The 138,915-nt window shown below is 47.9% G+C and overlaps 6 protein-coding genes across 14 annotated transcripts in view; 2 read left to right on the top strand and 4 right to left on the bottom strand.

Moving 5' to 3' along the window:
- Nucleotides 1-2,749, bottom strand: part of MYH7 (myosin heavy chain 7) — a 23,118-nt gene extending 20,369 nt beyond the window's left edge. The window contains exons 1-4 of the mRNA NM_001442646.1: nucleotides 2,707-2,749; nucleotides 1,503-1,557; nucleotides 832-1,040; nucleotides 389-532 (exon numbers count right to left, since the gene is read on the bottom strand). Of these exons, the coding sequence (NP_001429575.1) occupies nucleotides 389-532; nucleotides 832-1,032 (345 nt within the window). The 5' untranslated portion in view covers nucleotides 1,033-1,040; nucleotides 1,503-1,557; nucleotides 2,707-2,749. The remainder of the gene's footprint in view (nucleotides 1-388; nucleotides 533-831; nucleotides 1,041-1,502; nucleotides 1,558-2,706) is intronic.
- Nucleotides 1-40,511, top strand: part of NGDN (neuroguidin) — a 301,612-nt gene extending 261,101 nt beyond the window's left edge. Inside the window, exons 2-12 of one of the 2 annotated variants that reach the window (XM_012752839.2) lie at nucleotides 31,696-31,720; nucleotides 32,077-32,136; nucleotides 33,297-33,368; nucleotides 36,789-36,926; nucleotides 37,300-37,384; nucleotides 37,465-37,517; nucleotides 37,764-37,887; nucleotides 37,982-38,150; nucleotides 38,919-39,075; nucleotides 39,220-39,277; nucleotides 39,716-40,511. In XM_012752839.2, the coding sequence (XP_012608293.1) occupies nucleotides 31,709-31,720; nucleotides 32,077-32,136; nucleotides 33,297-33,368; nucleotides 36,789-36,926; nucleotides 37,300-37,384; nucleotides 37,465-37,517; nucleotides 37,764-37,887; nucleotides 37,982-38,150; nucleotides 38,919-39,075; nucleotides 39,220-39,277; nucleotides 39,716-39,735 (948 nt within the window). In that variant the 5' untranslated portion in view covers nucleotides 31,696-31,708 and the 3' untranslated portion in view covers nucleotides 39,736-40,511. Of the gene's footprint in view, nucleotides 1-31,695; nucleotides 31,721-31,763; nucleotides 31,975-32,076; nucleotides 32,137-33,296; nucleotides 33,369-36,788; nucleotides 36,927-37,299; nucleotides 37,385-37,464; nucleotides 37,518-37,763; nucleotides 37,888-37,981; nucleotides 38,151-38,918; nucleotides 39,076-39,219; nucleotides 39,278-39,715 lie in introns of those variants that run through there. The other variant, XM_012752840.2, reaches the window with a different exon arrangement.
- A 33,870-nt stretch (nucleotides 40,512-74,381) lies between these two features.
- ZFHX2 (zinc finger homeobox 2) lies at nucleotides 74,382-102,965 on the bottom strand. Its single transcript, XM_076004160.1, has 10 exons — nucleotides 102,788-102,965; nucleotides 86,226-88,309; nucleotides 85,512-86,026; nucleotides 84,739-84,979; nucleotides 83,467-83,541; nucleotides 83,025-83,083; nucleotides 81,216-81,416; nucleotides 80,599-80,725; nucleotides 76,970-80,443; nucleotides 74,382-76,744 (listed from the first exon to the last, which is right to left on the bottom strand). Exons 2-10 carry the CDS (start codon nucleotides 88,258-88,260, stop codon nucleotides 75,765-75,767), a joined length of 7,707 nt encoding a protein of 2,568 aa, XP_075860275.1. The 5' UTR covers nucleotides 88,261-88,309; nucleotides 102,788-102,965; the 3' UTR covers nucleotides 74,382-75,764.
- Nucleotides 102,966-105,731: 2,766 nt separating this feature from the next.
- On the top strand, nucleotides 105,732-108,759 carry THTPA (thiamine triphosphatase). Of its 4 annotated transcripts, none has more exons than XM_076004158.1 (3): nucleotides 105,732-105,818; nucleotides 106,690-107,241; nucleotides 107,906-108,759. In XM_076004158.1, exons 2-3 carry the CDS (start codon nucleotides 106,701-106,703, stop codon nucleotides 108,028-108,030), a joined length of 666 nt encoding a protein of 221 aa, XP_075860273.1. In that variant the 5' UTR covers nucleotides 105,732-105,818; nucleotides 106,690-106,700; the 3' UTR covers nucleotides 108,031-108,759. The 4 variants fall into 4 exon arrangements, with proteins under 4 accessions (XP_075860273.1, XP_075860274.1, XP_012608207.1 ...); XM_076004159.1 differs by lacking the exon at nucleotides 105,732-105,818 and adding an exon at nucleotides 105,828-106,263 and having other exon boundaries at nucleotides 106,696-107,241; XM_012752753.3 differs by lacking the exon at nucleotides 105,732-105,818 and adding an exon at nucleotides 105,829-106,263.
- Nucleotides 108,746-116,526, bottom strand: AP1G2 (adaptor related protein complex 1 subunit gamma 2). 5 transcript variants are annotated; one of them, XM_012752744.3, is made up of 22 exons: nucleotides 116,414-116,526; nucleotides 115,788-115,992; nucleotides 115,253-115,377; nucleotides 114,978-115,119; nucleotides 114,770-114,866; nucleotides 114,517-114,593; nucleotides 114,305-114,400; nucleotides 113,807-113,887; nucleotides 113,396-113,494; nucleotides 113,166-113,221; nucleotides 112,885-112,998; nucleotides 112,556-112,696; nucleotides 112,423-112,477; nucleotides 112,221-112,343; nucleotides 111,480-111,569; nucleotides 111,273-111,400; nucleotides 110,916-111,020; nucleotides 110,469-110,592; nucleotides 110,252-110,387; nucleotides 109,429-109,592; nucleotides 109,135-109,233; nucleotides 108,746-109,041 (listed from the first exon to the last, which is right to left on the bottom strand). In XM_012752744.3, the coding sequence occupies exons 2-22, from the start codon at nucleotides 115,989-115,991 to the stop codon at nucleotides 108,940-108,942; spliced, it is 2,358 nt and encodes a 785-aa protein (XP_012608198.1). In that variant the 5' UTR covers nucleotide 115,992; nucleotides 116,414-116,526; the 3' UTR covers nucleotides 108,746-108,939. The 5 variants fall into 5 exon arrangements, with proteins under 5 accessions (XP_012608198.1, XP_075860269.1, XP_075860270.1 ...); XM_076004154.1 differs by having other exon boundaries at nucleotides 109,135-109,592; XM_076004155.1 differs by lacking the exon at nucleotides 113,396-113,494 and having other exon boundaries at nucleotides 109,135-109,592.
- Nucleotides 116,527-117,682: 1,156 nt separating this feature from the next.
- Nucleotides 117,683-126,476, bottom strand: JPH4 (junctophilin 4). Its single transcript, XM_012752751.3, has 6 exons — nucleotides 125,798-126,476; nucleotides 124,717-125,266; nucleotides 123,269-124,040; nucleotides 120,147-120,265; nucleotides 119,292-119,824; nucleotides 117,683-118,398 (listed from the first exon to the last, which is right to left on the bottom strand). Exons 2-6 carry the CDS (start codon nucleotides 125,093-125,095, stop codon nucleotides 118,315-118,317), a joined length of 1,887 nt encoding a protein of 628 aa, XP_012608205.1. The 5' UTR covers nucleotides 125,096-125,266; nucleotides 125,798-126,476; the 3' UTR covers nucleotides 117,683-118,314.
- Nucleotides 126,477-138,915: the final 12,439 nt, after the last annotated feature.

The raw sequence follows: 138,915 nt of genomic DNA, 5'->3' as shown, positions 1-138,915 counted from the left end.
TGACTTTCAGAGTTAGAGGAAGACCTTAGGAAAGGAAGAAGAGAAAGGAGAACCTTGGAATACATTCAGTCTGAGTAATGCCAGAGGTGGGTGGGAGAATGGAACCAAGGATGTAGGGACAAGGATAGAGTGCAACAAGGCCTGGACACAAAGAACAGACACTCTCAGCCCCTGGACTGGACATGCACGGGCCGGAGGGCTAGGTGCCGCTGGTCACTCCAGCTGGCTCTTCCCTTCCTGCAGCTGACCAGGGGCGAGGAGGCGGGAGAGGAGATCTGGGTCCCTTGGGAGGCTGCCTACCCCCTGTCCTTGGGAGAGTGCCCCTGGACTACTTTGGCCTCCATCCAGGACAGGGAGGCCCTGAGTGAGTGTGTGCAGGACCACTCACGTAGATCATCCAGGCCGCGTAGCGCTCCTTGAGGTTGTAGAGCACCGCGGGCTCGTGCAGGAAGGTCAGCATGGCCATGTCCTCGATCTTGTCGAACTTGGGTGGGTTCTGCTGCATCACCTGGTCCTCCTTTACAGTCACCGTCTGCAACAGCCCCACACAGCCCCCCGCCATCCTCTGAGCCTGTGCTTTCCCTCCTCCCTCAGGAGGGATAGGAGTTGGGCGAATTAAAGGACAATCATGTTCAAGAGAAAAAGAACCAGGATCCCTCAGAGAAGGCAGATCCGATGTTGGGAATGAGCAGGCTCTTGGAAGGGTCTGGATCCTCACCCAAAGGGAAGACTAGCCTCAGGTCTGCACAGGGCAGAGCCTGAGCACACTCCCCTCTGTCCACCCAGGGGTGGGGGTGGCCAGGGTGGCCTCACATCATCCCTACAACCCACCTTGCCATGCTCGGTCTCGGCTGTGACTTTGCCACCCTCTCGAGACATAATCTTAGCCTTGATGAACTCCTCTTTGTCATCAGGCACAAAGACATCCTTCTTGAGGTCGAAAGGCCTGGTCTGAGCTTCGAGCCGCTCCTTCTCTGACTTGCGCAGGTAGGGAGCGGCCTCCCCAAACACGGCCATCTCTGCGTCCCCCATGGTGGTGCCTGTAGTGAGAGGGACAAGCTGGCTGCCCTGCCATCAGCACACTCCCCACGCCCCCTCCCTGGGCTCTCCTTCGGTGGGAGCCCCAAAACCTAGCACCATGCTCAGGAGTCAAGAGGAGTCCCCGGTAAGTCCCTTGTTCTTTGAGCTTACCCCTTAAGCGGAAGAGCAGCCCAGCAAACTGCCAGGGTAGAAGGGCAACTAACCGTTGTCCAGGCCAGGGCTCTCCCAGGGAGGGCAGAGTGTCCTGGGCTTTTTGTAGGAGTAGGAATAGGAATCTGACCATATCCATGTGTGACCCTCAAGGGTCCCTGGGTCCCCTCACTAGTCATGGGAAAGGGGCTCCTGGTGGCCAAGATATTCTCCTCAGGGCAGGGCCGAAAGTAGAGCTCCACAGCCTGGTTTTGGGGCTATTGTGCTCAATCTTCTCAGATCCCCCCACGCTCTAGCGTTAGCTGTCTTACCTTGGCTTCTCAAGTGTGTCTACAGATGAGGAAAGGAGCCCAGGCCTACAGGGACCTGGACAGAGGGAAGAGGCTGTGTCAGGGCAGGCTGCCACCCAACCTGGCCAGTTCCATGCCCCTGCTTCTCCCGGCTCTGTCCTTCAATGCCCATCTTCCCCAGACCTTAAAACAAGGTGCAAGTGGTGCTCCCATCCTCCTTCTTGCTTTTCAAACATGATTCCCTTTTTCCCCAAGGACCGATTCTAATAGTTTCCCGGAGTCAACTCAACTCTGAGCCCTAATCCTCCTCACTCCTGCCTGCGCTTATCTAGTGAGATCTTCTTTCTTTGAGCCACCTAAGAAACAACTAATGGTCAGTGCTTTCCAGTCTGCAAAGCACCTCGATGCACATCCTCTTACTCAGTCCTCCCAGGTGAAATAGCTTGCCTGTCTAAGAACACATAACAGTAAGTGGTAGAGCCAACACTGGAACCCAAGTCTCAAGACTCTAAAGCCAGTTGTTTTCCATCTCATCCTCCATTTTATTGCCAGACTTTGTGGACCTTCTCTGTGAGCAGATGCTGTAGCCTCCTGCATGCCCTCAATGAACATGCACGCCTGCTGTTCATGCACACGTCTCATACAAAGACAGGTGTCCTCCCTGGACCACAGCACCCGCCCCCAGGGCGCCATAGATGCCTCAACAACAGATGTGCACCTTTGAGAATGTGCACAGCATAATAGGTTCACATGGCTGCATATTCTTCAGCATACAAGGCCCCGGAACACGCATGCCCATGTGCCTGTGAGCTCCTCCTACAGTGGGTACACCTGCGGTTAATAGCCGTGACTCCTGGATGCACAGACAAGCACCTCCACTTGCTTGGAGAGGGGTAGCTGTACATTCCAGGCTCCACAGAACTACTAGTAAACAGATACACTTCCTATATAATCATTTTCCACCATCTTCCCCTCCCCCCAAATGGACCTGCTTGTTCTCAGGCATGATCATAAACACACGTCTCCCTCTCGATACTTCTATATCTTAGCCAGTGAGGTAATACGTGAGCCCCACACTCCCACGGCACATACGCACGTTTAGACCTGCACAAGTGTGCTCAATGCCTGGACCTAGTACTCTGCGTGAAGCCCTGCATGAAGCTTGCTGTTCCTAGAGGAACCCCTTCCTAAACCTGGAGCCCCATTATCCGTCTCCCACTCCTACCTGAGAACAGCAAGGAAAGACACAGGGAGCAGGAGAGAGCTGTGGAGCCAGACCTTGTCTCAGGGGCTGTATATATGGGGCAGCAGGGCGACCCCACCCCCACCTGCACCCAGTCCCTAGCCGGATTTAGAAAGGGCTGTTGTCACTAGAAGTATTTCCCCCAGGCTCCCTCCTCTTCCCAAACAGTGCTCCCCTCCCCCCTCCAGCTAGGAAACAATTGGAAGTGGTCGTCATTGTTATGGCATGGAGTGTGCAGGGTCTGAGTTCCAGGGGGCGGGGTGGCTCAAAGTGCGGCAAAAATATCTCCCAGGCCAGGCCTCACATTCCACAGCTGGTAGGAGAGGGACTGACCACGACCACCCCACCAGCCCACCGTGCCTTTGGCAGGCAGGCCCCTGGCTCTCCTGCAGGGCACTCCCTCGGGTGCTGTGCCCCCTCTGCTGACCTGGCCCCGTTTCAGCAGTGTCCTCACTGCTCCCCTGTCCTGGGTTCTATATCCAACTGTGAGATGGGAAGGGGCTGAGTGTCAGCAGCAGAGAGGGGTAGGAAAGAGTTGGGGGCACAGCTCCAGGGTGGGGGCTAGATTGGGACAGCTGGAAGGAGATTTCCTAGCCAAGTGGCAAGAACAATGCCCAGGGAGCTTAGAAGTGGGGACTCTGGCTTGGGCACTGATTTCCCTGGACCAGCGGGCAATGTGTTGAGGTCACTTAACCTCAGAGCCAGCCCTTCATTTTATGAAGAGGGACAGTGTATTCTTTAAGGTCATACAGCTAATCAAAGCAGCAAGATTCAAGGCAGGACACATCAGCAGATGGGGATGGAGCCTGGCTTGTGGAGGAAGCTTGGGAAGGAGGGCTGGGACTCCAGACCCACTGCGTACAGAGGGTAGGACTCAAACCCAGGGGTCCTAGTTTGGAGCTTTTTGCCTGACTCATTTTCCTAAATGCAGGTACTAAATGCCCTGGCCCAGAGCCAGACTCTGTCTGAACTATAGATAACACAGCTGCTCTGGGCTAGATGGAGACCCCTAACCAAGACAGTTGTTGCCTGGCCCACCAGTCTCTGGTGGGGCGACCTGTGTCCAGACCTGGAGGTGACTGGTGTTCTCCAGGCAAGTGGGGCAGAAGGGCAGGACAGGAAAAATCTTCCCCTTTGCAGGCCCTGGGAGCAGCTGCAGAGGAGTGGGGAGAGGAAGCTGGGGCCCAGCCCAGGAGCGCAGAACATAGCTGACGCCACACTCAGCAATGGAGAGTGCAAGCATGACTGGCTGCGTGTCCAGGCAACCACTGCGGGCTTTGGTTTGAAATCCCCCCTCTCCCCAACCACAGCGCACTGCACTTGGCGCATGCGGATTAGTCCATCTGATTAGCTGTCAGCTTGGAAGGAGAGAAGCAGGCCTGGGGGATGGGGTGCAGGGCAGGTATATTTTGAAGGTGGGGTAGGCATAGCTGGGAAGGAGAAATCCATGAGAGGGCCTCTGTGGGGGCTGCTCAGCAACCAAGGCACAGTCTGAGGACATTTAGCGGATGTGTGTGTGGGAGTGTAGCAAGCTGGGGGTAGACTTGAACCTGCAGGGGACGCATCTGATGCAGCAGCAGCTCTGCAGTGCCGAGGTAGCTGAGGCGGCCCCGGCCAGGCCCTGCCAGGCGCTGAGGAACCAGCACCCTAGGTAGGAACCCCAGGGATGGGTGATGAAGGGCAAAAACTCTTTCGCCCACCCCTTCCAGGTTTCCAAGCACAAAACTGTCACCCCTCCTGATTCCCCAGGGCTCGGGCACAGATGCAGGGGATCGAGGTGTACAAAGGATGCTCGGGACACAGTTGAGCCGTTACAAAGCCAGTGCCTTCACGACGGGCCAGCCGCCTTGGCTGTGGACCTGGGAAACTTTTCCACAGTTAGTAAAGCCAATCCCACTTTGTTGCCCTCCTTCAAGGTTTGGGGGGCTCCGGCCTGCTGGTGTTTTGGTGTTACTGTTCTCCACACCCTGTTGCAGAGCAGAACTCACCTCCCTAACTAGGCTCTCCGCCCCACGGCTCAGATTGGAGGGTCTGCTGTCCTGCTAGTCCCCAGCCCTTCCAGCCCCTGCTCTTGGCTCCATCATGGTTGTCTTTCTGTGTGTGTGCTGTCTGCAGACTGAGCGGCTTTGCTGATTCCTTCATTCAACAAGTATTCGCGCAGTGCCTACTATGTGCCAGGCATCGTTCTGGTCAACAAGGATAGAACTATGACCAAAAGAAAGATCCCTCCCCTGGGTACCTCTACTCAACTATTTGTAGAAGTGGAATTCAGGCCCAAGCTTTGCAAACACACACATTCCTAGTCAGAAGAGTGAGGGGCTGGGGCCCCACCACGTGGGGTGGGTGGGGACTGTGTAGAGAGTACTACAGGGTGATAGTAGACAAGACAAAGGAGAGCAGAGCAAAATGCTATAAATAAAAAGAGCTGGGGGGGGGGCAACCTCAGCAAGGTAGACCAAATAAGGCCTGGAGTGGAAGGAAGGTGATCTGTCCCTCTGTTCTCGCCTCCCCGGCATTGTGCCTGCTTTGTCTGGGCTCTGTCACCACCCTGATCAAGTGTCAGGCCCAAACAGAGGCCATTTGCTGTGAACATGCCAGCGGTAGTTCAGAGGAAAAGTTGCTAAAATTACTACCAGGAATGGGGGTGGGGAAGACACTAGGGCGAATTAGTGGAGACATCACCAGGGAAAGAGGGAAATCGGAAAGATGCCCCTCAAACCCAAAGGGAAGGCAGCAGAATGGGGTCAGAAAGTGGCAGGAGACTTGGCCCAGAAGGAGGAATGAGGCACCAGTAGTCTGTGCACACAGGAGAGGGGACCCACCCAGGAGTGGAGACCGACTCTCCCACTCGCCTGCCCTCGCATCCCTGACCTTGGGGGGCCCCTGCCCTGGCTCCACACGAGCCTGGGATTAGGGAGCTGAGCTCTGTGCCTGCCTCAGGTTTCCCTTTGCAAACAGCTGCTCCTTCTTGTCATTCTTTTGTCTTCCTGCTGGCTCCAAAATCTTTTGTACCTCTGCATTTCTTCCCCTGAGCCCCCATAGTCTCTGCTTTCTGACAGACAGTGGACAGCTGGAAAGACTGGAGCTGGGGTGGGTTTGGGGCTGGCCCAGTTCAGTTTGGAGTGGTTTGGGAAGGTAGTTCTTGCTTCAGGGAGTGTTTGGAGGGGCACAACTTGCCAACAGGAGGCTTTGTGGGAAGTGGCCAGTCTGGGGCCCAGGGCTGGAGGCCTCAGAGGGCAGGAGGGGGGCAGCCTGGCGAGCTTTGGAGTCATTCACAAGGGTCCACTTTGAAACCTAGCGATTCCATTTTTCTAGCTGTGTGGTCTAGGTCAGTCACATAACTAGTTTTGTCATCTGGAACTGTGGTCCCCAACCCCTGAGGCTGTGGATCAGTACCAGTCCGTGGCCTGTTAGGAACTAGGCTGCACAGCAGGAGGTGAGTGGCGGGTGAGCTAGCGAAGCTTCGTCTGTATTTACAGCCACTCCCCATCGCTTGCATCTCTGTTTAAGCTCTGCTCCTAGATTCTCACAGGAGCACAAACCCTGCTGTAAACTGCGCATGTGAGGGATCTAGGTTGCAGGCTCCTTATGAGAATCCAATGCCTGATGATCTGAAGTGGAGCCGAGGTGGTGATTCTAGCGCTGGGGAGCAGCTGCAAGTACAGATTATCATTAGCAGAGAGGTTTGACTGCACAATAAATGTAATGCACTTGAATCATCCCAAAACCATCTCCCCTCCCCAGTTGGTGGAAAATTTGTCTTCCGTGAAACTGGTCCCTGGTGCCAAAAAGTCTGGAGACTGCTGATCTATTACATGAGGACAGTCACATTTACTTTCCAGAGCTATTAACACCATGAGATATCGCACGGGGGAAGGGTCTAGCACACCAGACACACTCTGGGCCCTCACTAAGCAGCAGCATTTATGTTAGGACACAGACAGAAGGAAGCCAGACTGTACGCAGTAGGGCCAGGTACCCTGCTACATAGGTTCTTTGTCCCCACCCCTCCCTCAGCCCCCTTAAGTCCATTTGGTTCAAGGGAGGGTCTGGGCCAGGGTGGACCAGGCATCCTGGAGTCCTGTGGTCTGTTTGTCCAGACAAGAACCAAGGAGGCCAAGGTTCTCGGACTGACCAGGGGAGCTTCAACAGTCTCAACCACCCCTGGCTGGAGCCAAATTGATCTTGGGACACAGAGGGGCCAAAAACCTCTGGGAGGAGAGTGGCTAGGATATCGTGATATGAAATAATTGTGCAAACTGAGAGACAGCATCCTGGAGTCACCTGCTGGGTACTTTGGCACCCAGACCTGGGGCCCTGCACACTGCTCTCTCTGTGCTGGGCTCCAGCTGGGGACACACCACAGGTCCCTGCTCCTCCACGAGGACCTCTGCTCTGTTCACAGATTTCCCTGGGGCCGTCTCCTGGGGCTGCCAGGCCTGGCCCAGGACAGGCTGTGGCGACCATGGGAAGAGTGGAAGGCGGTTACTCAGTGAGGAGCCTGAGTAATGAGCTCAGTGAGGAGGCTGAGTAATGAGCGCCTGCTCTGGAGGGGAGAGGACATTCTGTCCCTGATTACTCTTGTCAGAGGCCCCATTTCCTCAAGTAGGCCTCCCTGGGACCACTGCCTGTCTCTCCTCTTCTACCCCCACCATAAATGCAAGTGAGTGCACCAAGCACACGCGCCTACACACATGCATGTCTGTGTGTGTGTGCCTGTCTCTGCACAGGCACCAGTGGCAGGAGCTACCTTCTGTAGCCAGTTTTAATCAGAGCACTGGCGTTTGACGAACTCTCCAGGAGGCCTCAGTTCCAGTCCCCAGCTCAGCCCAGCTGGGTCCCAATTAGCCAGTCAGATGCCTCACTGACCCCTGCCGCATGCCAGGCTCTGTGGGGGCCTCTGACTCCAAGGCACTCCCACCAGCTCGGGGAGCCGAAGGTAACACACTGGGAACCACGGGAGACGGCTTGCAGCTAAACAGTGTGATCTAGACCCGGAACAATCCACAGGCAGAGAAGCTCTTGCTCTGTGTGGGCTGGAACAGTCAAAGGTTTCAAGGTGGGGACATGGAACTGGGGCTTGAAGGGAGGCTAGGGCTTTGAGAACTCCTGGGATTCAGGATGTGTTCTAAGCAGTGAGAGTCGCACCATGACCAAAGGGATGGAGGGGGACTGGTGTGGTGAGTTAGTGAGGACTCAGACTGTGCTGTGAGGGGTCTGGAGACTTAGGTGGAAGGAAAAAGGGGAAAGGGCTGTCTAAGTGTTGAGTGTCTCCCTGTGCTGGTACCAAGCACAGTGTTTTACACACATGATCTCACTTAATGCTAACAATTGTCTGTCACTTAACTTGCATGTTATAGATGGACAACAGGGTTCAGAGAGGCTAAGCTGTTTGCTCAAGGTCAAGCAGCCAGTGTGCACTGGGATTCAGACCCAGGTCTATCCTGCTCAAAAGTACTGTCTACCGACTCTGCCATGTTCCCCAGATCAGAAAAATGGACAATGTCCTGGAAGCAACGAGTAACTAAAGTTCTAGGGCAGTCATTGTGATGTCTTGAGAGCAGGGTTTGAGGGGCCTCGACAGGCTACTGTTGGGTGCTTGAAGGAAGAAGAGGCTGGAGGCAGGGAGACCCGAGAGAAGACTACAGAAGCAAGACTACACTACAAGGCCAGCAGGAGAGCGAGCCCAGCATGAAGAGGAAAGGCAACACTAGAAGGCATTTCTGAGGGAGGAATAAAACATCTTGCTGACAGATAGACTGGATACAGGAAATGAGAAAGGAAGTCATGCCTGCATGACGTTGGCAAGGATGGGAATATTGGCAAAAAGGAACTAGCTATTAGGCAGGAGGAAAGACAAAATGTTCGGTTTGGGGGAGCTGGAGGTAACAGTAGGGAGAGTGATGGAAGATGTTTTGCGTTCCGTTAAGAAGGTGGAATCATGGGCCCAGTGGGCAGAACTGGAGAAAGAGAGTTGATTGCCCAGGAGATGTGGGAGAAGCCATTGGAGAGAAGAGGAAGGGGCAGGGAGATACCCACAGTGAAAAGATGGGGGAAGAAAGAGAAGCCCACAGAGAATGGAGAAGGAGATTGAAAGAGAGGCCAGGGGAACAAGAAAAGAGCAGTTTCCTAGAAGCCAAAAGAAGTATTTCAAGAGGAGCAGGTGGCTGGTAGTGTCAGATGCCAAAGAAAGGCTGTCAGGAAGAGAAGACAACTTGGGTTATCTTGGAGCAAACAGCCTCTGTCGAGTCACAGGCAGAGCCAGGCTACAGGGAGTTAATTAAGAAAAGGATGAGTGGACAGGAAGTGGAAGCAGTGGGTGTACACCATGTGTTTGAGGACTTTGGCAGTGAAATGAATGAGATTAGATAGCAGCTAAAGAGGAAAATGGCCAAGTAGCACTGTTTGTTTTGTTTTTAAGATAGGGCAGTCCTGAACACGTGAAGAGGAGTGATAGAAGATGCCCTGTTTTGTTCCCCATTCCCTTTTACATTTTCTGGTTCTGTTTTCTTTTTTTTTTTTTTTTTTTTTTGAGACAGAGTCTCACTTTGTTGTCCAGGCTAGAGTGAGTGCCATGGCGTCAGCCTAGCTCACAGCAACCTCAAACTCCTGGGCTCAAGCGATCCTCCTGCCTCAGCCTCCTGAGTAGCTGGGACTACAGGCATGCGCCACCATGCCCGGCTAATTTTTTTATATATATATCAGTTGGCCAATTAATTTCTTTCTATTTATAGTAGAGACGGGGTCTCGCTCTTGCTCAGGCTGGTTTTGAACTCCTGACCTTGAGCAATCCGCCCGCCTCGGCCTCCCAAGAGCTAGGATTACAGGCGTGAGCCACAGCGCCCGGCCTGGTTCTGTTTTCTTATTCCCGTCTCTCTTTTTGGAAGCCGGTAGGGGGGCAGTTTGGGAATACCTGGAGAGTTGGTGTGCCAGATGTGAGACTCGATGGCTCCTCCCCTCCAGATACGCAGGCAGGGAGCTGGGAGCAGAGCTTGCCGCAGCCCTGGCTCTCCTCCCTGCGCCTTCTCCGACTGCCTGAGAAGGGTCACGGCCTCCTGACCTCCACCGTGGCAGTACTAAAGCAGGCTGCAGGGCAGGGAGTAGCCCTAGCAAGTGTCTTCTGCTTACTTTTTAAAAATTTTACCTAGAAAGACAATGTTACTGGTTTGATGGTACAGGTGCCTCTACTGGCACTCGGGGGCTGGGATAACTTCCTGGTGTCTTAGGGCAGGGCCCTTGCTGGCGCTCCAAGGGGAGGGTGGAGAGCTGGCCCTGCTCTGCTGTCTCTGTGCGGCAGGGCTGTGCAGCATCCCTGCAGCCGGGTGTACACGCCTGGGCTCAGTGCAGAGCTTTCATTCCAGGTTTTTGCTACACATGCCCCAAAGTTTTCCATAAGAATTAGAAACTGAATAAGTAAACCAACAGATACACACGTTACACGCGTCCTTCTGACCATGGGAGAGGCTGGTGAGTGACTGCCCGGATCTGAGACTCACAAAGTCAGGCTTGGAAGAGAGGATCCGGGGAGCTGGCTGCTGCTTGCCCCCAAGGGAGCTTTTCGGGGCAGCCAGCAGCCGGAGTGCCAGACTGTTCTCAGTCTGTAGACCAGACTAAAGGCTGAGAGCTGCTCAGGCTCAACCTCTTAACAGACAGATACAGGGGTCTTAGTTTCCCCACCTGCAGCAAGGAAAGAAGGGTCTTTTTCAAAACGCTTTGAGTTTATCAGATTAAAGGAGCTGAAGCTTTGTGAACAGGGAGAGTGAGAAAGAAGCAGGATGGTTGAGTTGTTGGTTTGTTGGGAGTGGGGAAAAGTCAGGGCAGAGGTGCATGAGGAGGCCAAAAGAGGGGTAGACAGGGAGGCATGCAGAGATACAGCAGGGTAGCCAGAGGGGTGGGGCTGGCAGAGCTGAGGTCTAGCCGTGGGAATAAAGGCAGTGGAATGAAAAGGCCAAGACAACAGAAAGAGTGGCAGAGCTGTGTGCTCTCATGTCATGAAGGGGAGGTGACCTTGCCCAAGGGCAGAGCCTCATGGTTCTGAGAAGCAGAGTGGGGGGCACAGCTTCCAGCCGGGCCTCCCCGTGCCTGGGCCCCTGTCTCTGAGATTACAGCCTTGGCTGCCAAGAGCAGATCCCTGGGGGTGGTGTGAAACAAAGCAAAAGGCCCTTTTGTGGTGCTGGGCTCCTAAGAATAGCTCGGCTGGGCTCGGGGAGGTGGGTCTTGTTCTCAGAGGTGTCCCTGTGCCTGGTGTCAGACGGTGCTGACGGCTAGTTGTTGGGCATGTGGCGGCCATCGGCCCACCTCAACCTCTGTTACCCACCTGTGCTTGTCCACAGGGACAGCGGTAGAGCAGGACTCAGGGGAGGACACAAAACTGGCCCAAATGTGTTAGTGGGGAGACAGAGGTCACAAGTCTGGAAAAGAAATCTGGCGCCTGAAGCTGAAGACAGTGAGGCTCCTGGGAAGAGAGGGGGTGGGACAGAGGGGCCCGAAGTACCACAGGCAGAGACGAAGGACATGTGGACAGGCCTCGTAGGATGTGGTGGAAGGAAGCCGATCCAGGCAAAGAAGTAGGGAAAATAGGGGCAGGAGAGCAGAACATGGAGAGGAAAGGGATGAGGAATTGAGGGGGACGATGGAAGGGAGAGAACGAGAGAGGTGGAAAAGGCAGTGGGCCCCACAGCCACACAGGGGTGGAGGGGGGTGGAGCTGCTCTGGGAAGAGCTTGGGAGAAAGGCCCTCAAACGCCATTCCTGTGAGATAACAATGCAGTTCAAATCCCTCCCTAATCTCCCCTCCTATTATTAGCCCAGCTGTCCCCTCAGAGAAGAGGCCACAGGTCCCTGGGCTCTGTCCTTTCCCCCGTGCCCTTGGCTAGAATTAGACAGACGTGCCTGCGTGGTCATTTGCTAACCACGGTCCTTCTGGCTTCTGCGCAATGTCACTGGAGAAGAGCGTGGAGAGGTGGCAGGAAGGTGACGGAAGGTCATAGGACCCCCTCTGTGGGTGAGGCACTACCTGAACACCGAAGGGGTGAAGAATCACGCCAAAGGTCTTTGTACTTAAAGGTTTTCAGATCAATAAACTAGACACACCACCAACATGGTAACTAAGTCCAAAGCGACAACAGTTAACATGTGCAAAATAACTGAAAACTTGAGCACATAACATGGGAACGCAGAATCACTGTCCCCGAAGGGCAGGGCAGAGAGGAAGGGGTTCTGGGGAAGGTGAGCTTGGCCGTGGTCTTGAGGAACCACGTCCACAGCTGCTGGCCAATGCTGTGGGCATTCTGAGGCAATAAGAGAATCCAGGGGACAATGGCTTCCATGTCTAATTTTCTGTCCGACGTCTGGAGGACAAGGTTGTTATAAGCTCAAACAAGGAGTAGCAGACTTGGGCTTTTTCAGCAGACTGGTATTTGTTGCTTTTTACTTGAAACTGCTGGTTCTTTCTTATCCAAGTTGTTGCTTTTATGTTTGCCCTGTGGCCTCCCTCTTGCCTCTAGTCTCCCTAAATATCATTCTACGTTTTGATATTTAAAATGGCTAAAAGTTGTGTGTATTTTTATTTTGAGCTCTTTTGACTCTGACCAATCTAAATAAAATAAATACAGGATGAATAATGCACCAAAGAGGGTGAACAGCTGCTGTTCTCTGTGCCTGTGAGGGTTCCAGCAGCTTCTGCAGGATGAGGGACATAGATGAGATTCCCTGGACCCTATTCAGGGAGAGGGTGGAGGAGTGTGGAGGTAGCTTTCTCTCTCTCTCTCTTTGTTTTTCTGTCTTTCTCTTTTCCAACTTGCTTTCTCCTCCCTCCCCCCTTGCTCTCTTCTTTCCTTTCTCCCTATCATAAAAGTAATGCTCCTCACTGTAAAAATGCAAACGACAAATCTGTAAGGCAAAAGAAGTGAAGCTCCTTCCACTCTTCACAAGCCCATCCCCAAAGGTAACCCCAAAGGTTAATGGGTGGGGTGTATCCTTTTGGAAGCTTTTATCTATTTGTATAAAATACACACTGGGATTTTTTTTTTAACTGGGATACACAAAAATGAAATGCTTATAGTTTTTGGAGGCTTCTCAAAGTCATGGATGATTCCAGGGGTCCTCCCTCAAGTGACTTGTATTTGGGTTATTACCAGCTTCTTTAGAGACTAAACTGTAATCAACTCTTGAAAATAAATCACAATGAATTTCAAAATATGATCAAAATGGCCAAGGAAAGTTAAGTAAGAGGGTGCTGACAAACACCTCTTTCTATCTCAGCCCTTCTTTGGGAGAGGGTGTCACTTGGACAGAGAGGCTCTGTCTGGGGGCAGGAGTGACAGAAGGTATGTGATGGGCTCTCAGGTCATGGGAGATTATCGAGATATAACAGAGAGGTCAGTCTCTGCTGGTGAAAAAGACTTTTTTTCCCCACAGCAGTAACATTGACATAACGGTGTCTAACCATTACTTTTTTTTTTTTTTTTTTTTGAGACAGAGTCTCGCTTTGTTGTCCAGGCTAGAGTGAGTGCCGTGGCGTCAGCCTAGCTCACAGCAACCTCAAACTCCTGGGCTCGAGCGATCCTTCTGCCTCAGCCTCCCGAGTAGCTGGGACTACAGGCATGAGCCACCATGCCCGGCTAATTTTTTTTTTTTATATATATATATCAGTTGGCCAATTAATTTCTTTCTATTTATAGTAGAGACGGGGTCTCGCTCTTGCTCAGGCTGGTTTTGAACTCCTGACCTTGAGCAATCCGCCCGCCTCGGCCTCCCAAGAGCTAGGATTACAGGCGTGAGCCACCGCGCCCGGCCTAACCATTACTTTTGCAAAGCAGTTTCTGAAAGTGTCGCATTTTTCATGCTCAGAAACTGATCTGGTCCTTTTTCTGTTTAAAACTCTGTAGCTTTTCCTGAAGGTCACATTTGTACCTGTCCTTTGTTGTGAAAGTTCTAAAGTGGCCTCTAGCCAAAAGTCAATCAGAAGTTCTGACTAAGATCCTAATATAGTTGATGACTCTGATGCAGCCCTTGAGCTGACAGCTGGTGTGGCATGGGTGGCTGGATTCCTGATGTGAGAGCAGGAGACCAGAAGCACCTGAAATGCCCCACTCTGTGCTCTGAGCGGCTCTGTGCTGCTCCGTGGGCTTCCTCTTCCCCCGCTGCAGACCCCACACAGAGCCAATGCTCATTCCTCCACTTCTCAGAGACCCACCCTATGCCCCGGCCAATCAAAGGGAACAAGGCAGGATGGGAAAAAGGAAAGAAAAATATAAGGCAATTATTATGGATCCTGACAGAGCTCGGTCAATAGGTTCCTAAGACACGGAACCATCTTGTCTTGCAAACAGGGCGCATGCATGTGGAGGACCAAGGGTGGGAGGAGAGCTCAAAATCAAGAGAATGGAGAGTAAGATAGGGAAGTGCAGGAGTACTGATAAGACTTAGCAAGGCCTCACCTCCCTGGGCAGTGCTGGGGGCCCTGGGGAGGAAGAGGAGGAGTGGCCCCGCTCCCAGCCCTGGGTCCTTCTTCTCTTTTCCCACGCCTCATCGCACCTGCAGGATCAGTGCTGCCCCAGTCCCTGGCCCCATTTCAGGCCCCAGAAAGAGAGATGGAAGAGGCTCTGGCCCACACTCGGAGTCTCAGTGTCAGGTTGTCCTTGCTGCTGTGCCCTCGTTTTAGAAATGCAGCTTTTGTCTTGTTCCTAAGACTTGGGCCCCACCCTGTACCGCAGTCTGGTAACAGCCCTAATTCTCTATGCCAGTGGCCCTGTCTTGGTAACCCTCTTAGTTTTTTCTGACTCCTGTTTACTTTCAGGGATTAGATTTTTCTCTTAAGTTCCAGCCTAGAAGCTGGGGGCCCTGTTTCCTGTTAATAGACAGAGGCAGAATATTTTAATGACTAAGAGTTTACATTTTGGAGTCAAACAGACCTGGGTTCAAAAGTCCTGACTCTACCATGAACCAGTCCTGACTCTACCATGAACCAGCTCTGTGACCTGGGTGTTACTTAGCCTCTCTGAGAAAAAAAGTGATTCTTGCTCAGTCAGAGTGTGAGCCACAGACTGGCAGCATCAACATCATGGGAGCTTGTTAGAGCTGCAGAATCTCAGGCCCCACCCTAGGCCTACTGAAACATTAACACTTTAAGGAGACCCCCCCACACCCCCTTCCAGTGATTTAGTGCACATTAAAGTCTGAGAAGCACTAATGTGAAGAGCACAGGTTTTGGAACCAGGAAGATGCTTTGAAGCCCAGCTCTAAACCTCAGTCTTAGCTGTAAAATGTGGATGGCAATACTGACCCCGTGCACTTAGCTTGGGGATGACGTATATAAAGCTATAGGCACAGCTCCTAACAAACAGTGAACATGACATAAAGCTATCCATTACTGTCTATCGCTACCATTTGTCTGCTTGCCTTTCCAACCTGTTCCAGTGCCCTCTTGTTAGAACATCTTCCTGACTCTGACTGCTTTAATAGACTAGCTCCTTTATCTGCTGCCAGGCTGGTCCGAACTTCCTTCTATTCAGGCTCTGCCCCATCTCACTGGGCCCTGTCTAATTCCAGACCCCAGCTCCTTCCAGCCGGCCTGTTCAGCTCTAGTTAACACAAGCATGCTTCACCACACCCCAGGAATCCATCCACCAATTCTGATTAGCACCAACTTTGTGGCAGGCCTAGTCCTGACTTCAGGAACTCACAGATTACTGTTGTCAAAAGGATAAACTGAGACACATAAAAACTTTTTTTTCCAGCAGAATCCTCTTCTGGATTTTATTTTTTTCTTTTCTTTCTTTCTTTCTTTTTCTTTTTTTTTTTTTTTTGAGGCACATAAAATTTTAAAGAGTTTATTTGTGCAAATAGCAATTCATGAATCAGGCAGCTCCAAACCAGGAGTGGTTCAAGAGCTCCACCAGGGGGATTCCAAGGGGAGGCTTTCATAGGATGCACACGGTAGTAAAACAAAGAAAATATTTGACTGGTAACAGTTATACAGTTGTCTTATTTGGTCTATCCTGCTGTAAAGTCTCTAATTATAGATTTATAAGTTTGTTGGTAACTTCTGATCTGTTGAGCTGAAGTTTGGTTTTTCTTTAATAGAGACATTTACAAGAAATAGCCCAAGTTAGGTTTCACTTATGTTTACAAATCAAGCAGGGTTAAGGTCACTTATGAGGCTTAACTGGTGTTGTCTGCTCAGGGATTCTTCAGGCCCAGTGTCCATTTTAATTTACTTTAATACTATAGGGGGGCAGACAAGCAGAGAGGCAGTGACAATATGGTGTAACCGGCACTGTGATGGAGGAAGTACCAGGTGCTGTGGTGGGAGAAGTCCTAGATGCCATGGGAGCATGAAGAAAGGCCACCTAATCTGGGCTGGAGATCAGGGAAGGCTCCCTGGAAGAAACAACATTTTAGGCGAGACTTAAAGGATGAGCTGGACTATATCAGGAAAAGGAGCTGGACAGAGAGACCAACATGTCCAAAGGCCTGAGAGGAACTGAAATTTTTTCAGTGTGGCTAAAGCACGGGAGTACTCGGAGGGAAAATGGCAAGAGGAAAGGACAGAAAGCAAGTAGGGGCTGGTCCTGAAGGACCTTATGAACCAAGTTAAGAGAGTTTGAACTTCAACCTGCAAGCACTGAGCAACTATTAAAGTGCTTTAAGAAAGGAAGTGCTATTATGTGATTTTATAAAATAGGTGGTATAACCAGTCATTCTTTGGAAAACCGACATTTAGTTTTCTGATTCATTTGCATAGGTGAGTCTAGATTTGTGGTCATGAGTGGAGAATGAGGAGAACTGCCTAGAGAGGCTGGGAATCAGAGAAAGGAAAGGGAAGGGGACCCAGGAGAAAAGTGCTCAATAGCATTCCTACTATTCTGTAGATTCCACCTTCAAAATGTCCTGCCTCCTCCCTTCCTTTCCATTCTCTTTAAAAACACAAGGCAAGGCCCATTTCGTGTCTGCATAATTGCAACAGCACCTTAACTAGTCTTCCAGCTGCTCATTTCACCAAATGACTGGCAGACTGCTTTTTCTAAAGTCCCGCTTCCTACATATCTGTCATTCATAGAAACTTCCAGGGCTTCCTGTTGTCTTCAAGACAAAGCCTAGACTCCTGCAGCTGGCATTTAAAGGCACTCCATAAACTGGCTTGGTTGCCCCAACTCATCCTTTCACAGTTTCCCACCTCCAGACCTGACAGGTCCACAAACGGCACCCTCACCCCAGTGAGGCTTTGTCATTCCCTGACCTTGCTGGGACTTTCCCTGCCTGTACTGGGCACAGCTCAACGGCTCTTCTATGGAAGCACTTTCCTATCTGACACAGGTACTCTTGAAACACATAAAAAATAAACAAACAAAACTTTGTTGAAACTCTACAAGTACAAATGATACCCAAGATCTCCTACCCAATCACATTATTCTCATTTGTCCAGTTCTTTCCAAGGTGAGTGTGTGGTGTGTATGACAAACTTTTCTTATGGCTGCAATGTGTAGATATATATGCACACAACCTTATGTTCTATCAATCAGCATTCCATATTTCTGCAATCTTCAGTTTTATAAATGGGGATAATGATGTTGCCAGCCTATTGGGTTTGCTTTGAGAATTAGATAAATTAATGCAGAGCTTCTCAAGCTTGTCCATGTTGCAGAATCACAAGAAAAGCTTGTTAAGACACACTTTCTTGGGCCCGGCTTCAAGATTCTGATTCATTAGATCAAGATGGAATGCCTGAATTGCATACCTGATGCCACTGGTTTGAGGGACACTCTTTGAGAACCACTAAATTGATACATGTAAAGTGCTCAGAATAGTGCCTGGTACATGGTAAGCAGTCTTTTAGCAGTTTTTAATAACATCTTTATTGAGATATAATTCATATGACACAAAATTCACCCTTTTACAGTGTATGACTTAGTTTTTAGTATGTTCAGTATATTCAGAGTTGCATAAATATAATATTTATATAATAAATAATGTATCTGTAAACATGTACACATGGTTTCTTTTTCTTTTGAATGATTTTGTCAGAACAAATTCTAGGAGATGGATTCCTGAGTCAAAGATTATGAATATTTTTATGTCTAGTGATTCTTTGAATGTATTCGTTTGAGAATTTCTATTTCTTGCTTTTTATTGTTAGCATGTTGCTTATTTCTTACACTGTTTCAGTTTTCTTGAGTTTATGTTACAAGACTGTGAGGTCCTTGGGGTCAAAAATCATAATATTTTCATCTTTGTGGCCCCAAGGGCTACACTATCCGTGTGGTAGTTGCTAGCCAAATGTGGCTATTGACTGTTTGAAATGTGTCTAGAGCAACTGAGAAATTGAATTTTTTATTTAATTAAATTTAAAAATGAAGGCAGATTGATTGATTTTTGACAAAGATTCCAAAGCAATTCATTAGGGAAATGGTGCTAGATATCCACATGCAAAAGATAAATTTAGATCTATACACAAAAATAATTTAAAATGGGTTATGGACTTACATTTAAGAGCTAAAACTATAAAATTTTTAGAAGAAAACATAGAAAAATCTTTGGTTAGGCAATAAGTTCTTACATAAAAATACCACAAGTATAATCTATAAAAGACAAAATTGATAAATTAGACTTCATCAAAATTGAAAGCTTTTGTGCTTCAAAAGATAACATTAAGAAATCAAATTTAAAAAATTAAAAAGGAAAGCTTGAAGATACGTCAATCAAAACTGCCAAAGTGAAACGCAAAGAGAAAAATAACAGAAAAGAACTGCATATCCAAGAACTGAGACAATTTTAAAAATATGTGTGATGGAAATACCAGAGGGAGAAAAAAGAGAGAAAGGAGTAGAATAAATATTTTAAGCCTCCTGAACTTGAGAAACAAATTTATATTATTTATAATTATTGAGTCTATGGTATTGTTGTTATAGCAGCAGGAATGGACTAAAATAGGTTGGAAGTTTCAGCCCTTCAACCCTGACTTCCAGAGAGGGGAGAGGGGCTGAAGCTTGAGTTAATCACAAGGGGCAATGATTTAATCAATCGTGCCTATGTGAGGGGACCTCCAAAAATCTTAAATGATGGGTTCAGAAAGCTTCAAGGTTGGTGAACACATCCACGTGCTAGAGAATAATGCACCCCAACTCCATGGAGCCGAAGTTCCTGTGCTCAGCACCTTTCCAGACCTCGCCCTATGTACCTCTTCAGGTATTCATTTGTGACATCCTTTATAATAAACTAATAAAAGTAAGTAAAATGTTTCCCTGAGTTCTGTGAGCAATTATAACAAATTATTGAAACTGAGGAAGTAGTGAGGGAAACCCTGAATTTGTAGCCACGTCAGACAGAAATGTGGGTAATCTGGGAATCATTACTTGCAACTGGTGTCTGAACTTGGGGGGTAGTTTTGTGGGGCTGAGCCCTTCACCTGTGGAGTTTGTGCTAACTCCAGATAGTGTTAGAATTGGATTATATTGTAGCATACTTGGTTGGTATCTGAAGAGAATTAGAAATTGCCTAGTGTGGGAAACCCACATATTTGATGTCAGAAGTATTGTGACTAGAGAAACAGGTTTCCTTTAGGTATGCTAAGAGTGGAGAGAAAGTGGAATCATATAAAATGCTCAATTAAAACCAGAGAAGGGAGAAAGAGAGGGAACATTTTTAAACAAAGAATAGGGCAGGGTGTGATGGCTCACACCTGTAATCTTAGCACTCTGGGAGGCTGAGGCAGGAGGACTGCTTGAGTCAGGAGTTGGAGACCAGCCTGAGCAAGAGTGATAAAAATAGAAAAATTAGCTGGGTGTGGTGGTGAGTGCTATAGGAGGGTGAGGCAGGAGAATTGCTTGAGTCCAGGAGTTGGAGGTTGCAATGAGCTATGATGACATCACTGCACTTCAGCCTGGGTGACAGAGTGAGACCCTGTCACAAAAAACAAACACAAAGAACAAGCACAGTGAATACAAAACAATTAGAGATATGGGATATAATTCAAACATATCACTTTAAATGTGAAATGATCTAAATACAGGAGGGCACTGGGATACAGACGAGATCATTCCTGAGAAAGTCTTTAGATTGGATTTGTATTTAACTTGGATCCTTGATGAACAGTGCATATACAGTAATAATACTGCTATTAATAATAACAATACTATAATGGCTCATATCTGGTAATAATAATACCCCATTCTGTAATAATAAGTTACAGAAACTATTGTGCTCTTTCTTTGAATTCAAACAGACCATAAAAACAAACTGATGCAAATAGTTTAGATAGGAGATAGGAGAAACTTCTAAAAGAAATATTAAAGGTTAACATTCACCTAATGTTGCACCAATGCTAGGCTAATAGGAATGTTAAGCTCATTTTGATCTTCTAACCAAATCAATAATAATCTTTCCATTTCAATAATTAATCCATTATGCTTCTTAATAATAACTGAAGCTTTCATTGGAGCACTGCCTTTCACATGTTCCATTATTCTCACTTTAACCTTCATAATTGTTCTGATAGTCAAGTGACAGAAGCCTAATGCTTTCCCAACGAGTGAGTGTGTCTGGCCTTTCTCTGAATGCTTAATTATTTCTACTTTTGTTTCCATTGTAATCACCTTTCTCTTCACTGCAGGCTCACCTGGATGTGCAGTGGACCTTCACTTTGGAGGCATGGTCATAAGGGTAAACACAGACTCACAAATCAAATAAAAAAGTTAAGACAGAAGTGATGCTGTGTGTAAGTGACCATATAAACAATGAGACTAGCCACTAACCTAAAGATGTCATGCCCATGAACCACTTACGCCATGCGATTTTGTTTACATGCACAAGAAACTAGTTCCCAAATTATTAATTTAATTATTTAATTAAAAATTATCTTTATGGGTAGCCTTGGGAGCCTGTCTGTATGTATGGAATGCTATAGGTTGGGTCATCTGTAACCTGAGAACTATCTGTACATCAACTAAAAGACAGATTGTCAGAATGGATAAAAAAAAACCAAAACCCTGCTATATATTATCTACATGAAACCCACTTTAAATATAAAAACAGATATATTAAAAGTAAAAGGATAAAGAAAGATATACCTGGCTAACACTGATCAAAAGAAATATAAGCTGGAGGCTGGGCGTGGTGGCTCACGCCTGTAATCCTAGCACTCCGTGAGGCCGAGGCGGGCAGATTGCTCGAGGTCAGGAGTTCAAAACCGGCCTGAGAGAGACCCCGTCTCTACTAAAAAATAGAAAGAAATTAATTGACCAACTAAAAATATATATACAAAAAATTAGCCGGGCATGGTGATGTGCCACCACATCACAGTATGTGTCCCAGCTACTCGGGAGGCTGAGGCAATAGGATCGCTTGAGTCCCGGAGATTGAGGTTGCTGTGAGCTAGGCTGATGCCACGGCACTCACTCTAGCCTGGGCAACAAAGTGAGATTCTGTCTCAAAAAAAAGAAAAGAAAAGAAAAGAAAGAAATATAAGCTGGAGTAGCTATATTAATTTTAGACAAAGAAAATTTCAGAGCAAGGAAAATTATCAGGAATAAAGAGGGGCCTTACATAATGATAAAGTGATCAATTTTCAAGAATACTTAACAGTCTTTAAGGTGTGTGCACCCAACAAGTGAGAGTCAAAATACATGAGGCAAAAATGATAGAACTGCAATGAGATATAGATGAATTCACTGTTTTAGTTAATGACTTCAACACCCCAGTGTCAGTAAATGACAGATCCAGGAGGCAGAAAATCAGCAAGATTATAGTTGAACTGAACAGCCCTAAACCTAATTGATCTAATTGACATCTATAGAATACTTCATTGAATGACAGCAGTGTACACATTCTACTCAAACTCACACAGAACATTCATCAAGATAGACCACATTCCAGTCCATAAAACACACCTGAACAAATTTAAAAGAACAGGCATCATATAAAGTATGTTGTCAGACCACTGTGAAATTAAACTAGGAATCAATAACAGAAAGATAACTGGAAAATCTCAAAATATTTGGAGATCAAACAACACACTTTTATTTTTTTTTGAGACAGAGTCTCGCTTTTGTTGTCCAGGCTAGAGTGAGTGCCATGGCGTCAGCCTAGCTCACAGCAACTCAAACTCCTGGGCTCAAGCAATCCTTCTGCTTCAGCCTCCCGAGTAGCTGGGACTACAGGCATGCGCCACCATGCCCGGCTAATTTTATATATATATGTTAGTTGGCCAATTAATTTCTTTCTATTTATAGTAGAGACGGGGTCTTGCTCTTGCTCAGGCTGGTTTTGAACTCCTGACCTCAAGCAATCCGCCCGCCTCAGCCTCCCAGAGTGCTAGGATTACAGGCGTGAGCCACCGCGCCCGGCTAACAACACACTTTTAAATGACACATTGGTGAAAGAATAAGTCCCAAGACAAATTAAAAAATATTTTGGACTAAATGAATGAAAATACAACTTATCAAAATTAGTGGGATGCAGAATTCCGTGGAGATTCAGAATTTAGTACTACTGCAGGAATAGTAAAGAAAAAAATAGGTTATAAAATTCACCATGGATGGCAACAGCTACTTTTTTTGCTTTTTTTGTTTTGAGACAGAGTATCGCTCTGTTGCCTGGGCTAGAGTGCCATGGCATCAGCCTAGCTCACAGCAACCTCAAACTTCTGGGCTCAAGCATCCTCCTGCTTCAGCTTCCCAAGTAGCTGGAACTACGGTGTGCACCACCACACCCGGAATTTTTTTTTTTCTATTTTTAGTTGCCCAACTAATTTTATTCTATTTTTAGTAGAGATGGGGGTCTCGCTTTTGCTCAGGCTGGTCTAAAACTCCTGACTTAAAGTGATCTTCCCGCCTTGGCCTCCTAGAGTGCTAGGATTACAGGCGTGAGCCACTGCGCCTGCAATAGCTATTTTGCAGCAGCAAAGTAAAGTGGAAAAAAAAAAGAGTTGTTTGTTGTGTAAGAAAATTTTAAGATAATAAAATGGACAATATTTTTTTTTTTTTTTTTTTGAGACAGAGTCTCGCTTGTTGCCCAGGCTACAGTGAGTGCCGTGGCGTCAGCCTAGCTCACAGCAACCTCAAACTCCTGGGCTCAAGCAATCCTCCTGCCTCAGCCTCCCGAGTAGCTGGGACTACAGGCATGCGCCACCATGCCCGGCTAATTTTATATATATATTAGTTGGCCAATTAATTTCTTTCTATTTATAGTAGAGACGGGGTCTTGCTCTTGCTCAGGCTGGTTTCGAACTCCTGACCTCGAGCAATCCGCCCGCCTCAGCCTCCCAGAGTGCTAGGATTACAGGCGTGAGCCACCGCGCCCGGCTAAAATGGACAATATTAAGAGACATTTTCAACAAATGCATAGTGAACTTGATAAGAAGTTTCCACATAGTCAAGAAGAATTAATAAAATTAGTTTCTTGAAATCAAAATTAAATGTCTGAAATTAAAAAAGAATTTTTTAACAGAATCTGATCTTGTAACTTTATTCAGCTATAAAATGGTTTAGATTCTTACACAAAAAAGAAAACTATTTTTAGGTATGGTAAAAAAATCTATTATTTCAGTTATGGAAATTTTGCAGAAAATTGTGAGAAAAAGGCTAAAAAAAGATTTTTGTAGTAAAAGAGAATTTTATTTAAGCCACCAAACAGTTCCCAATAAAACTGAAACATTTCTAACAATATCAAAGTTCAGTTGATTTAAGATTTCAAAAATTACAAATACCTTTCTTTAGCTTTAAATGAATCATACAATATAAGAGACACTGCCCAATTAATATATTTTGCTTTTTTTTGGTCTCAAATGACTTCTACTTTTTTTTTTTTTTTGAGACAGAGTCTCACTTTGTTGCCTAGGCTAGAGTGAGTGCCGTGGCATCAGCCTACCTCACAGCAAACTCAAACTCCTGGGCCCAAGCAATCCTGCTGCCTCAGCCTCTCGAGTAGCTGGGACTACAGGCATGTGCCACCATGCCCGGCTAATTTTTTCTATATATATTAGTTGGCCAATTGATTTCTTTCTATTTATAATAGAGACGGGGTCTCGCTCTTGCTCAGGCTGGTTGAGAACTCCTGACCTTGAGCGATCCGCCTGCCTCGGCCTCCCAGAGTGCTTGACTTCTAAATTTAAGATATGTTGTCAATTTGTTGCTCCCCTCAAAATCAAAATGAATGGCTCTCCAGCCATATTAGGTTAAAAGTTTGAATTGTGGCACATGCCTGTAATCCAGCACTTTGGGAGGTCAAGGTGGGGTGATCACTTAAGGCCAGGAGCTCGAGACCAGCCTGGGCAACATAGAGACTCCTTTTCCATAAAATTAAAAAAAAAAAATTAGCTGGGCATGGTGGCACATGCCTGTAGTCCTAGCTACTTGGGAAGCTGAGGCAGGAGGATCCCTGGAGCCCAGGAGTTGGAGGTTGCAGTGAGCTGTGATTGTGGCACTGTACTCCAGCCTGAGTGACAGATGGAGACCCTGTCTCTAAAAAAAAAAAAAATCATATGAGACTGATGTTTCCTTTATTGCTTGATTCTTCTACATGACACATATTTAGAATATTTGTGTTCAGTTTTCTGAAACAGACTGTATGAAAAATTCATAGATATAGTTATTAAAAGTTTTTAGCACTTCCCAACTCATTTTATGAGGCCAATATTATCCTGATACCAAACTAGACAAAGGTATCATAAGAAAAGAAAAATAAAGCAGAATATTTCTTATAAATATAGATGTAAAGATTCTCAACAAATATAAGACTATATCCACAACATATAAAAAGGATTACACTAGGACTTATCCCAGGAATGCAAGGTTGATATGAAAATCAATTAATGTAAAATACTATATCAACAAAATCAAGAACAAAAGTCACATGATCATCTCAATAGACACAGAAAAAGCATTTGACAAAATCTAACACTCTTTCAGGATAATAACATTGAGTAAACTAGGAATAGAAGGGAACTTCCTCAGCCTGATAAAGGGCATTTATTGAAACTGCACAGCTAACATGCTACTTAATGGTCTAAGACTTAATGCTTTCCCTCTAAGATCAGGAATAGGAAGTCAGGATGTTCACTTTTGCTACTTCTATTCCACATTGTATTGGAGTCAGTGCAATTAGATAAGACAATGAAATAAAAGGCATCCAGATTGGGAAGGAAGAAGTAAAACTATATTTGCAGATGACATGATCTTATATATAGAAAATTCTAAAGAATCCACTAAAACATGATTAGAACTAATAAATGAGTTCAGCAAGGTTGCATAGTACAAAATAAAATATACAAAAATCAATCATTCCAAGATCGAGGAACCAAATAATATATAAAAAAAAAAAAGAGTAAAAATTTAAAAAAATTAAAAAAAAAAAAAAAATCAATCAGGCCGGGAGTGGTGGCTCACACCTGTAATCCTAGCATTCTGGGAGGCTGAGGCAGGAGGATTGCTCAAGGTCAGGGGTTCGAAACCAGCATGAGCAAGAGCAATACCCCGTCTCTACTATAAATAGAAAGAAATTAATTGGCCAACTAAAAATATATAGAAAAAATTAGCCAGGCATGGTGGCACATGCCTATAGTCCCAACTACTCAGGAGGCTGAGGCCATAGGATTGCTTGAGCCCAGGAGTTTTTTTTTTTTTTGTTTTTGTTTTGAGACATAGTCTCGCTTTGTTGTCCAGGCTAGAGTGAGTGCCGTGGCGTCAGCCTAGCTCACAGCAACCTCAAACTCCTGGGCTCAAGCAATCCTCCTGCCTCAGCCTCCTGAGTAGCTGGGACTACAGGCATGTGCCACCATGCCCGGCTAATTTTTTGTATATATTAGTTGGCCAATTAATTTCTTTCTATTTATAGTAGAGACGGGGTCTCGCTCTTGCTCAGGCTGGTTTTGAACTCCTGACCTCGAGCAATCCGCCCGCCTCGGCCTCCCAGAGAGCTAGGATTACAGGCGTGAGCCACCGTGCCGGCCGAGCCCAGGAGTTTGAGGTTACTGTGAGCTAGGCTAATGCCACGGCATTCTAGCCCAGGCAACAGAGTGAGACTCTGTCTCAAAAAGCAATCGGAGGTCAGGCGCGGTGGCTCACGCCTGTAATCCTAGCACTCTGGGAGGCCGAGGCGGGCAGATTGCTTGAGGTCAGGAGTTTGAAACCAGCCTGAGCTAGAGCGAGACCCCGCTCTACTATAAATAGAAAGAAATTAATTGACCAACTAATATATATAGAAAAAATTAGCCGGGCATGGTGGCGCATGCCTGTAGTCCCAGCTACTCGGGAGGCTGAGGCAGGAGGATTGCTTGAGCCCAGGAGTTTGAGGTTGCTGTGAGCTAGGCTGACGCCATGGTACTCACTCTAGCCTGGGCGACAAAGCAAGACTGTCTCAAAAAAAATAAAAGCAATCGGATTTTGATACATCAGCAATGAACAATCAAAAAATGAAATTAAAACACAATTCCATTTACAATAAGATTTATAGTAGGCTGAATAATGGCCATCTAAAGATACCAGATCTGGCCAGGCGCGGTGGCTCACGCCTGTAATCCTAGCACTCTGGGAGGCCGAGGCGGGCGGGTTACTCATGGTCAGGACTTTGAAACCAGCCTGAGCAAGAGCGAGACCCTGTCTCTACTAGAAATAGAAAGAAATTAATTTGCCAACTAATATATATAGGAAAAATTAGCCGGGCATGGTGGCACATACCTGTAGTCCCAGCTACTCGGGAGGCTGAGGCAGAAGGATTGCTTGAGCCCAGGAGTTCGAGGTTGCTGTGAGCTAGGCTGATGCCACAGCACTCACTCTAGCCTGGGCAACAAAATGAGACTCTGTCTCAATAAATAAATAAATAAATAAAGATACCAGATCCTAATTTTTAGAACCTGTAAATGTTACCTTATTTACAAAAGGGGGGGGCAGTCTTGGCAGATGTGATTAAATTAAGGCATTTAAGGTGGGGGATTATTATGTATTATCCAGGTGGACCCTAAATCCAATCATAAGCCTCCTTATAAAAAAGAGGCAGAGAAGATTTGACAATATAGAACAGGAGGCAATGTGACCAAGGAGGCAGAGATTGGAGTGACATGGCCATAAGTCAAGGAATGCAGACAGCTATCAGCTTGGAAGAGGCAAGGAACGAATTCTCCCCTAGAAGCTCCAGAGGGAGTATGGCCCTGCAGACACCTTGATTTCAGACCAATGAAACTGATTTTGGACTTCTGGCCTCCAGAATGGTTACAGAACAAATTTCTGTTGTTTTAAGACACCAAGTTTATTGTAATTTGTAAAAGCAGCATAGGAACCTAATACGACATGAAAAATAATTTGAAAATCTTAACAATTTAACAAAAGAAATGCAAAACTTATGCTCTACAAATTGCAAAATATTGTTGAAAGAAATTAAAGAAGACCTAAACAAATGGAAATACAGCTCATATTCATGTATTCGAAGGCTCAGTATAAATAACATGGAAATACTCTCCAAATTGATCTATAGAGTCACTGCAATATCAAAATTCTAGCCAGTTTTTGGGGGCAGAAATTGACAAGCTGATCCTAAGATTCATATGGAAATGTAAGGGACCCAGAATAGCCAGATAATCTTGAAAAAAGAAAATTGAAGAACTTACACATCCCAATCTCAAAATTTATTTTAAAACTACAGTAATAGGTCAGGCATGGTGGGATGTAGAGATGGCACAAATGGGTTCTGGAATCCAAAAACTGGAGAAAGAAATTAAAGTGGAGCCTGAGACCCTTAGAAGAGACCCCCGTCTCTACTATAAATAGAAAGAAATTAGCTGGACAACAAAAAATATATATAGAAAAAATTAGCCGGACATGGTGGCGCATGCCTGTAGTCCCAGCTACTCGGGAGGCTGAGGCAGGAGGATCGCTTGAGCCCAGGAGTTTGAGGTTGCTGTGAGCTAGGCTGACGCCAAGGCATTCTAACCCAGGCAACATATTGAGACTTTGATTCAAAAAAAAAAAAAAAAAAACCTATAATAATATAGTGTTGTACTGGCATAAAGATAGACATATAGATCAAGGGAATAGAATTGAAAGTCCAGAAATAAACTCATACATTTATGGTCAATTGATTTTTAACAAGGGTACCAAGACAATTCAATGGGGGAAAAGATAGTCTTTTCAACAATTGTTGCTGGGACAACTGGATATCCAAATGCAAAGGAATGAAAGTGGATCCCTACATCACACCGTGCATAAAAATTAACTCAAAATGGATCAAAGAGTTAAATGTAAGAGCTAAACTCTTACGAGAAAACACAAACATAAATCTTCATGAACTTGTATTATGTAACAGTTTCTTAGATATGATACCTAAAGTACAAGCAACCAAAGAAAAAACAGAGAAATTGGACTTCATCAATTAAAAACTTTTGTGCTTCAAATAATACCATCAAACATGTGAAAAGACAACCCACAGAATGAGAAAATATTTGCAAATCATATAACTAATAAGGGGCTTGTATCTAGAATATGTAAAGAACTCTTACAACCAACAATTAAAAGCCAAATAACTAAATTAAAAATGCCAAATGGGCCGAGTGGAGTGGCTCACGCCTGTAATCGTAGCACTTTGGAAGGCCGAGGCAGGCAGATTGCTTGAGGTCAGGAGTTCGAAACAAGCCTGAGCAAGAGCGAGACCCAGACTCTACTATAAATAGAAAAAAATTAATTGGCCAACTAATATATATATAGAAAAAATTAGCTGGGCGTGGTGCCGCATGCCTGTAGTCCCAGCTACTCGGGAGGCTTAGGCAGCAGGATTGCTTGGGCCCAGGAGTTTGAGTTTGCTGTGAGCTAGGCTGACACCACGGCACTCACTGTAGCCTGGGCAACAAAGAATAGAATTTCTTCAAAGACATGCAAATGACCCATAAGCATATGAAAAATAGTTTAACATCATTAGCCATTAGGGAAATGTATCAAAACCAAGATAATAAGATAATACTTTCATATTCATTAGGGTGACTATAATTAAGAAAACAGATTATAACAAGTACTGGCAAGGATATGGAAAAATTGGAACCCTTTTATTGCTGGTGGAAATGTAAAATGTTGTAGCCCTTTGGAATATAGTCTGGTAGTGCCTCAATGGGTAAACATAGAATTACCATGCAACCCAGCAACTCCACTCCTAGTATATATACACAAAGGAAATGAAAACATATATACAAATGTTCTTAGCAGCATTATTCATAATAGCCAGAAACAACCCAAATGTGCAGCAATTGATGAATGGATAAATAAAATGTGGTATATCCTTACAATGAAATATTATTCAACAGTAAAAAGGAATAAAGTACTGATATATGCTACAGTATGGATAAACCTTGAAAACATTATGCTAAGTGAAAGCAGCCAGTCACAAAAGACTACATATTACATAATTCCATATTAGTAATACATCCAGAATAGGAAAATCTATAAGGACACAAAGTAGATTAGTGGTTGTCTAGAGTTGGGGGTGGGGGTGACGGGGAAAAAGGGCAAGTGACTACTAATGGGTACTGGTTTCTCCGGAGTGGTAAGTGCTGTAAAATTGATTACAGTGATATTTGTACAACTCTGTAAATATACTAAAAACCACTAAATTGTATCCTTTGGTGTATTGTATGGTATGTGTATTAAATCTTGATAAAGCTGTTTAAAAATTTGCTCAGTACATACTTGCAAATATTATGAATTATTGCCAGTTTATGGAACTGTTGAAAGAAATAGAAGAAAATAAATGTAATGATCTTGTATTCTTTGCCAATGCTTCTTGGTTGTTTGAGTCAAAAAGAGTTTTGCAAAGATTTATTGGGCTGTTAACTCCAAGATTTTATAACAAAAGGAATGGTTGTGTTGGGGCTCAGAAAATGACACCCCAAAGTATCACACTTTGGCATACTGAGTACTTTGAATTAGTAGATTGGAAGAACTTAGAAACAGCCTCAGAAGCAAAGTCTCTCACTGACCTCCTCCTGCCCGCCTGTCTCTTGTCCTTCTTTTTCCTCCAAGGCAGGTCATAGAAACTAGAACCCCTCTGCCCCAAACCAGCCATAAAACCTAGAAATATTACTCTAACTTTCCCCAGCTTTTCTTTGTAAGAGCTGGCCATAAAGAAATTTTCTGACCTACCTCATCTGATAGTAGGTCATAAGACCTACTACTTTCATTCCAGAGGGGTCCTGCCCTGTATCTGGGAGGAAGGATTGCTACAGAGATGCCAAGAAGAATCTGAACAGACAGGCCTTGCTGGGTTTCCCCCTCAGTCTATTACTACCAGATCATACCCTTTTCGTCCAATCACATTTCTAGATGCTGTCCATTTTCACTCAACCTAAGCATAAAAATAGATAGTTTTTCCTGGGTCCTTGGGTCTTCATTTCTGAAGGCTACTTTATCACATGAAACTTTGATTAACTAAATTTGTTATGCTTTTCTCTTGTTAATCTCTCTATAGTTATAAGAGTGTTTGCCCTGACCCTTATGATGGGTGAGAGAAGGTATCACACCTTTCTGCCCCTACAGTTGACAAGTATTTTATCAATCAAAACCAAAACAAGGAGGTGTAATGTGTTTTCTCACTAATATAATAATCCATATGAACAAACTAGATTCCAAGTTCCAAGAAAAGGAAAAACTTATTTGTGATCTAACTAGATAGGCATGAAAATTTATGTTGAAATAGAAACTTTTCACAATACAAACCCTAATAAACATTGACTACGCATGCTGTTACAGCACCCCGAGCTTCCAGTGCTGGGCCTGACGTAGCAAATAAATGTCAGAGGAGTAGGTACTGGACACTCTCTCCTTTCTTCTTTCCTGAGTCCAGCAAGACTTGGAAACCTGCATTCTTCCGCTTCAGCTGCCATGATAAGGCGGTTATTTTTTCCTTAACTCCATAAGCTTCACATCAGGGGGTCTAATTTCCAGTCCTAGATTAGCTCGGCCATTGCAGGTAAAAATTCAAGACCATCATTTGCCCTTTCAGTGCTTTATTTCTTAAGGCAGATGATGGGAACAATTAATACCCTTCCAGCTTACTTTACCAGCCTGTGAGAAGCCAGAGGGAGGTGGCATATTTTTAAGTATTGAGAAATGATGAGGGGGGGCATAGTGAAGTATGCACAGCCTGGGTTTGTACCAAGTTCTGCAGCAGACCAGTGTGACCAGGGACAAGTCATTTAAATATGAACTGTTTACTCATTGGCAAAACGTATTCCCTTTCTTGTCCCCAGACGGGTAGGAGAGACGAGTGTCGAGTGTCGAGCGTCGGGGCTGCATCTGGGGCCTTTCACAGCGCCCTCCGGCGTGCAGGAAGAGGGCAGGCGTCCTTGTAGTCGGTTTCTAAACCCCGGCTCTGGGCTCTGGCCCAACTATCTTATTTACACATGAAAAAGGCTCAGAGACTGAGTTGCTTGTCCATGGTCACACAAGGAGTACTATTATAGAATCGATCCAAGGACCACGGCATCTGTGAGGAATCTAGAGCGGCCCTCGTTGGAGAAGCAACCACCAATTGCGGTTTCGCAACGTGGACACCTCAGAGAGAAACCGAGGCCCGTCACCTAGCGGCGGGTTTGGGCGCTACAAGGAAAACGCCGTGAAAAAGACACTGGGCACTGCGGCATCCGGGAGCCAATGCGTTCTCAGGTCGCTCGGCTAACTGCTTTTTTCCATTGGTCCTTCTAACTTTCAATCAATCATTTGCTCATCTTTTATTAGATAAGCCTCAATCATTCTACTCAATCTACCAATGATATGCTTTTTCCAAGCTCATCTTTACGCCAAGCGCTATTAGAGTTCCTCCCAAATCTGAAGAATTTAGCCAGTTCCTTTATTCCATTGGCCAGATCAGATTCCTCCTCTCGTCTATCCTGTTCAGGACGGAAGTGAGAGAGTCCCTACTCCTATTGGCTTAGATTTGCAAGCGGTGGTTGTCCATCAAATTAACGTTGGCGCTAAGGAAGTACGGCTCCGGAAGGGGCGGGCCTTGCGAAGATGGCGGCGCCGGTGAGTTTAGCTTGGAGTCTTCTTCATGTAGCTATTGTGGACATTTCCTCTCTTCTCAGCGGCCCGAGGCAAACTATTGGCACAAAGGAAGAGTGGTGATGAAAGTTACTTCAGGGAGGTGGCCTCCCTGACACAATGGAGCAAAAGCAACAGTAGGGAGACAGGCCAGGAGTTACCGCTCCTTTCCAGTAACCACAGGGGCTGGCTTTGAGGCGAGGCTGCATGTGCATCGGAGTGAGAAGGCCCCGAGTCTGGTGTGTCTGAAGCAAAGAGGGGAGTTTCCCACCCGAGACGTTGCGCCTTTTTAACCTGGATGAAATAATGACTTTTTTCTACTTTTTCTCTCCTTCCTTTAGGATATGCTGGACTCAGACCTGCCAAATGCTGTGACACTTTTGAAAAACCTACAGGAGCAGGTGAGTAATGTCAGCCCTTTGGAATAGATTAGTCACGGATTGGTTTTGACTCTGTGTGCCTCACCTTCAAACTTTGATGATTTGGGGACAGATATGTAAATGCTACCAAATACTGTAAGAGTAAAATGACTTAATGAAAATCCTTTCAGGCCAGAATTCAAAGTAATTGATTTCTGCGAGGAATATAGAAAACTATAAGAATAAATCATCTGAATCAGGCTGGGCGCTGTGGCTCACGCCTGTAATCCTAGCACTCTGGGAGGCCTAAGGCCGGAGGATTGCTCGAGGTCAGAAGTTCGAAACCAGCCTGAGTGAGACCCCGTCTCTACTAAAAATAGAAAGAAATTAATTGACCAACTAATATATACAGAAAAAGAATTAGCCGGGCATGGTGGCGCATGCCTGTAGTCCCAGCCACTCAGGAGGCCGAGCCAGAAGGATTGCTTGAGCCCAGAAGTTTGAGGTTGCTGTCAGCTAGGCTGACGCCACGGCACTCACTCTAGCCTGGGCAACAAAGCGAGGCTGTCTCAAAAAAAAAATCATCTGAATCATTTTCCTTTATTCTTGGAGCTAGGGGAAACCAATGCTGGGAAAGGTGACTTGATTTGCCCTTTGGGTGCCCAGCTAATATATGTTTATATACAGGTGCACCTCCATTTAGTATGGGGTTACATCCTGATAAACTCACTGTAAATTGAAAATATCAAAAGTTGAAAATGGCTGACTGGGAGCTTTGGCTTGCTGCCACTGCCTAGCATCATGAGAAGTAAGGTTTCTACAGAATGTGTTTTGCTTTCAAATTCTCTTAAAGCCGTAAAGTCATAAGTCTAACTTTTCTAAGTCAGGGACTGTCTGTAGTTCTATGTATTGTAAGTTCAACCAGTTACAGATAAAGTTACATTCTTCCTATCACCACTGTCTCAGTCCTCGTCCCCTCCCCATAGTTTGGTAAAGGTAGTTTCTTCTTTAACAAGAAGTGGAAAGTTTTTTCTGCCTTTTGAAGTACCATCTCTCCACTACTTTCCCAGAACTGAAAAGAGAGTACTATACTTCAATGTTTCCTATAACTTTTAGGTGGCATTGTTCAGCTTTTACCCTTCACAGTTCACAGATGTGACTCACTATACTCTAAACAGCTGTTTTATTTGGGCTAATTTCAGGTGATGACTGTAACTGCACAAGTGCAAGCACTGACAAAAAAAGTTCAAGCTGGAGCCTATCCTACGGAGAAGGTAAGATGTACTTAAAATGTAAGCATCCCCTAACTTCATGTTCTCACTAGTTCTTCCATTGTAGATTTATTATGTCTTATACGTTGTAAGTACTAGAGCTTCAAAGATGAATGAAATCCAGTTTCTGTGCCGGAGTTTAATGGAGGAAAAGCAAATAGATATAATCAGTAGTGATCACTTACAGAGTCATGAGGAAGGATGTGCTGGCTGAGGGGAGAGATGAATTTAACTGCCAGAGGAGCAGAGGTTGTCAGGGAAAGCTTCTCAGAGGAGGTAACAGAATTTTGAGAAATAAATAGGAGTCAGAAGGCCAGAAAGAAACAGCATGTGCAAAAGCACAAAGACCTAAAAGCATGGTGACATTGTGGGAAAGGATTTAAGTCATTTTTGTGGTTGGATATACATTTTGTGTTATGTGTAGGAAATAAGACTGGAAAAGTAGTCACTCTGTGAGGAGCATTTGTAGGCCAACCAAGGAGTTACTTTTGTATTTCATCTAATCCAAAATACTACTAATTGTGGCATACCACTTAATTTATGTACTAAGAAAACATGTTGCCTCTTCATCTAAGGCATAATGCTAAGATACCATTGATTGAAAGATGCATCTTGATTTCAGAGATGTTAAAATATGAAAACGGTATGTATCTTAAAATTGAAGTTTTCAAAGTAGTGTCTGGAAGAACCTTCTCAGGGATCATTGGTGTGGAGCAATATAGAAGGGTGACTCTAGATCTCTTATTCCTGCTTGAACTGAAAAACATTGGTATTATCTGTTTTATATATTGAGCTTTTGTCATAAGGTATTAAGCAAAATATTCCATAAGTAAGCAAAAGTATGGAAATTATTATAATAGGAATCACTGAAAGATTTTTAAGCAAGGGAGTTATAGCAGATTTGTGCCTTTAGAAAGATAACTAACAGCATTTTTAATATATTCTCTTTTTGCCTTTTCTTTGTCATCATTCACTTTTGTTTTTATTGTCTATTTTTATTTTTTTTTGAGACAGAGTCTCTCTTTGTTGCCCAGGCTAGAGTGAGTGCTGTGACGTCAGCTTAGCTCACAGCAACCTCAAACTCCTAGGCTCAAGCAATCCTGCTGCCTCAGCTTCCCAAGTAGCTGGGACTACAGGCATGCGCCACCATGCCCGGCTAATTTTTTCTATATATATTAGTTGGCCAATTAATTTTTCTATTTCTAGTAGAGATGGGGTCTCGCTCTTGCTCAGGCTGGTTTCAAACTCCTGACCTCGAGCAATCTGCCCGCCTTAGCCTCCCAGAGTGCTAGGATTATAGGTGTGAGCCACCGCGCCTGGCCTTTTTCTTATTTTTAAATCTTTTCTTTTTCCTCTCATACCCTTGTAACTCAATTTGAACTTGACAATGCCCAAGCATGTCAGAAGAACCTACTCTTCAAATTCTTACCGGTCTTTGTCCTGGTTACCATGATTTGATCCATTTCAATGCCTTTTTTGAGACAGGTGAACTGCCAGCATGTTTCTTAGATCACTATGTATTTGTTTATTCATTGAACAGATATTTATTGACTTATCTTTTATGACCAAAGATTTTACTAGGTTCTTTACTGGTTAAAAAGTGCTTCCATGGCCGGGCGCGGTGGCTCACGCCTGTAATCCTAGCTCTCTGGGAGGCTGAGGCGGGGCGGATTGCTCAAGGTAAGGAGTTCAAAACTAGCCTGAGCAAGAGCGAGACCCCGTCTCTACTATAAATAGAAAGAAATTAATTGGCCAACTGATATATATATAAAAAATTAGCCGGGCATGGTGGCACATGCCTGTAGTCCCAGCTACTCGGGAGGCTGAGGCAGAAGGATCGCTCGAGCCCAGGAGTTTGAGGTTGCTGTGAGCTAGGCTGACGCCACGGCACTCACTCTAGCCTGGACAACAAAGCGAGACTCTGTCTCAAAAAAAAAAAAAAGTGCTTCCACATTATCTTATTTGCGCCTCATAATTATTCTTGGTGGAAAGAAGGGAGTATTATACATATTTTAAAGATAAAGAGACTGAGGTCGCAAGGTTGAGTGACTTGCCCAATATTTGACTACCAAATGCCTAATTCAGAACTTAATTTGTCTGGCTTTAAACCTTTTACTTTCCTTCTATACCACACTAGTGTTGTTCTCAAGAGCTTAGCATGTTGGTTTAAAGATACCTAGGGCTTAGGTGTTAAAGTCAGACTGAGTTTGAATTCTAGCTATATTCCTCTTACTGTGTAATCTTGGCCAAAGTATTTAACCTCTCTCAAATAGATTTTCCCAGGGCTGTGGACTTTGTCAGTTTGATTTTATGCAGTCACAATACTCATTTGTTTTATTTAATAGCTATAAGTTAAGTCAGTGGATACTTGTATTTCTTTCTTTTGTGATATGGGTTTGCCTTACCTGCTTCCAGACATTTTTCTATGCATATAAAAATGTGTGCATCATGCTCCCATGCCCCCACAATTGGAACCATATTATATACACCTTCTACAACTTGTGTTGACATGGATTTCATTTCATATCAGTACGTATAAATCATTGTTTTTCCCTGTATCATATAAGTCTGTTGTATGGGGATAAAAATCGGTGATTATTTTGATTAAATTAATTAAAAATTTGGTGAAGTGTGGAGACATTTTGTGGGTTTTTTTTTTTTGAGACAGAGTCTCACTCTGTTGCCTGGGCTAGAGTGCCGTGGCATCAGCCTAGCTCACAGCAACCATAAACTCCTGGGCTCAAGCAATCTTACTGCCTCAGCCTCCGGAGTAGCTGGGACTACAGGCACCATCATATCTGGCTAATTTTTTCTATGTATATTTTTAGTTGTCCAGCTAATTTCTTTCTAGAGATGGGGTCTTGCTCTTGCTCAGGTTGGTCTCGGAACTCCTGAGCTCAAACGATCTACCCACCTTGGCCTACCAGAGTTCTAGGATTACAAGTGTGAGCCACTGTGCCTGGCCTGGAGACATTTTTGATTGTTACAGCTTGGGAGCGGGCATTAGTGGGTAGAGGCCAAGGATGGTGCTGAAAACCTCCAATGCCCAGGACAGCCCTCCACAACAAAGAATTTTCTCTCTAATGTCAATAGCTCAGAGATTGAGAAACCCTGTTATAGTCTTTTGGGGATATATTTTATGGGTTTTTCTTGTTGTTATTGTCTTCCATTAATTCTCTGAGTTTTGCTTCTTGTGTTAGCATAATTTTCTCCTTTGGCCATCTTAGATATAGCAACTTCTTGACACTACTCCAGATGACATCTTAGATATAGCTACTTCTTGACACTACTCCAGATCTTTCACTTCATACCCTATATGAACTGATTTAGGAAAACTTGAAAAACATCCTATTTGTCCAAGATTCCTTCCTGATTCTTTGGCTAAAACCAAATCTGCAACTCTTACTGTTTTGTTCATCTCAGGGGCTCAGCTTCTTGGAAGTGAAAGATCAGCTGCTGCTCATGTACCTTATGGATTTGAGCCACCTTATCCTGGACAAAGCCTCTGGAGGGTCTCTTAAGGGACATGCTGCAGTTTTGAGACTGGTGGAGATTCGCACGGTATGAAGCATTTGGCATGTTGCAGTTTTAGGTTTCTAAATTTTTTTTCTTTTGAGATGAGCATCTTACTATGTTGCCCAGGCTGGTCTCAGACACCTGGGCTCAAGTGTTCCACCTACTTCCCAAGTAGCTGGGACTGCAAGTGTGTGCCACCATGCCTAGCAGATTTCTAAATCTTCAACTCTAAGGCTGTCACATGGTAGCTCTCATTTAAGTGGGTATTCTCTTGTTAAAGTAAGGAAACCAAACACACACACAAAAAGTATTTTTCTCTTCATTTGCTCTACTTTGTGCCTTATCTGGTATATAGGGACTCTGGTGTATGTTTGATTTGGGGAAGGGGATGTAATCACATTTAACTACCACATTGCAGGTTTTGGAAAAGCTTCGTCCGTTGGACCAAAAACTGAAGTATCAAATTGACAAATTGGTCAAGACTGCAGTGACAGGCAGCCTTAGTAAGTGAAGGGACCATGATAATGTTGTGGGGACCATCATAAAGTTCCAAAGTTTATAAAATCTGGGTGTTTTATTTCAGGTGAGAATGATCCACTTCGTTTTAAGCCTCATCCCAGCAACATGATGAGCAAGGTAAGGGTTGCATTAGCCTGTTGATTTTTCCTGACGGATCTAGAATGGGCCTTGTGGTGATCCTGGATCTCCTGGGATTCTCTTATGACTTGATTTTTCCAATTTGTGCCTTAGAATGCTGAGTATGAGATTCCCCGTTCTCTCTCTTATTTATATTCCCACCTCCCCAGGGTACTCCAGCTTTGGGATTTCTTCTCCCAAGTCTGACTAATCCTTCCTAAATTTGTGGAGATTATGTCTTTGTAGTTGAGCTCTGAGGATGAGGAAGAAGATGAAGTGGAAGATGGCCATTCTGAAGCTTCAGGGAAGAAATCTGTAAAAGGAGTATCTAAGAAATATGTTCCACCACGCTTGGTTCCAGTACATTATGGTATGAATTGTGGCTGTTGCCTCATCAACATGAATTGTTTCTCTTTTCCTTTTCTCTGTTTCTGGGATAACATCTGCTGATTTTTATTATATAGACGAAACAGAAGCTGAGCGGGAGAAGAAGCGTCTAGAACGAGCCAAAAAACGGGCATTGAGCAGCTCTGTCATTCGTGAACTTAAGGAGCAGTACTCAGATGCACCGGAGGAAATCCGTGATGCTCGGCATCCTCATGTTACTCGCCAGAGTCAGGAGGACCAACATAGGTCTGAGCCTTGCAATTAGAAATTATTTCTATGCTATGGAACACGGTCCTCATGCTTTAGATGAATGTGATTAAGCTTGCTACCAAGAGAATCAATGTTATATAGAAAGTGGAGTAAAAAAATGTGAGATGATAGTTGTATGAGTTAGGAGCTTGAAGTACAGAATAGGAACTGATAAAAATGTTTTGTTTTTTCCAACTGTTTTAGGCTAAAGCAAAAGCTGTGCAAAGATGAATATATACAGATTCAAATAGTGTGACTTTAAAATTCTGTATTTCACTGTCACAGTTACCACTTTTGTATAGAGAGCAATAAAGGCAGGTTTTTATGATGGCATTGAGAGTGCTAGATAAGTTCAGGGAAGGAAAGTAGAAAAGAAATTGTAACTTGAATATGTTCATTAACTTTGCTCAGAGGCAATCTCTATAGTTAATGGATTTGCATGAAAGGGCCCATTTAGGTAATCTTGTTTATCGAGCTTAAATATAAAAAAAATTTTGGTATAATGTTTTAAATATTAATAGTACTATGGATCTGCTATGGGTTTATTTCTGGGATGAGGGAAGTTCTAGCACAGAGACCATTTCACCGAGGAAGCTTACTGAGCATTCAGGAAGTTCTTACTAAATGCAATGTTCATCTGCTATGAAACTTCTTGAGAATTCCCTGAACAAGGGATGAGTAAATACCTGGCCCCAAGTTCTGGGCTGGAGCTTTCCATCTCTGTAGTCTAAGCCTGCTATAAACAGTGTCTGTTTTCTCCGGCAGGATTAACTACGAGGAGAGCATGATGGTGCGTTTGAGTGTCAGTAAACGAGAGAAAGGACGGCGGAAACGAGCAAATGCCATGAGCTCACAACTTCATTCTCTCACGCACTTCAGTGACATCAGTGCTTTGACAGGAGGGACTGCTCATCTTGATGAGGTGAGACTGAGATACAGTAGTAGGAGGTGACCTTTATGTTTGCAGTCAAATGTATGTGGGGCTTATTACTGTGAGGAACATGGGAAGGTATGCTGACATTTAGGAAGCACACTGCCTTTCCTTTACTTCTCCATCTGTCTGCAGGATCAGAATCCTATTAAGAAGCGGAAGAAGATACCTAAGAAGGGTCGGAAGAACAAGGGTGAGTGAACTGCTAGGACTCAGGTGATCAAGTTTAAGGTGGAGAATATGAATTGGGACTCAGGATTTGCCATCCTAGGTCTCACCAACCCTTATAGTATTGCTTCCATACTGGGCAATATCTCCTTAGGTGAGCTTTAATTTTTCTTCTTGCCTAAGCTGGAAATCAGCATCATTCACACAAGGAATTGCTGGAATCCATCTCTAAGGTTCCGCAGTTCCTGTTAAGGCTTCCTTAAATAGAACTATGAAAGTGTCACTTAAAGGGACCATTATCCTGTTTCAATTTCATTCTTCTAGTCTTATGTCCTGGGAAGATAGAAAGTACTGCTTAGGACACCTACCTCTTTTGAGCCCTTCTCTCTAGATATCCGTTTTTCCTGTCCCTTCAGCTTTTCCAACTGTCCTTTGCCTCATTCTTGGTTTCCCTTCCTTTCAGGTTTTCGGAGGCGGCGGTGATTATGGGTGTGCATATATATATATGTATATTTTGTCATCCTGAGATACTTCTAATTTCATTGTATGTAGGTTTTTCCTTGGAATTCATTAATTGTTTGCTTTGGACATATGGAAAGATCCTTACTAATAAAAGTGATTTTATTTAATGAATTAAAGCCCCTTTTGCACATGTATTGTATGAATGGAATCGCTGGGTATGGGCTGTTTTTGGTGAGTGAGTGAAAAGATGAGATGTTTTTGGAAGTATGAAAAGTTTGGCTTTATATAGTTTCCTTTGATAATGTATTTTTCCCAGACACTAAAAATTGGTTATTTTATAAAAAATATTCTCAAAATTTTTTAGAATAGTATAATCAACTCTTCCAACCCACATTGCCCCAACTTCTGTATGATTTGTTACAGTGCAATATAGGTATCTCAAGTACATGGATTTTAGGTTTTATTAATATATCTGGGCTGACCACCAGGTGGCATTAGTGGTTCAGGAAACCTTTGGAGCTTTACTATAATCAAAAGCAAGATAGAACCTTTCCACATCAGCAAGAGTTATTCTTGTCTCCACTTGTCTGAATGTTTTTCTTTTCTTTCTAAAATGGCATGAGCATAGGACTGATCTTTGGTCAGTTACTGAATGAGTTTGTAGAGAGTAGTAGAGTGAATGAGAAGGCTAGAGTGAAGAGTTAGTATAGTCTAGTGTTTTTCAGCCTCTTTCACCCTCCTTCAAGTAAGGTCTCCATTTACCAGAGACAATAAGGGCCAGCACTTTACGAAGAGCTTTCAAAAGAATGCTAACAAGCAGATGGACAGAAAATTTGTAGCTTGACAGCCAAAACAATGAAAATCCCACAGAAATATCAGCCAAACCCAAATCAGGAGACTGGTGGGAGTTATATATGATCTTGTAATTCTGTCCAGAGAATAACTTATGTTGTTGAGAGATCCCGGAGGCCTTGAATAATACAATGAAACGAGGGATACAAAGAGAGAGATGTGGAGTGTAGAGTTAATCTGTTGGAGTTTTGTTGTTGTTTTTTAAGAGAGAGGGTCTTGCTATGTTTCCCAGGCTGGAGTGTAGTGGCTAGTCACAGGTGTGATCATAGCTCACTGCAGCTTCAAACTCCTGGGCTCAAGTGATCCTGCCACCTCAGTCTCCCAGGTTACTGGGACTATAGGCTCATGCCACTATGCCCATTTAGCCCATTGGAATTTTTAAAAGGCTTTGAGTCTCACAAACATCTGATTTTAGTGTCTAGCATTCCTGGGCAGTGTCACAGGAATATAATTTGGTCATTATATCACTAAAACCTTGTTAATTCTGAATCTATGAATTTGGATTTATTTTAGCCTGCCTGATTGGGGCAGGAGTCTTTCTTCAGTCAGCTGTAGCCTGGTAGAAAGTAGTGGGGAGACTGGACCTCTGAATGCCTTCTGCTAACTCTATTTTTGGCCAAATCACTTAATGTCTCTGGCCTTTAATTTCCCTCAGCTTGAAAATGAATATATTAGACCGAATCTCTGAGATTCTCTCCCAAGTCAAAGGGCCTAGAGCTTCTGTGAAAGACATCAAGATGGGCTTACTTCTGGTATCTCTAACTTTTAGTCCCTGGTAGATCTGAGGGATCCTAACATGTCCTAAACCCTCATACTTCTATTTCTTCAAGTAAATCAACAAAGAGCCACAAGAACAGATTTAGAAATTTTTTTCCCTTTCTGGCTGAACTAACTTTATGAGTGGTTCAGCTCAAAAATGCTTTAGTTAGGACCACCACATTTGCTTGTTGGTTAGTACCACTGTATTTGTTTATAACTTATTAAGACTTTTGGATTATGGGAACTACCAGGGGAAAGGAAGTGCTACTCCTTTACAAAATTTATGACATTTTCCTTTTCCTAGTGAGGAAGCTGAGGGTAAGCAATTTGTCCAAGGTCAAAACGGCTAATAAGTTGGAGAACCAGTGCTTGGGGAATGCTGATGGTGGAGGACTTCAAGTGTCCTGTGGTTCATGAAAATCATCAGGGGTGTTTTTTTCTTTTTAAAAACATTTGTAGGTCGTTTATAACCACTAGTTCCCCCATCCTTACTGCCCCATTTCTGCTCAAGGCCTTGCCTTCAAAGAAACCACAATTCCACTATTTTGGCCTCTTGGTGGTATAGCAGTCAACAGAGCAGGTAAGTCCCTGCCTTTGTGGATCTTACATTAATTCAGTTAAGTTTAATCCCAGGGCATCTTGTTTTCCCTGGCTTTTAGGCATTATTTGAAAGAGATTTCAGCTAGGCACAGTGGCTCATGCCTGTAATCTTAGTGCTCTGGGAGGCTGAGGCGGGTAGATTGCTCAAGGTCACGAGTTCGAAACCAGCCTGAGCAAGAGCGAGACCCTGTCTCTACTAAAATAGAAAAATTAATTGGCCAACTAAAAATATATAGAAAAAATTAGCTGGGCATGGTGACACATACCTGTAGTCCCAGCTACTCGGGAGGCTGAGGCAAAAGGATTGCTTGAGCCTAGGAATTTGAGGTTATTGTGAGCTAGGCTGATGCCACGGCCCTCTAGCCTGGGCAAGATAGTGAGACTGTCTAAAAAAAAGAGAGAGAAAAAAATGAAAGAGATTTCTAACAAAAAGTTGAGTTATTTCTGAGAATATTTGTACTAGAGTCATCAAACACTGTTTAGAGTGTATTGTTTGACAGAATTTTCTATAGATTCTCAATATTTAAAACAGGCACAAGTGGGGTTACTTTGATTGAAGTGGGAATTGAGAGGTCCTGAAGTTCCATGTTCTTATGACTCCCTTTTCCCAAGATTCTTGAGATGCTCCTAGGAACCTTTAGAATTCCTCAGAACATAGTTTGAGAACCACTATTAGTGTAGTAGAGCAAGGGAACTAAGAATTTTAGGATTTTTCTATGGCTGTTCTATTCACTTTTCTTCTTTACCTTATTATTCCTATGTAGTTCTCTCGTGTTTAAGACCACATGAATTTCAGATTTCCTCAGTGCAGTGCTAACAATAGCACATTTCCGGTGTTCACTAAGCCTGTCATTAGTGCACACGCCTGTTCAGTTTTATAATGTGATGGTAAGAGAGTCCCAGCTTTATTCTGTACAAGTAGTTTAGCATTTTTGCCTTAGTTTTTTTCATCTTAGGAGGTAGGAAAGAGAGTTTGACCAGGGCCTGTTTTTGCCTCAAACACTTTGTTTTTAGGATTTTGTGAAGGCGTGGGGAAATATCTGTCAGGAGTTTATAACAGTCTTCATAGATACCTTCTTAGAAAAGAGACATTTCATTTATGAGGATGAGATGACCTGATTACAGTATATCTGTTTTCAGCACCATGGAGAGTTCAAGCTCCCCTCATTCCTTGCCTTGGGTCGGTGGAAGGCACATAGCTAAACCAACTCACAGAGCTGCATGGTATATACCTGTCCATTTTCAGAGTTCAATTTATCCGTCCAGTATTCAGTTCTGATTGGTACAGATTGGGTGAGAGTCAACCACACTCTTGAATGTCCCCCGTCCTCCCTGGAATCTATTAGATCTGTAAACCCCAGATTCATGGCAACAATTTGGCCAACTTGAGTGGAGGGAGGCATATGGGCAGAATCCTGCGTTCTGCTTCACCGGTAACATCATTCATATTATGATGCACAAGATTTTTACCAATCCTTGAGGAAAACTCTTTCCCCTACTCTCCTTTGCTTAGAGACCCTTGAGGAGACTTAAAATTGCTTTTTTATTCCTTGGGCCTCTTTTTCTGCCTCTGTGTGGGAAAAGGCATCATTCCTCTGGCTCTTTGCCCAGTCTTGCTTTTGTATGCCTTTGATCTTATTGTTCAGAGGGTCTCAGAGCCCCTCTGAGAAGCCCCAAGAGCCATGCCTTTGCATGTTTAAGCTATTGATGCTTTTGAAATAACAGAGTGTCGCTGTGTAAGAAGTGTATTAAAGGTCTATCTCAAACAAATTTGGGTCAATAGGTGGCAGTAGTCACTGAGTCCTGAGGCCCTGACACCCCCTAAACCCAAGCATGTTTGATGGCCATTATATTTAAGGAGGGACATGAGAAAGGAGGTCACATTGAGATAAAAATGGGGAGAAAAGCAATCCCTTTTGGTGGAATCCAGGAAATGTTGAAATGTGCCGGATTCCTTCTGTGGAAGTGTTGTATGGGGGAAGATTGCTATTAGCTAGTGAAAGGTGCTGACAGAAAAGAGTAGACCCTCAGAATTCGGGGAGCAGATCTAAGATGTGGGTACTAGGGCTTCTTCAAGCTATATTGAGGCAGTGTTAAATGAGGACCAGAGCTGAAAGGATACAGTAGGATTAGAGGGATTGGGGGGGAGCGAGGGGCAGAGCTGTGTGAAGGAACCATGGAAAGGGTGGGCTGTGAAAGGGAGGACTGCGGTTAGAGGGGGAAGGGTAGGCTGCCGCAATACTGAGCCTATCTAATGGGGGAGGGGAGGGGAAGATATTGGTCTGTGCTGCAGCTGCATTGGCTCCCCTCCCCCACACTTTCCAAGGAGCCAGAGCAGTGCTGGCAAATCTGTCTTCGTGTATTTATTATTATTAAAAATGTGACGGATCCTTCCTCCCTGGAAGCACAACAAATACTACTGATCACATTTCCCTCTCCCCTCCCTCTGCAGAGCTTTTGCATTCTCTCTTTCATGCTTTCCACCCTGTCCTCCCCCACTTGGTCTGTTTGACTGGTGGGGGGGACCCTTCCTTTCCTTTCCTTCTCAGAGCTTGGTGGCTCCCTGGGGGTTTCTAATGGTGCTTGTGAGTTTTTGAGGCAATGCTGGGAGGAAGCAGCTGAGTGAGGGGCATTCATTGCTCCAGGGAGGGAGCTGTACTCTCCCTCATCCAGTGGGGAAAGAAAATCACTTAGAAATAAAGATAAAAATCCTTTCTCCAGCTAATGAAAGAAGAAGCGGGCGCTCACATTCCGTTGAGTACCTGGCTTTCCTCCTTTTTCATACCCTTCTTCTACTGCCTGAATTCTGAAGGGAAGAGCCCTTTGTAATGGAAAAAGCCAGGAGTTCTGTCTTTCCTCCCTTACCTTGTTAAGTCCTTGTCTTCCCAGGAGAGCCATATACAATTTATTCTTTTAGCCTGGGTGTTGTGTAACTGAGAGGTTTGAAGGGCAGAGTCCATGCTTCTCCCTCCCCACCTGTACCCCAGACTGCCATGCCCAGGCAGGGTCTCTTTTGTTGCTGTCTGTAACCCTTCACCATACCCATAGGTGGTGCTGCTGTTGCTCTGCAGGCAAGGCCCTCCTCCCCAACACCATCCCTCCCCACCCGACGCCCTCCCTCTTTCCCTAGCCCTCTGCTGCCTGATTGTTATTCCACCAACGTCTCCTCTACTGTTCCCTTCCTCAAATTAATTTTGTGGCGCTCTTTTTTCCGCAGTGCCATCTTCTTCCCCTCCCCCACTCCAGCTCTCTTGCTTTCTCTCTCTCTGTCTCTCTCTCTCTCTGTCTCTGTCTTTTTCTCTCTCTCTCTCTGCAGGATCTCCATCTCACTTCCCTATCTGAAATCTATACTCTTTCTTACCCCTTTCTTTTTCTTTATCTCTTCTACCCTAGGCATCTTACAGATGACTCCCCCAATGAAAGGACTGTGGATGAGAGTGGTTTAGAAGAGAATGGGGTGAGGAGAACTGAAGGATCAGTATTGAAGACTAGGTAGAATAACAAGGCTCTACGAGGGAACCGGATGGAGATGAGGGAAAGAGGATATTGTTTGCTGTCCACATCTATTCAGTTCCTGGATTTGGATAGTGAGAGTTTAGCTGCCAAGGGATCCTGTGTTATATGAGTCTACAGAATTTCATTCCACATGCTGGGAAAATGGGAGTTAGGGAATAGCAAGAATTCAGATAATAGGGGCTTCATCTAAAAACTTTTGGGTTAGATTGCTAAGGATACCTGTACTTTTGTTACCCTGTAATTTTTGAAAACTGGAGGAAAACCATGCTCTAAAACCTGTTCTTTGGTCCCTTGGGAGATATCTTGTTACTGATTTTTTTGTGTCCTCAGAAGGTCCTTACCTGGGCAGCTATGACACTTACATGACAAGCACCCTGGCTTTCTGGTCATTGCATCATTGCTGAGCACAATTCTGGCTGCAGGACCTCAGCTCGATTTTGTAGTCAGCTTCCTCTTTCTGTCATTCTATGTCTCCCCTTTATCTCAGCTGAATTTACATGGTTCCCCCACTCAGCCCACAGCTCCCTTGATTGTTTAGCCTTTCCATAATATAGCCCAAGCTCATCAGAACATTACCCCAGCTTCTGCCTCACCTTTCTTCTTTATTTGAAAACCTTTCATTGTATGACCAGTACCGTAGAACCCTCAGCTAATTTAGCAGTATTGTTGATTATAAAATTATCTAATTTCTAGGATGGCTAATTTTCCTCTTACTAGATTATTCTTTATAAATTAATAGCATCCTGGTAACTCCCTGGATAGTGCTGTGTCTTTGCCTTGTGTGTGTCTTAGGAATGGTCTACAGCAGGCGTCCTCAAATTACGGCCCACGGGCCACATGCGGGTGTTTTTGCCCGTTTGTTTTTTTACTTCAAAATAAGATATGTGCAGTGTGCACAGGAATTTGTTCATAGTTTTTTTTTAAAATATAGTCCAGCCCTCCAACAGTCTGAGGGACAGTGAACTGGCCCCATGTTTAAAAAGTTTGAGGACCCTTGGTCTACAATACAGACAGTATGGCCTCTTGATTCCCTGGTGGGAGGATATCTTCCTTACTTAAATGGCAGTCCCAGAATGACTGGCTTCCATTTCCCCAGCATCTGTGAGTCAAGGCTGACTCCTGAACTACAGAGAGAGGCAGTTTGCTCGAGCCACAGGGAAAAGTGGTGACTAGAACACCACACCCTTCACCTTATCATCTGAGCTGTGGAGCTGCCTGTGGAGACCTGTCTCTTGTCTGCCTCTCCTGTCTTCTTAAAGTGTGTATATATATTGGTGGAGGCAGAGGCCAGTGGCCTTTTTGTTTCCTCAACTGATTTTCCTATTGCCTTTCTTAGAAATCTCTTATTCTAGTCAAGAGACTCTAGTTAGGACTGTGGTCTCATGTAATATAAACAGTGATCTCTGCTTAGATCCTTCTTTTAAAAGCAAGGCTAATAAATATTTGTTGCAGTGAATGGTAGAGACTTTTCAGCTTTAGTATCCTTTTGAATAGTAATAAATTTTTAACTATTTCTTCTCTAGATATTACAGTGCTGTAGCTAGAATTATTTGAGTTTTGTTTTCTTCCCCTTATAGGCCCTATAGGGGGAAGTGATTTAAGACTGTGCAAATAAATCATTAGAGCTGGCATTAAAACCTATATTCTCTAACATCTAGGTCTGACTTTTCCTTTACTACCCCTTGGAAACCAGTGCCCCGATTTCTTCCCCAGAGTTACTGACAGCCTTGAAGGCAGCAACACAGCCAGGTTTTGTGTCTGAGCCAGTTTGGGCTGGCCTGCTGAGGGAGAGCACCAGCAGTGGGAGAGCCAGGGTGTGGGCCAGGCTGGCTGGGTGGGGGACCTGGCTCACCAGGAGGGGCTAGCTTTCCCATAGGCCCTACACAGGCCAGCCTACCAGAGGGGCCTGGAGCATGCCAAGGTAGGGAATGGATTCCCATTCCAGGTTTAATTTGACCTTACCGCTGACTAGTATATTCCTTCTCCTAAGCCTTCTTGCCCTTCAGAAATACGCTGGGGCTGGATGGCACTTGGTAGTAGATGCTGGAACTCTGGAATCTCTATTCTCCTTGCTGCTTATTTGTAGCAAACTCTTTGGTTCCAGGACCACTTAAATAAAAAAAATGCTGTGTGGACCACCTCCTCCTTCCCACTAACACTGGTAACTCTAAGTCTTACAGCATTTGTCTCCAGTGTAAAACCATTATTGTGGCTATAATAATAAATGTTCTTATAATTTTTATTATTAAAAGAGAAAATAGGCTTAGAAAGCATTCATACGTTTTCACTGTGAGCCTATAGCAACTTACTCTGAGAACTGCTTTGTTTCACCTACCACCAGCCTTGGGTTTAGCCCCACGGGTGGGCTCTGGAGAATAAAAAGTCCCTGAGTTTCTGCTTCCTTTCTCCCAATTTTGATTCACTCACTGCTGGCTCTTACAGGAAGCCCTAGGTGGTAAAGAGATCAAATCCAAATTCCTATCCAGGAAAACCCTGTCTCTTAGTTACAATGACCCTTCTCTGTCACTGCATTCAGTTCTATGGCAGTTAACACCAGAAAACCTTCATCCGGCTTCACGTCCTCCTTCTCACTTTCCTTCAGTGGAGTCTTATATAATTTGTTGATGATGGCAGACTTACTTTTTGCCCTCCTTCAGTAGTCCTTCTTAAGGATTTAAGCCCTAAAGCTTCCTAGATGCCTGCTACCAAAGGTGTGCTTTCTGAGACTAAGCCTTTTTCTCTCTTTCTCATCCCTCACATTCTCAAATCAATGCCCTAAACGATGTATTTCCCCTTAGAGTGTCAGATGACGCCCCTAGAAAGCCAGCTGAGTGCTGCTAAAAATCCCATTCCTCACCCATCTCCCTGCTGGAGCTCCTGGAATCGGATTTTGCAGCCTCCTGTCATTCTAGCCTCCTTTTCTGTTCATTTGGAAGCTTTTCTCCATTGCCTTAGATAAATTCCTGGTTTGGCAGAAATATCCAGTATTTAGGAAGATCCTGCAGGATGGGTTCCCTGTCTCCGGCAGCTTGGTTGGCCGGAGAGAAGGATATGCTCCTGCCCTCTGCCTGCAGTGCTGCCATTCCCCTGTGCCTGGCCTGGGCTGGGATCAGTATGTGGAAGTCCTCTGCACAGATATTCCATCCCTCTTCATCCCTCTTGGCAAACAAAGCATGGCTCTGCCCCTGACTTCCTCCTCTTCCTTCTCCATTATTTATTTCTTCTTTGCCTTCCCCTACTTCTCCCTTCCCTTCGTGTATACCCTTCATTCCTCTTCGATTAAATTTCCTTCTTGTCCATTTGCTTCTTGTTGCCCATCTGTGCCCACTCTTCCCCCCACCCCATCCCGTCTTTCATTTTCAATAGCTGTCTTCCTCATTGCCTGCTCATGCTGAGGAAGCAGCATGGTATAGGAAGAATGGCAGCACAGGAGGTCCCTGGTTGCCAGAGTAAGCTATCCTTTTTTCTCCAGAAGATCAGTGGCTATATTTTCCCATCTTGTCCTCAGTGGTCCTTAGGAGCCAGGGAACCCCAAGATGCTGACTTTTTCTTGGGATGAATAAGATCTCCTCTTGGCTGCTTCCAGTGTTGAAGAGGAGAGGAGTTATCGGTGCAAGTGCCTCATTCTTTGGCTCCTGAGTGTGGGTCTGTCCGTGTCTCTCCCTCCCTTTCTCTTGTTTTCTCCCTCTGTCTCTCCCCAGCACAAAGCCGCGGCAGGACTGAATGAGTCTGTCTAGAGACTCTGCCAGCCTATGCCCCTCACTTCTGCCCCTCCCCCCTCGCTGTGCGTGCGCTTGGGGGGGGGGTTGGAGGGCGGTGGCATGGTGCCAGCCAACCCAGAACCATCTGCAGTGCCTTCTGCACTGAAGCAGGCTCTGTCTGTCCCGCCCTCCTCCTCTCCCACTTTTCCTCTCTCATTTTTAATTAGCTGCTGAATTAATTAAATCCCACAGGCTAATTAACATTCCTACAGGGAAGAATACCAGGTCAGAAAAATGGGGGGTGGTAAAGCAAGGCTTCTGTCCATTAAGGAGAGGAGATTTAGGAATGGGAAGGTAGGGGGAAGGGGAATAAAGGAGGAAAGAACAATCTAAGAGTGGAAAGAAACCTGAGAGAAGTATGAAAAGACAGAGAAGGGAAAACATGGAACCTATTAAAAAGGAAAATAATTTGGATTATTAGCACTGGAGAAATGAAAGTGTCTTGAAACCTCTAAAGGTTAGGAGGTAGAGCTGTGAATCTCAAACATTAGCATGCATGAATAACCTGAAAAATAGTGACACAGAGGATGCTAATTTCCTGCCTTAAATGTCTTCTAAAGAAATAAATTTTAATTTTAATAGGAGTACTTTAGGTTAGAAATGAAGGAGAACTTCCTTGTTGCAAGGCAGTGGATTGCTCTACTGAAGGATCTCTTTAGGAGGTAAATTCTTATCTGTTGGGAATGGTTAAAGTTTGCCCAAGGCCAGGGGAGGTATGTTGAAGGTTTTTTCCAAATAAACAAATACTAATCCTGTAGTGTGTGCTTCCCCCGAAACAAGATAGAGTCTTGTATTTATTTTTCCTCAAGAAGACACCCTAGGGCTTATTTTCAGGGGATGTGTTATTTTTTTTAAGTACGGCACAACAATCTACATTTATTCAAATATAGTTAAGTCGACTTCTGGAACATCATCATAACTCTCCAAACCCCAAATTCCATCCTGAATTTCTTGCGACTCTATTTCCTTTAGAACCATTGGCCCCAATCTCTCATGTCAAGCAGTAGAGCTCTCATGGGGCAGATGGGAAGGGCTGCTCATCTTCTTTACCACTCCATGATGAAATGTATGAGTTGTACAGATATGCTGTGTAGCCACGCCCATCACTAGGTCTTATTTTCGGGGTAGGGCTTATGTTGCGCAAATGCTTAGAAATCCTGCTAGGGCTTATTTTATGGGTAGGTCTTATTTTCGGGGAAACACGGTATGTCCTTAGAGAACCAAGAAAAATCCAGAATGGGAAAATTCAGGATTCAGTCTCTGTTCTCTTTCCTCATTGCTCTAGGGTGAACTTTTGAGTTTGCTCTTTGTGGTCCTATCAGCATATTAGGGATGAACCTTCATCTTCAAATCAGATCATTGTTTTCCTGGGAGGTTTAGAGCACTGATTCATAGCTAGGACTTCCGATAATGGTTGTCTGATGGCTAGCATGGCTTCTGTCCTTGACTGAGGGGTAGAGAGAGAAGAGAAAAACTGGAGTTCTGCATGGGGCCAGGAGAAGGGAAGATGCGGTATGGATCAACAAGTATATGGCTGGCACAAAGGACTCTGCTAAGGTCACTCCTGTGGCCCAACCTGAAAACGTAGGGACAGCTTGCTTGTCATTGCTTTTGTCCTCTGAAAAATAAAGAAAACCATATTCAGAACATATCTAAACTCCCCCCTGCCTGACCCTTCCACCAAGAACTGAAGTCTGGGAGGTGTCCAGTAGGTTGGCAAAACCTCCTGATGGTAGCTACTTCAACCTTTTTCAGTCTGAAATGTACCAGGGGCAAGTACTCTTATATTCCCCTAACCACCATTCACTTAATTAGATGCCATTCCTTACCATTATTGCTGTAATAATTCACTCAAAAATATTTGCATATTAATTATGCAGAACATAGAGTATCAATTTATTGAGCACCTACTTTCTACTTTTTGAGGTTGCTGTGAGCTAGACTGATGCCACGGCACTCTAGCCTGGGCAACAGAGCAAGATTCTGTCTCAAAAAAAAAAAAAAGATGTTATTTAACACCAGGCATAGTATATTCTCACAGTTAGGACCAGGGGAAGGGTGAATTTGAACATCAGACAAGAGCAGGAGGCGTGATGGCCAGGCATGGTGGCTTACGCCTATAATCCCAGCACTGTGGGAGGCAGAGGCAGGAGGATCGTTTGAGCTCAGGAGTTCGAGACCAGCCTGAGCAAGAGCGAGACCCTGCCTCTACTAAAAATGGAAAGAAATTAATTGGCCAACTAAAAATATATATAAAAAAATTAGCTGGGCATGGTGGCTAATTTAGACATTAGTGTTAAATACAAAAATAATGAATGAGGTAGAGCTACTACATCTAAGGGGTTTATATTCCTGTTCAGAGGTGGGGAAATGCCATACAGAGCAAAGCACAGTAACTCACTCTCAGTGGACATATGTGCACAGATGTGAACTCACGTAGCGCTTGTTGCCCTTGTTTCTTTTGTATCATCTTACATTGTTACTTATTCTTTCTTACCTGTCCACATAATGGGTAGCTCTTTCAGGGCAGAAACCCAGTCTTTAGAATGAGGTAAAAACAGCACTGGCCTAAAGCCTTACATATTAGCAACTACTTAGTAAATTTGTGGATTAATATATAACCATATGTCAAGGTAGAATCTGGCTTTAGAGCCTATGACATTGCTAGTTGTGGCAAATATTTATTCTCTGAAAGAAGCTCTTTCTTTTTTTTTTGTTTTTGAGACAGTCTTGCTTTGTGTGCCCAGGCTAGAGTGAGTGCCATGGTGTCAGCCTAGCTCATAACAACCTCAAACTCCTGGGCTCAAGCAATCCTACTGCCTTAGCCGCCAATTCATTTCTTTCTATTTATAGTAGAGAGGGGGTCTCACTCTTGCCCGGGCTGGTTTCGAACTCCTGACCTCGAGCAGTCCGCCCACCTTGGCCTCCCAGAGTGCTAGGATTACAGGCATGAGCCACCATGCCCGGCCAAGAAGCTCTTATTTTTTAAAAGTTGCAAAAAGTATGATGGTGAGTAAGATATAATTATGTGATAAGTAAGATAGGCAACTAAATAGGATAATATTCCTTAGGCTTCCAGTGGGATTTGAAGCCTAAGGAATAGGCTTCAATAAGCCTGATGTTATTTAACACCAGGCATAGTATATTCTCACAGTTAGGACCAGGGGAAGGGTGAATTTGAACATCAGACAAGAGCAGGAGGCGTGATGGCCAGGCATGGTGGCTTACGCCTTCGAGAGGGGCAGGCCTGATGAGATGCAGTGAGAGTGGAAAGAAAAGGGCACAGCCCTGTGCTTATATGTACTGTATTTCCTTTCACTTTTTTACCCCATATTTCCCACTATCTTCCCACTCCAAAATTATGATTAGGTCATTTATATACATTTATATTATTTTGTTCACTTAATGTGTCATATTTTCCTATGCTATTAGAAAATCAGATTAAAAACATACTTAATGAACATGTACTGTTCTATTATGGATGTACCATAATTTATAAAACCATTTCTCATTTGCTAGGCATTTAGAATGTTTCCAGGTTTTTTGTCGTTGCTGGTTTTTTTTTTTCCTTTTCCTTTGAGGGACACCCAATCTTTATACATAAATCTCTGTAGTTTTCTAAAGTGGAATTTCTGGGTCAAAGCATAAAAGTCCCTGTTCTGGTCTGTAAATTGATTGCATTAGATTTACCTGCATTAGATTCGCTTATTTTTATTATTTAATTTTTTGAGGATTTATTTTTTGAATAGGTACAAAATTTAAACATTACAAAAGAGAATACGATGAAATTTCCTTCTACCTTTGTCCCTCATTTCCTCTTCCTACTGGTGTTCTATGCATGTGGAGGTATAGAAAGTCTTTTTAAAAAGAGATCATTTTGATTCCTCCTCCCAGAAGTTCTAATCCTGTCTGGAGTGGAGCCTTGGAATATGCCCCCCTCCCCTCAAAAGCTTTCTAGCTAATTCTATCATGCAGCGGATTTGGGAACCACTAGGTTAGATGAATTCTTGGGATTCTTTCCAGCTCTAAAATTTAATGACTGAAACTCACAGAGTTAGTAATTTGAAAAAGAATAATGATTAATATAAAGACTAAATCATAATCAAATGCTACATAGATTCTCTTTGAAATGATCTCAGGGATCCAATTTTTGATACAGAATTTATTATTAATAATACAAAAAATGGCTACCACTTATTGAGTGCTTATCTATAGCTAGTTCTGTGGAAAGTGCTTTATACATGGTCACTTAAACCTCATAGCTCCCCATGAACCAGCTAGATAATTCTTGAACCAAGGCTCTGGAGAGATTAAGCAGCTTGCCAGTGATCACGGGACCAGTCAGTGGCAGAGTGAAGATCTGAACTCATGCCTCTTAATCTTTTTTTTTTTTTTTTTGAGACAGAGTCTCACTCTGTTGCCTGGGCTCGAGTGCCGTTGTTTCAGCCTGGCTCACAGCAACCTCTAACTCCTGGGCTCAAACAATCCTCCTGCCTCAGCCTCCCGAGTAGCTGAGACTATGGGCATGCGCCACCATGCCCAGCTAATTTTTTTTATATATATATTTTTTAGTTAATTTCTTTCTGTTTTTAGTAGAGACAGGGTCTCGCTCTTGCTCAGGCTGGTCTCAAACTCCTGAGCTTAAACGATCCTCCTGCCTCTGCCTCCCACAGTGCTAGGATTACAGGCGTGAGCCACCATACCTGGCCATCACGCCTCCTGCTCTTGTCTGATGTTCATCTTCACCCTTCCCCTGGTCCTAACTGTGAGAATATACTATGCCTGGTGTTGAATAACATCCTTTTTTTTTTTTTTTGAGACAGAATCTTGCTCTGTTGCCCAGGCTAGAGTGCCGTGGCATCAGCCTAGCTCATAGCAACCTCAAACTCCTGGGCTCAAGCGATCTTCCTGCCTCAGCCTCCCAAGTAACTGGGACTACAGGCATGCGCCACCATGCCTGGCTAATTTTTTATATATATTTTTAGTTGGCCAATTAATTTATTTCTATGTATAGTAGAGACGGGGTCTCGCTCTTACTCAGGCTGGTTTCGAACTCCTAACCTTGAGCGATCCACCCGCCTCAGCCTCCCAGAGAGCTAGGATTACAGGCGTGAGCCACCGTGCCCGGCTTGAATAACATCTTAATAACATCTTAAATGAAAGAAATCTTTCATTTCATATATAAAGGTAGCTTTTGTATCTTAGTTCATTTTAAATGTTATTTGTGATTATCCACTATACATGAATACATTCCTAAACAAATTTCAAATAATATAGATAGGGGAAGACCTTTTTGATCCCTATTCCCCAAATTCTTGTAATTACTGTTATCAAATAGGTGTGTATCTTTCTGGACCCTTTTCTTTACATTTATGTATGTGTAGGGATACTATATGGTTTTGTGAGTGTTTTATGGTGGTTATTTTTACATAAATGGGAGCATGCTATATGGAGGGTTTTGTAACTTTTTTCTCCTAATAAGATACTTTGAAAATGTCTTAATACTATACCTTTCCATATCTCTGCCCAAAGATCTAGTGTTCTTCTAAAGAGCAAATGTCTGGGCCGAGCACGCTGGCTCACGCTTGTAATCCTAGCACTCTGGGAGGCCGAGGCGGGCGGATTGCTTGAGGTCAGGAATTCGAAACCAGCCTGAGCAAGAGTGAGACCCCCGTCTCTACTATAAATAGAAAGAAATTAATTGACTAACTAATATATATAGGAAAAATGAGCCAGGCATGGTGGCGTATGCCTGTAGTCCTAGCTACTTGGGAGGCTGAGACAGTAGGATTGCTTGAGCCCAGGAGTTTGAGGTTGCTGTGAGCTAGGCTGACACCACGGCATTCACTCTAGCCTGGGCAACAAAGTGAGACTCTGTCTCAAAGAAAAAAAAAAAAAAAAGAATGAATGTCTGTAGTTCATGTAACTATTTCCCTAATGATGGGAATTATTGTAAACAATGCTATTATCAAGAATGTTGAATTATTTCTCCAATAAATGCCTAGATGTAGAATTGCTGGAGAGAAGTTTTAAATGTTAATGGAGACAAAAGTTGCCCTTGAAAAAGACTAAACCATTTTATACTTCTACTAGTAATGTATGAGAGTACCATTTCCCTTGCCAGCACCAGACAAACCACAGCTCTTCACCTGAATTTGCTTTATGTTAATTGCTTCTATTGGATGGTCTCTTGCAGAAAAAGCCAAATATTGACAGATCTCTTTTGATTAAACTCTAGGGTAACTTTTCCCCTATTATTTCTGACCTCTGTCTGGGCTTGTTCTCTGAGATACATAGCCTTTTCTTTCTTTCTTTTTTTTTTAATTAAGGGTCTAAGTGTCTAAATCTTATGTCTTTCTGGAAAATCCTTGTGCCTGTCTGCATTTCCCTTTTATAGTGACTACTAGACCTGGGATGGTTTAGGTATTACTCTGCTTAGAGTTAGAATGACTTCTCTTCATTACCTAGTGGCACAAGGGGAGGCAAATTGAAGAATTTTTTTTCCTTCTCCAACAGCAAGCTTTTTGATGAAGAATTATATAACACTTTGTTTTAACAAATTGCTTTTCTTTTCTTTTCTTTTCTTTTCTTTCTCCTTCCTTCCTTCCTTCCTTCCTTCCTTCCTTCCTTCCTTCCTTCCTTCCTTCCTTCCTTTCTTTTCTTTTCTTTTCTTTTCTTTTCTTTTCTTTTCTTTTCTTTTCTTTTCTTTTCTTTTCTTTCCAATGTTTATGGATCTTATTTTCTATTTTAACACTTTCTTTGTTTGGTAACAATTATTTTGCCCTATTTGTGATTTGTTTAGAATGTGTGAGTCAGGCTGTCTTGGAGTAGAAGCCATTAAAGGATAGGATCAGAGTGCATGTGTATGGTCACCAGTTCAGCAGAGGCGTCTGGGTCATAAGGCAGCACTGGCTAGCACACAGTGAAAATGGGCTTGGCCTAATGGTAAGGAGCACAGTCAACTTTAAACCCTACTGACTTTTGGATCACACACACACACGAATAAATAAGCACTTATTTTTTAAAACAAGAAGTGATAAATACTTTGCTACATGAACATGTTCAGTTGCCTTAATAGTTATTACAGAAAAAATAAAGGAGGTAGGTAAATTCAGGAAGCTTTCTATTCCTTAAGGCCTTCCTTGACTTTTCTCCTGCATGAGTAGTAGAGGCAAACAGGAAGAGTAAATGTGTGGAAGGGGTAAGAGGCCTCTTCCAGCCCCAGGGATCTAGGATCCTTGAATAATTGGGAGTATTTGCCTCTATGGCCATAGAAAGTGCAAGTTGGGCAGTTTTGCTTCTAGATCTTGATGCTGTGAACAGATCAATGAAGAAAAACTGACATTGAGAGATCATTTAAGAAAGTCCAGAGCATAGAGCTGAAAGGGAGTTTGGAGGTCATTTATAATGGCATATGGTTTAATGGGTTTGGGATCTGAAAAAATTGACCTTGAGACTCAACCACTTGCTAGCTGCATAGCTTTTGGCAAGTCACCTATCCCCTCTGAGCCTCTGTTTCTTCATTTGCAAAATGAAGATAATAACTACTTCATAGGATTTTTATGAGGAATAGAAATAAGTTTAAAGCATTTTTCAAAGTGCCTAGCATATAGAAGCAACTCAGTATATGCAGTTATTGGGCCAGCACCCTCATTTGGATGAGGAAACTGGTTCAGGTAAGTATAGTAGCCAGCCTGAGGTCACAGACCTTGTGAGTAGCTGAGGCAGGCCGGAGCTAGATATCTTGACTTTTAGTCCAGTTTCCTTTCTACCACACCACAATGCAGTCTTTTGAAAAATGTATTCTTTATTTAAAAAAAAAAAAAGCATGCAGTCCCAGCAATTCAGGAGGCTGAGACAGGAAGATTGCTTGAGCCTAGGAGTTTGAGGCTGCAGGAAGCTATGATGATGCCACTGCACTCCAGCCTGGGAGACGGAGCAAGACCCTGCCTCTGAAAAAAAAGCAAAAATGTGCCACTACCCCCACGCCCTCTCCCCTTACACACACACACACAAACACACACACACACACACACACACACACATCCTTCTTTATCTTTCTTTGTGTACAGGGAGGTAATTGAGATAGGAACCTTATAGAGGTACAGGATAGAAGTAAGTATTCAGTTGGACTTAACTGACCAGCTTATCAAAAGGTCTTGCCAAGCTGGCAGTAAACCAGTGATCTTGGATCCAGTTCTGGCAATAAGCAGTGAGGAATGTACTTTGAGCTCCTCCACTCCCCTCATCCTTATCTCCTACTGTGCTCACAGGCTCTGATTAGCTGGGACTTCCAAATGGGTGAAGCTGATTTGAGCCAGTACCCTATTGGCCAACTCTGTTTCCTCCTAACCAGGACCTGCTGAGAGAGGAAAATAGCTGGTTGGTCTTTGGGATTGCTTTCTGAAATCTGCAGAGGGAAGGGAGAGGAAGTGAAACTAGAAGATCCAAGGCTGAGAGTCTTGCCTCAGTAAAAGCAAGCAAATGTCTCTGGGAAGCCAAATCTCTCCATGGCTCCCTTATTGCTAAATTTGGTGCAGAAATTATCCTGGATGGATTGAGTTGACAACACTTACCTACTCTCCCTTTATAAAGAGCTAACTTCAGGGGACTGTCAAGTCCTGTGTTAACCCCTATAGTTGTCAGATCCCTCTTCACTGTGGCACCCTGAGAGCTGGAACTTTACCTGCTTTTCTTAATCATATTTTATGTTTTCCTACTCCTATTCCCAAAGGGCTTTATTTTGTTAGGAGAGAATAAATCATATCAGGTGATCAATGCTAATGTGTTTGTTCATTGTTTCCTTTCCAGGTGATATAATGCTTTAAACTATTAATAGGTAAGAGCAGAACATCTGTCTGCAGAAGGCCCTAAGGGAATGACTCTAGGCATGGGTAATTTAGGCAGCATGGTATCTGCAACAGGTGGCATTTGCTAGGCATGCACTAACTCTTTCTGAGCACTGCTTTTTGTATTAGGCACTGTGTAAACTGCTGGGCTAAGACAAGATCAGATCCCTCTCCCAGATGAGTTCACAATTTGGACAAGAATTGGGCATGTTCAAATAGTCATTACAATGTAGAGTATGCTTTGGAGTGGACCATTTGTGTAAGGTACTATGTAAGATCAACTGAGTGAATCCATTAGACATGTCAGACAGATTTGGGGTCCTTGGTCCAGACCTTTGTGGTCATGGTAGGGAGCCTGTATTTTAGCTGTCTGCAGATGCAGGGTCATATGGAAACCTGGTATAATCAATGGTGGAGGTACTCCCCTCTCTTGAGGGGTTTTTATTGGAGCAGAAGCCTTGATAGAATTGTTGGGTCATATCTGGGGGTAGAGACACTCTTCACATGATTTCACCAAGTGAAAGAATCTTGGTGAAAGTCTGCTTAGCTGGGTTCAGCTTCTAGTTCAGTGATAAAGCTAATAGTAAATAATATTTGGAAGAAAAGATATGGGAACATAGGACTCTTGGGTTCCTTTGCTTTTGTGCCTGATTATAAGGTCTGTTGTGTTGGGGAATCCAAGAGGATTCTGAGGGCTCAGTTTTCATAGAGTGAATTCTCTAGATTGGTCCAGTTACTAATAAGGTTATTATATTAAAAATTCAGACTTAAGCAAAAAATAAAGATTAATGAAAAAGGGATTACTTATAAAATGATTGGAGACATTTATGTGCTGTAGGTAACAAAACCCTGGACAAGACTTAGCAGCTCTGCATTCCTTGGCTTTGCAGCTGATTTTCTGTGTGACCTTTGATAAAGTACTTCTCTAAAGCTGGGTTTCACCGTTTCTCTCTAGGTTGAGATCTCTCTAGGTTGATCACATGAGATCATAGACTTAAAGTTTTTAAAGCTTATAAAGGAAGGAAGGTAGGATATGAGTATGTGTTAGCATTTATTGGGTGATTCCTAAGTGCCAACCTTATACTTTCTGCTGCACAGCAATAATCTGCTTGTAGTTCCATTGCTTTTTTGCAGGCCTAGCACAGTTCCTGGCATTGAGTAGATGCTCATTAGTTATTTGTTGAATGATAGTGAAATATATAAATTTGACACTCCCTGGAATAGAAGTATTCCAGGTTCAGAGCTTATAGAATAGGATACTAAGGGACCAGCTTACCTAGCTAGACAGCTTAAAATTTCTCTGAGAGGGTATGTGAACTCTACTGACTCCATAAAATTCTTTCCTGCCCTTGATTCTATGGTGCGGGGGGCTCAAGTCCCAGAACTGTCCTGGAATTTGGGAGACTTAGACCTAGTTTTGTATCTATCACTTGGAGCAACTAACATGCCATCTCTAGGCCAGAATCAGTAAGTAAGCAATGTAGTTAAAAAAAAGTGGGCTCTGCCTTTAATTGAGAAACACTGTGAGGGGAGTAAGTTTGGGATAAAATCAAGAATTCAGTTTTTGGAATAAGTTCAAGAGATCTATTGTACATCATGGTGACTATAGCTAATAACAATGTGTTATATTTTTGAAAATCACTAAGAAGATTTTAAACGTTCTCACCACAAAAACTAAGTATATGAGTTATACATATTTTGATTAGCTCAATTGAGGCTCTTCCACAATGTGTACATATTTCAAAACATTGTACATAATAAATGTATAAAAAATTTTATTTTTTAATTAAATGAGTGAATTAATTATTATTATTATTTTTTTTTAAGAATGGGCTCTTTAGCCCAGTCTGTGAGGTCAGAATCTCAGCTGTTCCTCTCACTGGTTAACCTCTTCTTGCTTCAGTCTCTTCATATGTAAAAATGGATATAATAATTATCCCTATTTCACAGAGCTGGTAAATTAGATGAGTTAATATAGCACCTGATATAAAGGGATTGCTTAGTAAAAGTTGTTCACTATTATTATTGTTATTGTTAAAGGAAATAAAGTTGATCTTTGGAGACCTCTAGGTAAAAGTTATGAACTTAACCTAGTGGAAATAGAGGGAACCTGGGGCTCCTTTTCAATTCCTAGTCCTGGGGTCTGACCTAGCTATATTATATCTGAGTGACCCAGTCTTCCCTCTCTGTGGGATGGGCAGGAATAATGCTTGCCTCTAGCAAGTTCCTAAAGAGTGGAGGAGCCAAAGAAGAAAGAGAACAAAGTTGAAAGAAGACCTGACAGGGTGTTCCCTATCCCTGTCTGCACCATCCTCCTGAGTGCCTTCGCCCCTAGGCTGCCAGAGCCCTCTTGCTATTCCTGGGGCTCCGGGACAGCCACAATAACTCTGCTTGCCTCTGGCTTGTTTCCATCTTCCCATGCCTCTCAGAGAATGCAGGAGCCTCTGTGCTGAGGTCTGATGGATGTTCATTGTGTTATTCCTTTGGAAACATCTGCTTAATAGTCACCCTTCCTGGAAAGGAACAGTTACCTTGAGAAACAGTACCCTCAGTAGTTGGAATGTTGGGTCTCTTTCAGTTTTGTCCATCAGTACCTGTCTGGACAAGAGTCTGTGTTGTACCTGGCAGTTGGAAGCATCTAGCAGAGTGCAGGTGCAGGCCACTCCCCTGACTTATGCTGAATAAGCCCACTCTTAGGTCTATTTCTTCTGTCCTAATCTGGGTCAGGGCCACATACTGGAGTTAGATATATTGAGAAGAAATAGCCGTTAGACTCCCTTAATGATAAATGACCTAGCTATGCACACCAAAGCTCCTCAAGGTGTGGCCCAAATAATACTTGTTATTGCAGAGACCTTGGGGCTGGGGGTAGGTGTTGTTAAAATGCATATTTTTGGGTCCTTCCTCTGTCCTATTGAATCAGAGTCTGTGAGAATCACCAGCTTCTCAGTGATTTTTATGCTTATTCAAGTTGAAGAACCATGGCTCTAGAGGTTGGTTTTTTAGTCTGGAGTGGCCTGGAGTAGGGTACAGAAGTTTGTGGAGTAGGGCCAAGCAACTTTATTGAGTGCAACTTGGGAAGGTACTTGGAGTTCAGTAGAAGACATCACATTGAAACATCCGAGTGCTCCTGATTGGCACATTCTCTTTTTTTTTTTTTTTTTTTTTTTGAGACAGAGTCTCACTTTCTTGCCTAGGCTAGAGTGATTGCCATGGCATCAGCCTAGCTCACAGCAACCTCAAACTCCTGGGCTCAGGCAATCTTCCTGCCTCAGCCTCCCGAGTAGCTGGGACTACAGGCAAGCGCCACCATGCCTGGCTAATTTTTTCTATATATATATTAGTTGGCCAATTAATTTCTTTCTATTTTTATGGTAGAGACGGGGTCTCGCTCAGGCTGGTTTTGAACTCCTGACCTTGAGCAATCCGCCCGCCTCGGCCTCCCAGAGTGCTAGGATTACAGGCGTGAGCCACCACGCCCGGCCTTGATTGGCATGTTCTTGAGGCTGTGATTGAAACAGAGGAGGATGTGGTGCATTCACCAGCCATCTTGCCGGAAGATGGAGAACACTGAAATGGTGACCCATCTCTCCTTGATCCCAGCCTCACATGATGGAATTAATCAGATTGGTCTGACCAAAACATGTACCATTCTACTTTTATCTTCATTTGTTCAATAAATATTTATTGAGCACCTCCTCTGTCAGGCACTATTACTGGCTCCTGGGATACATCAGTGAACAAAGCAAAGATCCCTGCCCTTGTGGAGCTTACATGCCAGAGGTGAGAAACAGAAAAAAACAATAAACATCATAAATAAGTTATACAATATGTTAGAAGGTGATAATTGTAATGGAAAAAAGTAGAGCAGAGTAAAGGGGCCACATGGGGGACAAACTGTAGTATTAAATAGAGTGGTCACAGCCGGGCGCAGTTGCTCATGCCTGTGATCCTAACACTCTGGGAGGCCGAGGTGGGTGGATTGCTCGAGGTCAGGAGTTCGAAACCAGCCTGAGCAAGAACGAGACCCCATCTCTACTAAATAGAAAAAAGTAATTGGCTAACTAATATATATATAGAAAGAATGAGCTGGGCCTGGTGGCGAGTGCCTGTAGTCCAAGCTACACGGGAGGCTGAAGCAGTAGGATTGCTTGAGTCCAGGAGATTGAGGTTGCTGTGAGCTAGGCTGACGCCACAGCACTCACTCTAGCCTGGGCAACAAAGCAAGACTCTGTCTCAAAAAAAAAAAAAAAAAATAGAGTGGTCAGGAGAGGCGTCGCTGAGCCAGGGGCAGGAGGTGTCCAGGGAGCTGGCCATGCAGTTATCTGAGAATGCACTCTGGGCACAGAGGACAGCTCGTGCAGAAGCCCCAAGTGGGGAGCATTTCTGGTTGAAGTAGGCTGGTTCAGGTTGGGGGTGCTGTAGAAGTAGTGGGTGCTGAGGAGTTTTCATTTTCTTCAAGGTTCGCTGGCCTTCTCTGGTTTTCCCTCTGCCTGGCCTCTCCACCCTTCAGGGGCCATCACAAACCAGCCTCTCCCCCTTCTTTGCTACTAATGGTAGGAGGCTTGGAGAGTGGCTGTCAGGCAGAGTGATGGTTCCAGAAGACGATATACAGTTTATCAATATTGAATTTTGTAGCTCGCCTCCGCTACCACCGTTGTAGGGAGCTGGCCAGGCTTGGCAATGTTATTTGATAATATAATAATCATCATTTATATTGCAGCTCTGGAGTGCCTCTGCTCTGACAACAGCTCAGAGCCTGGGTGTTGGAGAGATAAAACAGGCTTTAGAAGGGACAGTGAGCCAGGTTGGAATCCACGACCCTGGCAAGGTGGACTTTGGCCTTCCTCACTGACCCCTGAGAGGGGATAATTTAGCAAAAATGTCCCTCACTGATAAAAGCAGCCCTGAAATACTTTCTTTGAAAAATGTGCCCTGTGAGAACAATTAGGTTTTACCTCTTGCTCTGTCTTATTGGGCAAGTGACTCCACTTTGTCCCCCATATATCTATTGTTCCTCAGCTAGAGGAGTACTCAGCAGGTGGACAGTGGGTCACACTCTAAAGTGGCTCTGTCAGTCCAGTGCCATAGGGGTATTAGGACATGGGGCTTCTAGGGGAGGCTTTAGCAAAGGAAGGTGGAAATGGGGTCAGATGGTGCATTCATAGACTTTGACAGCTTGAAGAGACCCCATCACCTGGAAATGTGAATGTAGATCTCATTGGCAAATCAGAATCATATTTCAAAATTATATTTCAAAGCTATTCTGTATTTTAAATAGTATGTAAATTATCTTGTGATGAGTCTGAAGAGTCATCACTCTTGTTATGTTGTGGAGGGTGGGGGTTGTGTTCTAGGAGGGTGTGTGCAGTAGGGCAGGCCCACACAATAGGACCCAGAAAGCAAAACAGTTAGGTAAGGTCCTTTAAAATGAGCTGGTCTCCACCTACCACCATTTTTCTCCAGCTCTACAATGGGCCATGCAAGAAAAGGTGGGCTCAGCCAGGCGTGGTGGCTCATGCCTGTAATCCTAGCACTCTGGGAGGCTGAGGCAGGCAGATCGCTCAAGGTTAGGAGTTTGAAACCAGTCTGAGTGAGACCCTGTCTCTACCAAAAATAGAAAGAAATTAATCGACCAACTAAAAATATATACACAAAAAATTAGTCGGGCATGGTGGCGCATGCCTATAGTCCCAGCTACTCTGGAGACTGAAGCAGTAGGATCGTTTGAGCCCAGGAGTTTGAGGTTGCTGTGAGCTAGGCTGACACCACAGCACTCACTCTAGCCTGGGCAACAAAGTGAGACTCTGTCTCAAAAAACAAAAACAAAAAGTAAAGGAGGTTCTCACACTGTGGCAGGAGGAAGGTTGAGCTGTCATGTGGGAAGGTGCTCAGTTCAGGGAGGCTGGCTCCAGGTCTCCTTACTCTAGTGAATCACATGTCCTTGTAGCTTTAAGACAGCCTATACTCTTGAGGACACTGATGGAGAGGTGACCTCAGGGACTCCAGATGCCAAAGTGAGAACAGGAAAAGGGAAAGTTGTTAAGACTGCAACAGATGTCCCAGGAGACATTTGGAGTTTGGGGACCAGAATGGGATTGAGGAGGTGTTGGGAGTTGAAGTTTTGGGTTGATATCAGTGGTAAATCATGAGGGGTGTCCTAGAAGAGGGCAGAGATGGCTTAGAATTGAAGTTCTGAATCCAGGATATCAGGAAAACTTGGGGGAGATTTTGTAAACCCAAAAACACCCCTGTCCCCATCCCCTACCCCCACAGAGAGACAGAATAGATAGACTCTCTGGGGGCAGGAAGATGCTGCAGAGTTCTAACGGTGGGGTGATGGCAAAGGGCAGGGCTGGAAAAGACCAGACCCAGGCTTTGGTCAGCAGAAGGGGAGGCTCTATAAGAGCTGACTGACCAAGGACTGGCCTTGTCCTGCAATTTTAACAATAGAAAATGGGGAAACAATGCTAGGCTAGAGGTCAGGAGATCTTGGTCCTAATGTCAGTGCTGTCGTTTTGTGGCTTTGTGACCTTGGACAAATCACTTTACCTCACTGAGTTTCAGTTGTGTAGTTCTACTGTAAAACTAAGGAATTAGACTTAATGGCTGCTAAGGGCTCTTTCCAGCTCTGAAAGTATGGGTCTGTGATTCCAAAGAGTGATATGGTTTTTCCACTATGAGCCAGCTGGGTACCTTCCTGCATTACATTCACAACACAGAGCCTCATTTCTGTCCCTTTGTTTCTGGACTGTTAGGATCCTGCTGACCTGGAGCCAGCTTATCCATTTGCCAGCTTCCAGGTCAGAAGCACCCTGGTCACTTGATAGAGCTTTCCCCAAAGTGGAGTACTCCTTCTGTGGGAATAAAATTAAATGAAAGAAATTTACAGGTAGGGGTCAAGGTTCCATGGCCAAAAGAGTTTGAGAATGGTGGGTTAAACATGGTCAACAGTTTATATTTTTGTAGGATTCTCAGAGCCTTTAACATACTTTTATGCATTGTGAATCTGCAATATGGGAATATGCAGTATTTCCGTCAATTAATTTGATGGAGGGATGGTCTGTTCTTTTGAGGAGCATCTCACCAGATTAGTGTTTCATAGAGAACTCCCAGAAAGAAGTTTCACTATACTGGCATCTTTCTCTTTCTTTAAGAACTACTTGGCTGGGTGTGGTAGCCCACACCTGTAATCCTACCACTTGAGGTGGCCAAGGCGGGAGGATCACTTGAGGTCAGGAGTTTAAGACCAGCCTGGGTAACATAGCGAGACTCCGTCTCTTAAAATAATGGTGACACATGCCTGTAGTCCCAGCTACTCAGGAGGATGAGGTGGAAGGATTGGTTGAGCCAGGAGTTTGAGGTTACAGTAAGCTATGATCATGCCACTGTACTCCAGCCTGGGCGACAGAGTGAGACCCTGATACATATACATGCACACACTCACATGAACACTCCCAAAAAACTCCAACAACTGAAAGTTAGATGGCCCTTCCTTTTTCCTAAGTTCTGGACCTTTGAGTTGGGTAGAAGTGCTCACTTTTCCTATTCCAAAACCCCAAAGGCAGGTGATGTTTTGTCATGTTCTTCCTAAGGGAGCATTGCAGGCAGTGCCAGTGATTCTCTGCTCATTCCAATAGAATTGACACCCCTCACAGTGCCCCAAATCCATCCCCCATGTCTCCCTGCATCAGATGCTCATGGAATACCCCTTACCTTGACAGAGAGGTAGACTGGGCAAGTCATTATGGGCCCTTCTGAGCCCAGAGCCTTCTCTTAGTGACATAGTCCAAGGGTTAGTATGGCAGAATTGACAGGTTAGTAGCAGTTGACTTTCTGGTTTTGGGGTTGTTTTTCTGTAAGAGAAAGAAAGCTGCTAGAGTTCCCCATCCTAGGAATATATACTTTTTCTGGCTGGGCTGGAACTCTGAACCTTGAGCAGGACTGGGCAGAGGTGAGCATGGGAACAAGGAACTGGCTGTGTCTTATTTGGACAGGAAGGCTGGGCTGCACTCACTTGGACCCCAGACCGTTTTACATCCATTTTTCATGCCTAGTCTCCTTCCCCTGCCCCAGCCTGTCCAATGCCACTCTGCCCTCTTCCTCCTTCATCCTTCCTTTGAGTTCTCTCTGTGTCCTCACTGTTCTAAGCAGACAGGCTCTCCTTCTTCTTCCCCCCGCCCAATCTCTACTTCTCTTCACATTCCCTCTGCCCCCCCAGCCTGGCAGCCTGCCCTGTAGGAATGTTAATTAGCATTCTCGATTTAATTAATTCAGTAGCTAATTAATGATTGGGGACTGGGGGTGGGGAACTGGGGTGCAGGGGTTGGGGGCTGGAGGTGGCAGGGAGAAATAGCGGAGGCTGCAGAAGGCATCGCAGATGGCTGTGCGGTGGCTGGCACGGTGCCCACCGCCATGGATGCAAACACATTTGCGCGCACGCACACATACACACACACATACAAAAAGGATAGGGTGATCGAGGAATCAAATCAAAAGCAGGGAGAGAAGGGCACAGGGGCCCTGGGAACTGGGGCTGTGGGGCTGGGGGTGGGGAAGGCTCTAGATCTATTTGAATCTGCTCCGGAAGTAGAAGAACAGAAAAAAAAAAAGAAACAACCACAGGCGCAGAGAGAAGAGAGCTCTCCCGATACCCCACCCCACCCCCACCCCACCCCAGCCACCCCTCCTCCCTGGCATGGGATTCATGGGCACCAGCTGAGGACAGGGTCCCCTCCCTCTGCCTGCCATAAATATTGGCACCGAGGACCCAGACTCAGAAGGATAGGACATTCCCAAAGAAAATAGTTTTTCTTTTAAGTTGCTTTAAAAAATATATATGTGTATATACATTTTAAAAATTGCACCCGTTTTGGTGTGAGGGCGAAGGCGAGTGAAAGAAGGTGACTGAGCCAGGAGGAGAGAGCACAGATGGCTTGGTGGTGGTATGGTGTGGTGAGTTGTGGGGAGGAGAAGAGGGGGGTCTGGCAGAGGTTGGGGGTGGGCAGAATGAGGACCCTGTTTTCTTCTTTTCGGTTTGCTGTGGATGAAGGGGAGAGAAAGAGAGAGAAAGGGGGTGGGGAGAGAAGCGAGACAGATGGCAGAGTGGAGAGTCGGCAGCCAGTGCCGGCACTGCCCAGCCTGGGCGGACCCAGCTCCCTCCGCCTGCCAGCTCTCCAAATGCCACCCTTCCCCCATCCTCCCCTCTCCCATCCCCCCAGCTTGGCACTGATCTCGGGGAGAGAGAGGGAGGGAGGCTGGGCAAAGAGCATCTGTTCCCTCCATTCTCCCAGCTCCATCGGCTGCCAACCTAGGGCCATCGTCTGCCTCCATCACCCCTCCGCCCGCCCGCCTACCCACCCAATCCCAAATGGGTGCTGGATCAGGTGCTGAATCCGGCTGCCTCCTCGGGTACCAGTCACTGTGCATTGCTGTGTGTCTGCCACCGCTGCCTGGCACTCATGGGGCCGTGTGTGTGTATGTGTGTGTGTGCGCGCGCATGTACATGTACGCAAAAGCGCGTGCTGTATGTGAGCCTCCTGGGCATGGGTGGGGGTTGGCATTGCGGTTGCCAATCTAGTGTCCAACCAGAGGACAGAAGGATGGAGTGGAAGAAGGGAGAGGTTTAGGGCCTGGGAGGGGAGAAGAGGGTGCATGAGTTGCTTCATGCTGCCTGCTTACAGGCATTGGCACTGCAGCTGCCACCCCTTGTGCCCACGGAGATAGGAGAAGGTGAATGGAGGGGGGCAGCGACAGGAGTCCCCGTGCTCTGGGAGGAAGGCTCGGTACCCGGGAGCTGTTGGCATCACATCTGTCAGGCTGGTGCCCAGCACTGGGGCAATGGGGAATGGAGGACCCAGGAGGCAGGGAGGAGGGGCAGGAATGTGTTGTTAGTGTTGCTGTCCCTTTAGAAACTTAGCTCTGAGAAATGGTTGGATTATGAGGTGGTTAGTGCTCTTCCAGCCTGGGAAAGTACCGTGGTGGAAAGAGTAGTCAGAGAAGTGCCAAGAAAGAGCCTATGAGCCAGGGAGGAGGGACTGTGCCACCGCTACCCAGGGAGAACTTGTTGGGGCTGGCAATCTGGCCCTTTGTCAGAACACTGAAGGAGACAGCAAGGGCACTGGCACTGCCCATGGCGCCTGGCACAGGCTCTGGCATTGTGTGGAATAAGGACGGGTGACGGTGCCTCTCGCCAATCTGGTTGCAAGGGCTGTTGTGCCAGGAGTGAGAAGGGAGGAGAGATGTTTGCAGGGGTGTTGTTTGGGAGTACAGACTTTTTTTCTGCCAGGACCCCCTTCCCATTCCCTCTTAGGCATGCGGAGTGAGCAACTGACAGAGAGAGAGCGGCGTGAGGACACAAAGGAGGAAGCGCGCCATTGCCAAGACCCGGAGGAAGAAGGATGGAGAGCGCTGGCAGTCTTGCCTGGCCCCCAGCCAGTTTTCTGCTGAAGATGGCCATATCCCCTTGCCTGGTCTGTATATGCCACTATTGCAGCAGTGGTGGGAGGGAAGGGCTGGCTTGCTGAGCTGGGCTCTGGAATGGGAAGGGCACTTTTCTGGGGATCCCACTCTAACAAGTGAGGTGTCTGGTTTTTCTCCCTAGTGCCTTCCTCTTCTACCCCTCCCTTCACTCACCCTTCTTTCATCTCTCCATCACCACTTGGGTCTTACTGCTTGGCACCCAACTAACTGGATACTGCCACGCTTGGCAGTGCTGCACTGGCACGTGAACAGTGCCTCAGATCCTGGCACTGCGGCAAACCCAAAGCCACCAAACATGCGCATGACGCCACTTGGCGGCAGTGAGAGAGAGGGGCCATGCATATAGCAGTGCCAGGCACTGGGTGGAGCTCTGTGCTGGGAAGTGGCATGAAAGGATGCCCCTAACAGCTGGGCTGAGTCGGCACTCTCTGGCCAACCCCAACTCTGCCTTCCTCCTAATTAGATACCCACGTCCCACCCCCACTGCCCCCAAGACAGGGATTTAGATGGTACCACACCTAGTGATTGAGCAGCCATGCAAAGGGAAGCTGGAGCACAGAGGACAGATTGTAGTCACACCCAAAGCCAGTGAATTATACACTTCTTTGGGCAATAAGGACAGAAAAAAATCCTAGGAGGGCAAAAAGAGCCTGGACAAAAGCATGCCAGCTATGTTGTTTCCAAGATGGTACCAGAAGAGATAGGAAGGGAAATGGGAAGGAGAGACCCTCAGGCCTTTCTGTTGGGTGGTGGGATGGTTTGTACCTATATGTATTTCATTTTGCCTTGTGCCTTGGATTGGCTGAGCTGTGGTTGAAGTGAATTCGTTCTTTCTCCTTTGTTAAAGTCTTATATTCAAGAACAGTCTTAGAAAGGTGGAGAGTTGCTCTAGGCCTAGAGAGGTAGGCAGGTGTTAGGAAGACAAAGGCATCTGGGACTTTTCCTTCCAGAAAGACTGTTCAAAGAGATTTTGTGTTTAGGTATTTCTCTATGGCACCCCAATTGGAGTTGGATAAATTTCCATATCTTTAAAATCCACCCCAGAAAGGGAAACTGAGGACCAGCAATGAGCCCTGGTAGAGGGGTGGGCCCCTAGGAGGAGAATTGGTAGCATCCGTGGTGACATAGTCCAGCTCCCACAGAACTGGATGTTGGGCCCCCATTTGAAAGGACTTTTAGTAGGTTTATCTTTCCCTGTATCCTGGGTAGCCAGTGGCTGTAGGTCAGTGACCAACAAGATCTTCAGGTGGCAGATTTGACTCCGGGTAATGTCGGGGCAGCTAGGTGGCTCTGGGACATAGGACCTGCCCAGAGAGAAGTAAAGCCCATGCTGGGCTGAGCTGCTCAGGGCTGGGGAGCTCTGCTTTCAGCATCTCTGGAAGTAGATGGCAGCTTTGAAAGAAGCAAAGTGGTTTCCACAGTGGAGGAGAGAGCAAGGAGGCACTCAGCCAAGGAGGTGAGTGGACAATGTTTATATCTTTTCTCCTGTTCGAGAACAGCAGCATAAGCAGAAGACACTGTTAGATTTCCAATATGTTGGATGTTGAGGGTGGCGGTGATGTCAGCATAAGGAAGAGGACAAATCTGAGGTCATGACAGGCCACTGTGTGGTAGCTCCTGGTGCAGCAGGGTTGGTCCTTGGGTGCTAGAGAGATGGGGGCAGGTCACAGATGGATGTGGGCTGAGCTCTCTAGGCCAGTGATTCTCAAACTCCAAAGAGTACGGAATCACTTCAGGAGTTTCTGATTCAGTTGATTTGAATTAGTCCAGGAATGTGCATTTTAAATAAGCACTCCTGTTGTAGGTGAACAAAACTTTGAGAAACACTGTTCTGAGAGATGGTAGTCACCTTGCATGTAGGGTGGTGATCTTGTCTGGATTTCCCTTGCCTTTTGCATCCTTCCTCTTCCTCAGCCACACTCATGTCTTTGTGCTCTCACGCTGGGGACACATGTGTTGTAGGATGTGCTTATGTATGTTTTGGGTTAGGACAGTTAGGAGGAAAGGAGATTGTGAGGTCAAATCAGGCAAATGTTAGAACAATGATCCTCATCACAGTGGTTATCACAGAAGAATCCCTTTGGGAATACTTTCAAAAGTCACTCCTCCCTTTGCCCCTAGATTCTGAAACCTCACCATTGAGAACCAGTAGGTTAGGAGCATTGCCAAGAGATTATTCTCTGTGGTCCCGACAGGTTTGTATGGATTTTGTAGCCAGGTACAGGATGGGTCTAGTCACACTTCTTCCTGGCAGCAGGCCTGGATCCTGGGCAATGGAAACAGGGGTCAGCAGAGTACAGGGCCCAGCTTGCTGCTGGTACTCAGCGAATTGCAGAAGATACTATCGCTTGAGCACCTGGTGGGGATGTCCAGAATGAGCACAGTGTAGGTCATTTTCAAGTCTAGTTAAGAAGACATGGTGCAGGGTTGTTACCAGGAAGGGATGGTGGATATGGGCAGTGCTGAGCCTCTGCAGATCACTGGTACCTGGGTTTTAGCCATGGTTTGTGTGAGAATGTGTACATTGTTGGGCAGGGTTATGAGTTAACCCGGGAGCTGCATCGCCTTTCCCCTTTGGACAGGTTCAGCTTCCTTCTGGTCCACCTGTGATCGCTCAACCTGCTTCTCCAATAGCTTTTAGCCAGACATCTCGCCATGGCTGGGGAACTGCAGGAAACACCAGGCCCAGACTACTGACAGGGAATAATGACATTTATCCCTTGTCTATGCTCTGTGTGAACTGCTATTTGGGTCCCTCTATATCAGTGGGTGGTCACACAATTGTGTCACCCAATTTTATGTTCTCCCTATAAAGTGCATTCACTCTCAGGAGGGGCTTTCTCTCATGGTTACTTCCCATTTCTCCCCCAACTGACATGCCATGGTCTAGTTCTTCTGTAAATGTACCCTCTTGGATTTTTTTTCACCTGATCTTTTCGTAATATATCCATGCTATAATCCTATAGACCCTGAGACTGGGTCTTCTGCCTTTCTTATAGCAAGAGCTTCCTTGGTATTGGGGCATTTCTCCCCAATTCAATCCTCTAGAAATGATACCCTCATGGCTTACAAGTTTCTGACTAGTTGCTTGTGAGGGAAATGCTCCCCAATACCTGGCCTTCCTATAACACAGAGTCCTAGCCCTGTTTGCCATAGGAGTCTCCCCAAAAGTTTTCTTCTCATTCACTACCTCTCCCCTCCCTGGTGTCCAGAGGCATTTAAGGTCCCTTCCCCACAGGTTGATGTTCAATACTTTGTTATTCTTCTTAATACTGGTTACATTTTCCTCTATTCTGTGTTTATAAGCTTTGTCTACCTACTTCTGTGTGAGGAAAATTTGCATGTAATAGAGTGTTTCTACTTATGGGGGGGTAGGTCATGTGTCTGGGGGTATTACCCTTTGTATCTCTACCTATTGGCATGTGTGTGTTCCTGTAGCCCTCTGTGCTGCTGGGGTCTTGTTGGTGCAGTTATACACAGAGTTCTGTATTTCAGATGCGACTGTCTTTACAGGGATAAATGACTAGATGAACAAGTGTGCCTTAAAATGGATCAGGGTGATGGACATTTGGGGAATCAGTGATCTGGTCTATAAACCCTGAAAGTGCTTAAGGAACAAATAGAAGGAATTAAGCAGGTGTGTGCTGTTATGCCTGGAATAACTGGCTTTCTTGGTTCACATGCATGCTTCTATAAGTACACTCCAGGGCTAGAGGGGCAGGCTAGGAAAAGATTTCCTTTTGTGGTCATATTACAAACTCTCATTTGGCCACTTATACTTCAGATTTTCTCACACTCTTCCAGCAGATTTTATTTTTGTTCCCAGCTGAGGATTGGGTACCTTAACCCATCCTTACAAAGACTTTGGTTTAGAGCAGACAGCCCAGGTCACTTCCACCTCCTGCTTGCCGGTACCGACCCTGGCCATAAGTTGTGTAGGCCCCAATTTGGGTGCTTCTTTAGGGATTTGTGTATGTTAGAAACCCTAGGACTTTGTCCCAAGCCATGGAAGACCAATCTTATCAGTCTTCCATCAGTTCAGGCTCACTTTAGGGTTAGGGGTCGATAGGTACTGTAAAATAGGTGTTGCTGTACTGTGCACTTGAGTTGAGTCTATTATTCCATAGGAGAAACATGATTCAGTCCTGGTGACTTGGCATGCACCTTTAACATTCTGCATAGGGTTGTGCTGACTCAGCCTTCTGTCCGGCCACTGTGTGTCACTCTCTGGAACTGGAATGCTACAACTAAGGACTTCTGGTCTGAGAAAGGGGCTGGGGAGAAATGCTTCCAGCCACTGGGAACATGGACTGATAGACCCTCAAGCAGCATGTTGATTGACCTAAGTCAGCAGAGTCAGCCAGGTTCTTTTGCCCCCAAAATTCCAGGGTTCCAGGTAAGTACAGTTGCTCAGAATCAGCTCTTTTCTACCATTGTGAATGCACGTGGTATCTCCAGGGCAGGGTGTTTGTGTAAGAGAGAGTATGTTGGCTGGCAAGAAGAGGAGGGATTTCTGGGTACATTAACTCTTGGTGAAAATATTCAGAGTTCAGACCTACCCTGGTCTGAAAATATTCAGAGTTCAACCTACCTTGGTTGTCAGTCCTAAGATGCATGATGTGATACCTCTAATCATCCTGTGCCAGCTGTTTGTTAAGGTTTTCTTTAAAATGTTTCCTTTTTTTTCTCATTTTTGTTCTAATTTGCTTTGTTTTCAACTTTTATACATAAGTCACATCCCCAAAAAGCACAGAGTGAAAAGGCCGTTTTCCTTATACATATGCTGCTAAAATAATAGTTTTATACACAGAATTTAAACAGAAGAGAGAAAAAGACAGGAGGGAGGGGTGCAAGAGAGATGTCAGAGTCAGGGAAAGAAAGGTGGCAGCAAGTGCTGGACTGTAGTGGGTCACCTTCTCTTCTGTTGCCTACATTTGTAACTGGAATTTTGGGTATCATCAGAATAACTAACTTCACCCCGCCCCCAATTTGCTTTAGTTGGAGTTTTTAATTCTAGAAGTGAATGGGATAGGAAGTTAGACTCACAGAATATATGAAGGACCAAGCTGAATTTTCTCTCCCCTCCCATCTTTTCTACACACAAGCCACTGAACAGAGTGGTGTGACGGACAGATTGGAAAACCCATGTCCCAGGGCTGGATGAATTTTTGTGTGAATATGAAATGGATAATGGTGGCAGAAGAAGCCTAAGGGGAAGAGAGAATGGAAGGGAAATACCTTATGAGAGGTCTTAGGGACAAGGGTAGTAGGTTAAACTATGTGGAGAACATGGGAAATTTTGCAAGCTTTTCTTTGCTAAAATAAAACATCCACTTCTCTACCCCTTGCCACTTTAGCTGGACTTTGGGGTTGTCAAAATTACCACTCAATGGTTATAGAAACAATCATCGTTGGTTAACCAGGTTAGGGATGGGGAAACTTCTCCTAGGTCATTCCTCTTCTGTTGATTCCCTTGGTGGTATCACCCTATCATAGATTCCCTTGTGCTTCAGTCACCTCTTTGTCTACCCATCCCCTCAGCTGACATCAGCTCTAGACCCCCATAAGCTTCACGGATGGGTCCTGACTCCTTTGGGGATGCCTCTATCAGCTGTTGCTTAATGGAGGAGCTGGCTGAGCTGGGCTGGAGGACACAGATGGGAGCAAGGGACCAGCCAAGGAGGCCATTAGGGAGGAAAGCAGGAGGAGGGCTTTGTGAAAGAGGCCTACCACTCTTTGTGAAAGGAAAGAGTGGTAGGCAAAAGGGAAGCATACCTTGAATTCAGAAACCAAACTGCCACCCCTTTCTTCCTGGGACTGCCAAGATACTTTTGGCGACATTGACTTTTCTAAGTCACAGCTGGGAATAAGGGGATTATCACCTGTCCTGCCCCACAGTCCAGGTTCTTCTCCCCATCACCAGCTCCCACCTGTGAGACAGGGTATGGCCAAGGGAAGGCTGCACTGCTCCCAGTTCTGTGAGGATCAGAGGATCACCAGACCCTTGGCAAGGAGTTAAAGCCATTTGATCTACCCAAGATGAGGTGGTTTAAAGAAACTCTTAAAATGGGGGTGGGGATGACACAAACAGGAAAAAACACTTCTTTAATGGGAGAGGTTTCTTTTTTTTTTTTTTTTTTCTGTATTTTCCAAGTTTATGTTTCTCTTTAGTTCATTCCTCTGGTCTCTCCATTTCTCTCTTTCATGCGCATGTGCACAAGCGCTCTCTTGCTCTCATTTTTTTTTCTTTTTTTTTTGGTTGTGTGTGTGTTTCAGTTTTTTAAAAGAACTTTGGATTTGCCGTTGGTGGGCAGCGCCGGTCCCTGGAGGCTGGACCCCCACGTGGCAGGGCTAGGACGAGGGGCGGGCCCACGGCTGCTGAGAGGATCTCTGTGTTTAAAGCCTTTGAGAATAAGTTACTGCAGTTCCCAGGGTGCGGGGTGGGGGTTGGCAGAGGGGTTCCTGGCGGCGGCTTCCCCCAGAGTCCAGGCCGCAGGGGCTCCCCCTTCAGGTGAGAAGAGGGTTAGGCGGGAGAGGGTGAGAAGAGTGAGCTGGGAGCACTTCTCCCCTGCCAACCTCCAGTTTGGTTAGAGTTTTTGTGGGCTCCCTGCCCACCCGGGCTCCAACCTTGGGAGCCAGCTGGGTATTTGGAAAGAGTTTGTGAGCGGCAAGGCGCTCTATACAGGGGGTAGCACAAGGGGGAGTGGCAGTTTATTTTTCTTCCCCCATCTTTGCCTTGGGTTTTCTTTTTCCTTTCTTCTTCTTCTTCCTTTTTTTTTTTTTTTGGTGTTTTCTCAGTCAGTGGAACATCATGGGATAACGTGTGTGTGTATGTGCACGCGCGTGTGTATGTGTATTGACTGGGAGGGGGGTGCGGAATTCAGTGAGGAAAAGGCAGGTGGAGCCAAGGACAGATTTTGTGTGCAGCGTGCAGACGTGTGAATAATCAGGATGCCAAGATGGGTGTGTATGTCTGTGAAGACATGGGGCAAGGGCTACATCTGCAAGGGGCTGAGGATGAAGATCAGAGTGTGTCTGTGGGGGTGGGGAGGAGGCAGGACTCTGCTGGAGGTGGGGTGTGTGAAGCCCACCGAGGGTGGGAACCGAAAGATTCCCATGAGGTGGGCAGAGCCGAGGGTTGGGGTGAGGGATTTGAGCTCCCACCAAATACCCCTTGGGGTAAAAGAGGGAGCCCTAAGGCCCTCCCCTCTCCCCATCTTGGTTTATCTGTTTATAAAGCTAGAAGTGTAGAGGTAGTAGTAGTTTTTGGGTTGGTGTCCGTGTGAGGTAATCTTGCTTCCTCTTTGGCAAAAGCCACAGCAGCCGTGGCAGCAGTGGCAGTGTTGGTGACGGTGATGGGTGGGCCCCCTGGGGGCGGGGCTGCCTTCCGCCTGTGGGCCGAGGAGCGCAGGTGGGAGGCCAGGGCTTCACGCCCACTCAGCAGCACCTCACACGCCAGGCAGTGGTAGGTGCAGATGGGCACCCGCAGCGGAGGGGGCATGGAGCCCCCAGAGCCCCGCCCAAAGAAGCAAAAGGATCTCTGGTGGGCAGTAGCCGGGGCCTCCCCATCAAATGCCATCTTGCACTGGCGGCACAGGTAGCGGTGGGTCACATCCACGGTGGAGATGCCAGTGCTGCCTGTCAGCAGCTCATCGGCCTCACCAGCCTCCCCCTCCCCTGGAGCGGGCAGTTCAGGGGGCTGTGGAGGCGCTGTGGCTGTGGGTTCGGGGGGCTGGGGTGGTGGCTGGAGGAGGGCATTGGGGAGCAGCCCAATGAGGGTCTGAGGTATCACGGGGTTCATGGGAAAGAGCCCCTTCTTCATGCCATAGAGCTGTTGGAAGTAGGCCCCCTGTAATTGGGGGCCAAAGACAGCTGGCGGTGCTGTCCCCCCTGCAGGGGGCAATGGGAAGGGCAGGAACTGGCCCCCCAACAGGGCTGGGACAGTGGCCTTCAATGCTTTGAGGTTCTTGAGGGCATCATTGGAGGAGTTGGTGGGGGCTGCAACTGGCTTTCGCTCACCAGAGACCGTGTCTCCTGAGGGCTCAGTAGGGGTGCCCAGGACAGGGTCAGTGGTGCCTGCAGTGGAGGTGTTGGTTTGGTCGGGCACAGGTCTCTGAGGTAAGGGGCGGCCTGGGCCAGCAGTCTGGACCACTGTGGTAGTAGGCAGGACCGAAGTGGCGAGGCCAAGGAGGCCTGAGGAAGCTGCAGGGCCTAAGGAAGATGAAAGGAGTAAAAAAAGGTTAGCACCTCCTGCCCCATTGTCCTTCCTGCTGTAGGTGACCACCCAGCTGCTGTGCTCCTTCCCTCCCCCCAAGAGCCTGAAGCAAAGGAAGGCCATAGGAGACTGTACATAAGAAGAGTCAAGAAGGAAAAGGAAGGGAATATCATTAGAAGGAGACATTCTCTGAAGTACAACTCTTCCATCCTCCCACTCACCTGAATTGAAAGGAGCTAAGCTGCCCAGTGGGGGCTGGGCCAGAGCTGGACCAGACAAGAGGACTGGGGCCAGGCGAGGCAGGGCTGGGGCAGACCCGAGGGGCACAGAGGCAGGTGTGGTGGCAGGTGGGGCCTTGGGAGCTGGGGGTGCCTCGGGTGCCGGAGCCAAGTCGTAGCACTTGCTTTCACTTTTCAGCTGGGCCCGGACCGCTTCCTTGAGCTTGGCCAGGTGCTGACGGGAAAAGAGATGGCCTCGGCAGGAGACATAGAAATCATACTTGACATCACAGTAGGGGCAGTCAGTGCGCTGGGCCGCCAAGGGGCCCTCACTGCTGCCCCCGGTGCCCCCAACAGCTGCCCCCTGCAGTTTGGCCTTCTTTTCCTTGGCACGAGCATTCTGGAACCAGACCTGGATGACCCTCTTGGGCAACCCAATCTCCTCCCCCAGCACCTCACACTCCTGCATGGTGGGGGTGCGGTAGGCTTCATAGCAGGCTTTCATGATCTTCAGCTGCAGGCTGCTCATCTGGGTCCTGTAGCGCCGTTGCCCCATTCCATCTGGAACCCCAGTCCCACCTCCTGGTCCCCCACTGGTCCCTCCAGCCCCAGGGGACTCTGGTTCAGCTAAGCTGGAAGCAGATGAATCACTCAGATCTCCTGCAGACGGACTGCAAGCCTCACTCTCTGGAGACGCTTTAGAGGGTTCCTCTGGGCCCTCATCCTCACTGGGTGGAGGGGGAGGTGGGAGAGGTAGAGGTGGCTCTGGTATTGGGGTGGTGCCCTCTTTCCCAGGTGGTAGGAAAGGCAGGGGCCCAGCAGCAGGAGTAACTGTGGGATAGGGAAAGGCAGGTGCTTCCCTCTTTAGGGCCTCCCTCCCCATCCCATCATCTACCTTGCCCAATAAGAGGTTGAACTTGGGGAAGGCTGCAGGGGTGGGTGTGATGGGGGGTTTGACTGCCGGACTGGACACTCCCCCCGGAGTGCTTCGAAACTGGCCTTTCCTCTCCCGGGCCCTGGTGTTCTGGAACCAGACCTGTACCACTCGCTTTTTGAGCCCCACCTCCTCGGAGATGCAGTCGAGCATCTTGCGAGTCGGGTTGGAGTCCTGCATGTACCAACGGTATAGGATCTCTAGCTGCTCGGGCAGGATGGTGGTGCGCAGGCGCTTGTCCCTGGGGGGCTCGCCCTCTCCACCTCCCCCTGCTTCACTGCCTGTGGGGGACAAGCTGCCATCCTCATGTTTCCGTTTGAGAGGTGGCCCTGGCACTGGTAGGGTGCCTGCTATCAGGGGATTTCGCTCCCCAAACACCAGCAAGGGTAGATCTAGGAGTTGGGGGGGAGCGCTGGGCTGCACAGATGGCAGGAAATGTAATCGGCGGTGATTGGTCAGGAGGTCCTGGCTGGGGAAAGAGATGGCACACTGGTCACAGGTGTGGGCTGGAGGAGGTGAGGAAGGCGGCTTCTCTTCAGGGTCTTTGCCTCCTGGCTTCGTTGCCTCTGCTTGGCTTAGCTCCTCCCCATCTGTAGGTTCTGGTGATGGACCCTCAGGCCCTGCTGGGGGTTCAAGGCCCTGTTCCTCCTCTACTTCTTCCTCTACCTCTTCCTCCTCTTCCCCTCTCTCTGCCTCTTCCTCCTCCTCTTCAGGGGTCTGGTCATCATAGCACTTCTTGAGGTGCCGCACCAACTCAAAAACACAGGAGAAAGTAGCATGGCAACGCCTGCAGCCTGAGGCTCCCCCAGTATTGCCTCCTATTGGCACAGGGCCACCCTCACAGGCATTTTTGCGCGCTTTCTGGCGGGCATTCTGGAACCACACTACGACCACACGGCTAGCCAGACCCAAGAGACTTGCAAGCCGCTCCACCTCTCCGTCCTTAGGGTACGCACTGGTCTCAAAGAAAGACTGCAGGGCTTGGGTCTGGAACTCTGTGAACTTGGTTCTGGAGAACCGTCGGCCTGCAGGCACTAGGGGAGGAAGATTCCCTCTGGCACCTTCTTCCTCCTCTGCTGGCCAGCGTCCTCCTGGCCGGCTTCGCTCTTCAGGAGCATGGGTCCCCCCTGCCTCAGGCTCTGGGACCAGGAAGGGTGGACCCAGTTGGGGAGCAGAAGAATCCACAGACCCATCGGGAGGTTTGGGGGGCTCTGCAGGGGGTGGGTACAGGCTATCATAGCTTTTACGAAACTGAGCAGCATAACGGCTCAGGGCCTCAAAGGGCAGAAAGCGGCGGTGGACGTGCTCCTCGTGTGTCTTGAGGATAAGCATATTGGAGAAGAGTTTCCCACAGGCTCCACAGGCCAGCTTGTCCCCACCTCCCAGGGTCTCGGGTGGGGGTGGAGTTGGGGGAGGGGGCACAGCCTGCTTCCCTTCATTGTACTGGATCACCAGCTCAAAGCCAAAGTTTTCTAGAAGGGCTTTGGCTGCAGTGCGGGCAGCCTCGTTGGGTGTTGGGTGGGGGGGTGAGGAGGGCCCTGCCTCATTCCCCTCTTTGGCCATGGGGGGCTGTTCCCACTCCCGCTCAGCCAGCTCAGCCTTGGGGGGTGGGGGTGGGGGAGGAGGAGTGGCAGCTGGCAGGGACAACATAGGCGCAGGCCCAGCCAGCGCCAGCTTGGGCCCCACCTTGAGGTCATGGAGGTAGAAGGGCAGGAGCAGCTGCTGCTGCTGGAGCTTAAGCAGTGATTCGGGCACCAGAGGGAAGGGGGGCAGGACTGGTGGGGTGAAGAGGGGGGCCGGGAATCGGTGCAGGTCCAAGGGAGGGGGGGGAGGGGACAGGAAGGGCAATCCAGGTATAAAGCCACTGGGGTCGGGGCCCTTCTTCTCAGTGCCTGCCTCCCCTTCAGTCTCGCCTTCCTTGGGCTCTTCTTGGCTGCGCTCTGGCCCCTCAGTCTTGGCATCAGTCTTGGCCCCCCGAGAGCGAGTCTGATGTAGAACTGACCGCATGTGGATCTCCAGGGTGGAGCTCTGGTTGTAGGAGACTCGGCACACTGTGCACTTAAAGGGCTTGTCAGTGGCAGCAGTGGTGGTAGGCGGGGCACCAGCCTCCCCTCGGGCAGGGGCAGAGGGGTCAATGGCAGCCTTCTTCATCTTATGAAGGTGGGAGACAGAATTATAATGAACCAAGAGGATATTCTTCTGGGTGAAGGACTCCTTACACACAGTGCACTTATAGGGCCGGGCAGGGTCAAGAAACTTGTCCAGGGCAAAGTTGGTGGTCTTCCGATAGGTCAGAGGGTGGCGAGAGTCAGCTGGAGCTGGCTCTGCAGAGCGGGGCTCCCCAGCAGTCCCCTCTTCCTCCTCAGCCATGGTGGGTGGAGGAGCCACTTCTTCAGCTTGGGCATCAGGCTGAGGGGCTGGAGATGGGGCTGGAGAAGGGGGTTGACCAGGGCTTTCTGAGGGCTTGTCTGGGGCCTCGGCTGAGGCCAGGGGAGGCTCAGGAAGAGGATCTGGACTGTCTTCTGGAGTCAGGTTAGGGCATTCTAGAGGAGAGAGAAGAAGGTACAATGAGCAGATGCCACCCACTCAATATACAGGGCAACTGACCCTGGCCTCAGTTGTCTTCAGACCTTCTTGGTCCATGGAGCCCAGGTCCTCTTTCCTGCCACCTTGGGAGGTTTGCTGTCCCCTTCCTTACCTGATGCATGGTCTCTGCTGGGTACAGGCTCTGGTCCAGGAGTAGGGGCTTCTGGGCCATCCTCCAGAGGGCTAAGTGTGGGTGCAGGCAGCACTTTGGTCATAAAGGTCATCTCTACAGTTGTGGCCTGCGATGGGAGAGATCCTGGTGGCTTCTCCACCACCTGTGCTACCCCGACTCCTCTGCACCGCACCTGTGCTGAGCTCCCTTCCTCAGATCAGCCTTCTCTCTGGACAAACCTCCCACCTAATTGCTGCTTTTCCCACAGACTAGAAAGCCTGGGCTGCTGCCTTTCCTCTCTGGTTCCCTCTTTCCCCAGGCCAAAAGTCTGCCTTCCTTGCGGCACCTGGTCGTGGCAGGCCTGTGCCTGTTCAACAACTCTTCTCAGGACTTAATGGAAGTGAAAAAATGCTTAGTTTCCTCATCCGTGAGTAGAGGCAGCTAGACAAGCTCAGTTCTGAGGACCCCTCCAACTCTAAAATCTGTGAAATGCTACTTTCTTCATCAGCAACCACCCTCACACACATACACCTGCCTGGATACCCCTGCCCCGTCCTCCCCTCCTGTGCAGCCCTGGCAAGGCCACACTGGATCATCCTCAGCCAGCCTGTACTCACCACAAGCAGCAGCTTCTCCACGCACTCGGGCACCACGTTGTGAAGGTGGCTAAGGTGGAAGTGCAGGGCGGGCCGGCCCACCAGCTGCTCCTGGCACAGTGGGCACCTGTACTTGGGCTGCACTGCATGCTGGGAGAGTGCATGAGCTCTCACCTGGTCAGATTCTGGGCTCAGGAAGCTGCAGTACGGACAGCAATATACCTGTGGGCACATATGGTTGGTGGAGGAGGTGTTAGGGAAGGGTTTGGATTCCTCAGTGCAGCACTGGCCTCCACTCCCAATTTAAGAGGAGCAAGCTGGATAGAAAACCATCACAGCAGACCCAGTGTCCAGCCTCAAGTCCTGAAATCTGGCTCCTCCCTTATTTCCTTGGATTGGCACAAAGTCCTAGCCTAGGCCACTACCTCACATTACCTCCTTGTCTGGCCTTCTCCCTCCACCCTGGCCTCTCTCTACCTTTTCTTGGTGTGTTTTTTCCCAGAGTCTGCTGCCCTACTCAATTTTCTACAGCTGACAGATGGCCCTGTACCTGCTCCCGACCTTGGGTTTAGTTTTCTTTTCTTACCCACCCCCACCTTGCCTATGTCTTCTCTGTGAAATGGCTCCATTTCCTCTGGGCACTTTCTGGACCCAGAGCCTCCCTTGTCCCTGCCCACTCTGCCTCTCTGTCTCCTGAAGAGGGGTGCCGCCTGTCTGCTCAGAAGCCAGCCCATGTCCCCTTGGGCTCAGCAGCTCCCACTTTGTTTTCCATCCGTTCTTCTCCTGAATATAAACAAACACCACAGCTCCCCCAGTGGCCCAGGAAAATTCTGGCCCAGCCCTCTCAGCACATTCTCAGTAAATTCTCGCCCACACTCCAGAGGGGTGGGGCTGCAAAGGCCTGCTGTCACCTGACTGCCTGACCTGTCCAGCCTGCATGTTGCCTGCTGCCTCAGACCAGGCTTGTCTTCCTAGCTTACTTCCTGTCCTGTCGCCTGTGCCTTTGGTCCAGGCCTGTGTGTCAGGGAGGGGATGGCCACAAAGGAAGGGGACCCAGGTGCTCATCTTAATGCACTCAGCCCTTGGCTCAGAGATCTGGAATAGGTCTGTTAGAGGGAACAGAAGTTAGGAAGAAGAGAAGCTGGGGACATAAAGCATGGTTGCAGTTTGCATATTGCAGTCTAGTCGGGAGAGCTGTGAGGCACAGGATGGCATCTCAAGACCAGAGGCTGGGAATTCCCTCAGAATCAACACTTTCAGGCCATAGAGCTAAACTACTTCTAGGTCTTGCTTAGGTTTGAGTCCTGGGGATTTAAAGATTTGTGGGACAGGCTGTCAGGGTGAATCATTTGGTTGGTGCCTCCACCCTCAAGAAGAGGATGCCAGGATAGTTCTGTCCAGGCTCAGGGCTTTCTGTCAGATATGAATGTCTGTGTCTAGTTGTCTTTCTGCTCCTGAGGAGTGAAGAGCTGGGCAGCAGCTGGTTTGTGCTTTTGCCTTTCTCTTTTCATTTCTTCGCCTCTTTCCTCCCCTCCTTCCTCTACCTGCCTCCAGTATTTCCTGCCTTCGATATAGTTCCTCTCTTCACCTTTCCCTCAAGTTCCTGCCATCCGTTCCTCTCATGTCCCTATGTTCCACCCTTTGGGGCCAGCTCTACCCCCATATGGTGCTGAACTTATGTAACTGGACCTGGGCGGCATTTCCTAAATGTGCTGTTCTAAGTGAAATAAGTCACAAGCATGACAAAATTCGGTCTTCCTTTAGAATATGAGCGTATCTCAGTAAAGCCAGACCCCCACCTCAGCACTTCCCAGTTACCCCAGTTCTGACCATGGTCTGGTTGGCACTGTCTCTGGAATGGCTGGTCTTGTTCTCTGCCTCTTCAGAAGCTGAGGATGAAAGGAGAGGACATTAAGGGACTGATAGCCCTCCTTCCCGTCACAGACCCCCAGCCCTTAAGATGATTTGTAGCAGAGCACTTCCAGGGTAGGGGGTTGGGCTCTAGGGAAAGGGAGAAAGGGCAGGAAACTCAGTAGACAGGCAAGGCTTGGCAGGGGCCGCCTCCAGGTTAGCGGGATGGCCAGGTTTAGGTCCTTGAAGCGGGTGGAAGCACCCAGCCTTCTGTGGCTCGGCTTCCTGCCCCCCCCCATGAGGCTTTTCTGTGGTCAGTTTGCTCCTCCAGCACAGGAGGCGTTGCTGGGTCCCATGGGCCTCTCAGAAGGTGTGAGGACTTGGGAGAAGGGAGGAAAAATGGACTGGATGAGCAACTCACCCAACTGTTCTGTCTTGTTCTGGACTTCTTTCTCAGGATTGGGTGGCTCAGCTAAGGGGGTGACAGGAGCCTTCCCTGTGTAGGATGGGGGAGTGTCAGCTTAAAGAGGTAAAGCATCAGGGAAGGGAGGAAATAGGGCAGAGGAAGCAGGACAAGCAACTAGGCAATGAAGGAGAAAATGGATGAATCAGTAGCCAGGAGAGGATAAAAAACCAACAAAAAGATAAGGGTGAAGGGAAAAGCTATGCTATTAGAACTGGTAGGGCCTGAGAGTCATCTTGGGCAAGTCCAGCAATAGGCAACAGAACAGGACCAGACTTGGCTCCCTGTCTTGACTGACCCGGGAAGTGGGAAGCCCCAGAAATGTGGGAGGGGCACTGAAAAAAGAAGCTGAGGTTGAATGGAAGCTGCTGCTGCGGTGAGCAGGAGGTGGCAGGTCTAGCTGGGAGAGGAGATTACCACTCAAGTAAGAATTGACAGATGTGTAGGAATTTATTTTCGGTGGCAGCCTAATTAAAGTGTTAAAGTTCCTTAACTCCATTCAGCCCTGCGCCAGGATCGTTAGCTATTGATCCGGGCCCCTCCAGCACTTAACTCCAGCCAGCATATTGGCAATTCAATTAGCACCAGTCAATGCTGCCTATTTCTGGCTCCTGCTGCCCATGCCCTCGCCCTTGCCCACTGCTGGCTCTCCAGAGCTCGACACCCATGCCCACCTCTGATAGCCCCTTCCAGGCTCTTTTCCTGTACCCTCTGGAGCAGTGATGCCTGGCTGGCTGTTTCCAGCCTCTGCTGGTACAGTCTTAGCTGCCTAAGGGGAACTCTAAGTCCAACCTTAGGGCCAAAGACCTCCTAGGACAGGAAGAGGCTGGGAAGCTTATCAGAGGCTTCTTCCCATCCCTGCTGTCTTTGGACTATGTCCACAGCTCCCATCTCCTTCCAACAAGTCCTGGCCCAGCACAAAGCAGGTTCCAGTCTGCCACCCCAGACATCTAGTGTTGTTAGGACACTAGTCACTGCTCAGAATCACTGGGTGATTCCTCCTCACCTCCCTTCCTGTTTTCTGTTCTCTACCCAGCAAAATCCCTGCCCTTCTCTAACTCTCCTCACTCAGCAGCCCCCACCGGGCCTGTCTTATCCCTTCATATCTTCTAAGCACTTGCTATTGATGGCCCAGACCCATTCTCCCTCCTTGTATCCTTTTCTCCTCAGCTCCCCGCACCCTGGTGGCCCCCCTGCCCAGTCCTTATTCTCCAGTCCCCTCTTCCTCACCGGGAGTCCGGAGCTGCCCATGGCTGAAACTCAGGATGTTCTGGAGAGCTGAGAGTCCTTCCTCAGCTGCTGGGCCATTCTGAAGCAGCTGCAGACGTCTCTGGGCCTGGGCATCACGGTGGGCAGGTGCGCGTAGGTGTTGCAGCACAGCCAAGCGGGAGGGTGTCTCCCAAGCACACAGCAGGCAGTGGTACAGCCCCAGCTCTGCCCCTGCCTCTGCTCCCTCCATTTCCAGCAGAAACTAGAACCATGGCAAGAGGCTGGCTCAGGCTCAGAACGGACACCTCCAGATCTCAGGGGACTTCTTTGCCTCCCCCAGGGAGCCTGACTAGCAGCACCCTCCTCCCTACCCACTCCTTCTACCCCTTAGACCCCCTCCTTACCCTCCTAGTATCACTAGAGTCCCCTGAGTATTACTGCTTGTCTTCTCCTCTTCCTTCTACCACTCCTGGACTCCCTCCCAGTATGTGAATGGAATCTGGTTCCATCCTCTTGAACTTCTGGTGACATGATGGACTGAGCTGATCCAGACTCCTCCCTCCAGCCCGAACACCAGAAGAGCTGAATAAAGTCTTTGTTTCACTTCATCAGAGTCCTCTATCCTTTTGTCTCTTTCTCCATGTCTGTCTAAACTCTTTGTTACCCTGGTGCATACTTCCCTTTTTCTCCATTTCTGTAACCCTAGGTTTTCCCATCACTTCCCTACTCTGCATCTCCTCCTTCCATCCCCATCCCCTTCTCCTCTTTCCTGCCCTGGCCCACCCCAGCCTCACCTTATAGATCTGGCTGTTTTCTTCATGGGCTGCTCCCCTGGCGTGCAGCTGCATCTTCTCCTTGCTGTTGGACTCAAAGTCACAGATGTTGCAGCGCAGGTGCAGTGGGGAGGCAGACCCATAAGGGGCCCCATCTCCTAGGGGCACCAGGGAGGGGGTGCCCGTGGCCCCACCACCCTCCCGCAGGTGGGCTGCTAGCTGGTACTTCTGAGCATGTTTATCAGTCTTAAGGTGGAGTTGGAAGTTGGCCTTGAGCTGGGTGCCGTAGCAGCAGAGCTTGCAGCGGTGGGTGTCACCAGCCACCTCCTTCCATTCAGCTTCAGGGAGGCTTCGGCCTACACTGCAGTGGTACAGCAGTAGCTCCAGGCTGTCTGTGCTGAAGGCCTGGCACACTAGGCAGCGGAATACCCTCAGGGACGGGCTGTCATCTGGGGGTGGCGAGGTGGGCATGCCATCAGATGAGCCCAGGAGCTGACTTGGAGGCAGGTGGGCATCAGGGGAGAGGCTGCCAGGGGCTAGGGGACAGAAACAGATTAGTGGCCCAAGGAAGAAATGGGGCAGGGTCAGTTTGCTATATGGAGGGGTGAGCTAACGAGTGGGACAGTGCTCAGAGGGAACCTAAGTAGGGAGTTGGCCTTTGGTAAAAAGCAGGGAATAGAGTGTGGCCCTGGGGAGGAGAGAAAGGGGAAGAGGAGCAGAGTTCAGGGAGCTTACCAGGTGTGGGGAATTTGCGGGCAGGTGCTCCAAGGTGGTGAAAACCATTGAGAAGCAGCTGGGCTTCCAAAGGCTTGTCTGGCCTCAGCCCGGGGCCAGACAAGGGAGTCTGAGGCTGTCCTAGGGCCTGGGGACCAAAGTACTGGAAGAGTTCAGGGGGGTTGGTGGGGGCAGTCCCTTGTGGTGGAGGAGGGCCTGGCCCCACCAGCCCAGGTGGCAGGCCCAGTGGCAGCCCCTGGTGCAGCATTAGGACATTCTGCATGTGCTTCTCAGAGGTCATATGGATACGTAGGTTTCGGGAGATGTTTGTCTCATAGCTGCACACCTTGCACTGCCAGGATGATTTGGTCTTGGGCTCTTTGTCCCCCGCAGAGGGCGGGAGTGATGCCTCTGGGGGACTTCCCTGCCCACCGGGGCCTGCCTGGAAGCCTTGCAGGTTAGCCAGGTGCTTGTCGGACTGCATGTGGATGCTGAGGTTTCCCTTGGTGGTGGTGGAGTAGTTGCAGACGTCGCAGCGGTAGGGCTTGTAGCCACAGTTGTAGCTCTCTCCACGAGCGAGGCGGGGGTGGGCCCCCCCAGCACTGCAGTAGCTGCAGTGACTGTTGCTCTCAGGGTGTTTCTCTCGCATGTGCACATCCAGGGTCTGCTGGTACTTGTAGTGCCAGTTGCACTTGGGACACTTGAGTGTCTTGCAGGAGTTACGAGAATGTAGCAGGGACATGTGACTGGACAGGCTGAGCCCCTGGAAGGCTGCAGGGGCTGGGGTGTAGTCGTCAGCCAGGCGGTAGGGCTGGGGTGGGTCATTGGGGTCTTCAGGGGAGCCCACTGGGGTGGGGAGACTGCCCCCTTCCTTGGAGGTGGGTGAGCTTTGGTTGAGTGGGGGGCAGAGCCCTCCATCCTCTTCTTGCCCTTCAGGGAACCAATCTGGCCCTGCCTCGCCTGCTGCTACTGGCGATTCTTTGGCTTGGGTTGGGCTGGGGTCCCAGGTGGCTGGGGTTGTGGGTGGGGAGAATGGGTTGAGGGCCATGACTTCTTCAGTGGGAAGGACAAGGGTGTGGACTTCTGCCTCAGGGGGACCATCCTCCGTCTGGGCTACATTCGCCTCTGTGTTCAGTGTGCTGCCGTTGTCAAAGGGTATTTCAAAAGGGGGGTGAGCAGGGTGTTTTGGTTCCAGAAAGCTTATGAGGGCCATGCAGCCCTCATCCCCTTCCTGGAGCACGGCTGGGCTGCCTGGCAGGCCCTGGTGTTGGGCAGGGGTTAGTTTCACCCCATGAGACTGTGTATGACCCATAAAGGCCTGGGGCCTGCTAAAACCCAGGCGGCACAGAAGGCAGAGCCAGAAGAGTGCCATGTGGTCTCCCCCACTGTTCCCCATGGGGCCATCTTTGGGATCTCCGGGTGGGTTTGCAGCCAGCTGGTAGCTCCAGAAGGCGCCATCCCTTCCCTCACAGGCAGCCGGAGATGGCGCTGAGGTATCGTGGGACAGAATTTGGTCAGAAGAGCTAAAGCCTTGGATTAGATCAAAGCCATGTTGGATATGAAGGGCAGTGAGGTGTGTGAGGGGTGGGTGGGCAAGGAGGGACAGGCTGGGCTCTTCCTTGATGCCTGCCTCGCCCCAGGGGGAGCCCTTTGGTAGCAGTTCACTGCCGCCTGGCAGAGGCAGCTTGGCCACTAGGTAGGCCTCACTGCCAGCTGTGAATAGGTGGTTGCTTAGGTCCACGGGAGGGAGTCCTTCCTCCTCCTGCTCCTTGTCCTTCTCTACCCCCAGGTCCTTTGGTGGGAAGTGACCACAACCAGGCCCTTCTTGGGGCTCCTCAATCTCCTTTGGTGGGACAAGGCCACAGCCTGACTCCAGGGGCTGTCCCCCTGGCTCTGAGGGCCTCATGCTCTCAGAGGGGGAGGGGGCAGCAGGGGGATCTTTGGTGACAAGATCAGAGGGGGTGCTGGAGGAGGAGGTGTCCGGAGCCGGGGACGGGGCATTGTGCCCAGGGGAGGGGGTGTTGCCAGCGGTGGAGGCTAAGTTAAGGGTGGCCATGGTAGACGGAGGAGTGCTGGGGGTTCATTTCAGCGTGACGGCCAGTACCCTGCAGGGAAACACCAAGAGAGCAGTGCTGTGAGGCTGCAGGGACACCTGCCAGGCAGCTGAATCTCTGGATACTGCAGTCCCATCCTCTTTCATGGACATCAGACTCACCCGTTTGCCAACCAGAAGCTTCACTTAGTGTCTAATAGGCTTCAAAACTTAACATGTCCCAAACCAGAACTCTTTATTTGTCCTCTGGACCTGCTCCTTTCTATCTTTCCTACCTCAAACATTGGTACCATTTATCCAGTTGCTTAGGCTGAAAACCTAAAAGTTTTCTCTTGTCCTTCCCTTATCCAGTTTGGCAGCAACCTCTAAAACGTGTCAAATCCCTCCACTTTTCTTCTTCACTGGCACCAGTGTGGCCCAAGCCATTATCATCTCTTTCCGGAATTAATACAATGGACTCCATGTTGGCCTCCCATCTTCCACTGCTGCCCCCTACAATCTGTTTTCCCTCCACCAGCAGCCAGAATGAGGGCTCAGGTCTGCTTGATTGCTCTGCCGTTAGCACATAGAACTTGCCTGACTCACAGTTAATAGATGTCTTTGAATAACAGAACACTGGGAGAGACCCTCAGATTTTCTGTGACCTGAAGAGGTAAATTCCCTAGTTAAGGTCTTCTTGCCAGAGATAGGCCATAACTGATTTCCCATGGCATGAGGTGCCATGCTGCTCTCAGATGCCTTCCAGATCCATCTGTGGTCACAAGCATATGGAATAGATGGGAGCTTCCCTGGCCAGTTGAAAGACAATAGCTTATATGTTGCCTCCTTCTCCCCAAAGAGATTTAAAAAAAAATAATAGTAATAATATTACTAATAGTTATTAAGGTACATCTACCATGGTCCTGGCACTATGCTAAATGCTTTACATCAATCATCTCATTTAATCTCACAGCAACCTTATTTTATAGATAAGCAGCTAAGAACAAGTTAAGTAAGCTACTGATGGTGACACTGCTCCAAAGAGGGGAAACTAGAGAAGGACCAGCCAAACACCAAGTAAACAGCAAAGCTGTGGCCTAGACTCCTCCGTCCAGCTGGACACAATAAAGGCCACACAAACCTCCAAAGGTTTAGAAATCAGGACTCCCAGGCAACCTCCAGCTCACTAGAAGCAGCAAGGCTGTCATCCTTTTGTTTACTGGGATCTTACCCTCTAACTCACCACATTCCCATGCCTCCCCATTCCATACTCCTCCCAGGGTCCCAAGTGGCCCATCTACATACTCTCCAGCTGCCCATATCAGCAGATCTCTAATGATTAAACTTCTAATGCTCAGGCCAGAGTGCTTTGGGGAAGGGTGAGGGGTGTGGTCTCTCTTTCCTTGGGCCACCTCTAACCCTCACCCCCAGATTCCTAGGTCTGAAATGGGTCCTTAGTCTGGCCCCACACAGCCTGTAGGCCCCATTCCCGCTTCCCTCCTCCTCCAGGGAGTCTAGCCAGGCGTGAAGTCAGAGCCATTAAGGAGCTCGGATTGGGGCTGGATTAGCATGCTAATGAAAATGCAAATCAGCACCTGGAAAAGGGGTGAAGGTGATGGAGAGGTGGGGGGGAGTTAGAGAACCAAAGGGGAAGTGAAGGAATTGGACCAAGGGGCAGTCGGTTCCTAGATAATCAGAAAGCAGAAGCCCTAATATTGTGGGAGAAAGGTATTCTTCCAACAGAATCCTTGGTGAGGGAGAGGAGGTAAGCGTGCTGGTTTGTGTGGGTCTGACGTTTCACTGTCATTCCCACAGGGGGAGCCCCACCACCCTTTACCCCACCTGGTGGGAAGGAATGAATCCGGGCAAGAGAGGCCTATCCTGGTCCCTGGCTGAGGGCTCAACACTGGCAGATGCTCTCTCCTAGCTGGTCTAAGCAGTAGAGCCCACCTGCCTACTTCAGCCAGCTCCTTCCTGGCTCCTGACTTGCAACTCTAGATCACGGTTCAGAGGAGGGCTAGGCAGACCTAAGCCCCACATCTTGCAGTAACTCCCAGATTCTCTCTCCAAAGCATCTGCTTCCCAGGACTGGAAAAAGAGACACGGCTGATTCCTAGCTAGAAACCAAAGGAGCTTCGATTTTGGCTAGCTTGTGGGTGAGACTCAGCTTGGCCAGGGTAGGTCAGCAGCTGTTTAAAATTGCAAATCTCTTCCCCACCACCCAACCTAACACTCCTCCTCTTCAGGAAAGAATTTCAATTGCAAATTTATCTCTGCCTCAGTGCATTTCCACCCCCCCCCCATCCACTGCCACCAATTCCTCCTCCCCCTTTCTTCTCGGTGCTTCTCCCATCACCCACTATTTATTACAAACCTTTAGCTGCAGCAATTAGTTTTTCACTTTTTTCCTTCTTCTATGTCCCTCCTCTATCTTAACTTCCTTCCCTCCCAGAATCTCTAGGTCCCTTTCTTTGCCCTTCCCACCTTGAACTAGAGACCTTGCGGAAACATACAACAGGCCTAAAAATCATCCCCCACGTGCCTCCCCAGCTCAAGATTCTTGTTCATCCTCAGGCCCATAGCCATTCATTCTTCCCTTTAGTTCCCTGCTTTCCTTAAGGGCATCACCCTTGGAACACATCTCAAATGTGGGTAAAGGGACAAGGCGACCCCTCAAAGGCCCTGTCATTCCTGCTTCTGGAGGAGGGAAGGAAGAAGAGGGTGGATGTGGTCTGGAGTGGAGGTGGGGGGGAACAGTCAAAAGGAAAGACCTAGGTAGAGGTGAGGGCTGGGGGCCTTTGCGGAGGAGAGGGGTTAGGGGAGACAGAGCAGGCAGTGGCAGTGGTGTGATTAGAGAGGAGATTGATGGGAAGGGGCGCCACAGACGGCAGAGAGAGTCAATAAAACGAGAGGATCACATTAGAGGCGACAGAGAGAGCTTTAAATTACAAGGCTGCTGCCACTGAGGGGGATGGGAGGAGGGAAGCCTGGAGCCATGGGAGGGTGGAGAGTTCTGAGGGTGTAGTCATCCCCTGAGATGAGTGTTCCAGCTCCAAAATGGCCCTCAGTCTCTAAAGCTCCCTGCTGTCCCTTCATTCCTCCCTCCCTCTCTAATGAGTCCTTTCCTCACTAGAGGGAGGGCAGGAGGAAGGAGAAGATGGAGAGAAGGCTGTAGAGAAACAGAAGAGATTTTTTATCCCCTTTTGGTATTGCCCTCTTTCTCCTTCCAGACCTGGGTCTCTGGTCATTCCCCAGGATGAGAAGGGAAAGATGGAAGTGCTACCTTCAAAACTCAGCTAGGGAGTCATTGTTCCACAGACACACAAAATACAGAGTCTTAACACCTTGGGAGGTGGGCAGATATACAGTACTTAGAAAGGGAAGACACCAGGGAGCCAGGAGGCTGCAAGACACATGCTAGGACCCAGAAAGCTACAGAAATGGGGAGAGGTTATGAGACAGACAGGAAGGCTCGGGTGTGAAGTTGCAGAAAAAGAAGTAGAAAGCTGAAAAGGCAGGCTCTGAGACCAAGCAAGACAGGCAGACACAGTGAGACTTAAGAACCCAAGAATTACCAGAGTCAAACGGACAAGGGCAAAGGAAGGACCAAAAACATGAAGTCTGAGGAATCTGCCCCTCACTGAAGAGTAGCCAGGGTGTGGTTCAGGCTGGATGGTACCGACTGGTACAACTAGAGGGGGTTCCAGGGGAAAGCAAGACCAGGATTTCCCTTGGTACAGCCCCCTCCCACCTCTGGCCCACCAGGAGAGAAAAAAACACTACTGCTCCCTAGTGGTTACAGAGGGAACATCATCAAGGAGGGTGCAGGCTTGATGGGGGGCCTGATGAGTGCCTGACTGGCTTTCTCCTCCTCAACTCCCCTCCAAAAACCAGAAAACAAACCCCACACTCTCCTTTCCTCCAAACCCAACCACATGGCAAAGGCTTTCACTGGCAGTGCAGCAGTCTATCAGGACACCATCAAGTTTGCTTAAAATTTGCATACAATGATTTCCACATCAGAACCTTCTAAACATTTTTGCCTTTCACTTTTCCAATTGTTTGATCTACCCACTTTTCCTTACTCAGAGCCAATTGTAGGGCCTTTACTTTTTTCTTTCCTCTCTCTGAAATTCTTGTCTAAGGCATTGCTCTCTTCCACACTCACTCTGCTCTTGTCTTTCTCCCCCTTTTGTCTCAACCTGTTGCTTCCCAGAGGAGGCAGCCATGGAGAGAAGAGAAAGAGTAAAGATGAAGTATGTGTGCTCCTAACAAGGGGGATTGTTTAGCATAAACAGCAAATAAAATCTTAACTAGATAAACTTCATTTATTTTTTAAGGCAGTAGAAGAACATGGGCTTTGGATCGACCCAGAACCAGATTAATTCCTGGCTCTACCACTCACTAGCTGTGCAACCTTGAGAAGTTACTCATGGAGTCTCAGTCTCCTTGTCTAGAAAAATGGGAATAAGGAAGCCTTCCTTACCCAGTTGTGAAGACCAGAATAGGTAATGTGCAAAGTACATAATACTGAGTGTTCAGTTAGGGTAGTTCTTTCCCTCTCTTGGCTGTCTCCTCCTATAGAGCAGAGCAAGATGTTTGCACAGAGACTGACAACTTTCCTCAACTCCCCTGCAAAAACCAGAAAACAACCCCCTCCCTCCATTTTCTCCAAACCCAACCACATGGCAAAGGCTTTCGCAGGCAGGGCAGCAGTCTTGACCAAGACTCATCATCTACTCTCTACCCTTAGTGAGGGCAGAATCTTAGGTAAACAAGATTTAAATCTAGTCTACCCAGCAGCAGAGTTCACTTATTACTTGGCTCTCTTGATTGCTGGACCTAGAGATACCTATCATTACCCCAGAGCAAAGAGTGGAAGCTTGGCCAAGGCTTACACTTAGACAGGGTGCAAAAGTAGCTACAACCTGGATCAAAACTATTCTGGCCTTTCCCTGCATTTGTTTTTGTTTTTTTTCTTCTCTCTGTCCTACCCTTTCCAAGTCATCGTACATTTAGAACTATCATTACCTCTGTCTTTAAATCTTACCTTCTATATTAAGAAGAAAACTAAACCAACCCCCCCCCCAGTAATCCTGTTCCTCCATTTATTTATATTCTCTCTCTCCTAGGGCTCTCTCTTCCCCCTTTCTATAAATATTTAGGGAGTGCTTACTTTGTGCAACATAAGTTTTCTCCAAAAGAGAGACAGAGGCCGGGCACGGTGGCTCACGCCTGTAATTCTAGCACTCTGGGAGGCCAAGGAGGGTGGATTGCTGGAGGTCAGGAGTTTGAAACTAGCCTGAGCAAGAGCAAGACCCTGTCTCTACTATAAAAGAAAGAAATTAATTGGCCAACTAATATATATAGAAAAAATTAGCTGGGCACGGTGGTGCATGCCTGTAGTCCCAGCTACTTGGGAGGCTGAGGCAGTAGGATAGCTTGAGCCCAGGAGTGTGAGGTTGCTGTGAGCTAGGCTGAAGCCATGGCACTCACTCTAGCCTGGGCAACAAAGCGAGACTCTGTCTCAAAAAAAGAAAAGAGATAGAAAACCAGTATGGCAGAGAATGAGATAGACGTGAGAAAAGGAGTGTTGTAGAAGATAAAGCAACAGCTAAGGCAGAGAAGAGGAGGGAGGAAGAAGGGAGGGAAAGAGGGAGAGGTAGGCAAGTGAGGAGGGAATGAAGTTGGATCTGGATTTGCTTATGTAAATAATGAATCTCTTCCAGTCCTCCTAGCTCTGGCACCACATTGAGCAGGTGGGCAGGAGGGATTGGGTACAGTGTGAGAAGGGAAGCTATAGACAGAAACCACACCCATCCATGTTTTCATGGATTTGTTGAGGTGTGCTGCAGAGTGTCTGCTACTCTGCAGGGTGGGTGTCCATGAGAGGAGCCTCTTGCCCAGGCATCTCCTTCAGTGTTAGATGTGTTAGGACAGCAGTGTGGAGCTGCTCTGCTGCGCTGATCTGTGTGATCTGTACACTGGAGAGACTCACATTCTATTGGATGTGGTTCTCATGTACTACATACCTCAGGCTTAGACAACCGCATGAAGCCAGCTCGGAACCCTTTACTGTATGAGCACTCAGTAGTGAAAAGACAGGGAGTTGTGCCCTTGAATTCAGAATCAGGATCCTGGCGTGAGGACCTCTTTAGAAGAGATATTATGTGAATCTGTGTGATGGAATGACTCAATTTAAATACTGTTACAACAACAACAACCAATTATAATAATAAAATAATAGCCAACAGCTTTAAATGTTTACCATGTGGTGGCCACTGTGCTAAGCCCTTAGCAAGTATCACATCACCTAATCTTCTGCTACAATATGATGTAATAGATCCAGCTATTCATTTCCATTTTACATGGAAACAGATGGGTTAAGTTATTTTTAAGGTCTCCCACTTAGAAAGAAGTAGAATCACTGAGAATGGAACTCAGGTAGCCTGCTGCTCTTACCACCGCCCCCCCCCCCAATACACACCTCTGCTTTTGCTCTTGGGTTAATTTGTAAGCTTCTGAACTCTGGCTGGTATGAATTTTGAATGAGGGCTTTGAGTTTGAGTATGTTATTCTGCCCTTATGCCTGTCACTTTGGGCACATGTGCCATCCTGCTCTTTGAGTTTAAAGTTGCTAGAGGGCTGTTTCCCAGTTAGTTTGTTTCCTAGCATAAGATGGTCCCAAACAGGACCACTGCTTTATGAAACTCCAGGGGGCGCCATCCACACAGCAGTCTATGCAGGGGCACTGACCATTCTGATTATGTGTATGGAGAGAGAGAAGGGGGAAATAGATATGGCAGGTAGTATTATTTGAATGATGATATGTGTACTCATTTGTGATGTCTCTTAAATGTGAAAGTCTACACATGTGTATCCATATTAGCATATGAACTTTATCAAACAAGCAGTATCGAGGCCAGGCACAGTGGTTCACGCCTGTAATCCGGGCACTCTGTGAGGCTGAGGCAGGAGGATTGCTTGAGCCTGGGAGTTTGAGACCAGTGTGGGCAACATGGTGAGACTCCCCATCTCTACAAAATTTTACAAAACAGCCTTTAGAATCAGACAGACCTGGAATCAAATTCTAGTTCTATTCCTTAATATGTAAATGACCTCAGGTAAGTGTTTTAAAGCCAGCCTCAATTCAGTTTCTTCATATAGATAATGGGGATTAGTATCTCATGGAGTTGTGTCCACTGAGGTGATCATTATGGAGACTGACACTTTGGATGTGATCAATAAATGGAAATGATAATTATTCATCCACATGCATTATTTCTTCAGTTGGGGAGTATGTGTATGTTTATTGCTTTTTGATTGTGTTGGGGGAACTGGTAGCCTGGGTTTAGCCCTGTCTCAGACCTCTCTTTGGGGTTAGCGAAGGTGATCACTTTTGGCCCCTGGCTGGATTTCCCCTAGGCTCTCTAGTTACACATGTGTGGGCCCCGGGCTGCTCGTTCAGCAACGGGGTGTCCTATGCGGGTGTGTTGCTGTGTGCCTGTGTGCTTGGTGGCGCGGCTGGCGAGGGAGTGTTTGGGGTGGTGGTAATTACTGGGATGGCCCAGCCCTAATGAGTGTGATCTTGTTACACTCCCGCCGCCTCTAATGGAGCTAACCTCATTTCACAGCCATTAGAGATGGAGATGAGGCCCCGCCTACCGGCCCCGCCAGCTGCAGCTTTTGCAGCCCTGGCCACGTTCTTTCCCTCTGGCTCGCCATTTCTCCATGCTACCTCTCCTTCTCCCTCCTTTTTTTTTTCTTGCTTCTCCTTCCAGGTTTCCCTGTCCTGTTCCCTATTGTTCTTCTCTCTATCCGTCTTTCCACACCTCTCCCCTTTTCCCTTCTCCTTTCACATCTCCCTCTCCTCTCCTCTTCTTTCCTGCATTCCTGGATTCCTCTTCCCTTCACTCAGCACCCTCCCTTTTCTCTCTCCTGGTCGATTTGTCTTCCACATTGCCATTTCTCCATCCTCTTTTCTGCACCCCTCCCCCGCCCTTCACTCCTGCTTTCTCTCCCCTCCCCCACACTGCCCTGTCTGGCCAAAGGACAAATCTCAAGGGGAAACCAGCAAAGACAAACAAGGAGCAGTGACTTCATTATCGTCGTTAATTTGCCACTTCAGTTCCTCCCACAAGGGTCAAATCTAGCATGGCTTGAACTCAGGACTGACACAGAGGCTGAGACCACAGCCTGGCTTTTCAGCTTTCCGTAGTCATTGCAGACAACCCCTTGTCCTCCCTCCTCCTCTGCTGTCTTCATTTCCCTGCGGGGGGTCAGGCTCCCTGTTTTCTCTCCAATTTCATTCTAAGTCCTCAAAGCCAACCGCCCTCTTCTTTTTTCATTTAAATTGTGGGCATCTCTCTGGTGCTTTCCCATCTGGAAGTCACATGCTTTTTTACCTTAGGCTCCTCTATCTCTGTCATGCTCTCTTTTTCTCCCCACTCTTCCCTGCCCAATCTGTCCTGAACCTCTTTCTCTCTTCCTAACCTCAAGTGCCCTTCTTTCCCAAAAAACCCAGGATTTATCTCTAGGTTTGTAGAAACCACACAGCCTGAAGAAGCTGGAGGAAGGCCTGGCGCAGTGGCTCCCGCCTGTAATCCTAGCATTCTGGGAGGCCAAGGCAGGAAGATTGCTCAAGGTCAGGAGTTTGAAACCAGCCTGAGCCAGAGCGAGACCCCCCTCTCGACTAAAAAAAAATAGAAAGAAATTAGCTGGATAGCTAAAAATATATAGAAAAAAATTAGCCAGGCATGGTGGCACATGTCTGTAGTCCCAGCTATTTGGGAGGCCGAGGCAGAAGGATTGCTTGAGCCCAGGAGTTTGAGGTTGCTGTGAGCTAGACTGATGCCGTGGCACTCTAGTCCAGGCAACAAAGCAAGACTCTGTCTCAAAAAAAAAAAGAAGAAGAAGCTGAAGGAAGAAAAGCATCCGTGACCCCAGCAGGCCAGTGATACAGAACGAAGGGAGAGATGCAGACAACTGTGATGGAAGCAAGAGGAGCAGTCAAGGGGAGCAGCAAAATCAAGACTACACCCAAGCCCAGGAAAAGGAGGACAGAGGCACAGGGGCTGGGGCTGAGGCGAGGGGAGATGGGGGATTGGACCGCCAACGAAACAAGTAATGAAAAATTTGAGGATGCAAATGGCATTTACCCCATCCAGTCCTTGGGGAACCACTATCTAACACACTCCTGTCCCACCCTCTGCTCTCCTTCACTGAGAAGCCAAATGACTGGCAATTGACTCTTGACCTCTAGCCCAAGCCCAGCCCCAAAGGGAGAGGCCCAGGGTAGTTAGCTGTGACTGGAGGAGGCACTAGGGAAATGTCCACACATGAAGTAAAAATGCCTGGCCCACACCCATCCTGTCTCACCAACTGCACACCAGCTTGTTCCACAGGACCTGACCCTACATGCATCCACTTTCTCTCCGCAGAGCACTCTTGTACACCCTGGGCCAGGCATGGCCTCCTAATTGCACAGGCATGCAATGTTCCAGTGGGTGGCTCTACTGGGAATTCTAGGCCTGAACTTTACCTTTGATGTAATCCCATATTCTTGTCCAAACACAGAAGAGGGCTCTTGTTCTCTCATTTGACTTTTGGGAGAAAAATGTTGAGGGGTACTGAACTGTCTCAGTAGTAATTAGAAAAAGATGTCTTCCTCCAGGTATATGCAGCCCCCACACCAGTGGTATAGCTTGGTGATGAGCGTGGGTGGTGGGGGCCCTGGTCTCTGGACTAGTTTCTTCACAAGAGGGCCACTGAGAGACACTGGGATTACCTCAGGGGGCTGGAATTCACCTCTGAATCTGTCACCCCTGCCTCACTAGCCTGGGGTGGAGGAGGGATGGGCAGGCAGTTCCCTGGGGCTTTCCCCAGAAAGGCAAGGGTCTCTAGGAAAGTGGGTGGTGGGAGGACTGAGCTTAGTATGAGGAGCCCAAGAAGAAAGATGGAAAAATCAATGAAATGAGTTTCTAACGGTGAGGTAAAGGACCGCTGTGTCGACAGCCTGTCGCCTACTGCAAAATATGAGCTGCCCAAGTCCGTGGCGGCTGACAATGCATACAGCCACCACTGTCCTCCCTTCAGGCCCCCCGCCCACCTGCCAGCCCCTTCTCCAGCTGCCCTGGCCTTTATTACAGCTAGACTCTCCCCCAGGGCTCCCAGCTCACTATTCTCTCTTCTGATTTTCCTAGATTTCTCAACGCATTCAGGGGCTTTTGGGCTCTTCACATTAACAGGCTGTAAGCCCTGACTGGGTGCCTCTTTCTCCCCTATGGCATCTGTGCATTTAGACCTCTGTCTCTGCAGATTTCACTAAGAGCTGTGGTGAGCTCTGCGTCTCTTGCCTCCCTCTCTTCTAGATACCTCTGGACCCTTTCAACAGTGGGCAGTCAAACGTCAAGGCCATCCCACACAAAGTCATTTACATCAATGCCTGGGCAGCAGTAACCTCTGCCTCCTTCTGCCTTTTGAACACATGGCCAATGCTGACTTCCTTGTAGCTACCTGGGTTTGGATAGGTGTTTAGAATGGGTCTGGTATTGATTTATGAAATCTTTATTTGTTGCCATTGTGTATGTATATATGCATATAACCAATTCAATTGTGGTTTCATGATTGGGAATGGGGTAAGGATGCTACTTCCAATTCAAATTCACTGACTCTCTCTTTGGATACAACTCTCAACCTATTCTGGAAACCGCCTCCTTTCTCTACCCTCCTCCGCATCTTCCTCTTGAGCTCCTGGAACTGTTCATTCATGTTATCCTCCAATTATCTCTACAAAGACTCCCCACATCAGCCCTCATAGTCACGCTGGTTGCCTCCAAGTATGCCCCTAACTCAGTCTCTCCTCTCTACGCCTCAGATCTCTGTCATTGGTTAACTCCTGTCCAGCCATTCTCTACGGTTTCTGATTTCCCATTTTGCTCATTTATACATATTTGGTGGAGGGCAGGTGGTGAGAGTTAGGTGGGCAACTCTTTTCCATAGCTTCTCTGTATTAATTCAATATTTGATCAATAGATATTTATTAAGGCTTTTCTGTGTGGTAGATACTATGCTAGGTGCTGGGAAATAATTGGAAATTAGACAGATGCAGGCCCCCCATTCACAGGGCCACTGAGACTAACCCTGAGTCTCTCGCCAGACAGCTTAGACTAAGGGATTCACTCTGTCCCCTTTTTCCCCCTTTCTACAGCCAAAATCCACTGTACCCTCTGACATTTTAGAACCCTTCTCTTTTCTCTATCCCTGTGCCAGTTTATACTCTCACACAGCTCTGATCCCCTGTCCTCTACATTTCCAGCTCTAGCTTTCATTCCTAAATCCAAAGCCAGGTTCATCTTACATTTTCTTTTTTTTTTTTTTGGAGACAGAGTCTCACTCTGTTGTCCTGGTTAGAGTGCCGTGGCGTCAGCCTAGCTCACAACAACCTCAAACTCCTGGGCTCAAGCAATCCTGCTGCCTCAGCCTCCCAAGTAGCTGGGACTACAGGCATGCACCACCATGCCTGGCTAATTTATATATATATATATTTTTTTTTTTTTAGTTGGCCAATTAATTTCTAATTATAGTAGAGACGGGGCTCTCTCTTGCTCAGGCTGGTTTTGAACTCCTGACCTTGAGCGATCCACCAGCCTCGGCCTTGGCCTCCCAGAGTGCTAGGATTACAGGCATGAGCCACCATGCCTGGCCCATCTTATGTTTTCAACAGCTCTCCTCCCTGCTCACAAAGCCTCTCCTTTCATGTTCTGGAACTGCTATTTCCAATTCTCTCCTTGCCTTTCAGTCTTCCCATCCTGATCTCTATGCCCTGGTCTTCCTACGTCCCTTCCTCTTGCTCCTGTCAGGCTCTAGCAAACCTCAGGCACTCACAACCAAGAGTTTTCTGTGACAACTGTTGTTCTGAGCTGAGAACAGCTCCAGGGAGGCAAGGTCAAACTACCAGAGCCAGGTATCCTACAGTTTTAACTCAGGGCCCGGCCCCCCATACATGATACAGCTCCCCCGGCAAAGCAGCAAGTTGTTCCTGTATGGGTCTCAAGGTAAGAGCAGCTGCCTCTGACATCATGGAGGGAGGAACCCTGTCAGGTTGCCAAGGCAACACCAGCAATTTATGACATCAGAGGCTTGAGGTCTTTTGGTTCTCAGGGGGCTAGGAAGATTCAAGTTCCTGTCAGCTGAAGTAAATGGGAATTCTACTTTTTCATCTCCTTGCTTGTGTTCTTCTGGCTTGGGAATGAAATGCAAAAGCTTTTGGTAGGGTAGTGAGTGATTATGCCAATGGAATGAATGTATGTAAGGTTCTCTCTCCCTCTCTCTTCCCCAGATATCCCTGGGCTTTCTCTCTCTTTGAGGGCTTCACCCAGTGGTATTTCTGCTATGCTCTTTTTTTCCAATCCCTTCCCGTTCCCACCGCCCCCCTGCATCAGTCACGATGTAGCTGTGTCCTCCTCACACCAGAGGCATTTGTTTCCTTTGATACCTCATCCTCTCCTCTTTCCCCCACCAAGCTCTGTGCAGCTCTGATCTGCCTCAGCACTCCTCCATTTGCTATCCATTTACCTCCTTTGTACCATACTCTTTTCCCAACTCATCTTATTCATCAATTCCTCCCTTCCCCCGCTTTACCACTGTATTCATTTTATAGTGCTATTTCTGTTGACCTCTTCTTTAGAAATATTCTATCATTTCTCTTCTTTCCTTCTGTATAGCTATTAACTCACGCTTTATTTCATTTTCCCAATTTCCCATTAATCACCCCTTGGTTCCTCCCCAGGCCCCCCCCATTTTGCATAGATTTTCCTCCTTTCCTTTGCAAGTCCCTCCCATCATACATTTCTCTACCCCATGTGTTTATTGCACTGACCTCCCCTTCCTTTCTGTAATTCTGTTCGCCCCTGAAATCTTCTGTCTTCTGCCCATATCTACCTCCTTTTACCCTTCCAAGCTCCTGAGGTCTGGAAAAACAATGATGGGCTTAAAACCAAGGTAAACTCTCCAGATCCTTTATCCACCTTCACTATTCTTTAGGCTGAATGAACCTGGCCCCTTGATAAGACAGCTTCTATCACACTAATAAAAACTGCCTTGTAAAGAATGACACTGAATCCAAATATGATAATAGCAGGGGCCCTGGGAAGAAGATGAACTAAAAAGTGAAGAAAAAGCCACAGATATCTAGAATGAACTGAAGGATGGGGCCAACCAGGCAGGGTGGAGCTTAGAGTCCTAGCGAATGTCCCCTTACAAAATCAAAGTTGACGGTTAATTGACATAATGGCACTGATTGATGAAGGGGTTATAAGCCCCTGGAAGCCCATTAAATTGATTTCTTGGCCTGTTTATGTGCCTTCACAAACTATACCCCCCACCTCTCTCAGCCCCTTGCTTGCTGGTACCTTCTGCTGCTGGGGTTAAAATGCTGGGTAAGAGGATAAGGGATAAAAGAAACTCAGGGTGACCAAGGATAAAAGGTAGGAAGAGGGCAGATTATGGGAACAAAGGTGGAGAATAAACAAGAGCGATCATGGGAAACAGGGATGGAAAAAAGTGGGTGAAACAAAATGAGGAGATAAAAAATATACAATGGTAAAGTGGGGGAAGGGAGGAGAATTAAGTCAGCAGGGAAGAGGTTTTGCGATGGGAAGCTCCTGGAAAGGCAGATGATACACAGGAGACCAAGAGATAACGTTCTGATGGTGTTCTGACAGGCACATGGCAAAGGGAACAGTCAACAATGCTAGGAAGTTCCAAAGCTTCCCTGGTGAAGGTGGAAGAGGAGGCCGTCCTGGCCACACTGAAAGGGCACCAGAGTCTTTGAGGGGAGACACATCTCCTCCATCCCCCTACTCTTCCAGGCCCTTGACCACGACCACAATCATGGGTGATAAGCAAACTCCAAAGTAGCCTGAAAAGGCCAGAGATATCGGGACAGACCCTGAAGGAGAGGACATGGAGTCCTAGACGGGCAGAACAGTTGGGCAGCCAAGGCGTGACACATAGTGACAGGGACACACAGGGAGAGGATCACTCGGATAGGAAGGGTCATAAGCAGAGACAGCGACACACAGACCAAGAGATGGATGAGGTGGGAAGATGAGATGAAGAATGGCAAAACCAAGAGGCAGAGACACATGGACAGAGACGGAGGGGGGGGGGGCCTACAGGCACAACGAGAAGCGTGGTCCAGTGCTTGAAAATGATAGGGCTACTCAGGGAGAGGGGCAGACAAGAGCGGATGGGGGCGGGGGTCACGACTGGCAAGCTTCACCTTGAGTGGGGGCTGTGTGGCCTCCCCTCACCTACTCGCACCTTTATAAAATAAAAATAAAAAAAAATAAAAAATAAAAAAGCTCAACTTCAGGGAAAACGAACGAGGACTTAAGACTGAGGGTATCCATGTCCCCTTCCACCCCAAGCCCCGGCGCGCTGCCCATCCATCAGCCAGCCGGCCGCAGTTCTTCCCCCATCCCGCAGCCGGCGGCCCCCGCCAAGACCCGGGCTCTCCAGGCTGACAGCTCCGAGCTCTCGCACTCACCAGGCCTCCCCTTCCCTCCGGGACCCCCGCTCCCCGCACAGCTCCGCGAGGTCCGTCTAGGCTTTCGTTACCCTCCGTCTGTCCGGCGGGCCCCTGTCTTTCCTCCCGGTCTCTCCCTCCACCCTTGTGACTCTCTCTCCCCCTCATACCCGCTTGCACGCCCTCTTCCTCCCACACCCCTTCCCCCCTTCTCTCCGGGTTCTCGGTCTGTCTGTCGGTCAGTTTGTCCGTTTCCCCTCCCCCAGCCCCTTCCCGTCCCTCTCCGTCCCCTCCAGCGGCAGTCTCCGAGCGCCTCCTCTCCCCTCCGTCTCGAGCTTCCAAAGAGCAAGGAAGGGAAGAAGAGAGAGAGGGAGAGGAGAAAAAAAAAAAAAAACAACCCAGCAGCATCGGAAATCGATGCACTTACACCTCAGCTGGAAGCAGGGACGGGAGTCGAACCGCGGCCGCCGAGCAGCGCGAGGCGGGGAGGGGAGGGGGCGGCTCTTGGAAGGGACTTCTCCGATGTGTTGATTCCTTTTTTTTCCCCCTCCTCCTCCCTCCCTCCAGCGCTCGCTCCGGGGCGTCAGGGACGGAGATGGAAAAAATAAATAAATAAATTCACGGCGGTGAGGGAAGTGAAGGAAAATAATCAATGCTATTTGGCTGCGGCTGAAGTGTTTTCCCGGCTTCGTGAGGGGGTTTCCATTGATTCACCCTGGGCACTCGCTCGCTCCCTGCCTCCACCTCCTCCTCCTCCTCCTCCTCGCCCTCCTCCTCCTCCTCCTCCTCGCCCTCACTCCTCCGCCTCATTCACTGGCTGGAGCCGAGGCGTCCCACACAATGGAATAATCAATACCCAGGCGCCCGGGGCGGCCCCACTGAGCAGGTGCAGCGGCCCGCCCGCCGTGGAGCATGCCGGGAGTTGTAGTCTGTCCGCCCCCGCCCTCCGGCCCGCGAGTGCTGTCAGCCCGCCTAGGTGAACCGAGGGCCAGGACTGGCGTTCCAGGGCAGGCTCGCCAGCCTACCCTGCTGTCGCCTACTCTGGCACTACGTCCAAGCGGGTGCCTGCAGAGAGAATAGTCCCCTTTAAACTATTTCCTGTCTCCTCCTCTTCATCCTGCCTCCAGAAGTCATACATGTGTTTTATTGTTGTTTTGTTTTAAATCAGCTGTAGAGCAAGCCCTGGCTTCTACCAGTCTCCCAGAGCCACCTGAGGCCCATCTCTCTTTTTTCACTACCTTTTTTCTGACTTACTATTACCCCTCCCTTCCATTTGGGTACTAGAACCTTCTCTTCCACAACAATTACTCTGAAGTCTCTGAGAGATTCTGTTTCCTCCATACAGTCTCCTGAGTTGGGTAGGGAGGGGAGGTTCTGGCTCCTCCTCCTCCTTATCTTCAGTTTATCGGCTTGTAAGTGCTCCTATATTCTAATAACAACAATTCTTCAGATTTACTGAGTGTACAGGGGCTGTTCCAAGCACTTTCACATATATTAACTTACGCACTCCTCTCAACCCTATGAGGTAGATACTATTATTAGTGCCATTTTACAGTTGAGGAAACCAAGGCACAAACAAGTAAATGGCCCAAGGTCAAATAGCCAATAAGTGATAGTGGCAGGATTCACACCTTGACGGTCTGGCTCCAGAGCCCACACTAGCTGCTACAGCTTACTTCTCTTAACAACAAGGACAACAAAACCCTAAAGTTCACAAGAAAAAAGGGAGAAAGAAACTAACATCTTGAGTCTCTACTATGTGACAGTTTGTTACTGAACCCTCACAGGTAATTGTGAGGCAGTCTACATTTTCCCAATGAAAAAACAGTAGCTTAAGAAGTGGAGTAGCTTGCCCAAGGCCAAACATCTAGAAATTGAAGCTAGGCATCAACTTCAGGTCCATCTGGTTCCAGAGTCTGGTCTTTCCATTCCATTAAGCTTCGGCCCCTTCCCCACTGGATTGGACCTCACAATACAGGGAAAATATTACATCTTCTTCCTGGGTCAAGAAAACTGAAAAGAAAAAAAGAAAGAAAGAAAAAGACAACTGAAAAGCAAAGGATGGATGAAAAGCAGCCCAGCCACAGGAGTTTGAGGCTGAGGATCCTTCCCTCCCTAACCAATGGTGCTTGGTGTTGACTAAACACCCAAGCACCCAAGGGAGGGGTACACCCAAGACATCCCAAGTTCAAGATGCCATGTCTTTAAATCTTGTCCTCCCCACCATACTTCCCTGGTCACAGTTTCCAGAAATATACTGGGAAGAGGGTAGGTGTCAAGAACTTGGCATTTCTCACCCATCATAGGAAGGAGCCCAGGAATCAACAAGAGCCTCTGTTCTTCAGCAAGCTTCCTCACCCAGAGAGTCAGACCTACAGTTAAAGTCTCCAGATAATCCGAGTCCTCAGAGGGAGTACAGAGAAGGAACCCTCACTATTTTGTCTCCCAAAGCAGTCAAAAGGCCAACCTCATGTCTTCCTGTATTTTAAATGAACATGAGTATTTCTCCTACTCCTGACAAAACCTGCTCAGGGACCACTGGAAACTTTGGCAAATTCCTGTTTGGCACTCAAGGCCTTTTCCATTCTGCCCTTCAATTGCATTTCTTAGCCTTATCTTCTACTTAAGAACTGGCCAGCTGCTCTCCAGTTTCTGGGTCTTTGCTTATGCTGTTCCTGTCTCCAGCTGGGTCTCAAACTGTTAAAATTCCATGGCATCTTTATTTCTCATCCAAAATTTCATTTTCTCCTCTGACAGAAAGTTTCCCATTCATCCTTACCCTGAACAGTCATACCGGGATATATTAGATCAACTATAAAACTCCAGAATAGCTAAACTGGACTTAATTACAGCCCCTGCCGCCCCCAGCCCGTTGCCACCGGCCTGCACTCAGCGGGCTGACATAATAATCCATTAGATATCTGGACAGTGTCTGAGTGACTCGTACTCCAGGCCCATCTGCCTACGTTGGGAGAGGGTTTGGAGATGGGACTGTCCTGAGCTTCTTGCACTCCACTCTCCCTACCGCCCTGCAGCCCCAGTTCAGCTTGAGGTAGAATCCCGCTGGCACCAATTGCAGCTTTCCTGTCACCATAGCGACGGATTGGGAGAGACGGCTAAGTCACCCTCTGGAACTACAACTCCCATCATGCACTCGTACCCCAAGGTGCCGGGCTCAGCCCGAGGCCTGAGACCCGGCCAATCCTTGGGAGCCTAGAGGGGTCGGGGATGAAGAGCAAAGCGCTAGGAGACGGCCTCGCTCCCCTGACCACCGCGTGGGTCCCGGCACCCCCATAACCTAGCAGGTCTCTCGGGCTCCGGCCTGTGCTCTGCACCACCACAACGGGCCTAATATGGCCGCTGATTGTGGGACCAGCTGGGCTCGCGGAGAGCCGGGCCCAGGTCCGGGATCAGGAACTACTCCCGGCATTCCTCGCGGGTGTGGCGTGGGCTCCCCATTTCCGGGTCCCGCGAGAGGGATACCCTCGGGCTTTGAGGTGAGCCCCTGGGCTCTGCTGGCGGGTGCCGTGGCGGGAGAGGACAGGGCATCCTGGGCAGTGAGCCACTGGCCTTCTTGGGTAGCAAGGTGTATCGAGGGGGCGTTGAAAGGAGGACACGCGACGCAGGGCCTGCTTTCTAGGGAGCCCTTTGGGTTGAGGACATTATCAGCAGTGGGAGGGATTTTGCTGGAGACCTGTCACTGTCACAGCCTTAAAACATCACAGATGGGGTATTTTATCACCGAGGCAGAGTGAAAGGGCTGCAGCCCTAGCAGGGTTCTGAGACAGTGTGTGTGCCTCATAAGTTCTTACAGGGACGGGGTTCTGTACTGAGCGTCCCTCTCACCCCCCAACCACGTCCGCAGTGCTGAGCACCAGGCCTTGAACCCTTGGGAGCTCAGCGAATGCTTGTTGATCAACCAGTTGCAGGTAGGATGGCCCAGGGCTTGATTGAGGTGGAGCTAAAGTTCATTCCAGGGCCTGGCACAGAGGAGCGGCTCCAGGAGTTGGGGAGCACCCTGGAGCACCGGGTCACCTTCCGAGACACCTACTATGACACCCCTGAGCTGCGCCTTATGCGGGCTGACTACTGGCTGCGACAACGAGATAGCGGATGGGAGCTCAAATGTCCTGGAGCAGCAGGTGTCTTAGGACCCCACACGCAGTATGTGGAACTCACAGCTGAACCTGCAATTGTGGCCCAGCTCTGTGAGGTGCTGGAGACTGAGGGCCCGGGGGATGGGGGTGTGGCTGCTGTGCTGGGCCCAATGGGGCTGCAGGAAGTAGCTAGTTTTGTGACTAACCGGAGTGCCTGGAAGCTGGTGCTCTTGGGAGCTGATGAAGAGCGGCCGCTCAGGGTAGACCTGGATACAGCCGACTTTGGCTACACTGTGGGTGAGGTAGAGGTCCTGGTGCATGAGGAGGCTGAAGTACCAACTGCCCTAGAGAAGATCCACAGGCTCAGCAACATGCTTGGTAAGGGAGACAAGCCCTTTTGTGCTTTCCCTGCTGCCCACTTTCCTTTTCTGGAGGCACCCACTGGACCATATAATGGGGGAGGGTCTCTGGATTCTTTGTCATAGGAATTGTTTTAGAAATTTTTGAGAGGACCCAGTTCTATCAAATCTGGTTTTCTCTTTTATAGTAGCTGTCTAATCTGAATTTAATTTTTCCATGTATCTTTATCTTAGTCATGCTGTTACATTTAGTTCTCATACCTCTAGCCAGGTCTCCTTCAGTTCCATTTGTCAGTCCTCTGCTTTGATCCCTCCTTCCTAAACCCCTTTTTGTTTTTACAGCTACTTAGATCCTCTTTTAATTTGTTCTGTTGATTTTTAGTAAAAGACAAGAACATTGTAGTTATGTGAGACAGTGGGGTAAGCTTTGGCAGACTTGTTTTTCTGTTCCCAGGCATGGTTCCTTTGTAGGCAGTTCATCCACCCTTGCCTGAAGTGGCTCTTTTCAGTCCCTCTTCTGCATGTCAGAAGGGAGTGGCCTGGTGGGTTATAGAAGCTGGGTGGATGGTATTCAGAATGCTGCCTTGGAAACAACTTTGGGGTCCTGGCTGAGTGGGCAGGGAGCAGAGTCAAAGTGTTAGTGGCTCTGTTTTCTTCTCTCCTCATTGTCTTTTTGCCTGTAGGTGTGCAAGTACAGGAGACAGTGCCTGCCAAGCTGACCGTGTACCTACAGCGGTTTCGGCCTCAAGTCTATCAGCGCCTGATAGAAGTGAACAACTCCAGCCAGAGAGAAGCCACAGGGGACTAAACATCCTGACAGCAGCCTGGGCTAAGGGTGTCACTTCCTAGAACGGGAGGGGAACTCTGAGTCTAACAGGATCCACTCCTGGGCTTACTGTGCGGCTTCCCTTCTCACAGTGACACCTCTCTCTCCAGCTCTGCCTGTTCCTTCATCCTACTCTAAGTTACCCTTCCTTGAGCCCTCCCTGGCTGCTTCCTCTCCCTCATCCGTCAGATGCAATCTGTGGGCCGCCCCTCTCCCCTGGCCGCTAAGCAGCCTCCATTGATTTCCGCTCGTGTTTATAGGATTTCCACTTAGCCGTGATCAGTAGTTAAGCACAGGAAAATCCCTTGCCACCCCCCTCCCTTGGTCGATGCCATTGATTCTGCCAGCGGCTCCTAAACCGCCTTACAGCTGAGTTAGAGATGAGGGGAGGCAGCAGGGATTTCCCTGCCTTGGGGTGTGGGGAATAGCAGCAAGTTGGGGAAATGGTTGGGAATCCCTGTTAGAAATTTAGACATTCTAATTAGATTTTGCTACTGTGCCCAGTTCTGGTGCAGAGGGTAGAGTGTCTTCTGTGGAAGTTTAAGGCAAATTTGCTCCCCAACATGGAGTGGAGAAAGAAAACCCTCCTTATTAAGACAGGTTCTCAAGGCTCAGGGGAAGAATCATACTTCCTGTGTAAGGGGCTCTTCCCTGGCTGTTATTCATACACGTTTTCTACTTCAAATATACCCAAATATGGCTTTCATTCCCCCTCAGGCTTTATTGGACTTTCATTATTTGTGGGAGAGGGGGGCAGGCTCCCACAGTTTTGCAGCAGCAAATGCAGGACCAGAGCGCCACCTGCTGGTAGCCCTCAGGTGTACGTTCCAAGTGGCTAGGATCCCTTGGGCTTTGGAATACAGGAGGATTTTAGGCTGTGAATGGAGACAGTTACTGCCATGTTTCCACAGGCACGTTGTTCACCTCGAAGATTTCCTGCACGGGCTGGCCAAAGTGGTTGTAGGTGAGGCGCAGCTTTAGCCGCAAGGGGGCCTAGGAACAGGAGAGTAGAGACCAGGATTAGCACTCATGGCTTCTCCTCTCCCTAGGTCTTATTCTGGAGAGTGGTGTGCTCCTGAAGCTTACCTTGTTAGGATTGAGGATTCTGAAGAGCTGGGTGATGGGAAGGCCTCCCCAAGCTGGAACTGTGTCCCCACTGGGGGCCTGTAGCTGCAGCTGGAAACTCTGAACACAGGAGGTGGGCAGCTGGCTGGGTTCAGACGACTCCTCCACACCCAGTGGTTCCAGACCCTCTTCCCATAACTCCCCAAGTGCTTGTCTCATTCCCTTCCATCTCATTCTCTCCCACCCACCTCTTCTACTTAGTGGCCTTTTCTCCTGGAGTGCCCAGGCCACCTCTAAACCCTGATCTTTACAAACCTTGGGCACTGCAGCCTGGCAGATGAAGTGGGTGACATCACCCCCTGAAGAGTTGGTGACGGTAACCGTGATTAAGAGCAAAGCAGGGGTTCCAGGAGGTCGAATGAAAGACAGATTCAGCTGTACTCCCTCACGCTCAAATACTTTGAGAGTCGGGATAGGAGCTAAAGTAGGGAGAGAGAGGCAGGTCTGTGTGCAGGCTCAAGATAACATGTTCATTCATTCATTCAACAAAAATTGAGTGAGCACCTACTGGCCCTGTACTCAAGATATTAGGTATTTGGTGGACAAGAAGATGAGGTTGGAGCTTATAGTCTAGTGGAGGGAGAAAAACAATAAAAAAGAAAACAACATATTTACAGGCTGTAATGGGTGCCATGAAAGAAATACATCGTGCCAGCATAACTGGGAAGAGCTAACTTAAATAGAAGTGGTAGGGGAAGGCATCTGACATTTTAGCTGAAGCCTGAAGAGGGAGAATGAGCTGGTCATTCTGTGTGCTGGGGGAAGAACATTTGATGTAAAAAAGAACATGAAATGTCAAGGGTGGGAGGGTGTGAGGAGCTGAGGGGCCAGTGCAGTGGGTAGTGGGGAAGTGGCATGAGAAGGGCGGGGGAGGAATTCTACAACAAACGGAAGACATTGAAGGGTGGCCAGGAGGGGACTGGTGTTATTGAATTAACACTTTCACCTACTGAGATAGGGGTGGGATGAGCACACAGGAGGGAAAAGGGTATATGAGCCTCAGTCCTTGGCTCAGAAAAAGCAGTGTCACATTTCCACCCGCCTTCTCTTAAGACATCTCCCCTTTGCTGAGGCTTACCAGGGGCTGGAGGTGCACAGGGAAGGTCAAGGAGTTGTACTAAGGCACCTCCTGGGGAGGGATCCAGAGGCAGAGGATGTTGGGCATCCTCAGAAGGGCCATCCAAGAGATCTAGCAGATCTAGGAGCTTGGAGGCCTGGGAGAAAGGGTAGAAGGGTCAGGGCTGGGTGTGGAAGCCCAGGCAAGTCCTCTCACCCATGGCTTCCAGCCTCCTCACCTGGGGCTCTGTGGGCACAGGGGCTGCTTCTGAAAGCTTGGCTGCTTCTTTGCTTTCCTTTGCTTCCTCACCAACCTGAGGGCCACCTCGTTCCACAAGAGGCATTTTTTCAAGGATGGCAGCCCTGAGAGGATGGAATGCAAGTGTGTCCCTCTGTTTGGTCCCTGGGTCTTTTACAAGAGGCATCTGGGATGAGGGCTAAGAGTATGGAGAGGCTGGCACATGGTGGGTCAGAAGTGCCCTTCTGGTTTCCTAAGATAGCATGTTGTTGCTGGTTCTTAGATAAGCAAGGAGGGTTAGAAGCCAGCTTCACTTCAATGAACAGTGGGTGGGAGGCTTTCACCATGGATGAGGGACACAGGTGAGGATGAGACCCTTATATCTAGAAAAGGGCATTTGAGAGGGCAGGGGTTTGGGTCATACACTGCAGCAGAGTGCCGGACGCACCTCATGTGGTCATACTTCCGGAAGAGTGTGTTATACTCCACAGCCCGCTGCTGCAGCTCCACGTCCAGGCAGCTCCCGTAGATGGACACCACCTGGCGGATACGCCTGGCCCATGGTGCAGGGTGTGAGTGGCAATGGCAATTTACCCTGCCCTTCCACTCCAAGATGTGGCAGAGAAGGGAGAGGCCCCATACAAGCAGGGAGATACTGAAGATTTGGCTCAAGAGCCAGAAGCTAAGGACTAAGGAGTTGTGTGTGGGGGCGGGGGTTGGTTAGGGGTATGGGTTCCTAAAGAGATGCTCAAACTGGTGGGCACAGTGAAATAATGTCTCTCAAGAAGCTGGGCCCCCTACATACTTGTTGTTGCCACGGAGCCGAGTGCTCAGCTTCATGAGGGCTGTGAGGGCATATCCTCTGGTGGCTGGCAGGGACATGTGGGACTGCAGTACCTTTTCTAGCAGTGCTAACACCTCCTCTTCTTCCACCTTCAGGCATGGACACAGGTTGTGACCCCAGGGCAAGTCCTGCCTCCCCTGACAAGTCCCCCCTAAATGCAGAACTCACCTGAAGGGGCTCAGTTTCCTCACAGTTTCCCTCCAGCAGAAGGTCCCCGTACTCCCCGATGCACCAGGCTGCCACCTGTACCAGCGGTTGCTGTGTGGAATAAGAAAACTACTGGGCCAGTGCCTGGGGTCCCCTCCTCACTTCCAGACTCTGAGACATCCCTTAAAGGCAGTGCAGAGACCAGGAACCCTGGAGGGGTCAGGAAAGGGAAGTTTGTTACCTGGCTCTGTACCAGTACCTGCGCTCCCGCTGCCCTCTGGTGGCCAAGTGTCAGAACTACATGGCCTAGCCAATAGGATGGAGTTGTGAGAGGGTTGGTTCCCCCCTTGAAGAAGGGGTGGATGGTTTCTACCCACCCTACTTAATTAAGATGGAAAAGAGGGCTATAGATACTGGCTACAGAAACTCAGCCTTCAAGGTAATAATGAAACCTAATACACAGAAAAAGTTTTTATCTTATTTAATCCTCAAGACAGCCCTGGGAGGTAGGCGGGTAGAAAGCTGAGTACTTGGAACATAGAAAGTTAAATTAGTTATCTGTGCTTACAGGGCCAGTAGCAGGGACAGAAGCCCAAGTGTTCTAACTTAAAACAGAACTCTGTCCTGAATGTCTTCTGCACTAAGTAGATGGCTGTAACCTTGAGGGGAAAGTAGTTAGAAATGTGGTTTAGGGAAGAGGTGGCCCAGGATGGTTTAGGGAGTAGCTGGGCGGTCCTGGGCCTTGGCAGGTGGGAATGGTACCTGGGAGATGTCCTCTGCCAGAGCACTGTAGAGGCGGCGCACAGAATAGGCGTGTAGCTCCTGAGCTCCCGCAATCAGCTGGGTCAGGTTGGCCACTGCATCATCCCGCACATAGGTGCCTGCCTGGAGGGGGTGAACACGGCCAGGTTTGTGTGGTGAACCGTGACTGCTCCTGCCCACCTCTCTGAACATCCCGTCTCACCGTTATCAGTACGTGCAGGATGGTATCCATGTGCCACCGTTTGGTTGGAGCAAACCTAAGGGGAATAATGGCTCATCAGCCCTGGCACTGACCCTTCCTGGATTCCACCCTCTCTGCCTCCTGGATGTTTCACCTCTCTGCAGCCAGCAGGATGCCTGAGGCACAATCAGCCCGTAGATCAATGGGGCAGGACTCCAGAAATGCCTGCAGCTCCCGTGTCATGGCTCTCACATTGGAGCTATTCACCAGAGCCAGGCTTAGTTCCAGGGCCCTCCTGGCAGGAGAAAGACAAGTGTTCACACAGGTAGCTCAGGTCACCCTGATCCATGCCCCAGGACCTCCCCCTACCCAGGCACCTGTCCCTTTAGTCCCCTTACTCCAGCTGCTCTGAGCTGGCTCAGTTTTGGCTACCAGGCACTGGGCCTTCAGTCCTGCCCTCTGGTCCCCTCCATCTCTGCTCACCGGCTAAGGGAGGCATCAGTTTCCTTTAGACAATCCACCACAGTGGGCCGATGCCGCTGCACAGCGCTGTGATCAGACTGCACCAGCCGCAGCAATGACATCAGGGCTACATACCTGATTAGAGTGGGAGAGGCCCTATCATGCCATGGCCATCAGCCCCTACCCCCTCTCCTGCTCTGGGTATAAGTGTAAGAGGCAGGTGTTCAGGAGGCTGTGGAGGAAGGAGGGCAGAGGGTCTGGGACTCAGTGGCACAACCTAGCCAGACACCTGGGACTATTACCTAATATTTTTGTCACTGTTGAGCAGGAAGCGACCAAGAATGTTGACAGCTAGAACCTATAAGAAGCAGAGGTTAGGGACAGTCAGGGAAGAAGCAACCTGCTCATTCAGAAGTGGAACCACATGGTGCAAGATGGTGGGGATAAGGGAAGGAAACCCATGAGCAGGACCTGTCTGCCTAGGTGGGGGTGGTGGGTGGGGCCGCAGCAGGAGAGGCATAGGGAACGATACCCGTAGGCCAGCTGCAGAGTGGATGTCCATGATAGTGAGCACTGTCTCAAACAGGACCGCATTGCCCGCGTTTCGGCTGGTGTCTGTGTTAGTGGCCACCTGAGTGGATAGGAGAGGAGATGCCTCTGCACAGGGCTCTGTCTTCTCCTTAGGTCTCCACTATGTCAGTATGTCCATCCCTCAACCATCCAAAATCCAACCATCCCTGAACCCCTACTAAGTGCCAGGGCCAGCCTGGGTACTGGGGTGAGAGCCCTAAGACAGACTGTGTCCCTCCTTCATGGAGTTCACTGTAGGGGACAGAGGCGATTATATGGCTGCTGTGTGGATGAGTGGTTATGTGAGGGATGCCCAGGGTAGTGGGGTCACAGAGCAACACACCTATCCCCTGACCCTTCCCCAGCCCCCCACCTGAGCCAGCAAGTCATTCATGGCTTCACTGCTCTCCTCGTGGTTCCGGCCCAAAATCCGAAGCAGACGAAGTATCTGGACCTGAGGTTGGGTTAAAGGTTGAAAGGTGGAGGGGTTCATTGAATAAGGAATCATGAGGCTGAGGAGAAAATCCAACATGAGGAGAGCATTGTGAGGGACTGGACTAGATCCCCAGAGCCTCCCCACCTCTCCCTCTCACCTCCATAGGTCCCCGGGGCCCTTGGAGGGGATCAGAGGTATGTGAGGCTGGGGGATTTTAGGGCAAACTTTTAAAAAATTGTTACCAAACTGTATTCTCTGACTTACAGGCATTTCTTCTCCCCCTACTGGTCCTGAGATGACCTGGGCAATCCTGTGCCTGCCACCCTCTTGCCCAAGACACTGAGCCAAAGTGTTCTCTGGGAGGTGACTACTGGCCATGGTCTTACTGCTAAGCCCTCAATGTTCCAGGGATACAGCAGCAGAAGTTAGGCCCACCTGTAGGAAGGGGTCGCTGACTCCAGATATGCTGTGTTCTGTGGAGTATCCTGTTGTCACCAGAGTCCGGAGGATCTTCACCAACTGGGGTACCACCTAGAGGGAGGGCAGACCTTGTTCGGGCATTATTCTTGATCCTGTCCATCTTAAGTCCCATTCTTTCCCCACTGCCCCTCTTTTCCAGGCCCAGGGCCTGCCCTTCACCAGCCCACCTTTCGAAAATGCCTGAGGGCTGCAGGGCTTCGTTCGCAGAGCTCCGTGATCAACGTGATGGTGCCCAGCAGGACGCCTGGGGTCAGGGTGGGGTGAAGTGAATTGTGGGCTGGGGCAAGGGAGAGTCTACTGCATGTGTGTTTTTGTGTGTGCATGCTATTCTTCTATGAGCTGGTGTTCCTATCCCAATTTTTACTTCTGTCCATAGTCAGAGCTGAAGAAAAGGACAGGGAGCCCCATGGCCTTCCTTACCGTGGTGGCGCTCATGAAGCAGCTGGGCACACGATGGGAGGAAGATGTTGGAGAGCTCAGGAACCTTCCGGATTATGTGCACTGCGGTCAGAATAGCCTGCCGAGGTTAGGGGCCTCAGACAGGCATCTGCAGGTTTGGACTCCCCCAACCTGTACTTCATGGCAGACAGGGAACAGTTTCTGGAGAAGAAAGTGCCTGCCATCTCACCTTCTTGCGCACGTAGGGGCTGGGCTGCAGAAGCAGTTTTTCCACCTCCGTGGCCAGGTCCTGACACATCTCAGCAGAGCCCATGGTACTCAGAGTACACAGGGCCAGGCCTTGTACTGGTTGAATACCCTGGCTCAGGTCACTGCAGGGTTGGGAGGACAGTCAGTTGAGCCTTTGAGAAAACCAGTCCTTCCCAGTGCCTAGAGCAGGCAGCCCCCTGGGACTTCCCAACTCTCCCATCTCCCTGATCCATGTTATTCCCAGAACCCTCTCACTTCTTGATGCTGTTGGTAATGAGCAGGTGGGCATCCTGCCTCTCATCCAATAGAAGCATGGCCCCCAGGTAGCCCACCCTCTTGTCTGTGAATCTGGGGGAGGCGATCAGTTTCAGGCACTCCATCTACAGGGAAGGGAGCAGACCAGGAAGGGGCAGGGTGAAACTGGAGACACTAACATCCCTGTTCCATCTGCCTCTGTAACACCAGATTAACTTGTGAAGCATCATATCTCATCACCCTCCCTTCAACAAGAGAAGAGGCTTAGGAGATTCAGGCATTCATAGGTAGCTTCAAGGAACTAGGAGTTGAAGAGGATGGGGGAGGAGAAGGAGGTGCCCTGATTGGGACTGGCCAGAGAATGAAGGGTTCAGGCCAGCTGATGACTAATGGGGAAAAGAGCTTTGTGGTGCATGCTGAGGGTTCAGAAACTGTAGAATGAAAAAAATCAGGGCACAAACAGGTGAGGAGGTCTGAGACCCTACCCCCCAGCCTTCCTCATCAAACTCAGAAGGTAGGTATCCCTGGCCAGTACCTGTCCAAAGTGGGCGGGGTAGCCCAACATGTGGACGTAGAGCAGTTTGGCCAGCTGGCGGTGTCTGTGTAGAGGGTCCCCATCACGGAAGGAGGCCCGGATGTGGGCACACTCCTTCTGGATCACCTCCCGCTCCTGAGCCTGAGTCTTGGCGCCGCGAATCTCTTCGATTAGATCCTGAAGCTTTAGCGAAGGCGCCACCATCCTGGGGGGCAGAGCCCGGGAGTGGAGACGGCTTTAACACTCTCTCGCCCAGTATGCCTGGCTTTTCTGCATAGGCTTGTCCTGTGCCAAGACCCTAAGAGCCCAGGGCCCACAGCTACCCTAAAAGTGAGCCCATATTCACCTTTCCCCCACGTGGGACTCCAACTCCGCCCCCATCTCACAGCCCAAGGAGATCCCCACTACGCATGCGTCCCGGCTCCACCCTGCGTCTCTTGCTATGGAGCATGCGCCAGAGCTCCGCCTCTTTCTCCCCCCTTCCCCAGACCCGGTATCCCATCCATAGCTTTTTTACCTTCTACGGCCCAGCGCAATTTCTTCCATGGGATTCCACGCCCCCCCTCCCACCCTCCTCCACCATGTCACACAGCTTCTGCCTCCCCACCCCAGTACGCCAGCCTCACCTGGCTTGTGTCAACTCTGCTCCTTTCCCCCCTAGCGCTTCCTGGTACGGGGCGGAGCGGGCGGTTGGTGCTCCGTCTGGCCCCTCCCTCTCCCCGCCTCCACCACAGGACCCCGCCCTTCCTGGGCCGACCTGCTGAGCCTTCTCGAATCCTGACCTCAAGCTTTAGTGTTGAGGGGAAGGAGTTCTTATCACAGTTCTTATCACAGCAAGACTGTATGGTACGCCCAAGGTCCCCCAAAGGGGCTCCTTGTACATCCTCAGCACCCAGAGAGCTTGGATTTGAAGCCATCGCACCCCAAAGGAAATGACAATCCCCCCCTTTTTTGAACTTTTTTATTAATATATTTTTTTTTGTTAAATTTCTTTGTATTTTTTTTCCTGCAAGACTTGGTGTTGGCGGCACTGTTGTAGTTTAACTTCAATCCCAAATTCCATGAAATAGAAATCAGAAGTAAAGGTTGAGAGGGGAGGAAGGAGGGAGGCAGGCCAAGGAGTAAACAGAGTTTGACTAGAAAAAAAGAAGGTATGTGGTGGGCATTCCCAGGCAAGGCCATTCCTTGAGGGAGGGGGTTGGCAGGCAGCTTGCCTCTGCCTCATGCAGGAGAGGGAGGAAAGATCCCCTGGGGACCCTACAGTCCCCTCTTCCTAGGGCTTCCTGCCCCCAGGGGAAAAGCTAGTACCAAGGATAAGCCACAACCTCAAACAGGGCCTTCCACCCACCTCTCACCCAGGTCTGACTCCCACCCCTGCCCTGCCTGGACAGCCTGTGAGAGATCAGCTTCTTTTGATCCCCTCCTGTTGTTTTCCCATTTCACAAGATTCTGATATGTTGGGGGAAGGGCTATAACCCATTCTGAGACTACTAAACTTGTCACAGCTTCTGCTTCCTTATGAGCTCCTGTTATCTTGTCTGGTTGCATCCCCAAGAAGTGCCTCCCCCACCACGACTGCCAGAGTTGGGGCGTGGGGTGGAATCCTTGCTCAAGTGCCTCTAAGTAGCAATGTCTTCTTCAGGCCCCTTAGGAATTTAATCAAAGGCCACAAGTGAGTCCAGACCAACCAAATAAACTATTAGGGGGAGACAGAAGGGTGAGAGAGGTCAGTGGGAAAGTCTGGGAAGGACTTGACTGCATTGGATATTTTTTGTTCCTTTACACACTGCTCTTGGCATGGCATGCCACCAAAGGGCTGGAGGAGGGGCTTGCTGATGAGGAAAGAAAGAGGGAAATGCTAGGGAGTTACTCTACTTTTCAACTTCCCTTATCTGCCTCAGGGAAAGAACAGTTAGGCCAGAACCTCAGCTCAGAATCTGCCTGAGGTGAGATAATATATCCTCCAAGGGAAGAGGTGGAGGCTGCACCTCCAGCAGCTTTTTCACTAGGCCTCAGAGGGACACCAGGTCCCTCAGGCCAGGGAAACACAGCAGCTCAGCCAGTGCCTTGCCCAGCACTCAGGTACCCCTTCTTCATTGTCTTCCTCCTCTCCATTCAGCTTCCAGGAGTCTCCTCAGGACACCAAACCCCCACCCTCAGTGAAGTTTAGGTCTAAAGAATAGGTGGGGTGGGCATGGGGCAATGGTCTGTCTTAGTTTTGTGTGTCTCAGAGAAGAAAGCAACTCTGAGAGAGAAAAGCCCTTCATATGTAAACAATCTAGAGAAAGAAGGTTGGGGTAGGGAAAGGAGTGAGGAAGACAGAGACAGATTCAGAATAAATGAGATAATCTGAAAAAAGAGAGGGAAAGAAAAAGCAAGAGACAAAAATAAAGGGGGCAGAAAAGAAAGGAAAGGGAGAAGAGAAAGAGAGGAGAAAACACAACCAGGAAGAGGAAAAGAGAAAAAGGCAGGGCAAAGGGGTGAAAGGCAGGCAACCAAAGCCAGAGAAGTAGGCCAGGAAGTAGCCTCAGGTGAGGAGCTGGGAGAACAGGAACGCCAGGCTGAGGTCCAGGAGGGCCACGGCTCCCACCACCAGGGGGTTGGCAGCTCCCTAGAGAGACAGAGGGGGAGGCAGGCTTAGTCCCCCAGACCAGGTCCCACCTTCCTGCTCTGGCTGAGGTGGCAAAGCTGAAGGGGGTCCCAGGCACCTCCCCAAGAGGCCAAAGGAGTGGGGGGGGCGGATCTCCAACCTGTTTTCAATTGCAAAACACCCTTCTTCTCGCAGGCAGGGCCCCACCTTTCCTATGGCATCCTGATGGCAGGGACAGCCCTTCCTCCTCCCTCTGCTTCCCTCCCACCAGCATATCATGTGGCCCAGGCAGGAGGTGCCTGGCCTTAGTAGCAGGCATTGGCAGCAGCAGCCAGAACTGCAGTAAGGCAGAGGGATGAAGGGGTGAGGATCTGGTTGCTAGGAAACAGGAGAAAGCCTAGAGTCCAATCAGAGTAGAAGGTTCTGGGGAAACTCCGCCTCTCCCAGTTTTCTGCCTTCTTCCCTATTTCCCTTCTTCCCAGGAGAGGGAGGGAGAGTGAGGGTAGGGAGGGAACAATCTTTTCCTTTTTTATTTCTGGGCACCAAAGAGAGAAAGTGTGGAGGTGGGGTGGGGGTGGAGTAGGAAACTGGGAGCTGGAAATGATATGGAAGGAGAACAGGGAAAAATGTTCTGGCTCTACCATTAATTATTAGTTTGTAACCTTGGGCAAGTTACTTTAAGTGCTCCAGGCCTCAGTTCCCCCATCTGTCAAATGAGGGAGTTGGACTTAAAGGTGCCTAAGGTTCTTTCCAGCTTGAAAGCTTTCTATTTTTTTCAGGTGGGATATGGTCCAAGACTGGCCAGGCGGAGGAAGCTGAGTTAAAATCAAAGTCCCTCTGGGGATCAGACAGAGGTCTGGAAGGGTGGGAGGCAAAGGAGAAGAGGGTGCACAGTGGGGGCAGAGATGTCTCACCGGCTGGGCAGGCCTCTCGGTTGCAGCAGGCTCCTCGAGCTCTTCTGTCAGGCACCCAGCATCAGGACCCCTTGAAGATGGGCCCTTCAGGACCAGCATGGTGACTGGCTCAGGCTCTGAGCCTCCTGAGGCCCTCAGCTGGGGCAAGGCTTCTTCATCTTCCCCCTCCTCCTCTCGGAGACTTCCGGAACTGTCGCTGCAAGCTCCAAGGAGTGGGGAACCGTCTCTGGGCCCTGGCCCCTGCATCCCAGCCTCATCCTCAGCTTCATAGCCAGCTAGTTCCTCTGCCTGCTCACCTGGCCCCCCCCACTCCTCGGGCCAAGCTTTGGGGCTGGAGAAGAGACCCCGGTCCCCTCCAGGAGGCAGTGGGCTCCGACAGGCAGGTGGTCGCCAGGGTTGGCGGGAGGAGGCAGGGCTGCTGGGCAGTTCAGGGGATCCCTCTGAAGGGGTCAGTCCATTCTCGTACACCCCAGGGCTGTCCTCATCCAAGGGCTCTGTGTCGGAACCTTCTGAGTCTTGCCTGGGTCTGCGGCCTGGGCAGGGATAGCTAAGAATCAGAGGGGCCTAACTGGCCTCAGGCTGGAGTGGCTGCAGTGTTATTCCCAACTGGGGACTTCCCAGGATTTTGGTATCCTTGGGCTCATAGCTTCTCACTGCCACATCCCAAACCTTCCATTACCCTACTTCATAAATTCCCAGTTCAGCTCCCCACATAGCCCATCCCCTTGGCCCCTTGTACCTTGGCTTTTCTCATCCCCAGTTCCCTTGCAGGGCTTCCCATCCCCCTTCCCCACACCTGAGCCTCTCTAGCTCCCTAGCAGGCCCACCCCCTCCCCTAGGCTGCCCACGCCTCACCTGGGGCTTCTAGCATGGGTTGCAGGTCCTGGGCTATCAGTTTGGCCATTCGCGCTGCCTCCACAGCCTTCTCGGCGACACTGCTGGCTGCCACTGCCTTTAGGAGGGCGTCTGCTGCCCTGTTGGGTCCGGGTACAGGGACTTAGCAGACCTTCTCCCACTTCAAATTAGTCCCTGCTCAAATGCTCCAGCCCGTTCGCCCACGTCCCCACCATAGTACCTCCTCCTGACCTGAGCTCACCTCTGGAATCCTCACCCTTCCTCACACTGTGCCAGCTGCTCCCCTCCCCAGCAGGCCAGGGCAGCTCCCCTTAGGTTTTCTCTCCTGGACCTGGGCTGTGTTTGCCATCATCACACCCTCCTCCTCCTCTCACACCCTTCTACCGTTATGTCCTGTAGTAACACTTCTCTCTTCCAGGCCCTCCTGGAACTCTGTTATTCCATTCCTGTCCTGCTCCCTTCCAGTGACAGTTGAGACCTCATTCTCTTAGCACATCCGCTGTAGTCCTGCTTGGTGCTCACGAGTTATGCCCACCACCCTCTTTGCAGTTAATACCTCTTGTTGTTATCAACCCCTCTCATCCTCCTGTTAGGAGCCTCTGCCTTCTTTTTCCTTTCCATTGCCAGCCCTCGTTATTATTGAATCCTACCTCTTCCTGACATGAGAATTTCCCATCCTGCTTTCCTTTGGCCTCTTCTGTTATCACATTGTTCTCCTCCCTTGGTCACTGCCACTGCCATCTTGTCCCACCTCATGCTTTTCTGAGCTCTGGGGCTGGAATAAGGTGGGTCTCCTCTTTCTGCTATGATGCTGCTCCCTCTCCCTGCTAACATGAGTGCTTTCTCACCACTGTGATTATGCCTTCTCGGCAAGCTCTTCGTCTCCCTTCCACGATCTCCCTCCTGTCCTGCTCCTTAGGGACAGGTAAACTTGATCCATCATCAGTCCCTCCCCCATTGTTGTTTCTCAGTTCTCTCTCTGATGTCAGATGCTTCCTTAATTTTCTTTCCCCTTTCACCCTCTGCTGTTAATGGTGGATGCCTTGTAACCTTTCAAATAGTTCTGTAATACTGGCTAGAGGTGGGACCCAAAGGAGCAGAGGTAGAGGTAATCAGATGTGCTTACCTCTGATCCATGTGAATGGAGCAAGACCCATGACTTCCTTTGGCCACAGGCCTGTTTTGCCTGGCTTAGGAAGGCAGTCTGTGTATGAGTATGGGGAAGAGGATGACTATGTCCACTGTACTCTTAGGTCCACCTCCTACTTTATGTACTTTGGGAGATATAGGCAGCCTCCTCCCTTCAAACCTGGTGGGTCAAGGACCTTTAGAGCCTGCTTGGAGGGATCTCAGATAACCTGTTCTGTCTTAGGGCTTTTAGACTCCATATGACTAGCCCTGATCCAAAACTGAGCTGGTCTCAAGGTTTGGGGCAGTGTAGGAGGATCACAGTAACAGTGTTGGGTTGTATTGGATTCTCTTGGCAGCCATGAAACTGATGCATTGACAAGAGCCTGTGTTTTGTATATGAAGGGTTTGGATGATCAAGTCCTATGTAGTAGACTTAGTCTGTGCTCAGGCATCAGGCCAGGCTTAGGCTACCTGGCAGAGGCACCTGCTGCTGAGGCTCTGCTGTTTCCATGGCAGCTGGCAGCCAATCAGGGTTGCCAGGCCTGTTGCTGGGGAGACCAACCAACCTCCTCCTACTGCCTGATCCTCTAGTTACTGAGATCAGTTTTTCCTGCACATGCCTCCACCCTATCTTGTCTAAAATGTTCCCTGGTGCTCTGCCCTCCTCCTTCCCTGGCTTAAGGCCCTGCACTCCAACATCCAGACACTCAGACACATCTACAAATGCACATTCTCTGGCTCAAGCATCTACTCTGGATCTGATGTGTTCATACTCACACACACATACACACATATACACACCCTGTCACCCATTATACAAACTCATTGAAGCAAATTTGGACATATTCCTGATTTCTAATCCTCTGGAAAAATCTCAAATTTAAACAAAATCCCTCAATTATGCCCTCAACCCTTTTAAAGAAAATCCAATATATAAAAATTCAAATGTGTGAGTTGTATAAGTCAGGGACCTATGTATCTCATTACAAGTAAATTTTTGGCTTCCTTTAGATCTGTGTTATCTAATTCAGTAGTCAGAAGCCATATATGGCTACTAAGCACTTGAAATGTGGCTAGTCTAAATTGAAATGATGTGCTGTAAATATAAAATACACACCAAATTCCAAAGACTTAGTTCAAAAGAAATGTAAAAGTCTCAATAATTTTATATTGATTTAAGGTTGAAATGATAACATTTTGAATATATTGGTTTGAATAAAAATATATTATTAAAATTCATCTCACCTGCTTCTTTTTATTTTTTAATGTGGCTACTAGATTTTAAATTACATATTTGGCTTAGATTATATTAGACATCACTGCTTTAGATAGCAAGGTTCGTGATACATGGAAAAGTAATCTGATATACAAAATTTCATTTACAGGCAAGCTTCCCCTCCTCAAACCTTTATCAGTTGGGTAAAAGAAGGCAGAGGAGGCAAAGCTGAGAGAGACCGTGTTTTCAGGTGGGTAGGGCAGCTGTACAAACTAGACCTTCCCAAGGCCCAAGGCTGAAATGGTGTCAGGCTGGAATGTGGTTAGGAAGGGACAGTCCCTGTTCCACCCAGGGCTCATGCTCCCAGACTGAGGCCTGGAGGCCGTATCAGCTCCAAGAGGAGGAAGACTAGTGACATGTTTGAGTTCCAAGAGGTTTCTTCCCTTGCACAAAGCAGCCATTGCTACTCCCACATACAACAATGGATTCCATAGATAAACATCTCCACATAAAAGACAGTAAGACACATTTTTGGTCTTACTCCATCTCCCTCAAATACCCAGCCACCCACTGAGTCACACCCACATCCACCTGTGGCCTCAGATGTAAACGCCCCAAATAACCTAGGATACAACTACCTGTTCTTAGGCCTGCTCTGCTCACCCTCAGGCCCTTGGCCTTGAGTCTTTGTCCTCCCTTAGGGATCCCCTTCTTCCCAGTCTCCAGTGCACCCTCTCCTCTTAGCCCAGCTTTGGCTTCTGCACTGGACACTCACCTGGCAGCAGCGATCTCCTGGCGCTGGCGGGCAGCGCTCACGGCTCGACGGGCGCCCTCAACAGCCCTGTCCACCTTTTCTTTGACTTTACCCCGCCGAAGGGCCAGAGGCAGGAGACTGCGGACCCGCCCGCCGTGCACCAGCCTGTTGCGCTTGTACTTGCCCTCCTCGCGGGAACCGTCGGGGCGGGTGGTGCGCCCGTAGCCGTGCCGCCGGTTGCCCAGCCACTCGCCCTCGTAGCGCAGCCCGTTGGAGCGCTGGCTTACTCCGTAGCCGCTGCGCCGGTCCGCGCGCCACTCGCCAGCGTACACCTCTGTGGCCGAGCCCTCGATGAGGGCGGGCGGCGGTGGGGCCGGGGGCCCGCTGGCCTCGGAGCCCGGGGGTCCGGTGCTGCCCACTTCGCTGCTCACCTCGCTGCGCAGGGAGCCCCGCTTGCTGCCCAGGGAGCTGCGGCGCCCGCCCGCCCGGAGCCCGCTGAGCAGCAGTGAGCGGCGGAAGAATCCGGCGGCCGCCGGAGTGCGCTTTCGGGAGGACGCGCCGTCGGCGTCCCCGGGCCCGGCCAGTACGAAGCCGCCCCGGGAGCCCGAGGCCGGGCTGCCTCCCTCGTCGCCAGGCAGGGGCAAGGGCGGGGGCGGCGTCGGGGGGTCGCTGTGGCCGGAGTCCAGGGAGGTGCGGCGGGGTGAGCGCAGCAGCGCCGCCTGATGGTAGGGCACACTCTGGCGCACCCCGTAGCCGTGGCGCTTCCCAGCCTGCCACTGGCCCTGGTAGGTGCCTGCGGGCGGGGTAGAGGTGGGAGAGAGTCAGAACCCACCGCTAGGTTCTTTGCATCCCAAGTCTCAAGCACCCCTGGAAGCCCAAGTGTCAGGTGGGAGGGTTGGAGACAGCGCAGAGGTCGGGGAAGGGTACCAGGAGCTGGGGACAAGACAGGCTGGGTCGGAAGGTGTGCAAGAGCAGAGTGAAGACAGGCAGGTAGCAGCAGCCATCCGTGGATTTGGGCAGTGTGGGTAGATAGGGCAAAGGAGAGGGAGGGGCAGCTGGGTGTGAGAAGGACAGGGTGATGGGGATGTATAAAATAGGCTAACGGGACTCTGAGGGGCAAGCTGGCTGGGGAAATAAGTGTGAGCGGACAGAGCAGAAGTGTTAGGGACAGGCAGGTAGAGAGGGGAGGTGTGAGGGACAGGCAGACAGGGAAGGGGTGAGGGAGAAACCGGCAGGAGAGAGACAAATGAGGAAGGCAGGAGGGCAGAAAGGGGAGAAAGGTGGGGGCTGGGGGTCATATCGATGGGGAACCGCATGGGGGGAGGGACGGAGGTGTGGAGGACAGAAGGATGGCTCAGGGGGTGCATATGGATGGGGAAGGCGTATGGGGAACAGCAGGGCGTGGGGGTATACGGCTGGGGAAGGCGCACGCGGACGAGCAGACAGACAGTAGTAGGCCGGGCCCGCACCTCCGTCGGAGTAGGTCTCGGTGCCGTAGCCGTCCTGGAAGCCGTCCTTCCAGAGCCCTGCGTAGCGCAGGCCGGACACGCTCTCCCACACGCCGCTGCGCCCCTTCAGCCCGCCCAGCCACTCGCCGCGGTACGTCCAGCGGCTCTTGCGCTCCACGCCCAGCCCTTCGCGCTTGCCCTGCTGCCAGTGGCCCTGGTAGCTGTGTCCGCCAGGCCCCGTGAAGACGCCCAGCGACTCGAAGCCGTGCGCCCAGCAGCCGCTATACTCGCCCTGGGCGCCGGGCCCTGTGCACACGCCGTAGCCATGTGCCCGCCCCGCCTCCCAGCCCCCCACGTAGCAGCCCCCGTCGTCAAAGTCGAACTTGCCCCCGGGGGACATGCATGTAGTTGGCGCGGCCTCAGCCCCCCGGCGGCTCAGCGCATCCTGGGGCTGGAGAGCCGGCTGGGGGCCTGAGAGCCGGGCGAGGCCTGGAGGCGGGGGCAGTTAGACCGGGGCCGGGCGGGGGGGCCCCAGCGCGGGCAGGCAGGGCCGGACCCTCATCCTGAGTGGCTGTGGAGAAAGAGGGGGCAAGTGGTGAGTGAGGCCCCTCCTCTTTGCCCGCCGCTCCCTGGCCTGGTGGCTCTGGGGCATCAGAACCGCCCCCCAACGTCCCCCCTCCTTCGGCAGCATCTTCCAGCAGCTCCCAAGCTTTGGGGGCACGGGGGCTTTCCCATTCCTTCCTTCTTGGAAAGGGCCCCTCCCAGGACTTGGGACCGCAAGCCCAAGCCCAAGCTGGAGTCCCACTTCTTCAACCTACGACCCCAAAGTGTCCAGTGTGGATGGCAATTGGGGGGGGTCCCCGAGAGGGGGCTGGGCAGAGTCGTAAGCCACCCACTTCCCTGGCTGCTGTCAGGACCCCTCTGCTCCGGTTCTTTGGCTTCCCTGGCAAAGGGGGGGGACTAGAAAATGTAGGGGTGAGATCGGACCGAGGGGGGCTGACGGTTTCTCAGGGGGCAAAGGATGGGCATGGGGGAGGCTCTGCAGGGGAAAGGCCAGGGTGGGGATGGGCAGACAGGCAGAGGGAGGGGGCAGGTTACTCACCATGTGGGCTGGGGCTCAGGCTGCCTCCCAGACACTGCATCCATGACAGGATACCTCCACTCCCACCTCACCCGGACAAGCCAAGCCCCCTCCTCTTCCGGAGAGACTGCTCCAACCCAGAGAAGGAAGGTGGGGGAGCCGGGAGAGAGTCCCCTCTCTCCCCAGCTGGAGGAGCAGGGTGGGGGGCGGCGAGGTAGTGGCAGGGGTGGGGGGAGATGGGAATAGTGTAGGGGAAAAAATCTGCCTCGGATGGAGATAGAGAAGAGGAGCTGCGAGCTGGATGGGAAGGGGGAGGGGGCTATCAAGAGGGGGTGTTTTTATTATTTTTTTTCTTCTTATGGTTGGGAGAGGAAAAATAAATCAAAATTCCGATTCCATCCCAGCACAAATCAATGTTTGCTCCATCCCAGCATCACGGGGGAGGCTGGGCCAGGCAGATTTAAAGGGGCAGGGAGAAGAGACGAGAGGACAGGGTGGGTAGAGGAGGATATGATGAAGAAGAAGAGACAGGGGCGATAGTGGGGGTCGGGGAGGTGTGCCTCGGCAGAAGAGGATGGGTGCTCCCTAACCCTGCGGTGAGGGAGGAGGAAGGCAGAGGGGAGAAGGAGAAGCACAGAGACCCCCAGGGTGGAAAGAAACCCTGGCATGCAGGCAGGGAGTGGGGCGAGGCAGAGGGGAGGGGAGAGGAGAGGAGCGAGGGGGAGGAGACTGAGCTGAAGATGAGGAGGCAGGGGGAGGCCGAAGCAGGGCGGGGGAGGAGAGATGCGGGCGAGGCCGAGAGAGGGCGAGAGGAATACAAAGAAAGAGGTGCAGGGGTGAGAGCTAAGGAGGCGGGAGAGGGAGGACGGGAGGGACACCCATTCTGGGGATGGGGAGGGATGGCGAGAAGGAGAGAGGCAGAGGAGGAGGAAAGGAGGGGGAAAGAAATAGATATGGAGACACAGCGAAATAAGGATTTGAAGGGAGGGAGAAAGCTCTGCAGAGGGAAGGGCAGGCGTGGGTATAGAAATCCAGGCAGGAAGAGCCCAGATAGAGGCAGGAGGGCCGGAAGTGGTATTTGTGGGGCCCTGGGGAGAAGGATGAACCTGCCAGCTGCTTGGACTGAAGCCAGAAGCCTTTGGGCGTGGATGCCTGTGTCCACTGAGTCCACTGTCCTCCCTAAGAAAGTGCTGGAGGGGACCAGGAGGCTCACCCTCTTATATTTTCTGAAGCACCTTGAAATGGGGCCCTGCCTGTAAGCCAGGCCTCACCCCCTTCACCCCCCACCAACTATTTCTCCCTGGGCTGTCCCTCTGAAAGGCAAGGAGTGTATTGTTTTTGAATGGGGAGCAGGGGGACCATACTTGGTGATGCCAGGAAGATCCCAGGAATTTGGAGTCGTTTCTTTTGCAAACCTAGAGACAAAGACACATAGACATGTTTGTGGGGGGGACCTTATTGTGGCAAGGTGTCCTCCAGCCCACCACCACCCTACCCTACCTTTGCGTCCATTTGCCAAAGGGGTGGCACATCCTAGGCCCTACTGTTTACAGAGGAGGGCACACACTGTCTTTCCTCCCCCTCAGTTTGCTCAGACTCTGCCTCTAGGTCTATCCCTGTCCTGAAGCATGTAGGAAGGAGAACACTGTGTCCAGTTATACACAACACGGTAAATACCCAAATTTACCAATTGCTATTATTTTCATTCAAAGCCTCTTCCATCACCCCTCCCCCAGCTGCCACCCCCATTTTAGAGAGAACTAAAGCACAGAGGGGTAAGTCACTCACCAGAGGTCCCACAGCAGAGCTGGCAGAGCCAGGATTAGACCACTTAAGTCCTGTAATTCCTCCCAGAATTCCCCGTACTAGGGAACCTCCCTTAGACTCAGGGACTCCATTCTGAGTCCTTTGGTAAAATAAAGAGCATGAGGTTTGGAATAAATAAGGATTTCCCTTGCACTGTGTTTTCCTAAAAGTATATAAGAGATTGGGGAAACATGTGAATTTGAAGCCTCCAGGGCAGGGACCACATCCTCTAAGTACTTAGCACAGAGCAGGACAGCTATGGGTCCACTTGAGATGTGACCATTGATATATCCTTCACTCATTTATTTCTCCATTCATCAGACATCTACATAGTTTACTGTATACCAGATGCATTGCCAAGGTGCTAGAGATACAGTAGTGAACACCATGGTGCCTGCCCTCGTGGAGTTTCCTCTCTAGTAGAGAAGATAGACAACTAGCTAGCAATTGTAGTGTGGTTAGGGCCATGACAAGTTTGTGTGGTGGGAATAGGGAATAGGGATGGAATCCAACTTCAGCTGACTCCCCAGGGAAAGAGGCATTTAAGATGAATCCAGAAGGGAGTTCTTGGGCAGGCCCAGCTTCATCACTCTCCGCTAGATATTCAGATATTCCTTTTCCACACTTGTCTCACTCAGTGGGACAAGTGGGAGTGCCTTGTCCCACTCAGCCCCTAAGATTCCCCTTTTCGGCCAAGCACCCTGGGAGGCCCAGGTGGGAGGATTGCTTGAGCTCAGGAGTACAAGACCAGCCCTAGCAAGAGCAAGACCCCGTCTCTACTACAAATAGAAAGAAATTAGCCAAACAACTAAAAATAGAAAAAAAATTAGCCGGGCATGGTGGCATGTGCCTATAGTCCCAGCTGCTCTGGAGGCTGAGGCAGAAGAATCGCTTGAGCCCAGGAGTTTGAGGTTGCTGTGAGCTAGGCTGACCCCACAGCACTCGCTCTAGCCTGGGCAACAAAGTGAGTCTCTGTCTCAAAAAAAGAAAGAGATTCCCATTTTCTCCAAGAAAAGAAAACCAATCTATGGTCCTGGAATACCTGTGCTCTGTTCTTTAGGGAGAAAGAGTAGCAGAGAGAAGCAGAAGTTGGGGCATGATGCCTTGTTAGTAGGGTGACTCTATACTGTATTCTGAGCTGCAAATTAAGGTGTAGGGGGCAATGAAGTCCTGAAGAAATCTCCACCAGAAATACCCTGGAATGTATGGAATGCACAGTCCCGGCTTCCTGTGTATCCCAGAATGAGCTAGCCTCCCAACCCTTTTCTGGTCTGTCCCTACAGGTGCTACTATCCCCTCTTTCAGGGCAGGGGCATTTTTTTTTTTTCCAGAGAATGCAGTGTTTTGTTTTGCCACAATTGACCAATATTCAGGTGTCATAGAAAAGGGGACTGATGTTAAATGCAGCAGCTGTGTGCTTGGATCCAGGTTCTGTGCTTGGCACCTCATTTGTATTACCTCATTCAATCCTCATCACAAAGCTGTAACTGTAGGCAGTCCAGGCTAAAGGCCAAGAGATAGACTTCCAAAAATAAACAGACCTGCATGTCAATCCTGACTCTACCACCTGCTAGTCAGGTAAACCCAAGCGTATTACCCAACTTTTCTGAGCTGCAGTTTGTATATCTCTAAAATGGGAATATCATAACCTATTCCATAACCTATTTTTTTTTTTTTTTGAGACAGAGTTTCACTTTGTTGCCCAGGCTAGAGTGAGTGCCGTGGCGTCAGCCTAGCTCACAGCAACCTCAAACTCCTGGGCTCAAGCGATCCTTCTGTCTCAGCCTCCCAAGTAGCTGGGACTACAGGCATGCGCCACCATGCCCGGCTAATTTTTTCTATATATATTAGTTGGCCAATTAGTTTCTTTCTATTTATAGTAGAGACGGGGTCTCGCTCTTGCTCAGGCTGGTTTCGAACTCCTGACCTTGAGCAATCCGCCCGCCTCGGCCTCCCAGAGAGCTAGGATCACAGGCGTGAGCCACCGCACCCGGCCTCCATAACCTATTGTGAGGATTGAAACTATTGTGTATGAATTGTAAGTATGAGTAGTATGTGTGATGATATATGGAGGGATAACCAGTTGGCATAGTGCCTAGTGCATAGTAAATACTCAGTAAATAGTGGCTTGAAAATTAGGTTGGCATTATGCCATATATTAGTTTTATAGGTGCAGAGTCTGGGACCCGGAAGTTAATTAATTTGCTTAATATTGCCAAGCTTATATATGGCAGCCCTTGGAGCTCAATATATATCAGGCTTCCAAATTAGTATGCCTTAACAAATGCAATTTGGGGGATCCTATTTATAAAACTAAAACATGCTCATTATAGAATTAGGAAAATACACCATAATATTGAGAATAAAAATTAAAATCACCTATAGTCTTACTGTATAACAAACACTTTAGTGTATTTTCATATAGTCTTCTTTTCTATGCATTTTATCTAACATAATTAGTTAAATGCTGCATATACAATTTTATATCCTACTTATTCACTTGACTTTACATTGTAAGCATTTTTCCATGTCATTAAAACATTCTTGAATTTTTTTTTTTTTTTTTTTTTTTTTTTTTTTTTTGTGATGGAGTCTCACTCTGTTGCCCTGGCTAGAGTGCTGTGGCATCAGCCTAGCTCACAGCAACCTCAAACTCCTCGGCTCAAGCGATCCTTCTGCCTCAGCCTCCCAAGTAGGTGGGACTACAGGCATGCGCCACCATACATGGCTAATTTTTTCTATTTTTGGTAGAGATGGGGTCTTGCTCTTACTCAGGCTGATCTCAAACTCCTGAGTTCAAATGATCCGCCCGCCTTGGCCTCCCAGAGTGCTAGGATTACAAGTATGAGCCACCGCACCCGGCCACATTCTTGAATTTTTAATGGCTATGTAATATTCTACTGTTTAGATGTACACTACTGTTTTTAACTATTCTAGCAGAGCACTTTTTTTTTTTTTTGAGACAGAGTCTCACTTTGTTGCCCAGGCTAGAGTGAGTGCCATGGCGTCAGCCTAGCTCACAGCAACCTCAAACTCCTGGGCTCAAAGCAATTCTCCTGCCTCAGCCTTCCGAGTAGCTGGGACTACAGGCATGCACCACCATGCCCGGCTAATTGTTTCTATATATATGAGTTGGCCAATTAATTTCTTTCTATTTTTATAGTAGAGACAGGGTCTCACTCTTGCTCAGGTTGGTTTTTTTTTTTTTTTTTTTTTGAGACAGAGTCTCACTTTGTTGCCCAGGCTAGAGTGAGTGCCGTGGCGTCAGCCTGGCTCACAGCAACCTCAATCTCCGGGGCTCAGCGATCCTACCGCCTCAGCCTCCTGAGTAGCTGGGACTACAGGCATTCGCCACCATGCCCGGCTAATTTTTTGTATAAATATTTTTAGTTGGTCAATTAATTTTATTTCTATTTTTGGTAGAGACGGGGTCTCGCTCAGGCTGGTTTCGAACTCCTGACCTTGAGCAATCCGGCCGCCTCGGCCTCCCAAAGTGCTAGGATTACAGGCGTGAGCCACCACGCCCGGCCTTCAGGCTGGTTTTGAACTCCTGACTTTGAGCAATCCACCCGCCTTGGCCTCTCAAAGAGCTAGGATTATAGGCGTGAGCCACTGCGCGCGGCCTAGCAGAGCACTTTTATACTTTTTCTACTTTCTTTGCTATAAAAAATTAACATGTTTACATGTAAATTTTTATATCTCTGATGCTTTCTTTAAAAAATGTTTTATCATGGAAAATTTCAAACATATACCAAAGTAGACAAAATAGGATAAAGAACCCCCATATACCATCACCTAGTTTCAGCAATGATCACTTTTGGCTGATCTTGTTTTCTTCTCTCCCATTTATTTCAAATTCCAGGTGTCATGTGATGTTATATCAGTCTATTGATTTATTGAAGTTAAATTCTTTTCTTTTTTTTTTTTTTTTTTGTGAGACAGAATGTTGCCCTGTCACACTGGTTAGAGTACAGTGGTGTCATTATAGCTCCCTGCAACCTCAAACTCCTGGGCTCTAGCAATCCTACTGCCTCAGCCTCCTAAATAGCTGGGACTACAGGCCCGTGTCACCACACTCACCTAATTTTTTCTATTTTGGGTAGAGACAGAATCTCACCAGCTCAGGCTGGTCTCGAACTATTGACCTCAAGCCATACTCCAGCCTTAGCCTCCCAGAATGCTAGGATTATAGGCCTGAGCCACCATGCCTGGCCTGAATTCTTTTTTTTTTTTTTTTTTTTGAGACAGAGTCTCACTTTGTTGCCTGAGCTAGAGTGCCATGGCGTCAGCCTAGCTCACAGCAACCTCAAACTCCTGGGCTCAAGCAATCCTCCTGCCTCAGCCTCCCGAGTAGCTGGGACTACAGGCATGCACCACCATGCCTGGCTAATTTTTTCGTTAGATTTTTAGTTGGCCAATTAATTTCTTTCTATTTTTAGTAGAGACAGGGTCTCGTTCTTGCTCAGGCTGGTTTTGAACTCCTGACCTTGAGCGATCCGCCTGCCTCGGCCTCCCAGAGTGCTAGGATTACAGGTGTAAACCACCTTGCCCGGCCCTGAATTCGTAATAGTAGAATTACTGAGTCACAATATTGAAACACATTTTAAGATTTTGGCTTTATTTTACCAGAATCATTTCTAGAAGGGCTATATAAATTTACACTCTCACCAATTGTGCATGAGAGTGCTGGGCTTATTGCACCCTGACCTGCATTAACCTTTAGTTGTAACACACACAGATACACACACATTTGGCCAACTTGACAGGTGAAAAGTGCTTTCTATATACAGTATACATTTATTTGATTGATTGCCAGGCTTATATTGAGAAGGCACCTGGTGACTCTAGTGGAGCAAGTCCTTCTGAAAGAGCCCTAGCAAACATGCTGGCTCCTCCTAGGAACCCCAGCTGAGGCCGGTGGGGTGAAGGTGAAGGTTTCCAGTTGTGGTGGGACCCCCTGGCTTCCCTCTGCCTCTGGAGCAGGGCAGAGCTTGGGAAGATCTCCAGCCTCATCTCATGGGCAGCCACCAGGGGTCAGGATGGGGCTGGAGATCCTGCTGGTGGGTGAGGGTAAGAATGAGCAGCCACCTGACACTGCATTTCTTCTGTCTGGCCGTGGCTGGGTGGACAAACACCTCCCCTCTGCTTGTCAGATCTTGATTCCAGAATGTTCTGCATGGCTGTCCTTCCCTGCCTGACTGTCCCCAGGACTGCCTCTCACTGCTCCCAGGTTTTGCTAGCTTAAAGGAAAAACCGTCTGGCAGAAACCACACTGGATGTATGAGAACTTGTTCTCTAAACATCTCTGTGGGACTGGGTTCACTATGGTGTAGGGTTTTTTAACCTGAGATCTATGAACTGAGGGACCCAATGGGGCTCAGAGACTTAGGGACTGTGAGCTCTCTGAAGTTGGGCAAATGGGGCATGCAGGTTCTTTTTTTCCCCCTATAGGGAGAGGACAATGCTTTGGTGAGATTCATGTCCCTTAGAGTCCAGCATCTTCTGGTGCCCCCTCCTCCCTCATAAGCTCATTTGTTTCCTAGGTGGTATAAAGACAGCAACTTGGTGTTGGAACCAAGGGTGGTCTGGGGGGTCATGTTAGGGGGCTGGGCCTTCCTCATCAACCAGTGGAGTTGAGGAAAGAGTTTGGATGTTCCTTGGGGTGGGGTGGAGAGGGGAAAGGAAGGTGGGCAATACTCTAATAACCTCTGGGCACTCATGAAGTCCAGTTCCATCCATGTTGCTGCAAATAACAGGATTTTATTTTTTTTGTGACTGAATAATATTCCATTCTGTCTGTCTGTCTATCTATCTGTCTATCTATCTATCTATCTATCTATCTATCTATCTATCTATCTATCTATCTATCTATCTACCCACCTACCACATTTGCTTTATCCATTCATCCATTGATGGGCATATTTTGGCTATTGTGAATAGTGCTGCAATAAACATGGGCATGCTGATATCTTTTTGATATATTGATTTTCTTTCTTTGGGATATACATTTAATAGTGGAACTGCTGAATCATATGACAATTCTATTTTTAGTTTTTTGAGGAACCTACATATTCTTTCCCACAGTGGCTGTATTAATTTACATTCTCACCAACAGTGTACCAGAGTTCCCCTTTCTCCACATCCTCACCAGCATTCATTCTTCTCTGTCTTTTTGATAAAAGCCATTTTAACTGGGGTAAGATGATATCTCATTGTAGCTCTTATTTGCATTTCCCTGATGATTAGTGATGTTGAACATTTTTTCATATACCTGCTGGCCATTTGTACATCAGCTTTTGAGAAATATCTATTCATTTATTTATCAGATTACTTGTTTTTTTCTATTGAGTTGTTTGAGTTCCTTAAATGTTCTAATTATTAACCCCTAGTTAGATGGATAGTTTGCAAATATTTTCTCCCATTCTGTGGGTTGCCTGTTCATTTAGTTGATTGTTTCCTTTGCTGTGCAGATGCTTTTCAGATTGATGTGATCTCATTTGTCTATTTTTGCTTTGGTTGCCTGTGCTTTGGAGGTCTTGCACAAAAAAATCTTTGCCCAGACTGATGTTCAGGACCATTTTCCCAACATTTTCTTCAATTGGTTTCATAGTTTCAGGTCTTATGTTTAAGTCTTTAATCCATTTTTATTTTATTTTTGTATATGGTGAGAGACAGGAGCCTACTTTCATTCTTCTACATATAGTTATCCAATTTTCCCAATACCATTTATTTATTTATTTTTTTTTTTTGAGACAGAGTCTCACTTTGTTGTCCAGGCTAGAGTGAGTGCCGTGGCGTCAGCCTAGCTCACAGCAACCTCAAACTCCTGGGCTCGAGTGATCCTTCTGCCTCAGCCTCCCGAGTAGCTGGGACTACAGGCATGCGCCACCATGCCCGGCTAATTTTTTTATATATATATCAGTTGGCCAATTAATTTCTTTCTGTTTATAGTAGAGACGGGGTCTCGCTCTTGCTCAGGCTGGTTTTGAACTCCTGACCTTGAGCAATCCGCCCGCCTCGGCCTCCCAAGAGCTAGGATTACAGGCGTGAGCCACAGCGCCCGGCCCCAATACCATTTATTGAGAAGACTGTCCTTTACCCATCATATGTTCTTGGTGCCTTTGTCAAAAATTTGTTTGTTGTAAATGTGTGGATTTATATGTGGATTCTCTATGCTGTTCCACTGGTCTGTGTGTCTGTTTTTATGTTAGTATCATTGCTGATTTGGTTACTATAGCTTTATAGTATAGTTTGAAGTCAGATAGTGTGATGCCTCCAGCTTTGCTCTTCTTGCTCAGGATCGCTTTGACTATTTGGGTCTTTTGTGATTCCATATAAATTTTAGGATTGGGATTTTTTTTTCTTTTTTTGAGACAAAGTCTTGCTCTGTTGCCCAGGCTAAAGTGCAGCGGCATCATCATAGCTCACTGCAACCTCAAACTCCTGGGCTCAAGTGACTCCTCTGCCTCAGCCTCCCAAGTAGCAGGGACTTAGGCACACACCACCACACCCAGCTAATTTCTCTATTTTTAGTAGAGATGGGATCTCACTCTTGTTCAGCCTGGTCTACACCTCCTGGGATCAAGCAATTCTCCAGCCTTGACCTCCCAGAGTGCTAGGATTATAGACGTGAGACACTAGGCCTGGCTGGAGGCTTTTTTAAAAATTTCTGTGAAGAATGTCACTGATATTATCATAGGGATTGTATTGAATCTGTAAATTTTGGGGGCTGTATTATCATTTTTTTTTTTTTTTTTTTTTTTTGAGACAGAGTCTCACTTTCTTGCCTAGGCTAGAGTGAGTGCCGTGGCGTCAGCCTAGCTCACAGCAACCTCAAACTCCTGGGCTTAAGCAATCCTACTGCCTCAGCCTCCCGAGTTGCTGGGACTACAGGCATGAGCCACCATGCCCGGCTAATTTTTTATATATATATATTAGTTGGCCAATTAATTTCTTTCTATTTTTATAGTAGAGACGGGGTCTCACTCAGGCTGGTTTTGAACTCCTGACCTTGAGCAATCCGCCCGCCTCGGCCTCCCAGAGTGCTAGGATTACAAGCGTGAGCCACCGCGCCCGGCCTGTATTATCATTTTAACAATATTAATTTTTCCAATTCGTGAGCATGGAATATCTTTCCATTTTTTTTGTGTTCTCTTCAATTTCTTTCATCGGTATTTTATAATTTTCCTTATGTAGATCTTTTACTTCTTTGGTTATATTGACTTCTAGGCATTTAATATTCTTTGTAGCTATTGTAAATGGAATTGCTTTCTTGATTTTTTGTTCAGATTGTTCATTGTTGGTATATGTAAATGCTACTGATTTTTGTATGTTGGGTTTGTATCCTGCAACTTTACTGAATTTGTTTATCAGTTCTAACAGTTTTTTGGTGGAATCCTTTGTTTTTTCTAAGTATCAGATCATGCCATCTACAAACAAGGCTAATTTGACTTCTGCCTTTCCAATTTGGATGCCCTTTATATTTTTCTCTTGTCTAATTGCTCTAGTCAGGACTTCCTGTATTATGTTGAATAAAAGTGGGGAAAGTGGGCATCTTCGTCTTGTTCCAGATCTTAGAGGAAACGCTTTCAAATTTTTCCCCTTAGTATGATGTTAGCTGTGGGTTTATCATATATGGCCTTTATTATTTTGAGAGTTGTTCCTTCTTTACCCAGTTTATTGAGGGTTTTTATCATAAAGGGATATTGAATTTTATTGAATGCTTTTTCAGCATCTATTGAAGTGGTCATACAGTTTTTGTTCTTGGCCCAGTTAATGTGATATATTATGTTTATTGATTTGCATATGTTGAACCATTCAGATTCATCCCTGGGATGGATCTCACTTGGTCATGGTGAATTATCTTTTTTTTTTTTTGAGACAGAGTCTCGCTTTGTTGCCCAGGCTAGAGTGAGTGCCGTGGCGTCAGCCTAGCTCATAGCAACCTCAAACTCCTGGGCTCAAGCAATCCTTCTGCCTCAGCCTCCCGAGTAGCTGGGACTACAGGCATGCACTACCATGCCCAGCTAATTTTTTCTATATATTTTTAGTTGTCCAATTAATTTCTTTCTATCTATAATAGAGATAGGATCTCACTCTTGCTCAGGCTGGTTTCAAACTCCTGACCACCTCAGCCTCCCAGAGTGCTAGGATTACAGGCGTGAGCCACCGTCCTGGCAGTGAATTATCTTTTTAATGTGTTATTGAATTTGGTTTGCTAGTATTTTATTGAGGATTTTTACATCTATGTTCATCATGATATTAACCTGTAGTTTTCTTTTTTGGTTGTGTCCTTGTCTGTTTTTTTTTTATCAGAGTACTGTAGGCCTTGTAGATTGAGGTTGAAAGTATTTCTTCCTCTTCAATTTTTTTTTGAGAGTTTGAGTAGGATTGGTATTCTTTAAATGATAGATTTCAGCATTGAAGCCATCAGTCCTCAGCTTTTCTTTGATGGGAGACTTTTTATTACAGCTTTGATCTCATTACTCATTATTGCTTTGTTAATGTTTTCTATTTCTTTGTGGTTCAATTTTGGTACATTTTATGTGTCCAGGAATTTATCCCTTTCTTCCAGGTTTTCCGAATTGTTGTCATGTAGTTATTCATAATAGTCTCTAATGATTCTTTGGATTTCTGTTTCTCAGTTGCTATGTATCTTTTTTCATTTCTGATTTTATTTATTTGGGACTTCTCTTATTTTTTCTTAGTCTGGCTGAAGATTTGTTGATTTTGTTTATTTTTTTAAAAATCAACTTTTTGTTTTGTTGCTCTTTCAAAATATTTTTTAGTCCCAATTTTATTTAGTTATTCTTTGATCTTTATTATTTCTTTCCTTCTAGTAATTTTGGCTTTGGTTTGCTCTTACAATTCTAGTTCCTTGAGGTACATCTTTAGGTTGTTTATTTAATGTCTTTCTACTTTATTGAGGTAGGTGTTTATTGCTATAAATTTCCCTCTTAAGGTACTGCTTTTACTATATCCCATAGATTTTGGTATTTTGTATTTCCATTTTCTTTTGTTTCAAGAAATTTTAAAATTTCCTTCTTAATTTCTTCATTGACCCATTGGTCATTTGGAACATGTTGTTTAATTTCCATGTGTTTGTATGTTTTCCAAAGTTCCTATTATTATTGATTTCTAGTTTTATTTCACTATAATCAGAGAAGGTACTTGATATGATTTCTACTTTTTTGATTTTGTTGAGACTTGCTTTGTGGTGTATCCTGAAGAGTGTTCCACATACTGATGATGTGTATTCTGCAGCAATTAGGTGAAATGTTATATAAATATAAGTTAGGCCGATTCAATCTAGTGTGTAGTTTAACCCCTATGTTTCTTTTTTGATTTTCTGTCTGGATAATCTGTCCATTACTGAGGATGGGGTGTTGAAGTCCCCTGCTATTATTGTATTGCAGTCTGTCTCTCCCTTTATATCTATTAAAGTTTTTTTGTTTTTTGTTTTTTTTGAGACAGTGTCTTACTCTGTTACCGAGGCTAGAGTGCCATGATATCAGCTTAGCTCACAGCAATGTCAAACTCCTGGGCTCAAGAGATCCTCCTGCCTCAGCCTCCCAAGTAGCTGGGACTACAGGCACGTGACATCATATCTGGCTAATTTTTTCTATTTTTGGTAGAGATGGGGTCTTGCTTTTACTCATGCTAGTCTTGAACTCTTGACCTCATATGATTTTCCCACTTCAGCCGCCTAGAAATGTTTTCTTTATATATCTGGGAGCTCTGGTGTTGGGTATGTAGATATTTATGATTGTTATATTCTCTTGCTGAATTGACCCCTTTATCATTATATAGTGACCTTCTTTGTCTCTTTTTGCAGTTTTCGATTTGTAATCTAGTTTGTCTGATATAAAGTATAGCTCCTCCTACTTGGTTTTGGTTTCCGTTTGTATGGACTATCTTTTTTCACCCTTCACTTTTTTTTTTTTTTTTTGAGACAGAGTCTCGCTTTGTTGCCCAGGCTAGAGTGAGTGCCATGGCGTCAGCCTAGCTCACAGAAACCTCAAACTCCTGGGCTCAAGCAATCCTACTGCCTCAGCCTCCCAAGTGGCTGGGACTACAGGCATGCGCCACCATGCCCAGCTAATTTTTTCTATATATATTAGTTGGCCAATTAATTTCTTTCTATTTATAGTAGAGATGGGGTCTTGCTCTTGCTCAGGCTGGTTTCAAACTCCTGACCTTGAGCAATCCACCCGCCTTGGCCTCCCAGAGTGCTAGGATTACAGGCATGAGCCACTGCGCCTGGCCTCAATTTACATTTTTTTCAATTGTCTCTCTCCTAACAGATTGCTCTAGATATTGTTTTTGATAGATTT

Source organism: Microcebus murinus, chromosome 6, assembly GCF_040939455.1.
Source record: "Microcebus murinus isolate Inina chromosome 6, M.murinus_Inina_mat1.0, whole genome shotgun sequence".
NCBI classification, from domain to species: domain Eukaryota; kingdom Metazoa; phylum Chordata; class Mammalia; order Primates; family Cheirogaleidae; genus Microcebus; species Microcebus murinus.
The sequence above is the reverse complement of the archived record's forward strand: the minus strand, read 5'-3'. Positions and strand labels throughout refer to the sequence as shown.

Coding starts and splice junctions, on each gene's coding strand:
- ZFHX2 (XM_076004160.1), bottom strand. CDS start 88,260: ATGGCCACCCTTAACTTAGCCTCCACCGCTGGCAACACCCCCTCCCCT. Junction 86,027..86,225: donor CCGCAAATTCCCCACACCTG/GTAAGCTCCCTG, acceptor TCTGTCCCCTAG/CCCCTGGCAGCCTCTCCCCT. Junction 84,980..85,511: donor AAAACAGCCAGATCTATAAG/GTGAGGCTGGGG, acceptor CCATGGTTCTAG/TTTCTGCTGGAAATGGAGGG.
- JPH4 (XM_012752751.3), bottom strand. CDS start 125,095: ATGTCCCCCGGGGGCAAGTTCGACTTTGACGACGGGGGCTGCTACGTG. Junction 124,041..124,716: donor CGAGACCTACTCCGACGGAG/GTGCGGGCCCGG, acceptor CCCCGCCCGCAG/GCACCTACCAGGGCCAGTGG. Junction 120,266..123,268: donor CAGGAGATCGCTGCTGCCAG/GTGAGTGTCCAG, acceptor CGGACCCAACAG/GGCAGCAGACGCCCTCCTAA.
- THTPA (XM_012752754.3), top strand. CDS start 106,671: ATGCTTGTTGATCAACCAGTTGCAGGTAGGATGGCCCAGGGCTTGATT. Junction 107,242..107,905: donor CAGGCTCAGCAACATGCTTG/GTAAGGGAGACA, acceptor TTTTGCCTGTAG/GTGTGCAAGTACAGGAGACA.
- AP1G2 (XM_076004154.1), bottom strand. CDS start 115,991: ATGGTGGCGCCTTCGCTAAAGCTTCAGGATCTAATCGAAGAGATTCGC. Junction 111,021..111,272: donor CGGCTCCGTGGCAACAACAA/GTATGTAGGGGG, acceptor ACCATGGGCCAG/GCGTATCCGCCAGGTGGTGT. Junction 109,593..110,251: donor CTGTGCACCTCCAGCCCCTG/GTAAGCCTCAGC, acceptor TCCCTACTTTAG/CTCCTATCCCGACTCTCAAA.